Source organism: Taudactylus pleione, unplaced genomic scaffold, assembly GCF_031769625.1.
Source record: "Taudactylus pleione unplaced genomic scaffold, aTauple2 ptg000128l, whole genome shotgun sequence".
In the NCBI taxonomy this organism is placed as follows: Eukaryota; Metazoa; Chordata; class Amphibia; order Anura; family Myobatrachidae; genus Taudactylus; species Taudactylus pleione.
In genome coordinates this window covers 9,372,371-9,516,549 of record NW_028284530.1, presented here as the reverse complement: position 1 = coordinate 9,516,549, position 144,179 = coordinate 9,372,371, and the positions used below count along the sequence as shown (strand labels likewise).

Here is a 144,179-nt window from a genome sequence, read left to right as displayed (position 1 = left end):
TCTCAGCCCCATTCCCCCAGACCTAGTGTGCGTCTCTCAGCCCCATTCCCCCAGACTTAGTGTGCGTCTCTCAGCCCCATTCCCCCAGACCTAGTGTGCGCCTCTAAGCCCCACTCCCCCAGACCTAGTGTGCGTCCCTCAGCCCCATTCCCCCAGACCTAGTGTGCGTCTCTCAGCCCCATTACCCCAGACCTAGTGTGCGTCTCTCAGCCCCATTCCCCCAGACTTAGTGTGCGTCTCTCAGCCCCAATCCCCCAGACCTACTGTGCATCTCTCAGCCCCATTTCCCCAGACCTAGTGAGCGTCTCTCAGCCCCATTCCCCCAGACCTAGTGTGCGTCTCTCAACCTAGTGTGCATCATTCAGCCCCATTCCCCCAGACCTAGTGAGCGTCTCTCAGCCCCATTCCCCCAGACTTAGTGTGCGTCTCTCAGCCCCATTCCCCCAGACTTAGTGTGCGTCTCTCAGCCCCATTCCCCCAGACCTAGTGTGCGCCTCTCAGCCCCACTCCCCCAGACCTAGTGTGCGTCTCTCAGCCCCACTCCCCCAGACCTAGTGTGCGTCTCTCAGCCCCATTCCCCCCCAGACCTAGTGTGCGTCTCTCAGCCCCATTCCCCCAGACCTACTGTGCGTCTCTCAGCCCCATTCCCCCTGACCTAGTGTGCGTCTCTCAGCCCCATTCCCCCAGACCTAGTGTGCGTCTCTCAGCCCCATTCCCCCAGACCTAGTGTGCGTCTCTCAGCCCCATTCCCCCAGACCTAGTGTGCGTCTCTCAGCCCCATTCCCCCAGACCTAGTGTGAGTCTCTCAGCCCCATTCCCCCAGACCTAGTGTGCGTCTCTCAGCCCCATTGCCCCCAGACCTAGTGTGTGTCTCTCAGCCCCATTCCCCCAGACCTAGTGTGCATGTCTCAGCCCCATTCCCCCAGACCTAGTGTGCGTCTCTCAGCCCCATTACCCCAGACCTAGTGTGCGTCTCTCAGCCCCATTCCCACAGACCTAGTGTGTGTCTCTCAGCCCCATTCCCCCAGACCTAGTGTGAGTCTTTCAGCCCCATTCCCACAGACCTACTGTGCGTCTCTCAGCCCCATTCAACAGACCTACTGTGCTACTCTTATCCTCATTCCCCCAGACCTAGTGAGCGTCTCTCAGCCTCATTCCCCGAGACCTAGTGTGCATGTTTCAACCCCATTCCCCCAGACCTAGTGTGCGTCTCTCAGCCCCATTCCCCCAGACCTAGTGTGCGTCTCTCAGCCCCATTCCCCCAGACCTAGTGTGCGTCTCTCAGCCCCATTCTCCAAGACCTACTGAGCGTCTCTCAGCCTCACTCCCCCAGACCTAGTGTGCGCCTCTCAGCCTCACTCCCCCAGAACTAGTGTGCGTCTCTCAGCGCCATTCCCCCAGATCTACTGTGCGTCTCTCATCCCCATTCCCCCAGACCTAGTGTGAGTCTCTCAGCCCCATTCCCCCAGACCTAGTTTGCGTCTCTCAGCCTCATTCCCCCAGACCTAGTGTGCATCTCTCAGCCCCATTCCCCCAGACCTAGTGTGAGTCTTTTAGCCCCTTTCCCCAGACCTAGTGTGCATCTCTCAGCCTCATTGCCCCCAGACCTAGTGTGTGTCTCTCAGCCCAATTCCCCCAGATCTAGTGTGCATGTCTCAGCCCCATTCCCCCAGACCTAGTGTACGTCTCTCAGCCCCATTCCCCCAGACCTAGTGTGCGCCTCTCAGCCCAATTCCCCCAGACCTAGTGAGCGTCTCTCAGCCCCATTGCCCAGGACCCAGTGTGCGCCATTCAGCCGAATTGCCCCAGACCCAGTGTGAGTCTCTCAGCCCCATTCCCCCAGACCTAGTGTATCTCTCTAAGCCCAATTCCCCCAGACCTAGTGAGCGTCTCTCAGCTTCATTCCCCCAGACCTAGTGTGCAACTCTCAGCCCCATTCCCCCAGACCTAGTGTGCATCTCTCAGCCCCATTCCCACAGATTTAGTGTGCATGTCTCAGCCCCATTCCCCCAGAACTAGTGTGCATCTCTCAGCCCCATTGCCCCCAGACTTAGGGTGTGTCTCTCAGCCCCATTCCCCTTGACCTAGTGTGCATGTCTCAGCCCCATTCCCCCAGACCTAGTGAGAGTCTCTCAGCCCCATTCCCCCAGACCTAGTGTGTGTCTCTCGGCCCCATTCCCCCAGACCTACTGTGAATGTCTCAGCCCCATTCCCCCAGACCTAGTGTGCGTCTCTCAGCCCCATTCCCCCAGACCTAGTGTGCATCTCTCAGCCCCATTGCCCTAGACCCAGTGTGCATCTCTCAGCCCCAATGCATCTCTCTGCCACTTTCCCCATCCCCAGTGTGAGTCTCTCAGCCTCAATGCGTCTCTCAGCCCCACTGCGTCTCTGTGCCACATTCCCCAGCCCCAGTGTGCATCTCTCAGCCCCATTCCCCCAGACCCAATGTGCGTCTCTCATGACCATTCCCCCAGACTTAGTCTGCATGTCTCAGCCCCATTCCCCCAGACCTAGTGTGCGTCTCTCAGCCCCATTACCCCAGACCTAGTGTGAGTCTTTCAGCCCCATTCCCCCAGACCTAAAGTGCATCTCTCAGCCCCATTACCCCCATACCTAGTGTGCGTCTCTCAGCCCCATTCCCCCAGACCTAGTGTGCATGTCTCAGCCCCATTCCCCCAGACCTAGTGTGTGTCTCTCAGCCCCATTCCCCCAGACCTAGTGTGTGTCTCTCAGCCCCATTCCCCAAGACCTAGTGAGCGTCTCTCAGCCCCATTGCCCTAGACCCAGTGTGCATCTCTCAGCCCCAGTGCATCTCTCTGCCACATTCCCCATCCCCAGTGTGAGTCTCTCAGCCTCAATGCGTCTTTCAGTCCCACTGCGTCTCTGTGCCACTTTCCCCAGCCCCAGTGTGCATCTCTCAGCCCCAATCCCCCAGAACCAATGTGCGTCTCTCAGGACCATTCCCCCAGACTTAGTGTGCATGTCTCAGCCCTATTCCCCCAGACCTAGTGTGCGTCTCTCAGCCCCATTACCCCAGACCTAGTGTGCATCTCTCAGCCTCATTCCCCCAGACCTAGTGTGCATCTCTCAGCCCCATTCCCCCAGACCTAGTGTGAGTCTTTCAGCCCCATTCCCCCAGACCTAATGTGCGTCTCTCAGCCCCATTGCCCCCAGACCTAGTGTGCATGTCTCAGCCCCATTCCCCCATACTTAGTGTGCGTCTCTCAGCCCCTTTCCCCCAGACCTAGTGTGCGTCTTTCATCCCCATTCTCCCAGATCTAGTGAGCGTCTCTCAGCCTCATTCCCCCAGACCTAGTGTGCATCACTCAGCCCCATTCCCCCAGACCTAGTGTGCGTCTCTCAGCCCCATTCCCCCAGACCTAGTGTGCATCACTAAGCCCCATTCCCCCAGACCTAATGAGCGTCTCTCAGCCCCATTCCCCCAGACCTAGTGTGCGTCTCTCAGCCCCATTCCCCCAGACTTAGTGTGCGTCTCTCAGCCCCATTCCCCCAGACCTAGTGTGCGCCTCTAAGCCCCACTCCCCCAGACCTAGTGTGCGTCCCTCAGCCCCATTCCCCCAGACCTAGTGTGCATCTCTCAGCCCCATTACCCCAGACCTAGTGTGCGTCTCTCAGCCCCATTCCCCCAGACTTAGTGTGCGTCTCTCAGCCCCAATCCCCCAGACCTACTGTGCGTCTCACAACCCCATTTCCCCAGACCTAGTGAGCGTCTCTCAGCCCCATTCCCCCAGACCTAGTGTGCGTCTCTCAACCTAGTGTGCATCACTCAGCCCCATTCCACCAGACCTAGTGAGCGTCTCTCAGCCCCATTCCCCCAGACTTAGTGTGCGTCTCTCAGCCCCATTCCCCCAGACTTAGTGTGCGTCTCTCAGCCCCACTCCCCCAGACCTAGTGTGCGCCTCTCATCCCCACTCCCCCAGACCTAGTGTGCATCTCTCAGCCCCACTCCCCCAGACCTAGTGTGCGTCTCTCAGCCCCATTCCCCCAGACCTAGTGTGCGTCTCTCAGCCCCATTCCCCCAGACCTAGTGTGCGTCTCTCATCCCCATTCACCCAGACCTACTGTGCGACTCTCATCCCCATTCCCGCAGAACTAGTGTGAGTCTCTCAGCCCCATTCCCCCAGACCTACTGTGCGTCTCTCAGCCCCATTCCCCCTGACCTAGTGTGCGTCTCTCAGCCCCATTCCCCCAGACCTAGTGTGCGTCTCTCAGCCCCATTCCCCCAGACCTAGTGTGCGTCTCTCAGCCCCATTCCCCCAGACCTAGTGTGCGTCTCTCAGCCCCATTCCCCCAGACCTAGTGTGCGTCTCTCAGCCCCATTTCCCCAGACCTAGTGTGAGTCTCTCAGCCCCATTCCCCCAGACCTAGTGTGCGTCTCTCAGCCCCATTGCCCCCAGACCTAGTGTGCGTCTCTCAGCCCCATTCCCCCAGACCTAGTGTGCGTCTCTCAGCCCCATTACCCCAGACCTAGTGTGCGTCTCTCAGCCCCATTCCCACAGACCTAGTGTGCGTCTCTCAGCCCCATTCCCCCAGACCTAGTGTGAGTCTTTCAGCCCCATTCCCACAGACCTACTGTGCGTCTCTCAGCCCCATTCAACAGACCTACTGTGCGACTCTTATCCCCATTCCCCCAGACCTAGTGAGCGTCTCTCAGCCTCATTCCCCGAGACCTAGTGTGCATGTTTCAACCCCATTCCCCCAGACCTAGTGTGCGTCTCTCAGCCCCATTCCCCTAGACCTAGTGTGCGTCTCTCAGCCCCATTCCCCCAGACCTAGTGTGCGTCTCTCAGCCCCATTCCCCCAGACCTACTGAGCGTCTCTCAGCCTCACTCCCCCAGACCTAGTGTGCACCTCTCAGCCTCACTCCCTCAGACCTAGTGTGCGTCTCTCAGCGCCATTCCCCCAGACCTACTGTGCGTCTCTCAGCCCCATTCCCCCAGACCTAGTGTGAGTCTCTCAGCCCCATTCCCCCACACCTAGTGTGCGTCTCTCAGCCTCATTCCCCCAGACCTAGTGTGCATCTCTCTGCCCCATTCCCCCAGACCTAGTGTGAGTCTTTTAGCCCCATTCCCCCAGACCTAGTGTGCATCTCTCAGCCCCATTGCCCCCAGACCTAGTGTGTGTCTCTCAGCCCAATTTCCCCAGACCTAGTGTGCATGTCTCAGCCCCAGTCCCCCAGACCTAGTGTGCGTCTCACAGCCCCATTCCCCCAGTCCTAGTGTGCGCCTCTCAGCCCAATTCCCCCAGACCTAGTGAGCATCTCTCAGCCCCATTGCCCAGGACCCAGTGTGCGCCATTCAGCCGAATTGCCCCAGACCCAGTGTGAGTCTCTCAGCCCCATTCCCCCAGACCTAGTGTATCTCTCTAAGCCCAATTCCCCCAGACCTAGTGAGCGTCTCTCAGCTTCATTCCCCCAGACCTAGTGTGCAACTCTCAGCCCCATTCCCCCAGACCTAGTGTGCATCTCTCAGCCCCATTCCCACAGATCTAGTGTGCATGTCTCAGCCCCATTCCCCCAGAACTAGTGTGCATCTCTCAGCCCCATTGCCCCCAGACTTAGGGTGTGTCTCTCAGCCCCATTCCCCCAGACCTAGTGTGCATGTCTCAGCCCCATTCCCCCAGACCTAGTCAGAGTCTCTCATCCCCATTCCCCCAGACCTAGTGTGTGTCTCTCGGCCCCATTCCCCCAGACCTACTGTGAATGTCTCAGCCCCATTCCCCCAGACCTAGTGTGCGTCTCTCAGCCCCATTCCCCCAGACCTAGTGTGCATCTCTCAGCCCCATTCCCCCAGACCTAGTGTGCGTCTCTCAGCCCCATTCCCCCACACCTAGTGTGCGTCTCTCAGCCTCATTCCCCCAGACCTAGTGTGCATCTCTCTGCCCCATTCCCCCAGACCTAGTGTGAGTCTTTTAGCCCCATTCCCCCAGACCTAGTGTGCATCTCTCAGCCCCATTGCCCCCAGACCTAGTATGTGTCTCTCAGCCCAATTCCCCCAGACCTAGTGTGCATGTCTCAGCCCCATTCCCCCAGACCTAGTGTGCGTCTCACAGCCCCATTCCCCCAGTCCTAGTGTGCGCCTCTCAGCCCAATTCCCCCAGACCTAGTGAGCATCTCTCAGCCCCATTGCCCAGGACCCAGTGTGCGCCATTCAGCCGAATTGCCCCAGACCCAGTGTGAGTCTCTCAGCCCCATTCCCCCAGACCTAGTGTATCTCTCTAAGCCCAATTCCCCCAGACCTAGTGAGCGTCTCTCAGCTTCATTCCCCCAGACCTAGTGTGCAACTCTCAGCCCCATTCCCCCAGACCTAGTGTGCATCTCTCAGCCCCATTCCCACAGATCTAGTGTGCATGTCTCAGCCCCATTCCCCCAGAACTAGTGTGCATCTCTCAGCCCCATTGCCCCCAGACTTAGGGTGTGTCTCTCAGCCCCATTCCCCCAGACCTAGTGTGCATGTCTCAGCCCCATTCCCCCAGACCTAGTGAGAGTCTCTCATCCCCATTCCCCCAGACCTAGTGTGTGTCTCTCGGCCCCATTCCCCCAGACCTACTGTGAATGTCTCAGCCCCATTCCCCCAGACCTAGTGTGTGTCTCTCAGCCCCATTCCCCCAGACCTAGTGTGTGTCTCTCAGCCCCATTCCCCCAGACCTAGTGAGCGTCTCTCAGCCACATTGCCCTAGACCCAGTGTGCATCTCTCAGCCCCAATGCATCTCTCTGCCACATTCCCCATCCCCAGTGTGAGTCTCTCAGCCTCAGTGCGTCTCTCAGCCCCACTGCGTCTCTGTGCCACATTCCCCAGCCCCAGTGTGCATCTCAGCCCCATTCCCCCAGACCCAATGTGCGTCTCTCAGGACCATTCCCCCAGACTTAGTCTGCATGTCTCAGCCCCATTCCCCCAGACCTAGTGTGCGTCTCTCAGCCCCATTACCCCAGACCTAGTGTGTATCTCTCAGCCTCATTTCCCCAGACCTAGTGTGCGCCTCTCAGCCCCACTCCCCCAGACCTAGTGTGCGTCTCTCAGCCCCACTCTCCCAGACCTAGTGTGCGTCTCTCAGCCCCATTCCCACAGACCTACTGTGCGTCTCTCAGCCCCATTCCCCCAGACCTAGTGTGCATCTCGCAGCCTCATTCCCCCAGACCTAGTGTGCGTCTCTCAGCCCCATTCCCCCAGACCTAGTGTGAGTCTTTCAGCCCCATTCCCCCAGACCTAGTGTGCATCTCTCAGCCCCATTGCCCCCAGACCTAGTGTGCATCTCTCAGCCCCATTCCCCCAGACCTAGTGTGCATGTCTCAGCCCCATTCCCCCAGACCTAGTGTGTGTCTCTCAGCCCCATTCCCCCAGACCTAGTGTGTGTCTCTCAGCCCTATTCCCCCAGACCTAGTGAGCGTCTCTCAGCCCCATTGCCCTAGACCCAGTGTGCATCTCTCAGCCCCAGTGCATCTCTCTGCCACATTCCCCAGCCCCAGTGTGAGTCTCTCAGCCTCAATGTGTCTTTCAGCCCCACTGCATCTCTGTGCCACATTCCCCAGCCCCAGTGTGCATCTCTCAGCCCCATTCCCCCAGACCCAATGTGCGTCTCTCAGGACCATTCCCCCAGACTTAGTGTGCATGTATCAGCCCTATTCCCCCAGACCTAGTGTGCGTCTCTCAGACCCATTCCCCCAGACCTAGTGTGAGTCTTTCAGCCCCATTCCCCCAGACCTAGTGTGCATGTCTCAGCCCCATTCCCCCAGACCTAGTGTGTGTCTCTCAGCCCCATTCCCCCAGACCTAGTGTGTGTCTCTCAGCCCTATTCCCCCAGACCTAGTGAGCGTCTCTCAGCCCCATTGCCCTAGACCCAGTGTGCATCTCTCAGCCCCAGTGCATCTCTCTGCCACATTCCCCAGCCCCAGTGTGAGTCTCTCAGCCTCAATGTGTCTTTCAGCCCCACTGCGTCTCTGTGCCACATTCCCCAGCCCCAGTGTGCATCTCTCAGCCCCATTCCCCCAGACCCAATGTGCGTCTCTCAGGACCATTCCCCCAGACTTAGTGTGCATGTCTCAGCCCTATTCCCCCAGACCTAGTGTGCGTCTCTCAGCCCCATTCCCCCAGACCTAGTGTGAGTCTTTCAGCCCCATTCCCCCAGACCTAGTGTGCATCACTCAGCCCCATTCCCCCAGACCTAGTGTGCGTCTCTCAGCCCCATTCCCCCAGACTTAGTGTGCGTCTCTCAGCCCCATTCCCCCATACCTAGTGTGCGCCTCTCCGCCTCACTCCCCCAGACCTAGTGTGCGTCTCTCATCCCCATTCTCCCAGACCTAGTGAGCGTCTCTCAGCCTCATTCCCCCAGACCTAGTGTGCATCACTCACCCCCATTCCCCCAGACCTAGTGAGCGTCTCTCAGCCCCATTCCCCCAGACCTAGTGTGCGTCTCTCAGCCCCATTCCCCCAGACTTAGTGTACGTCTCTCAGCCCCATTCCCCCAGACCTAGTGTGCGCCTCTCAGCCCCACTCCCCCAGACCTAGTGTGCGTCCCTCAGCCCCATTGCCCCAGACCTAGTGTGCGCCTCTCAGCCCCATTACCCCAGACCTAGTGTGCGTCTCTCAGCCCCATTCCCCCAGACTTAGTGTGTGTCTCTCAGCCCCATTCCCCCTGACCTAGTGTGCATGTCCCAGCCCCATTCCTCCAGACCTAGTGAGAGTCTCTCAGCCCCATTCCCCCAGACCTAGTGTGTGTCTCTCGGCCCCATTCCCCCAGACCTACTGTGAATGTCTCAGCCCCATTCCCCCAGACCTAGTGTGAGTCTATCAGCCCCATTCCCTCAGACCTAATGAGCGTCTCTCAGCCCCATTCCCCCAGACCTAGTGTGCGTCTCTCAGCCCCATTTCCCCAGACCTAGTGTGCGTCTCTCAGCCCCATTCCCCCAGACCTAGTGTGCGTCTCTCAGCCCCATTCCCCCAGACCTAGTGTGTGTCTCTCAGCCCCATTCCCCCAGACCTAGTGAGCGTCTCTCAGCCCCATTGCCCTAGACCCAGTGTGCATCTCTCAGCCCCAGTGCATCTCTCTGCCACATTCCCCAGCCCCAGTGCATCTCTCTGCCACATTCCCCATCCCCAGTGTGAGTCTCTCAGCCTCAATGCGTGTCTCAGCCCCACTGCGTCTCTGTGCCACATTCCCCAGCCCCAGTGTGCATCTCTCAGCCCCATTCCCCCAGACCCAATGTGCGTCTCTCAGGACCATTCCCCCAGACTTAGTCTGCATGTGTCAGACCCATTCCCCCAGACCTAGTGTGCGTCTCTCAGCCCCATTACCCCAGACTTAGTGTGCATCTCTCAGCCTCATTCCCCCAGACCTAGTGTGCGCGTCTCAGCCCCACTCCCCCAGACCTAGTGTGCGTCTCTCAGCCCCACTCTCCCAGACCTAGTGTGCGTCTCTCAGCCCCATTCCCACAGACCTACTGTGCGTCTCTCAGCCCCATTCCCCCAGACCTAGAGTCCGTCTCTCAGCCCCATTCCCCCAGACCTAGTGTGCATCTCTCAGCCTCATTCCCCCAGACCAAGTGTGCGTCTCTCAGCCCCATTCCCCCAGACCTAGTGTGAGTCTTTCAGCCCCATTCCCCCAGACCTCGTGTGCATCTCTCAGCACCATTGCCCCCAGACCTAGTGTGCGTCTCTCAGCCCCATTCCCCCAGACCTAGTGTGCATGTCTCAGCCCCATTCCCCCAGACCTAGTGTGTGTCTCTCAGCCCCATTCCCCCAGACCTAGTGTGTGTCTCTCAGCCCCATTCCCCCAGACCTAGTGAGCATCTCTCAGCCCCATTGCCCTAGACCCAGTGTGCATCTCTCAGCCCCAGTGCATCTCTCTGCCACATTCCCCATCCCCATTGTGAGTCTCTCAGCCTCAATGCGTCTTTCAGCCCCACTGCGTCTCTGTGCCACATTCCCCAGCCCCAGTGTGCATCTCTCAGGACCATTCCCCCAGACTTAGTGTGTATGTCTCAGCCCTATTCCCCCAGACCTAGTGTGCGTCTCTCAGCCCCATTCCCCCAGACTTAGTGTGCGTCTCTCAGCCCCATTCCCCCAGACCTAGTGTGCGCCTCTCAGCCCCACTCCCCCAGACTTAGTGTACGTCTCTCAGCCCCATTCCCCCAGACCTAGTGTGCGCCTCTCAGCCCCACTCCCCCAGACCTAGTGTGCGTCCCTCAGCCCCATTGCCCCAGACCTAGTGTGCGCCTCTCAGCCCCATTACCCCAGACCTAGTGTGCGTCTCTCAGCCCCATTCCCCCAGACTTAGTGTGTGTCTCTCAGCCCCATTCCCCCTGACCTAGTGTGCATGTCCCAGCCCCATTCCTCCAGACCTAGTGAGAGTCTCTCAGCCCCATTCCCCCAGACCTAGTGTGTGTCTCTCGGCCCCATTCCCCCAGACCTACTGTGAATGTCTCAGCCCCATTCCCCCAGACCTAGTGTGAGTCTCTCAGCCCCATTCCCTCAGACCTAATGAGCGTCTCTCAGCCCCATTCCCCCAGACCTAGTGTGCGTCTCTCAGCCCCATTTCCCCAGACCTAGTGTGCGTCTCTCAGCCCCATTCCACCAGACCTAGTGTGCGTCTCTCAGCCCCATTCCCCCAGACCTAGTGTGTGTCTCTCAGCCCCATTCCCCCAGACCTAGTGAGCGTCTCTCAGCCCCATTGCCCTAGACCCAGTGTGCATCTCTCAGCCCCAGTGCATCTCTCTGCCACATTCCCCAGCCCCAGTGCATCTCTCTGCCACATTCCCCATCCCCAGTGTGAGTCTCTCAGCCTCAATGCGTGTCTCAGCCCCACTGCGTCTCTGTGCCACATTCCCCAGCCCCAGTGTGCATCTCTCAGCCCCATTCCCCCAGACCCAATGTGCGTCTCTCAGGACCATTCCCCCAGACTTAGTCTGCATGTGTCAGACCCATTCCCCCAGACCTAGTGTGCGTCTCTCAGCCCCATTACCCCAGACTTAGTGTGCATCTCTCAGCCTCATTCCCCCAGACCTAGTGTGCGCGTCTCAGCCCCACTCCCCCAGACCTAGTGTGCGTCTCTCAGCCCCACTCTCCCAGACCTAGTGTGCGTCTCTCAGCCCCATTCCCACAGACCTACTGTGCTTCTCTCAGCCCCATTCCCCCAGACCTAGAGTCCGTCTCTCAGCCCCATTCCCCCAGACCTAGTGTGCATCTCTCAGCCTCATTCCCCCAGACCAAGTGTGCGTCTCTCAGCCCCATTCCCCCAGACCTAGTGTGAGTCTTTCAGCCCCATTCCCCCAGACCTAGTGTGCATCTCTCAGCACCATTGCCCCCAGACCTAGTGTGCGTCTCTCAGCCCCATTCCCCCAGACCTAGTGTGCATGTCTCAGCCCCATTCCCCCAGACCTAGTGTGTGTCTCTCAGCCCCATTCCCCCAGACCTAGTGTGTGTCTCTCAGCCCCATTCCCCCAGACCTAGTGAGCATCTCTCAGCCCCATTGCCCTAGACCCAGTGTGCATCTCTCAGCCCCAGTGCATCTCTCTGCCACATTCCCCATCCCCATTGTGAGTCTCTCAGCCTCAATGCGTCTTTCAGCCCCACTGCGTCTCTGTGCCACATTCCCCAGCCCCAGTGTGCATCTCTCAGCCCCATTCCCCCAGAACCAATGTGCGTCTCTCAGGACCATTCCCCCAGACTTAGTGTGTATGTCTCAGCCCTATTCCCCCAGACCTAGTGTGCGTCTCTCAGCCCCATTCCCCCAGACTTAGTGTGCGTCTCTCAGCCCCATTCCCCCAGACCTAGTGTGCGCCTCTCAGCCCCACTCCCCCAGACCTAGTGTGCGTCCCTCAGCCCCATTCCCCCAGACCTAGTGTGCGTCTCTCAGCCCCATTACCCCAGACCTAGTGTGCGTCTCTCAGCCCCATTCCCCCAGACTTAGTGTGCGTCTCTCAGCCCCAATCCCCCAGACCTACTGTGCATCTCTCAGCCCCATTCCCCCAGACCTAGTGTGCGTCTCTCAGCCCCATTCCCCCAGACCTAGTGTGTGTCTCTCAGCCCCATTCCCCCAGACCTAGTGAGCGTCTCTCAGCCCCATTGCCCTAAACCCAGTGTGCATCTCTCAGCCCCAGTGCATCTCTCTGCCACATTCCCCAGCCCCAGTGCATCTCTCTGCCACATTCCCCATCCCCAGTGTGTCTCTCAGCCTCAATGCGTGTCTCAGCCCCACTGCGTCTCTGTGCCACATTCCCCAGCCCCAGTGTGCATCTCTCAGCCCCATTACCCCAGACCCAATGTGCGTCTCTCAGGACCATTCCCCCAGACTTAGTCTGCATGTGTCAGCCCCATTCCCCCAGACCTAGTGTGCGTCTCTCAGCCCCATTACCCCAGACCTAGTGTGCATCTCTCAGCCTCATTCCCCCAGACCTAGTGTGCGCCTCTCAGCCCCACTCCCCCAGACCTAGTGTGCGTCTCTCAGCCCCACTCTCCCAGACCTAGTGTGCGTCTCTCAGCCCCATTCCCACAGACCTACTGTGCGTCTCTCAGCCCCATTCCCCCAGACCTAGAGTCTGTCTCTCAGCCCCATTCCCCCAGACCTAGTGTGCATCTCCCAGCCTCATTCCCCCAGACCAAGTGTGCGTCTCTCATCCCCATTCCCCCAGACCTAGTGTGAGTCTTTCAGCCCCATTCCCCCAGACCTAGTGTGCATCTCTCAGCCCCATTGCCCCCAGACCTAGTGTGCGTCTCTCAGCCCCATTCCCCCAGACCTAGTGTGCATGTCTCAGCCCCATTCCCCCAGACCTAGTGTGTGTCTCTCAGCCCCATTCCCCCAGACCAAGTGTGTGTCTCTCAGCCCCATTCCCCCAGACCTAGTGAGCGTCTCTCAGCCCCATTGCCCTAGACCCAGTGTGCATCTCTCAGCCCCAGTGCATCTCTCTGCCACATTCCCCATCCCCATTGTGAGTCTCTCAGCCTCAATGCGTCTTTCAGCCCCACTGCGTCTCTGTGCCACATTCCCTAGCCCCAGTGTGCATCTCTCAGCCCCATTCCCCCAGAACCAATGTGCGTCTCTCAGGACCATTCCCCCAGACTTAGTGTGCATGTCTCAGCCCTATTCCCCCAGACCTAGTGTGCGTCTCTCAGCCCCATTCCCCCAGACCTACTGTGCGTCTCTCAGCCCCATTGCCCCAGACCTAGTGTGCATGTCTCAGCCCCATTCCCCCAGAACTAGTGTGCATCTCTCAGCCGCATTGCCCCCAGACCTAGTGTGTGTCTCTCAGGCCAATTCCCCCAGACCTAGTGTGCATGTCTCAGCCCCATTCCCCCAGAACTAGTGTGCATGTCTCAGCCCCATTGCCCCCAGACCTAGTGTGTGTCTCTCAGCCAAATTCCCCCAGACCTAGTGTGAGTCTCTCAGCCCCATTGCCCCCAGACCTAGTGTGTGTCTCTCAGACCAATTCCCCCAGACCTAGTGTGAATGTCTCAGCCGCATTCCCCCAGAACTAGTGTGCATGTCTCAGCCCCATTGCCCCCAGACCTAGTGTGAGTCTCTCAGCCCCATTCCCCCAGACATAGTGTGCGTCTCTCAGCCCCATTTCCCCAGACCTAGTGAGCGTCTCTCAGCCCCATTCCCACAGACCTAGTGTGCGTCTCTCAGCCCCATTGCCCCCAGACCTAGTGTGTGTCTCTCAGGCCAATTCCCCCAGACCTAGTGTGCATGTCTCAGCCGCATTCCCCCAGAACTAGTGTGCATGTCTCAGCCCCATTGCCCCCAGACCTAGTGTGCGTCTCTCAGCCCCATTCCCCCAGACATAGTGTGCGTCTCTCAGCCCCATTCCCGCAGACCTAGTGTGCGTCTCTCAGCCCCATTCCCCCAGACCTAGTGTGCGTCTCTCAGCCCCATTCCCCCAGACCTACTGTGCGTCTCTCAGCCCCATTGCCCCAGACCGAATGTGCGTCTCTCAGGACCATTTCCCCAGACCTAGTGAGCGTCTCTCAGCCCCATTCCCCCAGACCTAGTGTGCATCTCTCAGCCCCATTCCCCCAGACCTAGTGTGCGTCTCACAGGCCAATTCCCCCAGACCTAGAGTGCATGTCTCAGCCCCATTCCCCCAGACCTAGAGTGCGTCTCTCAGCCCCATTCACCCAGACCTACTGTGCGTCTCTCATCCCCATTCACCCAGACCTACTGTGCGTCTCTAATCCCCATTCTCCCAGACCTAGTGAGCGTCTCTCAGCCCCATTCCCCCAGACCTAGTGTGTGTCTTTCAGCCCCATTCCCCCAGACCTAGTGAGCGTCTCTCAGCCCCATTGCCCTAAACCCAGTGTGCATCTCTCAGCCCCAGTGCATCTCTCTGCCACATTCCCCAGCCCCAGTGCATCTCTCTGCCACATTCCCCATCCCCAGTGTGAGTCTCTCAGCCTCAATGCGTGTCTCAGCCCCACTGCGTCTCTGTGCCACATTCCCCAGCCCCAGTGTGCATCTCTCAGCCCCATTCCCCCAGACCCAATGTGCGTCTCTCAGGACCATTCCCCCAGACTTAGTCTGCATGTGTCAGCCCCATTCCCCCAGACCTAGTGTGCGTCTCTCAGCCCCATTACCCCAGACCTAGTGTGCATCTCTCAGCCTCATTCCCCCAGACCTAGTGTGCGCCTCTCAGCCCCACTCCCCCAGACCTAGTGTGCGTCTCTCAGCCCCACTCTCCCAGACCTAGTGTGCGTCTCTCAGCCCCATTCCCACAGACCTACTGTGCGTCTCTCAGCCCCATTCCCCCAGACCTAGAGTCTGTCTCTCAGCCCCATTCCCCCAGACATAGTGTGCGTCTCTCAGCACCATTTCCCCAGACCTAGTGAGCGTCTCTCAGCCCCATTCCCACAGACCTAGTGTGCGTCTCTCAGCCCCATTGCCCCCAGACCTAGTGTGTGTCTCTCAGGCCAATTCCCCCAGACCTAGTGTGCATGTCTCAGCCGCATTCCCCCAGAACTAGTGTGCATGTCTCAGCCCCATTGCCCCCAGACCTAGTGTGAGTCTCTCAGCCCCATTCCCCCAGACATAGTGTGCATCTCTCAGCCCCATTCCCGCAGACCTAGTGTGCGTCTCTCAGCCCCATTCCCCCAGACCTAGTGTGCGTCTCTCAGCCCCATTCCCCCAGACCTACTGTGCGTCTCTCAGCCCCATTGCCCCAGACCGAATGTGTGTCTCTCAGGACCATTTCCCCAGACCTAGTGAGCGTCTCTCAGCCCCATTCCCCCAGACCTAGTGTGCATCTCTCAGCCCCATTCCCCCAGACCTAGTGTGCGTCTCACAGGCCAATTCCCCCAGACCTAGAGTGCATGTCTCAGCCCCATTCCCCCAGACCTAGAGTGCGTCTCTCAGCCCCATTCACCCAGACCTACTGTGCGTCTCTCATCCCCATTCTCCCAGACCTAGTGAGCGTCTCTCAGCCTCACTCCCCCAGACCTAGTGTGCGCCTCTCAGCCCCACTCCTCCAGACCTAGAGTGCGTCTCTCAGCCCCATTCCCCCAGACCTACTGTGCGTCTCTCAGCCCCATTCCCCCAGATCTAGTGTGAGTCTCTCAGCCCCATTCCACCAGACCTAGTGTGCATCTCTCAGCCTCATTCCCCCAGACCTAGTGTGCATCTCTCAACCCCATTCCCCCAGACCAAGTGTGCGTCTCTCAGCCCCATTCGCCCAGACCTACTGTGCGTCTCTCAGGACCATTTCCCCAGACCTAGTGAGCGTCTCTCAGCCACATTCCCACAGACCTAGTGTGCATCTCTCAGCCCCATTGCCCCCAGACCTAGTGTGTGTCTCTCAGCCCCATTCCCCCAGACCTAGTGTGCATGTCTCAGCCCCATTCCCCCAGAACTAATGTGCATGTCTCAGCCCCATTGCCCCCAGAACTAGTGTGAGTCTCTCAGCCCCATTCCCCCAGACATAGTGTGCGTCTCTCAGCCCCATTCCCGCAAACCTAGTGTGCGTCTCTCAGCCCCATTCCCCCAGACCTAATGTGCGTCTCTCAGCCCCATTCCCCCAGACCTACTGTGCGTCTCTCAGCCCCATTGCCCCAGACCGAATGTGCGTCTCTCAGGACCATTTCCCCAGACCTAGTGAGCGTCTCTCAGCCCCATTCCCCCAGACCTAGTGTGCGTCTCTCATCCCCATTACCCCAGACCTAGTGTGCGTCTCTCAGCCCCATTCCCCCAGACTTAGAGTGCGTCTCTCAGCCCCAATCCCCCAGACCTACTGTGTATCTCTCAGCCCCAATTCCCCAGACCTAATGAGCGTCTCTCAGCCCCATTCCCCCAGACCTAGTGTGAGTCTCTCAGCCGCATTCCCCCAGACCTAGTGTGTGTCTCTCAACCCAATTCCCCCACACCTACTGAGCGTCTCTCAGCCCCATTGCCCCAGACCGAATGTGCATCTCTCAGGACCATTTCCCCAGACTTAGTGAGCATCTCTCAGCCCCATTTCCCCAGACCTAGTGTGCGTCTCTCAGCCCCATTCCCCCAGACCTAGTGTGCGTCTCTCAGCCACATTCCCCCAGACCTTCTGTGCGTCTCTCAGCCCCATTCACCCAGACCTACTGTGCGACTCTCATCCCCATTCCCCCAGACCTAGTGAGCGTCTCTCAGCCTCATTCCCCCAGACCTAGTGTGCATCACTCAGCCCCATTCCCGCAGAACTAGTGTGCGTCTCTCAGCCCCATTCCCCCAGACCTACTGTGCGTATCTCAGCCCCATTCCCCCAGACCTAGTGTGAGTCTCTCAGCCCCATTCCCCCAGACCTAGTGTGCGTCTCTCAGCCCCATTCCCGCAGACCTAGTGTGCATCTCTCAGCCCCATTCCCCCAGACCTAGTGTGCGTCTCTCAGCCCCATTCCCCCAGACCTACTGAGCGTCTCTCAGCCCCATTCCCACAGACCTAGTGTGCATCTCTCAGCCCCATTCCCCCAGACTTAGTGTGCGTCTCACAGGCCAATTCCCCCAGACCTAGTGTGCGTCTCTCAGCCTCATTCCCCCAGACCTAGTGTGCGTCTCCTAGGCCCCATTTCCCCAGACCTAGTGTGAGTCTTTTAGCCCCATTCCACCAGACCTAGTGTGCGTCTCTCAGCCCCATTCCCCCAGACCTAGTGTGCGTCTCTCAGCCCAATTCCCCCAGACCTAGTGAGCGTGTCTCAGCCCCATTCCCCCAGACCTAGTGTGCGTCTCTCAGCCGCATTCCCCCAGACCTAGTGTGCGTCTCTCAGCCCGATTCACCCAGACCTACTGTGCGTCTCTCATCCACATTCTCCCAGACCTAGTGAGCGTCTCTCAGCCTCACTCCCCCATACCTAGTGTGCGCCTCTCAGCCTCACTCCCCCAGACCTAGTGTGCGCCTCTCAGCCCTCTCCCCCAGACCTAGTGTGCGTCTCTCAGCCCCATTCCCCCAGACCTACTGTGCGTCTCTCAGCCCCATTCCCCCAGACCTAGTGTGAGTTTCTCAGCCCCATTCCCCCAGACCTAGTGTGCGTCTCTCAGCCTCATTCCCCCAGAGCTAGTGTGCATCTCTCAGCCCCATTCCCCCAGACCTAGTGTGCGTCTCTCAGCCCCATTCACCCAGACCTAGTGTGCGTCTCTCATCCCCATTCTCCCAGACCTAGTGAGCGTCTCTCAGCCTCACTCCCCCAGACCTAGTGTGCGCCTCTCAGCCTCACTCCCCCAGACCTAGTGTGCGCCTCTCAGCCCCACTCCCCCAGACCTAGTGTGCGTCTCTCAGCCCCATTCCCCCAGACCTACTGTGCGTCTCTCAGCCCCCATTCCCCCAGACCTAGTGTGAGTCTCTCAGCCCCATTCCCCCAGACCTAGTGTGCGTCTCTCAGCCTCATTCCCCCAGACCTAGTGTGCGTCTCCTAGGCCCCATTTCCCCAGACCTAGTGTGAGTCTTTTAGCCCCATTCCACCAGACCTAGTGTGCGTCTCTCAGCCCCATTCCCCCAGACCTAGTGTGCGTCTCTCAGCCCAATTCCCCCAGACCTAGTGAGCGTCTCTCAGCCCCACTGCCCAGGACCCAGTGTGCGCCATTCAGCCGAATTGCCCCAGACCCAGTGTGAATCTCTCAGCCCCATTCCCCCAGACCTAGTGTATCTCTCTAAGCCCAATTCCCTCAGACCTAGTGAGCGTCTCTCAGCTTCATTCCCCCAGACCTAGTGTGCAACTCTCAGCCCCATTCCCACAGACTTAGTGTGCATGTCTCAGCCCCATTCCCCCAGAACTAGTGTGCATCTCTCAGCCCCATTGCCCCCAGACCTAGTGTGTGTCTCTCAGGCCAATTCCCCCAGACCTAGTGTGCATGTCTCAGCCCCATTCCCCCAGAACTAGTGTGCATGTCTCAGCCCCATTGCCCCCAGACCTAGTGTGTGTCTCTCAGCCCAATTCCCCCAGACCTAGTGTGAGTCTCTCAGCCCCATTCCCCCAGACATAGTGTGCGTCTCTCAGCCCCATTCCCGCAGACCTAGTGTGCGTCTCTCAGCCCCATTCCCCCAGACCTAGTGTGCGTCTCTCAGACCCATTCCCCCAGACCTACTGTGCGTCTCTCAGCCCCATTGCCCCAGACCGAATGTGCGTCTCTCAGGACCATTTCCCCTGACCTAGTGAGCGTCTCTCAGCCCCATTCCCACAGACCTAGTGTGCGTCTCTCAGCCCCATTGCCCCCAGCCCTAGTGTGTGTCTCTCAGGCCAATTCCCCCAGACCTAGTGTGCATGTCTCAGCCGCATTACCCCAGAACTAGTGTGCATGTCTCAACTCCATTGCCCCCAGATCTAGTGTGAGTCTCTCAGCCCCATTCCCCCAGACATAGTGTGCGTCTCTCAGCCCCATTCCCGCAGACCTAGTGTGCGTCTCTCAGCCCCATTCCCCCAGACCTAGTGTGCGTCTCTCAGCCCCATTCCCCCAGACCTACTGTGCGTCTCTCAGCCCCATTGCCCCAGACCGAATGTGCGTCTCTCAGGACCATTTCCCCAGACCTAGTGAGCGTCTCTCAGCCCCATAACCCCAGACCTAGTGTGCATCTCTAAGCCCCATTCCCCCAGACCTAGTGTGCGTCTCACAGGCCAATTCCCCCAGACCTAGAGTGCATGTCTCAGCCCCATTCCCCCAGACCTAGTGTGCGTCTCTCAGCCCCATTCACCCAGACCTACTGTGCGTCTCTCATCCCCATTCTCCCAGACCTAGTGAGCATCTCTCAGCCTCACTCCCCCAGACCTAGTGTGCGCCTCTCAGCCATACTCCCCCAGACCTAGTGTGCGCCTCTCAGCCCCACTCCTCCAGACCTAGAGTGTGTCTCTCAGCCCCATTCCCCCAGACCTACTGTGCGTCTCTCAGCCCCATTCCCCCAGATCTAGTGTGAGTCTCTCAGCCCCATTCCCCCAGACCTAGTGTGCGTCTCTCAGCCTCATTCCCCCAGACCTAGTGTGCGTCTCTCAGCCCCATTCCCCCAGACCTAGTGTGCGTCTCTCAGCCCCATTCGCCCAGACCTACTGTGCGTCTCTCAGGACCATTTCCCCAGACCTAGTGAGCGTCTCTCAGCCCCATTCCCACAGACCTAGTGTGCATCTCTCAGCCCCATTGCCCCCAGACCTAGTGTGTGTCTCTCAACCCCATTCCCCCAGACCTAGTGTGCATGTCTCAGCCCCATTCCCCCAGAACTAGTGTGCATGTCTCAGCCCCATTGCCCCAGACCGAATGTGCGTTTCTCAGCCCCATTCCCCCAGACCTAGTGTGCATGTCTCAGCCCCATTCCCCCAGACCTAGAGTGCGTCTCTCATCCCCATTCTCCCAGACCTAGTGAGCGTCTCTCAGCCTCACTCCCCCAGACCTAGTGTGCGCCTCTCAGCCTCACTCCCCCAGACCTAGTGTGCGCCTCTCAGCCCCACTCCTCCAGACCTAGAGTGCGTCTCTCAGCCCCATTCCCCCAGACCTACTGTGCGTCTCTCAGCCCCATTCTCCCAGACCTAGTGTGAGTCTCTCAGCCCCATTCCCCCAGACCTAGTGTGCGTCTCTCAGCCTCATTCCCCCAGACCTAGTGTGCATCTCTCAGCCCCATTCCCCCAGACCTAGTGTGAGTCTTTTAGCCCCATTCCCCCAGACCTAGTGTGCTTCTCTCAGCCCCATTGCCCCCAGACCTAGTGTGTGTCTCTCAGCCCAATTCCCCCAAACCTAGTGTGCATGTCTCAGCCCCATTCCCCCAGAACTAGTGTGCATCTCTCAGCCCCATTGCCCCCAGACTTAGTGTGTGTCTCTCAGCCCCATTCCCCCAGACCTAGTGTGCATGTCTCAGCCCCATTCCCCCAGACCTAGTGAGAGTCTCTCAGCCCCATTCCCCCAGACCTAGTGTGTGTCTCTCGGCCCCATTCCCCCAGACCTACTGTGAATGTCTCAGCCCCATTCCCCCAGACCTAGTGTGAGTCTCTCAGCCCCATTCCCTCAGACCTAATGAGGGTCTCTCAGCCCCATTCCCCCAGACCTAGTGTGCGTCTCTCAGCCCCATTCCCCCAGACCTAGTGTGAGTCTCTCAGCCCCATTCCCCCAGACCTAGTGTGCGTCTTTCAGCTCCATTCCCCCAGACCTAGTGTGCATCTCTCAGCCCCATTCCCCCAGACCTAGTGTGAGTCTTTCAGCCCCATTCCCCCAGACCTAGTGTGCATCTCTCAGCCCCATTGCCCCCAGACCTAATGTGTGTCTCTCAGTCCAATTCCCCCAAACCTAGTGTGCATGTCTCAGCCCCATTCCCCCAGAACTAGTGTGCATCTCTCAGCCCCATTGCCCGCAGACTTAGTGTGTGTCTCTCAGCCCCATTCCCCCAGACCTAGTGTGCATGTCTCAGCCCCATTCCCCCAGACCTAGTGAGAGTCTCTCAGCCCCATTCCCCCAGACCTAGTGTGCGTCACTCAGCCCCATTCCCCCAGACCTAGTGTGCGTCTCTCAGCCCCATTCCCCCAGACCTAGTGTGAGTCTCTCAGCCCCATTCCCCCAGACCTAGTGTGCATCTTTCAGCTCCATTCCCCCAGACCTAGTGTGTGTCTCTCAGCCCCATTCCACCAGACCTAGTGAGCGTCTCTCAGCCCCATTGCCCTAGACCCAGTGTGCATCTCTCAGCCCCAGTGCATCTCTCTGCCACATTCCCCATCCCCAGTGTGAGTCTCTCAGCCTCAATGCGTGTCTCAGCCCCTCTGTGTCTCTGTGCCACATTCCCCAGCCCCAGTGTCCATCTCTCAGCCCCATTCCCCCAGACCCAATGTGCGTCTCTCAGGACCATTCCCCCAGGCTTATTCTGCATGTCTCAGCCCCATTCCCCCAGACCTAGTGTGCGTCTCTCAGCCCCATTACCCCAGACCTAGTGTGCATCTCTCAGCCTCATTCCCCCAGACCTAGTGTGCGCCTCTCAGCCCCACTCCCCCGGACCTAGTGTGCGTCTCTCAGCCCCACTCTCCCAGACCTAGTGTGCGTCTCTCAGCCCCATTCCCACAGACCTACTGTGCGTCTCTCAGCCCCATTCCCCCAGACCTAGAGTGCGTCTCTCAGCCCCATTCCCACAGACCTAGTGTGCGTCTCTCAGCCTCATTCCCCCAGACCTAGTGTGCATCTCTCAGCCCCATTCCCCCAGACCTAGTGTGAGTCTTTCAGCCCCAATACCCCAGACCTAGTGTGCATCTCTCAGCCCCATTGCCCCCAGACCTAGTGTGCGTCTCTCAGCCCCATTCCCCCAGACCTAGTGTCCATGTCTCAGCCCCATTCCCCCAGACCTAGTGTGTGTCTCTCAGCCCCATTCCCCCAGACCTAGTGTGTGTCTTTCAGCCCCATTCCCCCAGACCTAGTGAGCGTCTCTCAGACCCATTGACCTAGACCCAGTGTGCATCTCTCAGCCCCAGTGCATCTCTCTGCCACATTCCCCATCTCCAGTGTGAGTCTCTCAGCCTCAATGCATCTTTCAGCCCAACTGCGTCTCTGTGCCACATTCCCCAGCCCCAGTGTGCATCTCTCAGCCCCATTCCCCCAGACCCAATGTGCGTCTCTCAGGACCATTCCCCCAGACTTAGTGTGCATGTCTCAGCCCTATTCCCCCAGACCTAGTGTGCGTCTCTCAGCCCCATTCCCCCAGACCTAGTGTGCATCTCTCAGCCTCATTCCCCCAGACCTAGTGTGCGTCTCTCAGCCCCATTTCCCCAGACCTAGTGTGAGTCTTTCAGCCCCATTCCCCCAGACCTAGTGTGCGTCTCTCAGCCCCATTGCCCCCAGACCTAGTGTGCATGTCTCAGCCCCATTCCCCCAGACTTAGTGTGCGTCTCTCAGCCCGATTCCCCCAGACCTAGTGTGCGTCTCTCAGCCCCATTGCCCCCAGACCTAGTGTGCATGTCTCAGCCCCATTCCCCCAGACTTAGTGTGCGTCTCTCAGCCCGATTCCCCCAGACCTAGTGTGCGTCACTCAGCCCCATTCCCCCAGACCTAGTGTGCGTCTCTCAGCCCCATTCCCCCAGACCTAGTGTGAGTCTCTCAGCCCCATTCCCCCAGACCTAGTGTGCATCTTTCAGCTCCATTCCCCCAGACCTAGTGTGTGTCTCTCAGCCCCATTCCCCCAGACCTAGTGAGCGTCTCTCAGCCCCATTGCCCTAGACCCAGTGTGCATCTCTCAGCCCCAGTGCATCTCTCTGCCACATTCCCCATCCCCAGTGTGAGTCTCTCAGCCTCAATGCGTGTCTCAGCCCCTCTGTGTCTCTGTGCCACATTCCCCAGCCCCAGTGTCCATCTCTCAGCCCCATTCCCCCAGACCCAATGTGCGTCTCTCAGGACCATTCCCCCAGGCTTATTCTGCATGTCTCAGCCCCATTCCCCCAGACCTAGTGTGCGTCTCTCAGCCCCATTACCCCAGACCTAGTGTGGATCTCTCAGCCTCATTCCCCCAGACCTAGTGTGCGCCTCTCAGCCCCACTCCCCCGGACCTAGTGTGCGTCTCTCAGCCCCACTCTCCCAGACCTAGTGTGCGTCTCTCAGCCCCATTCCCACAGACCTACTGTGCGTCTCTCAGCCCCATTCCCCCAGACCTAGAGTGCGTCTCTCAGCCCCATTCCCACAGACCTAGTGTGCGTCTCTCAGCCTCATTCCCCCAGACCTAGTGTGCATCTCTCAGCCCCATTCCCCCAGACCTAGTGTGAGTCTTTCAGCCCCAATACCCCAGACCTAGTGTGCATCTCTCAGCCCCATTGCCCCCAGACCTAGTATGCGTCTCTCAGCCCCATTCCCCCAGACCTAGTGTCCATGTCTCAGCCCCATTCCCCCAGACCTAGTGTGTGTCTCTCAGCCCCATTCCCCCAGACCTAGTGTGTGTCTTTCAGCCCCATTCCCCCAGACCTAGTGAGCGTCTCTCAGACCCATTGACCTAGACCCAGTGTGCATCTCTCAGCCTCAGTGCATCTCTCTGCCACATTCCCCATCTCCAGTGTGAGTCTCTCAGCCTCAATGCATCTTTCAGCCCAACTGCGTCTCTGTGCCACATTCCCCAGCCCCAGTGTGCATCTCTCAGCCCCATTCCCCCAGACCCAATGTGCGTCTCTCAGGACCATTCCCCCAGACTTAGTGTGCATGTCTCAGCCCTATTCCCCCAGACCTAGTGTGCGTCTCTCAGCCCCATTCCCCCAGACCTAGTGTGCATCTCTCAGCCTCATTCCCCCAGACCTAGTGTGCGTCTCTCAGCCCCATTTCCCCAGACCTAGTGTGAGTCTTTCAGCCCCATTCCCCCAGACCTAGTGTGCGTCTCTCAGCCCCATTGCCCCCAGACCTAGTGTGCATGTCTCAGCCCCATTCCCCCAGACTTAGTGTGCGTCTCTCAGCCCGATTCCCCCAGACCTAGTGTGCGTCTCTCAGCCCCATTCTCCCAGACCTAGTGAGCGTCTCTCAGCCCCATTCCCCCAGACCTGGTGTGCGTCTCTCAGCCCCATTCCCCCAGACTTAGTGTGCGTCTCTCAGCCCCATTCCCCCAGACCCAGTGTGCGTCTCTCAGCCTCATTCCCCCAGACCTAGTGTGCGTCTCTCAGCCCCATTCCCCCAGACCTAGTGTGAGTCTTTCAGCCCCATTCCACCAGACCTAGTGTGCATGTCTCAGCCCCATTCCCCCAGACCTAGTGTGCGTCTCTCAGCCCCATTACTCCAGTCCTAGTGTGCGTCTCTCAGCCCCATTCCCCCAGACTTAGTGTGCGTCTCTCAGCCCCAATCCCCCAGACCTACTGTGCGTCTCTCAGCCCCATTTCCCCAGACCTAGTGAGCGTCTCTCAGCCCCATTCCCCCAGACCTAGTGTGCGTCTCTCAGCCCAATTCCCCCAGACCTAGTGAGCGTCTCTCAGCCCCATTGCCCCAGACCGAAAGTGCTTCTCTCAGGACCATTCCCCCTGACCTAGTGTGCGTCTCTCAGCCCCTTTCCCCCAGACCTAGTGTGCGTCTCTCAGCCCCATTCCCCCAGACCTAGTGTGCGTCTCTCATCCCCATTCTCCCAGACCTAGTGAGCGTCTCTCAGCCTCATTCCCCCAGACCTAGTGTGCGTCACTCAGCCCCATTCCCCCAGACCTAGTGAGCGTCTCTCAGCCCCATTCCCCCAGACGTAGTGTGCGTCTCTCAGCCCCATTCCCCCAGACTTAGTGTGCGTCTCTCAGCCCCATTACCCCAGACCTAGTGTGCGTCTCTCAGCCCCATTCCCCCAGACCTAGTGTGCGTCTCTCAGCCCCATTCCCCCAGACCTAGTGCGCGTCTCACATCCCCATTCTCCCAGACCTAGTGAGCGTCTCTCAGCCTCATTCCCCCAGACCTAGTGTGCGTCACTCAGCCCCATTCCCCCAGACCTAGTGAGCGTCTCTCAGCCCCATTCCCCCAGACCTAGTGTGCATCTCTCAGCCCCATTCCCCCAGACTTAGTGTGCGTCTCTCAGCCCCAATCCCCCAGACCTAGTGTGCGCCTCTCAGCCCCACTCCCCCAGACCTAGTGTGCGTCCCTCAGCCCCATTCCCCCAGACCTAGTGTGCGTCTCTCAGCCCCATTACCCCTGACCTAGTGTGCGTCTCTCAGCCCCATTCCCCCAGACTTAGTGTGCGTCTCTCAGCCCCAATCCCCCAGACCTACTGTGCGTCTCTCAGCCCCATTTCCCCAGACCTAGTGAGCATCTCTCAGCCCCATTCCCCCAGACCTAGTGTGCGTCTCTCAACCTAGTGTGCATCACTCAGCCCCATTCCCCAAGACCTAGTGAGCGTCTCTCAGCCCCATTCCCCCAGACCTAGTGTGCGTCTCTCAGCCCCATTCCCCCAGACTTAGTGTGCGTCTCTCAGCCCCATTCCCCAAGACCTAGTGTGCACCTCTCAGCCCCACTCCCCCAGACCTAGTGTGCGTCTCTCAGCCCCATTCCCCCAGACCTAGTGTGCATGTCTCAGCCCCATTCCCCCAGACTTAGTGTGCGTCTCTCAGCCCCATTCCCCCAGACCTAGTGTGCGTCTCTCATCCCCATTCTCCCAGACCTAGTGAGCGTCTCTCAGCCTCATTCCCCCAGACCTGGTGTGCATCACTCAGCCCCATTCCCCCAGACCTGGTGTGCGTCTCTCAGCCCCATTCCCCCAGACTTAGTGTGCGTCTCTCAGCCCCACTCCCCCAGACCTAGTGTGCGTCTCTCAGCCCCACTCCCCCAGACCTAGTGTGCGTCTCTCAGCCCCATTCCCCCAGACCTAATGTGCGTTTCTCAGCCCCATTCCCCCAGACCTAGTGTGAGTCTCTCTGCCCCATTCCCCCAGACATAGTGTGCGTCTCTCAGCCCCATTCCCCCAGACCCAGTGTGCGTCTCTCAGCCTCATTCCCCCAGACCTAGTGTGCGTCTCTCAGCCCCATTCCCCCAGACCTAGTGTGAGTCTTTCAGCCCCATTCCCCCAGACCTAGTGTGCATGTCTCAGCCCCATTCCCCCAGACCTAGTGGGCATCTCTCAGCCACATTACTCCAGTCCTAGTGTGCGTCTCTCAGCCCCATTCCCCCAGACTTAGTGTGCGTCTCTCAGCCCCAATCCCCCAGACCTACTGTGCGTCTCTCAGCCCCATTTCCCCAGACCTAGTGAGCGTCTCTCAGCCCCATTCCCCCAGACCTAGTGTGCGTCTCTCAGCCCTATTCCCCCAGACCTAGTGAGCGTCTCTCAGCCCCATTGCCCCAGACCGAAAGTGCGTCTCTCAGGACCATTCCCCCTGACCTAGTGTGCGTCTCTCAGCCCCATTACCCCAGACCTAGTGTGCGTCTCTCAGCCCCATTCCCCCAGACTTAGTGTGCGTCTCTCAGCCCCTTTCCCCCAGACCTAGTGTGCGTCTCTCATCCCCATTCTCCCAGACCTAGTGAGCGTCTCTCAGCCTCATTCCCCCAGACCTAGTGTGCGTCACTCAGCCCCATTCCCCCAGACCTAGTGAGCGTCTCTCAGCCCCATTCCCCCAGACGTAGTGTGCGTCTCTCAGCCCCATTCCCCCAGACTTAGTGTGCGTCTCTCAGCCCCATTACCCCAGACCTAGTGTGCGTCTCTCAGCCCCATTCCCCCAGACCTAGTGTGCGTCTCTCAGCCCCATTCCCCCAGACCTAATGTGCGTCTCACATCCCCATTCTCCCAGACCTAGTGAGCGTCTCTCAGCCCCATTCCCCCAGACCTAGTGTGCGTCTCTCAGCCCCATTCCCCCAGACCTAGTGTGCGTCTCTCAGCCCCATTCCCCCAGACTTAGTGTGCGTCTCTCAGCCCCACTCCCCCAGACCTAGTGTGCGCCTCTCAGCCCCACTCCCCCAGACCTAGTGTGCGTCACTCAGCCCCATTCCCCCAGACCTAGTGAGAGTCTCTCAGCCCCATTCCCCCAGACGTAGTGTGCGTCTCTCAGCCCCATTCCCCCAGACTTAGTGTGCGTCTCTCAGCCCCATTACCCCAGACCTAGTGTGCGTCTCTCAGCCCCATTCCCCCAGACCTAGTGTGTGTCTCTCAGCCCCATTCCCCCAGACCTAATGTGCATCTCACATCCCCATTCTCCCAGACCTAGTGAGCGTCTCTCAGCCCCATTCCCCCAGACCTAGTGTGCGTCTCTCAGCCCCATTCCCCCAGACCTAGTGTGCGTCTCTCAGCCCCATTCCCCCAGACTTAGTGTGCGTCTCTCAGCCCCATTCCCCCAGACCTAGTGTGCGCCTCTCAGCCCCACTCCCCCAGACCTAGTGTGCGTCCCTCAGCCCCATTCCCCCAGACCTAGTGTGTGTCTCTCAGCCCCATTCCCCCAGACTTAGTGTGCGTCTCTCAGCCCCAATCCCCCAGACCTACTGTGCGTCTCTCAGCCCCATTTCCCCAGACCTAGTGAGCATCTCTCAGCCCCATTCCCCCAGACCTAGTGTGCGTCTCTCAACCTAGTGTGCATCACTCAGCCCCATTCCCCCAGACCTAGTGAGCGTCTCTCAGCCCCATTCCCCCAGACCTAGTGTGCGTCTCTCAGCCCCATTCCCCCAGACTTAGTGTGCCCCATTCCCCCAGACCTAGTGTGCGTCTCTCAGCCCCATTCCCCCAGACTTAGTGTGCGTCTCTCAGCCCAATTCCCCCAGACCTAGTGAGCGTCTCTCAGCCCCATTGCCCCAGACCGAATGTGCGTCTCTCAGGACCATTTCCCCAGACCTAGTGAGCATCTCTCAGCCCCATTCCCCCAGACCTAGTGTGCGTCTCTCAGCCCCATTACCCCAGACCTAGTGTGTGTCTCTCAGCCACATTCCCCCAGACTTAGAGTGCGTCTCTCAGCCCCAATCCCCCAGACCAACTGTGCGTTTCTCAGCCCCATTTCCCCAGACCTAGTGAGCGTCTCTAAGCCCCATTCCCCCAGACCTAGTGTGAGTCTCTCAGCCGCATTCCCCCAGGCCTAGTGTGTGTCTCTCAACCCAATTCCCCCACACCTACTGATCGTCTCTCAGCCCCATTGCCCCAGACCGAATGTGCGTCTCTCAGGACCATTTCCCCAGACCTAGTGAGCATCTCTCAGCCCCATTCCCCCAGACCTAGTGTGCGTCTCTCAGCCCCATTCCCCCAGACCTAGTGTGCGTCTCTCAGCCCAATTCCCCCAGACCTACTGTGCGTCTCTCATCCCCATTCCCCCAGACCTAGTGAGCGTCTCTCAGCCTCATTCCCCCAGACCTAGTGTGCATCACTCAGCCCCATTCCCGCAGAAATAGTGTGCATCTCTCAGCCCCATTCCCCCAGACCTACTGTGCGTATCTCAGCCCCATTCCCCCAGACCTAGTGTGAGTCTCTCAGCCCCATTCCACCAGACGTAGTGTGCGTCTCTCAGCCCCATTCCCGCAGACCTAGTGTGCGTCTCTCAGCCCCATTCCCCCAGACCTAGTGTGCGTCTCTCAGCCCCATTCCCCCAGACCTACTGAGCGTCTCTCAGCCCCATTGCCCCAGACCGAATGTGCGTCTCTCAGGACCATTTCCCCAGACCTAGTGAGCGTCTCTCAGCCCCATTCCCAGAGACCTAGAGTGCATCTCTCAGCCCCATTCCCCCAGATCTAGTGTGCCTCACAGGCCAATTCCCCCAGACCTAGTGTGCATGTCTCAGCCCCATTCCCCCAGACCTAGTGTGCGTCTCTCAGCCCCATTCCCCCAGACCTAGTGTGCATCTCTCAGCCCCATTCACCCAGACCTACTGTGCGTCTCTCAGCCCCACTCCCCCAGACCTAGTGTGCATCTCTCAGCCCAATTCCCCCAGACCTACTGTGTGTCTCTCAGCCCCATTCCCCCAGACCTAGTGTGAGTCTCTCAGCCCCATTCCCCCAGACCTAGTGTGCGTCTCTCAGCCTCATTCCCCCAGACCTAGTGTGCGTCTCTCAGCCCCATTCCCCCATACCTAGTGAGCGTCTCTCAGCCCCATTGCCCCAGACCGAATGTGCGTCTCTCAGGACCATTTCCCCAGACCTAGTGAGCATCTCTCAGCCCCATTACCCCAGACCTAGTGTGCGTCTCTCAGCCCCATTCCCCCAGACCTACTGTGAATGTCTCAGCCCCATTCCCCCAGACCTAGTGTGAGTCTCTCAGCCCCATTCCCCCAGATCTAGTGTGAGTCTCTCAGCCCCATTCCCCCAGACCTAGTGTGCGTCTCTCAGCCTTATTCCCCCAGACCTAGTGTGCGTCTCTCAGCCCCATTCCCCCAGACCTAGTGTGCGTCTCTCAGCCCCATTCGCCCAGACCTACTGTGCGTCTCTCAGGACCATTTCCCCAGACCTAGTGAGCGTCTCTCAGCCCCATTCCCACAGACCTAGTGTGCATCTCTCAGCCCCATTGCCCCCAGACCTAGTGTGTGTCTCTCAACCCCATTCCCCCAGAACTAGTGTGCATGTCTCAGCCCCATTCCCCCAGAACTAGTGTGCATGTCTCAGCCCCATTGCCCCAGACCGAATGTGCGTTTCTCAGCCCCATTCCCCCAGACCTAGTGTGCATGTCTCAGCCCCATTCCCCCAGACCTAGAGTGCGTCTCTCAGCCCCATTCACCAAGACCTACTGTGCGTCTCTCATCCCCATTCTCCCAGACCTAGTGAGCGTCTCTCAGCCTCACTCCCCCAGACCTAGTGTGCGCCTCTCAGCCTCACTCCCCCAGACCTAGTGTGCGCCTCTCAGCCCCACTCCTCCAGACCTAGAGTGCGTCTCTCAGCCCCATTCCCCCAGACCTACTGTGCGTCTCTCAGCCCCATTCTCCCAGACCTAGTGTGAGTCTCTCAGCCCCATTCCCCCAGACCTAGTGTGCGTCTCTCAGCCTCATTCCCCCAGACCTAGTGTGCATCTCTCAGCCCCATTCCCCCAGACATAGTGTGAGTCTTTTAGCCCCATTCCCCCAGACCTAGTGTGCATCTCTCAGCCCCATTGCCCCCAGACCTAGTGTGTGTCTCTCAGCCCAATTCCCCCAAACCTAGTGTGCATGTCTCAGCCCCATTCCCCCAGAACTAGTGTGCATCTCTCAGCCCCATTGCCCCCAGACTTAGTGTGTGTCTCTCAGCCCCATTCCCCCAGACCTAGTGTGCATGTCTCAGCCCCATTCCCCCAGACCTAGTGAGAGTCTCTCAGCCCCATTCCCCCAGACCTAGTGTGTGTCTCTCGGCCCCATTCCCCCAGACCTACTGTGAATGTCTCAGCCCCATTCCCCCAGACCTAGTGTGAGTCTCTCAGCCCCATTCCCTCAGACCTAATGAGCGTCTCTCAGCCCCATTCCCCCAGACCTAGTGTGCGTCTCTCAGCCCCATTCCCCCAGACCTAGTGTGAGTCTCTCAGCCTCATTCCCCCAGACCTAGTGTGCGTCTTTCAGCTCCATTCCCCCAGACCTAGTGTGCGTCTCTCAGCCCCATTCCCCCAGACCTTGTGTGAGTCTTTTAGCCCCATTCCCCCAGACCTAGTGTGCATCTCTCAGCCCCATTGCCCCCAGACCTAGTGTGTGTCTCTCAGCCCAATTCCCCCAAACCTAGTGTGCATGTCTCAGCCCCATTCCCCCAGAACTAGTGTGCATCTCTCAGCCCCATTGCCCGCAGACTTAGTGTGTGTCTCTCAGCCCCATTCCCCCAGACCTAGTGTGCATGTCTCAGCCCCATTCCCCCAGACCTAGTGAGAGTCTCTCAGCCCCATTCCCCCAGACCTAGTGTGTGTCTCTCGGCCCCATTCCCCCAGACCTACTGTGAATGTCTCAGCCCCATTCCCCCAGACCTAGTGTGAGTCTCTCAGCCCCATTCCCTCAGACCTAATGAGCGTCTCTCAGCCCCATTCCCCCAGACCTAGTGTGCGTCTCTCAGCCCCATTCCCCCAGACCTAGTGTGAGTCTCTCAGCCCCATTCCCCCAGACCTAGTGTGCGTCTTTCAGCTCCATTCCCCCAGACGTAGTGTGTGTCTCTCAGCCCCATTCCCCCAGACCTAGTGAGCGTCTCTCAGCCCCATTGCCCTAGACCCAGTGTGCATCTCTCAGCCCCAGTGCATCTCTCTGCCACATTCCCCATCCCCAGTGTGAGTCTCTCAGCCTCAATGCGTGTCTCAGCCCCTCTGCGTCTCTGTGCCACATTCCCCAGCCCCAGTGTCCATCTCTCAGCCCCATTCCCCCAGACCCAATGTGCGTCTCTCAGGACCATTCCCCCAGGCTTATTCTGCATGTCTCAGCCCCATTCCCCCAGACCTAGTGTGCGTCTCTCAGCCCCATTACCCCAGACCTAGTGTGCATCTCTCAGCCTCATTCCCCCAGACCTAGTGTGCGCCTCTCAGCCCCACTCCCCCGGACCTAGTGTGCGTCTCTCAGCCCCACTCTCCCAGACCTAGTGTGCGTCTCTCAGCCCCATTCCCACAGACCTACTGTGCGTCTCTCAGCCCCATTCCCCCAGACCTAGAGTGCGTCTCTCAGCCCCATTCCCACAGACCTAGTGTGCATCTCTCAGCCTCATTCCCCCAGACCTAGTGTGCATCTCTCAGCCCCATTCCCCCAGACCTAGTGTGAGTCTTTCAGCCCCAATACCCCAGACCTAGTGTGCATCTCTCAGCCCCATTGCCCCCAGACCTAGTGTGCGTCTCTCAGTCCCATTCCCCCAGACCTAGTGTATATGTCTCAGCCCCATTCCCCCAGACCTAGTGTGTGTCTCTCAGCCCCATTCCCCCAGACCTAGTGTGTGTCTTTCAGCCCCATTCCCCCAGACCTAGTGAGCGTCTCTCAGACCCATTGACCTAGACCCAGTGTGCATCTCTCAGCCCCAGTGCATCTCTCTGCCACATTCCCCATCTCCAGTGTGAGTCTCTCAGCCTCAATGCATCTTTCAGCCCAACTGCATCTCTGTGCCACATTCCCCAGCCCCAGTGTGCATCTCTCAGCCCCATTCCCCCAGACCCAATGTGCGTCTCTCAGGACCATTCCCCCAGACTTAGTGTGCATGTCTCAGCCCTATTCCCCCAGACCTAGTGTGCGTCTCTCAGCCCCATTCCCCCAGACCTAGTGTGCATCTCTCAGCCTCATTCCCCCAGACCTAGTGTGCGTCTCTCAGACCCATTTCCCCAGACCTAGTGTGAGTCTTTCAGCCCCATTCCCCCAGACCTAGTGTGCGTCTCTCAGCCCCATTGCCCCCAGACCTAGTGTGCATGTCTCAGCCCCATTCCCCCAGACTTAGTGTGCGTCTCTCAGCCCGATTCCCCCAGACCTAGTGTGCGTCTCTCAGCCCCATTCTCCCTGACCTAGTGAGCGTCTCTCAGCCTCATTCCCCCAGACCTAGTGTGCATGTCTCAGCCCCATTCCCCCAGACCTAGTGTGCGTCTCTCAGCCCGATTCCCCCAGACCTAAAGTGCGTCTCTCAGCCCCATTCTCCCAGACCTAGTGAGCGTCTCTCAGCCCCATTCCCCCAGACCTGGTGTGCGTCTCTCAGCCCCATTCCCCCAGACTTAGTGTGCGTCTCTCAGCCCCATTCCCCCAGACCCAGTGTGCGTCTCTCAGCCTCATTCCCCCAGACCTAGTGTGCGTCTCTCAGCCCCATTCCCCCAGACCTAGTGTGAGTCTTTCAGCCCCATTCCACCAGACCTAGTGTGCATGTCTCAGCCCCATTCCCCCAGACCTAGTGTGCGTCTCTCAGCCCCATTACTCCAGTCCTAGTGTGCGTCTCTCAGCCCCATTCCCCTAGACTTAGTGTGCGTCTCTCAGCCCCAATCCCCCAGACCTACTGTGCGTCTCTCAGCCCCATTTCCCCAGACCTAGTGAGCGTCTCTCAGCCCCATTCCCCCAGACCTAGTGTGCGTCTCTCAGCCCAATTCCCCCAGACCTAGTGAGCGTCTCTCAGCCCCATTGCCCCAGACTGAAAGTGCGTCTCTCAGGACCATTCCCCCTGACCTAGTGTGCGTCTCTCAGCCCCATTACCCCAGACCTAGTGTGCGTCTCTCAGCCCCATTCCCCCAGACCTAGTGTGCGTCTCTCATCCCCATTCTCCCAGACCTAGTGAGCGTCTCTCAGCCTCATTCCCCCAGACCTAGTGTGCGTCACTCAGCCCCATTCCCCCAGACCTAGTGAGCGTCTCTCAGCCCCATTCCCCCAGACGTAGTGTGCGTCTCTCAGCCCCATTCCCCCAGACTTAGTGTGTGTCTCTCAGCCCCATTACCCCAGACCTAGTGTGCGTCTCTCAGCCCCATTCCCCCAGACCTAGTGTGCGTCTCTCAGCCCCATTCCCCCAGACCTAGTGTGCGTCTCACATCCCCATTCTCCCAGACCTAGTGAGCGTCTCTCAGCCTCATTCCCCCAGACCTAGTGTGCGTCACTCAGCCCCATTCCCCCAGACCTAGTGAGCGTCTCTCAGCCCCATTCCCCCAGACCTAGTGTGCGTCTCTCAGCCCCATTCCCCCAGACTTAGTGTGCGTCTCTCAGCCCCAATCCCCCAGACCTAGTGTGCGCCTCTCAGCCCCACTCCCCCAGACCTAGTGTGCGTCCCTCAGCCCCATTCCCCCAGACCTAGTGTGCGTCTCTCAGCCCCATTACCCCAGACCTAGTGTGCGTCTCTCAGCCCCATTCCCCCAGACTTAGTGTGCGTCTCTCAGCCCCAATCCCCCAGACCTACTGTGCGTCTCTCAGCCCCATTTCCCCAGACCTATTGAGCATCTCTCAGCCCCATTCCCCCAGACCTAGTGTGCGTCTCTCAACCTAGTGTGCATCACTCAGCCCCATTCCCCCAGACCTAGTGAGCGTCTCTCAGCCCCATTCCCCGAGACCTAGTGTGCATCTCTCAGCCCCATTCCCCCAGACTTAGTGTGCGTCTCTCAGCCCCATTCCCCCAGACCTAGTGTGCGCCTCTCAGCCCCACTCCCCCAGACCTAGTGTGCGTCTCTCAGCCCCATTCCCCCAGACCTAGTGTGCATGTCTCAGCCCCATTCCCCCAGACTTAGTGTGCGTCTCTCAGCCCCATTCCCCCAGACCTAGTGTGCGTCTCTCATCCCCATTCTCCCAGACCTAGTGAGCGTCTCTCAGCCTCATTCCCCCAGACCTGGTGTGCATCACTCAGCCCCATTCCCCCAGACCTGGTGTGCGTCTCTCAGCCCCATTCCCCCAGACTTAGTGTGCGTCTCTCAGCCCCACTCCCCCAGACCTAGTGTGCGTCTCTCAGCCCCACTCCCCCAGACCTAGTGTGCGTCTCTCAGCCCCATTCCCCCAGACCTAATGTGCGTTTCTCAGCCCCATTCCCCCAGACCTAGTGTGAGTCTCTCAGCCCCATTCCCCCAGACATAGTGTGCGTCTCTCAGCCCCATTCCCCCAGACCCAGTGTGCGTCTCTCAGCCTCATTCCCCCAGACCTAGTGTGCGTCTCTCAGCCCCATTCCCCCAGACCTAGTGTGAGTCTTTCAGCCCCATTCCCCCAGACCTAGTGTGCATGTCTCAGCCCCATTCCCCCAGACCTAGTGGGCATCTCTCAGCCCCATTACTCCAGTCCTAGTGTGCGTCTCTCAGCCCCATTCCCCCAGACTTAGTGTGCGTCTCTCAGCCCCAATCCCCCAGACCTACTGTGCGTCTCTCAGCCCCATTTCCCCAGACCTAGTGAGCGTCTCTCAGCCCCATTCCCCCAGACCTAGTGTGCGTCTCTCAGCCCTATTCCCCCAGACCTAGTGAGCGTCTCTCAGCCCCATTGCCCCAGACCGAAAGTGCGTCTCTCAGGACCATTCCCCCTGACCTAGTGTGCGTCTCTCAGCCCCATTACCCCAGACCTAGTGTGCGTCTCTCAGCCCCATTCCCCCAGACTTAGTGTGCGTCTCTCAGCCCCTTTCCCCCAGACCTAGTGTGCGTCTCTCATCCCCATTCCCCCAGACCTAGTGAGCGTCTCTCAGCCTCATTCCCCCAAACCTAGTGTGCGTCACTCAGCCCCATTCCCCCAGACCTAGTGAGCGTCTCTCAGCCCCATTCCCCCAGACTTAGTGTGCGTCTCTCAGCCCCATTACCCCAGACCTAGTGTGCGTCTCTCAGCCCCATTCCCCCAGACCTAGTGTGCGTCTCTCAGCCCCATTCCCCCAGACCTAATGTGCGTCTCACATCCCCATTCCCCCAGACCTAGTGAGCGTCTCTCAGCCCCATTCCCCCAGACCTAGTGTGCGTCTCTCAGCCCCATTCCCCCAGACCTAGTGTGCATCTCTCAGCCCCATTTCCCCAGACTTAGTGTGCGTCTCTCATCCCCATTCCCCCAGACCTAGTGTGCGCCTCTCAGCCCCACTCCCCCAGACCTAGTGTGCGTCCCTCAGCCCCATTCCCCCAGACCTAGTGTGCGTCTCTCAGCCCCATTACCCCAGACCTAGTGTGCGTCTCTCAGCCCCATTCCCCCAGACTTAGTGTGCGTCTCTCAGCCCCAATCCCCCAGACCTACTGTGCATCTCTCAGCCCCATTTCCCCAGACCTAGTGAGCATCTCTCAGCCCCATTCCCCCAGACCTAGTGTGCGTCTCTCAACCTAGTGTGCATCACTCAGCCCCATTCCCCCAGACCTAGTGAGCGTCTCTCAGCCCCATTCCCCCAGACCTAGTGTGCGTCTCTCAGCCCCATTCCCCCAGACTTAGTGTGCCCCATTCCCCCAGACCTAGTGTGCGTCTCTCAGCCCCATTCCCCCAGACTTAGTGTGCGTCTCTCAGCCCAATTCCCCCAGACCTAGTGAGCGTCTCTCAGCCCCATTGCCCCAGACCCAATGTGCGTCTCTCAGGACCATTTCCCCAGACCTAGTGAGCATCTCTCAGCCCCATTCCCCCAGACCTAGTGTGCATCTCTCAGCCCCATTACCCCAGACCTAGTGTGTGTCTCTCAGCCCCATTCCCCCAGACTTAGAGTGCGTCTCTCAGCCCCAATCCCCCAGACCAACTGTGCGTTTCTCAGCCCCATTTCCCCAGACCTAGTGAGCGTCTCTCAGCCCCATTCCCCCAGACCTAGTGTGTGTCTCTCAGCCCCATTCCCCCAGACCTAGTGTGCGTCTCTCAGCCCAATTCCCCCAGACCTACTGTGCGTCTCTCATCCCCATTCCCCCAGACCTAGTGAGCGTCTCTCAGCCTCATTCCCCCAGACCTAGTGTGCATCACTCAGCCCCATTCCCGCAGAAATAGTGTGCATCTCTCAGCCCCATTCCCCCAGACCTACTGTGCGTATCTCAGCCCCATTCCCCCAGACCTAGTGTGAGTCTCTCAGCCCCATTCCCCCAGACGTAGTGTGCGTCTCTCAGCCCCATTCCCGCAGACCTAGTGTGCGTCTCTCAGCCCCATTCCCCCAGACCTAGTGTGCGTCTCTCAGCCCCATTCCCCCAGACCTACTGAGCGTCTCTCAGCCCCATTGCCCCAGACCGAATGTGCGTCTCTCAGGACCATTTCCCCAGACCTAGTGAGCGTCTCTCAGCCCCATTCCCAGAGACCTAGAGTGCATCTCTCAGCCCCATTCCCCCAGATCTAGTGTGCCTCACAGGCCAATTCCCCCAGACCTAGTGTGCATGTCTCAGCCCCATTCCCCCAGACCTAGTGTGCGTCTCTCAGCCCCATTCCCCCAGACCTAGTGTGCGTCTCTCAGCCCCATTCACCCAGACCTACTGTGCGTCTCTCAGCCCCACTCCCCCTGACCTAGTGTGCATCTCTCAGCCCAATTCCCCCAGACCTACTGTGTGTCTCTCAGCCCCATTCCCCCAGACCTAGTGTGCGTCTCTCAGCCCCATTCCCCCAGACCTAGTGTGCGTCTCTCAGCCTCATTCCCCCAGACCTAGTGTGCGTCTCTCAGCCCCATTCCCCCATACCTAGTGAGCGTCTCTCAGCCCCATTGCCCCAGACCGAATGTGCGTCTCTCAGGACCATTTCCCCAGACCTAGTGAGCATCTCTCAGCCCCATTACCCCAGACCTAGTGTGCGTCTCTCAGCCCCATTCCCCCAGACCTACTGTGAATGTCTCAGCCCCATTCCCCCAGACCTAGTGTGAGTCTCTCAGCCCCATTCCCTCAGACCTAATGAGTGTCTCTCAGCCTCATTCCCACAGCCCTAGTGTGCATCTCTCAGCCCCATTCCCCCAGACCTAGTGTGCGTCTCTCAGCCCCATTCCCCCAGACCTAGTGTGCGTCTCTCAGCCCCATTCCCCCAGACCTAGTGTGTGTCTCTCAGCCTCAATACGTCTTTCAGCCCCACTGCGTCTCTGTGCCACATTCCCCAGCCCCAGTGTGCATCTCTCAGCCCCATTCCCCCAGACCCAATGTGCGTCTCTCAGGACCATTCCCCCAGACTTAGTGTGTATCTCTCAGCCCCATTGCCCCAGACCCAGTGTGCGCCACTCAGCCCAATTGCCCCAGACCCAGTGTGCTTCTCTCATTCATTCCCCCAGACCTGGTGTGCATCTCATTGCTCCAGTGTGCGTCTCTCAGCCCCATAGCTCCATTGTGTGTCTCTCAGCCCCATTGCCCCAGACCCAGTGTGCATCTCTCAGCTCCAATGTGTCTCTCTGCCCCAGTGCATCTCTCAGCCACATTCCCCAGCCCCAGTGTGCATCTCTCAGCCCCAATGTGTTTCAGCCCCAATGCGTCTCTCAGCCCCAGTGCGTCTCTGTACCACATACCCCAGCCACAGTGTGTATTTCTCAGCCCCATTCCCCCAGACCCAATGTCCATCTCTCAGCCCAATTCCCCCAGACCTAGTGTGCATCTCTCAGCCAATTCCCCCAGACCTAGTGTTCGTCTCTCAGCCTCATTCCCCCAGACCTAGTGAGCATCTCTCAGCCCCATTGCCCCAGCCCCAGTGTGCATCTCTGTGCCACAAGCCCCAGTGTGCATCTCTAAGCCCCATTACCCCATACCCAATGTGTGTCTCTCAGCCCCATTGCCCCAGACCCAGTGTGCGCCTCTCAGCCCAATTGCCCCAGACCTGGTGTGCGTCTCTCATTGCTCCAGTGTATGTCTCTCAGCCCCATTGCTCCAGTGTGCGTCTCTCAGCCCCATTGCCCCAGACCCAGTGTGCAATGCGTCTCTCAGCCCCAGTACATTTCTCAGCCCCAATGCGTCTCTCAGCCACATTCCCCAGCCCCAATGTGCGTCTCTCAGCCCCAGTGCATCTCTGTACCACATTCCCCAGCCCCAGTGTGTATCTCTCAGCCCCATTCCCCCAGACCCAATGTGCATCTCTCAGCCCCATTGCCCCAGAGGCAGTGTGCGTCTCTCAGCCCCATTGCCCCAGACCCAGTGTGCTTCTCTCAGCCCAATTTCCCCAGACCCAGTGTGCATCTCTCAGTACCATTCCCCCAGACCTGATGTGCGTCTCTCAGCCTCATTGCACCAGTGTGCGTCTCTCAGCCCCATTTCTCAAGACCCAGTGTGCATCTCTCAGTTCCATTCCCCCAAACCTGGTGTTTGTCTCTCAGCCTCATTGCTCCAGTGTGAGTCTCTCAGCCCCATTGCCCCAGACCCAGTGTGCATCTCACAGCCCCAATGCGTCTCTCAGCCCCAGTGTATCTCTATATCTCTCTGCCACATTTCACAGCCCCAGTGTGCGTCTCTCAGCCCCAATGCATCTCTGTGCCACATTCCCCAGCCCCAGTGTGCATCTCTCAGCCCCAATGCGTCTCTCAGCCCCTGTGCATCTCTGTGCCACATCCCCCAGCTCCAGTGTGCATCTCTCAGCCCCAGTGCGTCTCTCAGCCCCAGTGCATCTCTCTGCCCCAATGTGTCTCTCAGCCCCAGTGCATCTCTCAGCCCCAATGCGTCTCTCAGCCGCAATGCATCTCTCAGCCCCAGTGCGTCTCTCAGCCCAATGTGTCTCTCAGCCCCAGTGTGCATCTCTCAGCCCCATTCCCCCAGACCCAATGTGTGTCTCTCAGCCTCATTGCCCCAGAGGCCGTGTGCATCTCTCAGCCCCATTCCCACAGACCTAGTGTGTTACTCTCAGCCCCATTCCCCCAGGCCCAGTGTGTGACTCTCAGCCCCATTCCCCCAGGCCCAGTGTGCGTCTCTCAGCCCTATTGCCCCAGACCCAGTGTGCGTCTCTCAGTCCAACTCTCCCAGACTCAATATGTGACTCTCTACCACATTCCCCCAGACACATTGTGCATCTCTCAGCCCCATTGCCCCAGACCCAGTGTCTGTCTCTCTGCCCTTTTTCCACAGACCCAGTGTGCATCTCTCAGCCCCAATGCATCTCTCAGCCCCAGTGCATCTCTCATCCACATTCCCCAGCCCCAGTATGCATCTCTCTGTCCCAGTGCATCTCTCAGCCCCAATGCGTCTCTCAGCCCCAGTGTATCTCTCAGCCCCAATGCGTCTCTCAGCCCCAGTGCATCTCTCAGCCCCAGTGCATCTCTCAGCCCCAATGCATCTCTCAGCCCCAGCGCATCTCTCAGCCCCAATGCATCTCTCAGCCCCAATGCGTCTCTCAGCCCCAGTGCGTCTCTCAGCCCAATGCATCTCTCAGCCCCAGTGTGCATCTCTCAGCCCCATTCCCCCAGACCCAATGTGCGTCTCTCAGCCCCATTGCCCTAGAGGCAGTGTGCGTCTCTCAGCCCAATTTCCCCAGGCCCAGTGTGAATCTCTCACTTCCATTCTCCAAGACCTGGTGTGCATCTCTCAGCCTCATTGCTCCAGTGTGCGTCTCTCAGCCCCATTCTCCCAGACCTAGTGAGCATCTCTCAGCCCCATTGCCCCACACCCAGTGTGCATTTCTCAGCCCCAATGCGTCTCTCTGCCACATCCCCCAGCCCCAGTGTGCCTCTCTCAGCCCCACTGCGTCTCTCAGCCCCAGTGCATCTCTGTGCCACATTCCCCAGCCCCAGTGTGCATCTTTCAGCCTCATTCCCCCAAACCTAGTGTGTGTCTCTCAGCCCCACTCCCCCAGACCCAGTGTGCATCTCTCAGCCCCATTCCCCCAGACCCAGTGTATGTCACTCAGCCCCATTCTCCCAGACCCAGTGTGCATCTCTCAACCCCACTCCCCCAGACTCAGTGTGCATCTCTCAGTCCTACTCTCCCAGGCTCAGTGTGCGACTCTCTACCACATTCCCAGACCCAGTGTGCGTCTCTCAGCCCCATTCCTCCAGACACATAGTGCGTTTCTCGGCCCCATTCCCCCAGACACATTGTGCGTCTCCCAGACCCATTTCCCCAGACCCAGTGTGCATCTCTCAGCCCTATTACCCCTGACCCAGTGTGTGTCTCAGTCCCATTCCCCCAGATCCAGTGTGCATCTCAGCCCCATTCTCCCACACCCAGTGTGCATCTCTCAGCCCCAATGCGTCTCTCAACCACAGTGCATCTCTCTGTCACATTCCCCAGCCCCAGTGTCTCAGCCTCATTCTCCAGCCCATGTGTCCAGGGGCATCTTAAGAGAGGAGGGGGCCCGTGTGCATGCCTTGTGCAGGGCCCACTCCTCTCTCTCCGGTGGCCAGCAGCCGACTGACGCAGCTGGCCAGCCACCAGAGCATTAGTAGACTATGGGCACTAGAGTGTGCCCGGAGTATACTGCACATGCACAAAACGCCAGGAAAATGGCCGCGGCGGCCATTTTCTGGTGTTCTGTACATGCACAGTAAACTCTGGGCACTAAAGTGTACACAGAGTCTACTGGCAGCCTTTTTTCCGGTGTTCTGAGCAGCACTGACACCTGCCGTGGGACCATGGACAGGTAAGTTTAAAATAATATGGGTGCAGGGTGTGCGGTGCAGGGTCCCCCTGGACCCGAGGTCCCGTGTGCCCTGCACACACTGCACCCATTATAGATACGTCACAGCCTGTGTCGTCAGCTCCAACCTTCCCCCATCCCTATGTCATCAGCTTCAACCTCCCCCAGCCCTGTGTCCTCAGAGTCAGCTCCAACCTCCACTCCAGCCCTATGTCCTCAGCTCCAAGGTCTCCCTGGCCCAGTTCACCACTGGTTGTAGGTAGATTGAGTGGGTGGGTAGCACGTAAAAGACATCAGGCATCTTTGTCACTGTGTATGTTTGGTGGTCAGAAACTAACTAGCACCTGCAATCCAGTGCAAACAGGCTCTTGTGTATATTTGTTAGAAGTGAACTTGAAGTGAGCTGCACTTGCAATTTATTGTTTTTCATAGCTGTGCTATATTCTTTTAAACTGTCTTGTGTTTGTGCTGCTGCTCTGTCACTTACTTTAGCCAGCTCGCTGCAGCCTTTGGCCAATATTGGTGCAAACAATATTGTGAGCTGTGAGGTTATCAAAATTGACTAGAAATTACTGGAATTTAATGTTATTGATGCTAATAATATTTTAGGAACAATAACAGGTCCAAGTTACATGATTTTAGCTGTTTTTATAAAATTATAAAGAAATCCAGATCCAAAACCAAACACGACAATTGTATAGAACCAAAACCAAAACACGGCATACTTACCTACTTTTGAAAAAGCATTTCATGGAGATTGTGAAAGCAGCACCTATGAGCGCGGTGGTAAAGTGGGCGTGTACTGCTACATCTGAGAGGTGTGACATAAAACTGACTTACATCCAAATGTAAATGGGCCCAAAAGCAGTTAGTAAGATCTATGTGTTGATGAAAACACTCTGATACTTTTTAGAAAATACATATAGCCATCATTATGCCTCATAACCAATGCTGGGAAATGACACTAATGATCACATTTGAATGTACATATGTGTAATTTTTTTGTTTGTATTTTTAATATAAGAGCTTCAAAATGGGGGTAAGGTGCAATCAGGGAGATTGTCAGACTCTTCAGGGAGACAGGGAGATTACTGCTATTTCAGGGTGTCTCCCTGACACTGAGGGAGAGTGTGCAAATACAAAACATGTGGGGGGGGGGGGGGGGGTCTGTGCAAATCTCTATTTAAAATCATGAACTTTGAATTCCTTTAGAAGTTGCACTACTTGCTACTTTCCAGGAGAGGGCGCATTGACAGGGTCAGAGCAATCACAAATAACATCATACAGAAGCTGTAGAATTTTACTCTCTGCCCCACAATATTATTATTTACTTAAAATGGGTGCATGATATATACTTTAAGTTATATCAAAGGATATCCTGCAAAATACTTTTAAGATTTTAAAAAATGCAGTGTTTTACTAATTCTGAGATGTCCGGAAATGTTCTTCATGTTACATATAGCCATTTCCCCTCAATGCAATTCGATATGCAGATACTGTATGTGTTGACCACCTTTCTATACATTCTCCAATTTAAATGATAACATACAATCAGTGCTGTATCAGGACACGTCACTATGGGACCGATTCGCAGTTTCATGATTACGCTGGTATTGCAACAGTGCCTGATCAACTGTTAGAGCGATTAGGCTGCAGCCTAGGGTGCCAGAACTTGGGGTAGCACCAAGTATTTGGCACCCAGGAAAACCTAATTAATTCCATGTTGGTTGCACAGAGTAAATAAATAGGCTTAATATCTAGCCAAATTAAGGAGGTGTTGAGGGAAGTTCTTAATGTGACTGACAAATGGCTGTGATCAGGGGGGGACTGCCGGGATTGGAGTCCCGGGCAATTGCCACAAAGGGGGGGGGGGGGCCCGGCCCCTACAGCACCCCCAGTCCCATTCCCCCTTTTTCCACACAACTGTTTCTGGCATTGTTGCTGTCTCCATCAGATTAGGTTGAGCTGGTGGCGTGCTCTAGGACCCACCGTGGCTCTAACAGCCGTGTTACATGCAGCAGCGCACAGGCGCGTCAATGACTCAGATAGGAGTCGACACGGCAGTGGCACGCGAAGCAGGTAAGTTCAAATGCACTGCCAGCAGGCAGTGCTGTGCCTTGAAAGAGGAAGGAGGGGGGCTCAATACACAGAAGGGGCCTAGCTGGACACACAGAAGGGGGCCTAGCTGGACAGATAAGGGGACTGGCTGGACACTCATAAGGGGGGCTGGCTGGACACATAAGGTGGCCGGCTGGACACTCATAAGGTGGGCTGGCGGGACTCATGGGGGCTGACTGGACTCATAAGGAGGCCTAGCTGGACACAGAAGGGGGCTGGCTGGACACAAATAAGGGGGCCTAGCTGGACACAGAAGGGGGCCTTGCTGGACATATAAGGGGGCTGGTTGGACACAAATAAAGGGGGCTGTCTGGACACATAAGGAGGGCTGGCTGGATGCATTGGGGGCTTGGTTATACACACATTAGGGGGCCTGGCTGGATGCAGAGAAATAGGGTCTGGCACAGTGCTCGAAGTGGGGGTATAGAGACTGAATTTCCCCCCTGGACCCCTGCTTCCATATCACCCCATTGTACATCTCTCACCCCACCCCCACACTTCTCCCCGCCTGCTCCCCTCTCTCACACCCTGCCCTTCTAACTGAATCCCTCTCTTCCCTCACCTCCTACAATACTAACTGACTGCCTCCTTCTGTCTGCCCCTCTCTCTATTCCCTCTCTCACATCCTCACCTCTCTCTACTTCCCTCTTACCTGCTGTCCTGTGCTGCTGGAACGGACCTGCCAGGAGCACCGGGTCTTCGTTGCTGCTGCAGTAATGCGAGCCAATGAGAAGCTGCCACTTGGCAGCTTCTCATTGGCTGGCGGTCGCGAGCCCCGTGATTGGCTGGCGGCCGCGAGCCCCGTGATTGGCTGGCGGCCGCAAGCCCTGCAATTGGCTGTCGGCTGCAAGCCCTGTAATTGGCTGGCAGCCAGAGTGCACTGCTTACAATGCAGCCGGGACCAGATGGCTGCTTTGTCCCGGCTACATGCCAGCCGCTAATCGAGATGTGTCCCCTGCGGGACACATCGCTACACATTGCTGCCGCTGCTCCAGCGCTGGGATGCCATACTGCATCCCAGCGCTGGTGCATTCTCTTCTGCGGCTAACATGAAGTGGGCCCGGGAAGTGGCGGTATGTCATACCGCCGTATACCGCCCCACTTCGACCACTGGTCTGGCAGGATGCACATACAGTCCCAGGCCTCACAATTTCTGATGGCAGCCCTGGCTGTGGTGATATGATCATAGGCTTGATTCAGAGTTGTTTGCAAACCCGGGGCGGGATGCATGACATATTGCATTCGGGATGCTATGCATCCCACCACCCTTCACATGCATGCCGGTGTTAGCATCGCCAATAAGCATGAAGAACACCACAAAGGACCTCTCTCTTGGTAAGAGCGGCCCTTTGCAATGGAGGGACTTCCGGGTCTATGATTCAGAAGCCCCTCTGGTATCATTCTGTGCATGCGCAGACTGACACACGTGCTGTGGGGGGTGCTGGGAGGGATCCGATTTGAATCCCTCTCACAGCACTCACCTGATGAAAGCCCATAGGCTTCTATAGGTTAATGCTATCAGGAGATGGTTTTACCCACCATAACTAAGTCCCGGAGTGCATTGCATTGCGGGGCTTGGTGCGTATGAAAAATGTGGTCAAATCCGCATTTCTCCCTTTGCTGTGTCCCGTCCCAGATGGTTTATGTACAACTCCGATGGTTGTCAATCAGCGCATACTCAGGATCTGTACTGCACATGTGCCGATCTGTGTCTGCGATGATGGTGGCAGTGCCCCCTAAGCCTCAGCATGGTTGACATGCTGCTGCTGTTTGGGGGCGGGGAAGAGTCGGCGATGGCCAGCTCTCGGAAAACAGGGGCTTGTCGGGCCCCTTATTCTAGGCATGACAAGGCAAGTGCATGTGTCTCCTGACGCAGCTTCTCTGGTCCTGGAGGTGTGAGTTTCATGCCCATCCTGAGTAACCTGATACTCAGTTACTCAGATGGGGGATGTTCACTCTGTGACCTCAGACGCAGCAGCGGATCACAGAAGCTGGCAGGAAGCGTTTATTTACACAAGACACCTCCTGCAGTATTAGCATAATTGCGCACCAACGCTGCAACCAAAGACACAGCAGTGATGCGAATAGCGTACAACTCAGAACCAGGCCTCATGCTACTTACTGCTAAAACCTTTATGAACGTTGTTCTACAGCTGGAGAGCTGCATGCGAATATCTTTAGAGCCTTCCTCACATTCCCCAGACGCCAAAGTCACCTTTACACTCCACAAACATTGTTAGATGCAAAGATCAATCCATACTTGCCAACATTCTGGCTGTCCCATCCGAGAGGGGAAGCCAGGTTGGCATAGTGGGGGGGCGCGGAATGGCATAGCGGAACTTGGCTGGGGACATTAACCAGCATTAGGAGCGGAGAGGGGTGCGTGATCACTGGCGTTGTGAAGCAAGGGGCAGGGCAATGATGATGCAATTCAGCGCGAATTGCATCATCGACCCCTCTCTGCAGGAGACGGGTGGTGTGGGCTGGTGCGGGTCCTGGGGTATGCATCCATTCGGGAGACTAGCCCGCTTTTCCGGGTGGCCGGGAGCACCACCTGATTTCCAGGAGCCTCCCAGCCGTTCCAAGAGGGAGGGCAAGTATGGATCAATCATGTTAGTAGTATAACCTTCATTACCTGCACATGTGTAAAGTGGATGGTGATTTTCTGAGCATGCATATGCTTTGTACTATGTGTTTAGCAGCATCACAGGGGGCACTACAAGGGTCCAGAACCCTTAATTAGGATATAGTATTGTATGCACTGTATTACTGTAAATGCCACCACACCGCCACTACACATCTACTTGGGTTTATAGCCGCCATCATTGTCAGTGTGCACCGGCACCAGCCCGATCCTTGGAGCAAGAGATCCATCTGATGTCTGTGTTTGCACAACTCAGGATAGCCGCAATTCCATCTACACACCCGAACACCTCCCTCACTAAACAGCCCACATGTGAAAGCCCCATTACTCTTACCCATTACAGTTACTCTCCTTCAGCCTCAATTGGGGATGCAACTAACTCACCCAGAGATATGCGCACCTAGGCACAGGCAGAAAGCTTCAGTGCATGCACAGCGGGAAAACACCCAAGATCTATGCACAATATGGACTTGCGTGTAACTCTTCATCAGCCCCTATGTCTCCTCCAATGTCTGACTGGTCATCTTGGGTCTAATGCAGAGCTGGTGCACATGCATTTACTGTATGTGTTATAATTGTGCATGTCCTGTAGCATTTTTTTGCACAGCACCTGCACATACCTTGCACCTGTGTGATGAGTTGCTTGTATCCAGAGGTGTAGCTAGATGCCATTGTGCCCGGAGCAAGGGTATGTTTCGGCGCCCACCCTCCCCTGTACTGAATTATGGGCGTGGCCAACATGTGGGGGGATGTCACATTTGAAAATAAAAAATATTTAAAAATCCTAATTTGGTGACCGTGTGCCTGATTCAGCAAGGATCTCATTTGCAAAGCTGCAAGTAGGCTATAGATATATGATGTATGCATGTAGGCAGCTTTACAATTGAGATCCTTGCAATAATGCAAATGCAGCAGGAGGTGTATGACATCCCCTGCTGCATTTGCGATCCCAGCTCTGCAACGGAGATCGCAGGCTGGGATCACCATCGCGACCATAGGTGGTCGATGGTTGCGATTGTGGACTATGTCGGGTGGCCAGCCAGCTGAGTGAACCTCAGCTTACTCTGCCTAGCCGGCATGTGAGCCCTGAAGACTACGTACGTACACGCAGTCCCTGGGCTGGCCACTCCCAGATAACGGGGCGAACACACCTTGTTTCCTGCAACGGCAGCCAACCCTGTCCCCTACTGATTGTAGCAGGTCTCCATCCCTTATATTTATTTTTAAACCCATCAGTCAGTGACCTGTTAATTATATATCAGTGGCCCACTGAAATATAATCAACAGGACACTGGCTGATGGGTGCAATAATAAATATAAGGGATGGGGACCTGCTACAATCAGGGGGGGGGGGCACTGCCACTGACTTTACCCTCCTCACTGACTGTCACATGTCCCCATCCCCTATCTTCAGTATTGCACAAATAGTGACCGCCCCTATAAATGATAAAGTACATACTGTAGCCTGCCTGCCTATAAACAAAGTGCAGCCAGTGAGCCAGAACACACTTCTTTTTTCCCGGTGTCAGTGCGTTGCGTCCCAGGCGGCTCGTCATCTCTCCAGACTCCTGTCTAGAGTCTCTCTGCGCGTCTGACATCATACGTGCTACTTGGGTCAGGGCGCAGGGTGAGGAAGCCTACGCGGGTCAGGCTGTCACTGACAGCTGCGAGCCACAAGCGGCTGGGCTGTAGGTGCTACGCAGTGCCAGAGACAGGCTGCGGTGCGCCCTCTGAACTTTTTGGCGCCTGGAGTCACCCTCCCTACTCCCCTGCTTGTATCTAACTGCTGTGGCTACTTGTGATTGGAGAGGCACACCAGGGTCGTCCACGTGGAAGTGCAGTACAGTGAGGACAGGACTGGGGAAACAATCGGGAAGCTGACGGACGAAATCCCAACCGCCGGCTTCCTGACTATCTAATCCCAGCAAGGTACTAATGACAGGCGTCGAAATCCTGACGCCTGTCATTAGACCTATGCCGGGAGACTGACACCCGGCATAACGATCGAAGGTAAACCTGGTGCCGGGTGCGGACAGCTGCGGGGGGGAGGGTTAGTTTAGGGGCTCCCGGGGGGGGGGGGCTTAGGGTTAGGCCCCCCCCTGGGAGGGTTAGGCTAGGGGAAGGGTGGGTTAGGGTTGGGCAACCCTGGGGGGAGGCTAGGGTTAGGCACCACCTAGGGAGACATAGGGTTAGGCTGCGGGGAAGGGGGTTTAGGCTTAGGCACTTAGAGGGGGTTAGGGTTAGGCACTTGGGGGGGAGGTTAGGGTTAGGCACCCTTAAGGGAGGGTTAGGGTTAGGGGGGGGAGAATTAGGTTAGCTATACTTACCAAAACGGACAATCAGGACTTTCACCTCTGACGGGCTGCCGCTGTCGGGATTAGAACTGATCATACTGATTCCCATAGCTGTTCTCATTATGATATCATATAACGTGTATCTGTTACTTAACTAGCAAGTACTGCCATCATGGAAAATAATTTAGCATAAGTATGACATCACACAGCAAGGAACTTAGGGGTCTGTGTCCTAAACCTTGGAGAGAGATAAAGTGGATGGAGAAAAAGTACCAACCAAACAGCTCCTGTCTGTTTACAGGCTTTGTTTGAAAAATGACAGTTAGGAGCTGATTGGTTGGTACATTATTTCCATCCACTTTATTTCTTTCAAAGGCTTAGTACAGCTATGGCCAACAGTTTTGAGAATGACATGTATTGGTTTTCACAAAGTTTGCTGCTTCAGTTTTGTTAGACCTGTTTGTCCGATGTTACTATGGTATACTGAAGTAAAATTACAGGCATTTCATAAGTATCTATCGGCTTTTATTGACAATTACATTAAGTTTATGCAAAGATTCAATATTTGCAGTGTTGACCCTTCTTTTTCAAGACCTCTGCAATTCTCCCTGGCATGCTGTCAATCAATTTCTGGGCCACATACTGACTGATGGCGCCTATTCTTGCCTAATCAATGCTTGGAGTTTGTCAGAATTTGTGAGTTTTTGTTTGTCCACCCACCTCTTGAGGATTGACCACAAGTTCTCAATGGGATTAAGGTCTGGGGAGTTTCCAGGCCATGGACCCAAAATTTTGATGTTTTGTTCCCGAGCCACTTAGTTATCATTTTGCCTTATGGCAAGGTGCTCCATAATGCTAGAAAAGGCATTGTACATCACCAAACTGTTCTTGGATGGTTGGGAGAAGTTGTTCATGGAGGATGTTTTGGTACCATTCTTTATTCATGGCAGTGTTCTTAGGCAAAATTGTGAGTGATTCCACTCCGTTGGCTGAGAAGCAACCCCACACATGAATGGTCTCAGGATGCTTTACTGTTGGCATGACACAAATATTGACTGTTTGCAATAAACTTAATGTAATTGTCAATAAAAGGCTTTGACACTTATGAAATGCTTGTAATGTTACTTCAGTATAACATAGTAACATCTGACAAAAAGGTCTAAAAATACTAAAGCAGCAAACTTTGTGAAAACCAATACTTGTGTCATTCCCAAAACTTTTGGCCATGGCTGTACATAGACCCCCTAGTAACTGTGCAGAATAATCAGTAGTAACAGTTCCTGGGAGATAGAAAGCTTGTATAGTAAAGAAAGGGAAGGGATGGAAAGTGAAGGGGAAGGAAGGGAATGAATGTAAATAAAATGAAAGTGAAGTTAAGGAAAGGGAATGGAAGAGAAGAAACAGAAAACCTGGCATGTGTATATTGTCCATACTTAATACTCTGGGATACTTAAAGACACCCTGTATATGGGCCAAGCACACCAAAGTATTAACATCACTCAATATTTTCTCCTTAGTCCTCTCCTGCAGCTTTTCTCAGTATGCACAGTGACAACACCACACCACACTCCAGTGTGTGTGTGTGGGTGGGTGTGTGGGTGGTGCACAGAATAGACTGCTGTAAGGAGCTGTAAACAGTTGAATGAAGCAGGCAAGAAGAGTACAATTGGCATTTGAATCAAATTGAAAAACCAATTGTCTAACCATTCACATTAAACCATGTTCCTTTATTGATCCCATTGTTATAATTTCCATGTAATAACAAACGGTCAGATATCCTGGCAACGAAATTCAATAAAAATGTAAATACAAAGCAGAACCAGCAGACGCAGTGTAGTACAACCTACCGCTGTTGCACTGTGTCAAAACATTCTAGGAGAGATTTATCAAACATTCTAAACATCTCCACTTGTCCGCGTTAGAATGTTTGATAAATCTCCCCTTTAGTCAATGTGACATCACTGGGGCCACATTTGTTTGGAAAATAATTCAGCACATGCTATCTATAGAGTACATGGGGTCTGGTACCTACATCAACCAGAAATATCATAACTGCCGATATTGGGCCTGATTCAGCAGCGTACGCAAGTGCCACTACATAGGCAGAGATCGGCCGATTGCTCAGTACTGCATATGTGATTACGCACCCAGAAAGGAATCCATCGCAGATTGAGTGACATGCGGGAGTGGTTGGTGAAATGCAGGCGTGTCTGTCTGTTGGAACGCCGTTGCATGAGCATGCATAAATTAGCCACAGCGATTGCCTATGCAGCTTCAGTACTCACTACATGCGACAAGACTTGCAATTCCTGCGACGGGTCAGAGCTGCTGTAAAAATTGTGAGTGACGGGCCGATGTGCTTCCATGGTACCGATGTATATGCAGGACTGCGAGGTATTACGGATGTGAGAAAGCAGCAGTGGGTGTTTCTATGCTGGCTGAGCTGTGGCAGGTATTTGCATATTATTGCTGCTTCAATGAGTGCGATTATGCAGCTGCGATCACAATTGTGATACATACTGAATCAGGCCCATTGTCATCGTCGACCTTTTGACCACATCCCGTGCAGAGTAACCAGCAGTAGGGCAGGTCCACACATACATGTATGGTTGCTGTCTGGTAATAAAATGTTATTATAAGAGGAAAGGAAAAAGAGATTAAAAAGTATGTGTGTATCAGTTTGTGCTAAAAATAAGTGAGTTCTATGGAATACTTAAGGTCTGTCTTGGAAAGACCTGGAAAATTAAAAGACAAAAAAAATAATAATGATTCCATTGCTCCTATGGCTGCCTCGGACTTTGAGATAAAGCAATTTCCTGGCTTCCCTTGTATAAAATTAACTATATATAACATTCACTAAATGTGCATTTTCTTGCATTTTTGGCTTGTGCATTGCCAAATCTAATGCCCATATTATAATAAAGATATATTCTGGAATAAAGTAAGAAGTAAAAAAGTTATTTAGGCAAAACCACAAAATCTGGTAAACAACAAGGTAAAGCATTGTCTGATATGAGAATGTTCATGTTCTGTATTCTCAGCTTATACAGCACACAAACAGCCCATGATGAGAAATACTGTACTGTGATAGCAGCCTGCAGTAAGAGAAGCTGAGATTGTAGAAATGATTCACGTAAATCAGACTAAAATGACCATTCAACACTTCCACACTTGTGAATACCTCCTATTGGAAGCCTTGGGGGTATATTTACTAAAGTGCAGGATTTTAGAAGTGGAGATGTTGCCCATAGCAACTTATTTATCTAGCACCTTCTAGAAGATAATAGCTAGAAACTAATTGGTTGCTATGGGCAACAACTCCAATTATAAGAAGTAAATATACCTGTTCAGAATTCCATTTTTAAAGGTATGTAACGATATCATCCTCTGAAATCTTTATAGGTAAGTAATCCTCTGTGTACAGCTATAGGGTTACCCTGTCACCCTGCTCAGGTACAGTAGCTGGTTGTGCCAGAAGTAGGACAGTTTGGTGTTCTCCTGCCTCTCCTCTCTCTTTAAGTCAATCAATCAGAACTGAGTGAGGAGGGCATCTGTTTCAGACAACAATGCTCTATTTCTTTTTGGGTGCTGTCTAGCTTTTCTTTAATAAATTTTGATAAGATCTAAATAGCTAAGGGTGGCAGGCAGAGGCTGTCTCTTCATCTGCTGGCTTGTCACTGACTCAGAAAAGAGAGGGGAGGGGGTACAGACAGAATCCCCCAGGGCAACCTTATATCCCTGGCATGGCTCTAGGAGGAAGCCACAGGGAAAATTACAAACAAAAAAGTTATCATAAGCTGAAGCTAGCAGCAGAGCACTTTTAGGGAGGGGCAGTGATATGAGTGCTAAAGAAATATAACCAGCCCCCTGCAGCACTGTCCCTACTACAGTAGAGGAACACTAATACATCCACACACCCAGCTGCATCCCTCCCTGACAGACAGCACTGGCTCACATTCACAACACAAGAGGAATGTGCACAATGAAACAAGATCCCAGTGTCCTGGCTGCAGGTATTCCTGAGACACTGGCCAAGCTGTCTACCTGTTGACTATCACATGAAGAGACCTCTGGCTGATCACCATGACTGTCACTATCTTAGCTCACAGATGCTGCTGCAGCTCTTTTGGGTCAGGGAACAGGTGAATATCCTACAGAATTATTTCCCCCCCTTTCTTTGCAGCTTCTTGAAATTTTTTTTTCTTTTTTTTTTACCCACCCCAAATCCACGCCCCAGTGAGAGAGAAGACACTCCAAGGGGTGATGGTGAGGTGTGATCACTAATGTGCACTGCACTCCACGTGTGACCCGCATACAAATCTCCTGCACCCCTCAGCAAGGAGGCAGAGGAGAGGGGGGTGGGCTGCTCTGGGACTGGACACTGGCTCTCTTCCCTTGGGATTTACAAACACTCTCTGCCTGATCTCATCACCAAAAAGGGGGTTTGGTTTGGTGTGCTGTTGCCTTTGGTACTTTGACCTGGAGCACCCCTTGTCTGGACCAAAAGAACCCCCCTCCCAAACTGTCAGCACTGATCATTTGCGGACCCCACTTTAATCAAGGAATATGAACAGGAAGACGAGACGCTGGATCTTTCATATCTTTCTCAGTCTGGGGATTGTCTATATTAAGATAGGGTAAGTCGTGTGACAGTGACCAGTAACTGGGGCCACTTACAGCCAGATGTCACTGACTGGTACCCAGCGTCACTATCTCTCTGCTGCTCCTCACTGCTGGCTCCACAATTCATTCATTCGCCCTCGCTGTAGCTTGCAGGAATAGTTTTGAAGTAGCTTGAACTTAGAATGGTTCTTGTCTGTGAGTCTGGGGAGTAGGGTGCTAGGAGGTATGTTGAAATTACAGTAGTAGGTGTTATGTATAGATAGATAGATAGATAGATAGATAGATAGATAGATAGATAGATAGATAGATAGATAGATAGAAATATAAATATACCTATACATACACACATATACATAATATATAAGTTTATGTGTGGGTATATATATATATTATTTTTACAATATTTCTTTATGGACACTTGTTGGTTGTCTACCTACATATGTTTTGCTTATATTAAATTAGGCTCCATAGCTGTCCTGTGTAAGTGAGTGGATGTGTTTGTCAGTGAATATTTTTTTTATACGAACATCTCTCTCTCTCTCTCTCTGTCTGTCTCTCTATCTATCTATCTATCTATCTATCTATCTATCTATCTATCTATCTATCTATCTATCTATCTATCTATCTATCTATCTATCTATCTATCTACAATAGTAAATCAATTACTGCTTTCTAGTTAAGCTAAGAAGAAAAATATATATAGGTGTTGTCACTTCCCCAGTTAATTAATGACAAAAAATGGCAAGGATGAATGAACCTCATCAATCAATAGGGGAAACTTGTCATTGTCTCACACTGTAATTTATACAGGTCTCTGTTTAAGAACACAAGATCTGCCTGTCCGGGCCCTCTCACCCCTCTGTCTAAGTTGCATTGATAGGTGTCACATTGCTTACACGGGAGTTCCCATACTTCATAGGACATTGTCACAAGATAATGATTTCTTTCCAGATAAACACCAACTATCTATGTCCAACCTCTAGATTTGTCATAATGAGAATTTAATGCACCAGGGAAACCCAGAGATACAGCTAAGCAGCAATTTCTCTTGTTACATAATAAACTGAATTGTTTTACCATCACTTTCCTGACAGGGGACTTTCTCTGATAAAGACAGGAGTCCTTCAATAACCATATTACACCATTGCTCTAATATTTTCTTTACTAACTTTTTTTTAAGGATACAGCTGATTTCCCTATTTCTTCCTGTATAAAGTGCAAGTTTACATAATCTGTAGGTCTGCAGTTGCCATGGAGTTACAGGTCCTTGTCCTTTTGCAGTTAGGGCATGCTGGGATTTATAGTTCCACACATGCTGGAGAGCAACAAGTTGCCTGTAGTTTATAGGCTAGTATTTGCTGCTGCGAGAGCTAGAAGAAATTCCGTTGATATACAATAGTTCTCCGTGTTATTGCTCACTTGTAGACTTTTTAATTTATGAGTCAGGAAGTATTGTCACGTTTTGGCACGAGCCGCTGTTTTTTTTATCTGTGTTATAATTATAGCAAAAAAAAAAAAGTAAAAAAAAAAAAACCACACACACAAACTGATAGGGAATAGGCGAGGTTCAAATGGCCACGAAATATACACTGTCTTTCCTTTCAACGTCATTTGTCTGTGATTGCAAGCTACTTTTGGAAAGGGAGATGTTGTTTAATTACAAACCTCGGAATATGCAAAGCAAGCTATATCTTCTGGAATGGCAAATCTAGAATGTTCGTTAACTCTAGACCTGCAATTGAATTAACTTGTCATTGTTCAAACATTCAATGCAGGAAACAATAAGGTAACCAAGCAGGTCTGTTTAACAAGGCGTAAAACACGGTGCAACTTACAGAAGAAAGGCAGTGCGGTATCACGGTACAGTTACTGTTGTCTAATCAACTTGCAGAAAACTTATACAATAGACATGGTGAAATTGCTACAACAGTTTGCCCAAATCAAATTTTGGGGACCAACTGTCTTTTTCGCCAAGGTGACAAGGTCCTGTGACCCAGTGCGGCATGTATCAAGCATTGCATTTTGAATGTTATACATCCCTCCACTTACCGCATGCATAGCGGCATTTATTAACGCCGTACGCATGTACATTTGTGTTTTAAACCGCAAAGGACAGCTCTTACATTAAGAGCTATCCTTTGCAGTGTGTGGACTTCCGGGGTTATGACCCGAGAGCCCTTCTATGCATGTGTGAGCCGCTGGGGACACCGGGAGGGATCCTTTCCGATCCCTTTTCAAGGAATTATCCAAAAAGTATCCCATAAACTTCTATTATTCAATGCCATCTATATATGACGTTGCCTATTGGGTGCAAGCTCCAGAAAGTTTTGCTTTCCAGAGCTTCACATATGGGAAATGCGGTCAAACGTCAAAAACGTCACTTTTCGGATATTTTACTACATTTTAGTGTCAGTACATCCTGCCACCAATCACTTGATTTTGCTTTGCACTATATATGTAAATTCCGTACTGGGGTGTCATCATGGTGTCAATTCATTATATGCAGCAATAAGAAATGACAATTATGGGGGCAAAACTTCAGATATTGTAAAATTAGCCCCTAGGTATTTTAGCCAGAACAAAAATGAGAGGGGCAGTACTACGCGGAACACTTGAGGCCAAATTCTATTGGAGAAACTTGCAGAATAAGGCGATTATTGTGCAGAAGAGTTTTGAACATTTCTCTCATTGCTGCAATAGATTTATGGAATGACCTGCAGGGCAGCTGGTGTAAAAAACACTTCCAAACATTACAGAGAATTTAGTAGCTTTAGGACTTGAATGTTCCAATGAGCGTGCAATGAAATTCCATAAGCGTGCAGGAATGATATCACGTTGTACTTACGTCTTTGGCACACTTGGAGGGGTTTGAATACCATCATTTGGTAAATAAAGACTTCAGTTTTCAGGTGAATTTCTCTAAAAAGCTCAATAATAGGTTAAATGATGTGGGACAGGTATGCAGAGGTGTAATGACGTGGGACAGGTATGTGGAGGTGTAAATGATGTGGGACAGGTATGTGGAGGTGTAATGATGTGGGGCAGGTATGTGGAGGTGTAATGATGTGGGTCAGGTATGTGGAGGTGTAAATGATGTGGGACAGGTATGTGGAGGTGTAATGATGTGGGAAAGGTATGTGGAGGTGTAATGATGTGGGACAAGTATGTGGAGGTGTAATGATGTGGGACAGGTATGTGGAGGTGTAATGATGTAGGACAGGTATGAGGAGGTGTAAATGATGTGGGAGAGGTATGTGGAGGTGTAAATGATGTGGGACAGGTATGTGGAGGTGTAATGATGTGGGACAAGTATGTGGAGGTGTAATGATGTGGGACAGGTATGTGGAGGTATAAATGATATGGGACAGGTACGCAGAGGTGTAATGATGGAGGATATGTATGTGGAGGTGTAAATGATGTAGGACTGGTACGTAGAGGTGTAATGTTGTAGGACAGGTATGTGGAAGTGTAAATGATGTAGGACAGGTAAGCAGAGGTTTAATGATATGGGACAGGTATTTGGAGTTGTAAATGGTGTGGGACAGGTATGTGCAGGTGTAAATGATGTGGGACAGGTATGTGGAGGTGTAATGATGTGGGACAAGTATGTGGAGGTGTAATGATGTGGAACAGGTATGTGGAGGTGTAAATGATATGGGACATGTATGTGGAGGTGTAATGATGTGGGATAGGTATGTGGAGGTGTATATGATGTGGGACAGGTATGTGGAGGTGTAAATGATGTGGGACAGGTATGTGGAGGTGTAAATGATGTGGGACAGGTATGTGGAGGTGTAAATGATGTGGGACAGGTATGTGGAGGTGTAATGATGTGGGACAGGTATGTGGAGGTGTAAATGATGTGGGACAGGTATGTGAAGGTGTAATAATGTGGGACAGGTATGTGGAGGTATATATGATGTGGGACAGGTATGTAGAGGTGTAATGATGTGGGACAGGTATGTGAAGGTGTAATGATGTGGGACAGGTATGTGTAGTTGTAATGATGTGGGACAGGTATGCGGAGGTGTAAATGATGTGGGACAGGTATGTGGGGGTGTACATGATGTGGGGCAGGTATGTGGAGGTGTAATGATGGGGGACAGGTATGTGGAGGTGTAAATGATGTGGAACAGGTATGTGGAGGTATAAATGATATGGGACAGGTACGCAGAGGTGTAATGATGTAGGATATGTATGTGGAGGTGTAAATGATGTAGGACAGGTACGCAGAGGTGTAATGATGTAGGACAGGTATGTGGAAGTGTAAATGATGTAGGACAGGTAAGCAGAGGTTTAATGATATGGGACAGGTATTTGGAGTTGTAAATCATGTGGGACAGGTATGTGGAGGTGTAATGATATGGGACAGGTAGATAGAGGTGTAATGATGTGGGACAGGTATGTGGAGGTGTAAATTATATGGGACAGGTACGCACAGGTGTAATGATGTAGGACAAGTGGGTGGAGGTGTAAATATTGTAGGACTGGTATGCAGAGGTTTAATGATATGGGACAGGTATTTGGAGTTGTAAATGGTGTGGGACAGGTATGTGGAGGTGCAGTGATATGGGACAGGTAGGTAGAGGTGTAATGATGTGGGACAGGTATGTGGAGGTGTAAATGATGTAGGACAGGTATGTGGAGGTGTAATGATGTGGGACAGGTATGTGGAGGTGTGTATAATGTGGGACAGGTATGTGGAGGTGTAAATGATGTAGGACAGGTATGTGGAGGTGTAAATGATGTAGGACAGGTATGTGGAGGTGTAAATGATGTGGGACAGGTATGTGGAGTTGTAAATTATGCAGGAGAGGTATGTGGAGATGTTAATGATGTGGGACAGGTATGTGGAGGTGTAAATGATGTAGGACAGGTATGTGGAGGTGTAATGATGTGGGACAGGTATGTGGAGGTGTGTATAATGTGGGACAGGTATGTGGAGGTGTAAATGATGTAGGACAGGTATGTGGAGGTGTAAATGATGAAGGACAGGTATGCGGAGGTGTAATGATGTGGGACAGGTATGTGGAGGTGTAAATGATGTGGGACAGGTATGTGGAGGTGTAAATGATGTAGGACAGGTATGTGGAGGTGTAAATGATGTGGGACAAGTATGTGGAGGTGTAAATTATGCGGGAGAGGTATGTGGAGATGTTAATGATGTGGGATAGGTATGTGGCGGTGTAGTGATATGGGACAGGTATGTGGAGATATAAATGACGTGGGACAGGTGTTTGGAGGTATAAATGATATGGGACAGGTACGCAGAGGTGTAATGATGTAGGATATGTATGTGGAGGTGTAAATGATGTAGGACAGGTACGCAGAGGTGTAATGATGTAGGACAGGTATGTGGAAGTGTAAATGATGTAGGACAGGTAAGCAGAGGTTTAATGATATGGGACAGGTATTTGGAGTTGTAAATGATGTGGGACAGGTATGTGGAGGTGTAATGATATGGGACAGGTAGATAGAGGTGTAATGATGTGGGACAGGTATGTGGAGGTGTAAATTATATGGGACAGGTACGCACAGGTGTAATGATGTAGGACAAGTGGGTGGAGGTGTAAATATTGTAGGACTGGTATGCAGAGGTTTAATGATATGGGACAGGTATTTGGAGTTGTAAATGGTGTGGGACAGGTATGTGGAGGTGCAGTGATATGGGACAGGTAGGTAGAGGTGTAATGATGTGGGACAGGTATGTGGAGGTGTAAATGATGTAGGACAGGTATGTGGAGGTGTAAATGATGTGGGACAGGTATGTGGAGTTGTAAATTATGCGGAAGAGGTATGTGGAGATGTTAATGATGTGGGACAGGTATGTGGAGGTGTAAATGATGTAGGACAGGTATGTGGAGGTGTATTGATGTGGGACAGGTATGTGGAGGTGTGTATAATGTGGGACAGGTATGTGGAGGTGTAAATGATGTAGGACAGGTATGTGGAGGTGTAAATGATGAAGGACAGGTATGCAGAGGTGTAATGATGTGGGACAGGTATGTGGAGGTGTAAATGATGTGGGACAGGTATGTGGAGGTGTAAATGATGTAGGACAGGTATGTGGAGGTGTAAATGATGTGGGACAAGTATGTGGAGGTGTAAATTATGCGGGAGAGGTATGTGGAGATGTTAATGATGTGGGATAGGTATGTGGCGGTGTAGTGATATGGGACAGGTATGTGGAGATATAAATGACGTGGGACAGGTGTTTGGAGATGATGTTTTGAGGAGAGAAGGTTTTAGAACTTGGGGATGTAACAAAAAATTGTTTATTCCAACTTTTTACAAACATGTATAAAAACATTGAAAGATTTCAATATTTTTTTGTACCCCTAAATGCTGGAAAGACTTATGGGGATGTGCTAAAACACTTGCTGGCAATCATTCTTTAACCATTAATAATAGGTGCTAAAATCAGGTAGGTCGGTTTATGTAGAAAAGTTGCTCAACTTCACTTCGAGTCCTGCAAATTGGCATTTGTAACTGAATTTCACAATTTTTTGGGTGCGCGCAGTCACACAATGTATGCCAGTTTCGTGACACAAATTCAGTATTTCAAACTCGCTTCTACTTGAATGGACCCCTATAACTCAGCTTTTCCTGTAGGAAGCATGCCATTCTGCGTACTGTATCTTATTCTGTATGCATGGACAGCATCATTGTACAGTACCAGGTTCCTTTTCCTGTAGGAAGTGTGCCATTCTACGTACTGTATCTTATTCTGTATGTATGGACAGCATCATTGTACAGTACCAGGTTCCTTTTCCTGTAGGAAGCATGCCATTCTGCATACTGTATCTTATTCTGTATGTATGGACAGCATCATTGTACAGTACCAGGTTCCTTTTCCTGTAGGAAGCATGCCATTCTGAGTACTGTATCTTATTATGTATGTATGGACAGCATCATTGTACGGTGCCTTTTCCTGTACCTGTTGTTGTTATTATGTATGTTTTGGATTTATATATATTCTTGTTATGTATGTACATTATATAATGTCGACATTCAGATTTTTGTCAATAGTGTTTTAAGCTAAACCTAACTCTAAGCCTAACCCTAACCCTAATTGCAGCCTAAACCTAACCCTAAATGAAGCCTAACTCTAATCCTAAAATCAACGGTCGACATTCTGGCAATGTTGAATATCCACTTTGTGAACATGTCGTCATCCTGAATGTTGACATTCAGACATACTCAAATGGTGACATAATGACTACATACCCTTCACTAGATCTGTTTGCAGGATGCCTCTCAGGGCCTGCTTATCATCTCCTGTAAACTGCACAAGTTGCTGAAATACAATAGAATGTTAATATGATCATCTCAGGTGATTGTGTCATGTTGTAACAAGTGTCATGTAGGGATGCCTTGGCTAGCAGTAATGTGCCCCTGGCCATGCTATGTGCTATGTGTACTTACAAAGCTACTAACTGCTTTCACTGTTCCAAAGCTTGCTCTGTTGTAGGGATGACATCCTCACATATCAGTTACCAGTTATAGTATATACATTGCAATCGCTTTGTTTTGCAAGATTCATTAATCAGTAATATGTTTTACAGGTTGAGTCTCCCATATCCAAAATGCTTGGGACCAGGGGTATTTTGGATATCGGAATATTCCGTATTTTTGAATATTTGCATAATATAAAGAAATATCTTGGGTATGGGACCCATATCTAAACACATAATGCATTTATGTGTTATATGCAGCTTATACACACAGCCTACAGGTCATTTTATACAATATTTTTAATAATTTTGAGCATCAAAAAAAGTTTGTGTACAAACATGAAATTCATTTATGTTTCATATACACCTTATACACACAGCCTGAAGGTTATTTTATACTGTATTTTAATGATTTTGTGCTTTAAAAAAAGTTTGTGTACATTGAACCATCAGAAAGCAAAGGTTTCACTATCTCAGTCATACTAAAAATATTCCGTAATTCGGAATATTCCGTATTTCGGAATATTTGGATATGGGAGACTCAACCTGTACTAACATTCTATGTTTAGTTGCATTTTGAGCACCTCTATTGCTGCTAATATTATCAATCACAGATGTATTACCCTGTAGTAATTTTATACTGGTAATGTGTATGGCTGGCTATATGTAAGTGTTGGATCAACTTATAAATTTATATAGCTATTTCCTATATTAATATTAACTTAATGTGCTACAGTGCTTGCCAAACTAACAATATCATCAACTTACCAGCCATAAATCGAACCAAAATACTGCCACCCAGTGGCCAAATTACCAGTAAAAATGCCTTAATACTAGCATAGCATAGACTAAGCTCTATGTTTAACAAGTAAATCTTCTTAGGTGTGTGGGCCTTTTAGAAAGTGTGTTAATGAATGCTGTACACATCAGGACTACTTTGTCCCTAATGGTTTCATGGTTCTAGAGCTGAGTGTGACCTATAGTACAGGTTTCATTGGCCTATGCTTGCTGATGACTAATCTTATGTATTATCTTGGGAAGGACATTTGGGCCTATTTTCTGAGAGGAAATTAGATCTGATGCTTCACTAACATATTCATTTGGGCCTAGTAATTTACCAGTTTAAGGAATCTATTTATTAAAAAGTCCCCGATACCAGCTATATGTTGAATTGTTTTAATCACCTGTTAATAGAAAAAATATCTACTAACAGCGCAATTTATCAAAACAATATGGGCAAAGCAGCCGAGCATCACTAAGCCAGACTTAATGTGGGTTTACATTAGTCGATGGCAGATGCGATAGACAATCCAGCCCGACGGCAGATGCGACAGACGACATATCGTGCTGTCCGTACACACCACACAATTTGGTGAACGACCAAACGATATGTCGTTCCCCCACCGCATCCACAGGCCTGGCATCGTCAGTCACATATTCAGATTGAGCTGAATGTAGGACCGAGGCCGCGGGAACGCGCATAGTCCGTACACACTTGACCATTTGAACGATTTGTTGTTCCGATCCGTCGGAATCGGGCAAATTGTTCAGAAAATCGTCTAATGTGTACCCAGTCTAGCCTTTCAGTTCCACTAATATGTTACAAAAAAGTTTAAAAATAAATAAAATTTATAGTCAAAAATGAAAAAACATTTTTAAAACCTTTATTTATTAAAAAGCAGATTAATGATTTTTATCTGTTCTCGCCAAACTGAGATGGCGATGACAATAGCTCCTTCACAATACTTCTTCAGTAGGCGACTCCTGGAATAATCGCCGGCAGTAGGGCTAAATCAGCTCCCAGATATTTGATAAAATCACCTGAATATGCATATAAAGCACTTATGTTACTAGCTATTATAATTCCAAAACCTGATCTAATAATTTGATTTGGAAAGTCCCCGCACATCAGAATAAAGTTGAATTAACCCAAAATAATGCTGCAAAAATTATGTTTAATTGAACATATTTACTGTTATGGTATAGTGTTCCTTATCCTTAGTATGTTATGGTGGAGAGATTTTAGCATTTGCAGGCTAAAACCGCTTCATAGACAGTAATAGCAATGTTGATACTTTGATGGTTGGAATGCAGACATATCGAAACAATAAAAAGGAGCATAACAGGGTGGGATGTAATAAAGCCTGAAATACGGTCAAAAGTCTGAAACCCCCATTTGTGGAGTTTTAGGCGCATTCCCATATGTACCAAGGTCTAGAATGCCATACATTTCAGGCATTTTTACTGGTAATTGTCCACTGGATGGCAGTATTTTAGTTCGATGTATAGTTGGTAAGTAGATGATATTGTTAGTTTGGCAAGCACTGTAGCATAGTAAGCTAATATTTAGGAAATATATATAGGATTTTATAAGTTATTTTCAGACTTTAACCAAAGTTAATTAGCATCTTCAAAGGGTTTCCACTTTAAATATGAATTTTATTAGGTGGTGGTCTGCAGATGGTGTTGCTCAGTAGAAGCCTATGGGCTTCATATAGCAGTGTGCTGTGAGAGGGATCCAATCAAATCTCCCAGCCCCCTCCCTCGCAGAGGGAATTCTGGGTCATAACCCCGGAAATCCCACTATTGCAAAGCACAGCTCTTATCGGGAGAGTGTCCTTTGCGATTTTAATTGGATTTCTAGGGACATACCAGCGTTATTAACGCCAGTACGTAACTGATAAGTGGCGGAATGTACCACATCCACAATGCGATGCTTAGTACATCCCGCCTATGTGTTCTTGTGAAATTAATTGCATAGTTAATATGTACTTCATTTTACGCACAATAATAAATAATGTATCTTATTGAGAGTATTCTCTTTAAATAGAACCTATAATGTAATTTCCAACATTTAAAATGTTCTTTATACATATGTTATATACAGTACAATCTAGGATAGGGGTGGGCAATAAGCAGCCCCAGCTGTTGCAGAACTACACATCCCAGCGTGCCCTGCCACAGTTTTGCTATTTGGCCATGCTAAAACTGTTGCAAAGCAGCATGATAGTTCAACAACAGCTGGAGGGCTGCTAATTGCCCACCCCTGATCTAGGAGGGTAGAGGTATGATATGTCTTCAATGTAATATGAAATGGTCGGAAAGTAATGTAAAATTCCCATAGGATTAAATAAAATGTACAGCAAGGACACAGTTGCATTCAATATGCAGAAAAGGACAAGTGGTATTGTGTATTTTATTGAGTTAAAAAAAATAGGGACAGGTCACTGACATCAATTTCCAGGCATAGTGCTATGCATGTGTATTGTTTTCTCAGTCCATGCAACTACTGACAACACTAATGTCACTCTCTCTTCTGTGTCCTATAATAGAGGTTTCTCTTCCGTGGTGGCACTCGGGGCCAGTGTGATCTGTAGTAAGATTCCAGGCTTGGCACCTAGACAGAGAACTATCTGTCTCAACAGACCTGATGCTATCATCGTGATTGGAGAAGGAGCTCAGATGGGGATCAATGAGTGTCAGTTTCAGTTCAGACATGGACGCTGGAACTGTTCCGCCATGGGAGAAAGGACAGTGTTTGGGAAAGAGCTGAAAGTGGGTATGTTACCAATGACTTGATACTGTACAGCTGACACTTCAATCATTTTATTACCACTGAACAATAACAGAGTTATCTGCCTCAGCCAGCCAGCTGCAAAAGTGGGACACAAACAGGAGGAGGGGGGTATCAAAGTAGGGCTTCTAAGGAATCATTCATGAAGGTCTCCTGCCTTTATAGCCAAGGCTCTTCCATAAAGGGGGAGTGTGACATTAATAGTTCTAGTCTTATTTGTAAGGATGTTTCCTGAATCTTAAAACATTGCATAGTAACCTGGAGCCAGCTCTGAGCCCGAAACATGTTCTTTGCAATCGAAATAATAAAAAAGATAAAATATGACTAAAAATTATCTACTGTAGATATAGTAGTAAGAAATAATGTAATTATATACGCCCAGACAGAGCATAATTCCTACACAAATCTAGAGGATGTATTGGTAAAGCTAACACAGTGGATTTGTGGGTAGACATGGGCAAATGAATAACCGTTTATCTTTTTTTCCTAATCTAAGATATAACATTCCTTACAGTACGTAGGGGTATATTTAAGTAGCTGTGAAAGTCTTTTTATCAAGGATGAAAGGCTATGTCACAGGAGTACACTATTTAGATAAAGTATGGGGAAAGCAATCACATCGGTTGTCAATATAAAACGGTAAGGTAAACTGGGGTTACAGAAGCTGTAAACAAAATGTTTACACCACCTTACTTCCTACTTTCAATGTTTACAGTTCCTCCCTCTTATCATTGCTCTACACCCATTGTATTGGTATGTGTGTGTCATTGCCATATACAGTGCTTATATAGATATAAGTATCTCCGCCATCTGTCGGGTCATTTTATTGATTATATATGGAGGGTCATCTCTGCCATCTATCGGGTCATCTCTGCCATTCCCAACCACTCCAACCTGTCCCATCCAGAAACCCATCCCGCCCCTGCCCTGTCCTTACCCTCTTCCTGGTCCTCTTTTCTGGTGGCATTTCTCTCCCGTCAGTGCTTTGCTAAGGACCCAAATAATGTCTCACCTCACAGGAGGGGGTGAGTCAACTTGAATCGACTGTTATTATCACATCAATTGCATGTCATAGGAATTGTAAATTATCGTTGCCCACGAACATTTCGTTTTAAATAGACCACATAGTGGCATAAATGTAATCTAAGAAACATAGATATACCTGTACATAGAACAGGAAAATAAGGTTATTTACATTTCTTTCTGGCAACCTTCTCAGGGCAGGATGTATCAAGCATTGAATTTTGAATGCCGTACATCCTACCATTTACGGGATAGTAGGACTGTGCCTGTCTGTCTTTTGTATGTATGTAAAGGTTGCAGTACCACACACTGGGCCTGATTCAGTGGTGGAAGCAGTTACAGCCACGGTTATGATTTTTTGTTGAGCCGCAGCGATGGTAATATGCAAACACTAGTTTTAGCCTTCTCCCTGTGCATTAGTGTGCGCCGGAATGTACAAGCCTCGAGACTTCCACTTTCAATGTCCATGGACAGTGTAACTCTGCCGATGCTTTTGAACACTCGACCAGATGTGCACCAGTGCATCCACCGTCGACACTTGGCGTTTTCAGGAGGTTTTACGCATGCAAAGTAGCAAATTATCACTGAGCTATGCAAACATCAGGATTTTGTCTACCTCTGAATCGGGCCCACTGTATTTGTTCAGTTACAAGATAGGATAGGCTTGTGTTTACCTACAGACACGCTAATTAGGCTGCTGGAGATATGTCATGTCCAATTTACCCACGGAAGTATGTGGTCAAATTTGTTCAGGCTTGGTGTATCACCTTTTAGGCTGACTGACTGCATCACTTCCATTGGCCTATTGGTGTGGACACAAGATGACTTCTTGTCATTGGTAGTCATATTTAGATCATATTTAAGAAAAAGACAACATTTTAAAATAATCTGCAAGTTTTGCCGAGGAGGGGCTAAAAGCACCTGATGCGACTGTACTCAATAGTTCGACGTTTCTGCACTATTCCCATTATTATGTAGTTGCTAAATTTAATTTAAATAAATAATGTTTTTGTAAAAGTTTTTATCTTCAAGAAATATTTCTCTATATAGAAATATTTCTCTCTCTTTTATTAATATTATTACCTGTATTATTATTATTACTACCATTATTATTATTATTTTAACTATTATTATTTATTTTATTTTTTTTGAACACCAGCATACCGAGCAGCTTCCAGGGCTTGCTGGGACTAGCAGTGCCCTAGGGATGAAATGTTTAAATCTATTTTAAAACTATTATAGGTGGTAAAAAGAGCTCTTGTGATTCAGCTCAGGGATGCTCTTTGTAGAGATGGAGGATCTGCTTTTATGTGTGATGGGTCCTAACCAGCGCGGGAATTTAGCCCTGTGCTGAATAGACTGGAGATTTTTTACATTTCGACAAGGGGTACCCCATGCTGCTGAAATCTCTGTTATAGTGTCACCAGACCATCATGTCACAGCCTAGTGCTGGTAAAAGCTTTTGTACGACTTTCAAGTCCCGCAATTGCCATTACTAGCCTAGATTATGGGGTCAATCCTGTTAGGTGCAAATTTCGAGGTGCGAGTTGCTATTGTCTCTTCGAATTCGCACAGTGTATTAATTTTGCAATAATATTAGCAACTCGCACTGAACCTGTGAGACTGAATTCAAATTTTTTCATTTGCATCTCCCCGAGGGTGAGAGATGGAAAGAAAAATCTTTATTTTAAGGTTAAAATGTCGGGACACTGTGCTCAACCCCTTGGACACCCCTCCCTAATGACTGATAGGGCAATTGAAAGTTTCCAATTAGCTTAACTAGTCCAATAATTACATGTAATTTTTTTTTGGAGGGGGGGGATGTCCTCAAATTACCTCCAAATCATATTTTTTGTTAGTTTAGGCAGTCCAGATTTGATTACAGTATTTTTTTAATTGAAAAATAATTGTTTTTTTTTTATAATTTTTTTTTACAATTATTCAAGGTGCCCTCAAAGTACCAGAAAAAACTCTTCTTTCCTATTATTTTTTAAATTTTTTGTTTAATTCGTATAAGATTAAATGAAAAAAGTTAGCTTTTTTTTATCATTTTTGACACCATTTAAAAACCTACAGTACCATCCTAGTGCCCACAAACAGCCTTCTATACGGTCCTGCTAACAAAATTATCAATTTTGGGGGGTCCAGGATGGTCTCCCCACTTTTTTATGCACTTCTCTCACATCTCATTTGGCAGTCAATTCGCACCCCCTTCGCTGTGAGTACCGTGAATAGGCATTTTTAATTGGATTGAAGAGTTCGCATTAGTGCAAAGTCTGCAAGGTTCAAGAAACAAACTCGCTACTCGCAATTCACACCTAATAGGATTGACCCCTATGAGTGCAGGGGCTGGGAACATTGTTTTAATTTTTTAAAAATCTATTTAAAACAGTTTTTTAAATGGCAAAGGTCCATACTGATCATCATCATTATCAACACAGACCTTTGCTTCTAGGATAAAACACCAGCAACTGATACTTCTCCTGACTGACATGTAGATGTAGAGTGTAAAATGCCCCTTTCTTCCTCCAATGTGCCTATCTAGACACATGGAGGCGCCAGTCAGGTATACACAGATAGTGTACATTATGTGATTATTCCTCTAGTGTTCGAAACATGTGCGAGTTATACTCACAATGGACATAGCTATAATGGCTGCATGGGGTGCCATTACTACGGGGCCCTGAGGCTTATGGGACCCTGGACCCAGGTTATATACTGTTGTTGCATACCAATTTCCTGGATTTGTCTGCTAAACATTTGGGTCTGACCTGTTACCCAGCCTGAATGGGGTGACACTCGGGAATGCTCCAAAAATAAGTCCATAAACTTCTATTAGGATGGTGTTGCCTGTCAAGTGCAAGCTCCGGATATTTTGGCTTTTCGGAGCTTGATACATAAGGGAATTGCTGGCAAACCTTTGAAAATGGTAGTTTTCAGAGGTTTGACAGCATTTTAGTGTTAGTACATTCTGCAGAGAGATTTTCTCTGCCATTGCTATAAATATCTCAATACAGTCATTGCTTTCCTGTCTGTGATTTGTTTTAGCTGGGACTATGGGGGAAATGTAATAACCTGCGACTTGCAGGCATGATTCTGGAACACTGTCTTAAATTGGCAATCATTTATAAGGCAAAACTAATCCACTTTAAAACATTGGGTAGACTTGTGTGGATCTTGCCAATGCCTGCAAGTTACAGGCTATTACATTTATGCATACTTAAAAAAATAATAAATTGGATGAGGGGTTGCATTGGGTTTATGATCTAGAACACTTGATAAAAAGAGTTCTACCAAAACTTATTTTCTGAGACAACTGTCATATTTTTTCTACAACACTATTTCTGAAAGATCACCGGGCAATATATCGCTATCTGTCGTTTCAATTTGGGGAGTTTCATAAGGTACCCAGATACCAGTGATGTGCGGTCAGATGCCGAAGAATACTCTATGGCTGATTGCATCCAGTGCCCCTGGTTTCATACCTAAGGTCATACAGGTCTGGGATTCGTTGGCGCGAATGACCTGCTGCAAACACACAGATAGTGTAATTTGGACGTTGGGATGCACATTAATTGAGCTGTTTTATGTTTAAAAACAGGCCTTGCGTCTCATTCAAAACAAGCCTACAATGAGTAAATCCACAGCATAAAACAGGTGATGAGACTCTCTAGAATACTAACAGCTTTCCATTTTATACTTGTTTTAGCCATGTTGTAAACTTGGATTTTGTAGACGTGTGTGCCCCAAGACACCAAGGCTCTGATTGTAAGATTTACACAATGACGATATTTATACAGATAGAGCGATTGTCAGCCATTGCGCATCGATTGTATTTCAGTTACACTCGCACAGACGAGAAAGTGAGTGACAGGTAGTCAGTGTATGGGGGAGGACTATGTAAACACCGTTTATGGGCGTGCATAAATTAGCCATTTGGATCCCCTTTGGCAGTATGAGAGCTCTTTGTGTGTCAGGAGAGCCGCAGTGTTTCAGGCAGCTCAGGCTAGTCTTACAAGCTGCATAGCTGCCCGATCTGCATCGATGTTACCGATGTTTGCGCTATTGTACCTCGTCAGACAGCTATGAGAAGGCCGCAGTGGGCGTCCCTGTGCTTTTGGAGACATTAGCATATTTCCACTGTTGCGGTCTGTAAGAGTTCGAAGTTGCAATTGCATTAGTGTAAATCCCTGAATCAGGCCCCAAGATCTGCAAAGTGCAAACTCTATGTCTGATGGATTATAAGTGACTTACCTATCACTGGTCTGAGTGTATGAACTTGGTTACTGGTTGATAATGATGTGCATATAACATCATGATCTTCCCACAGTAATTTTTTTGCTGTTGTTCACGGTTACATGTTCAGAATAGCGTTCCGATTTAACCATGCTTCCACATGTGATCACATGAGATCTAGCTCCTCCTAATTATTCTGTGCCGCTGTAAAACATTGAAATGCCCTGATTGGTTACACATTGCATAGCTCTGCACGTCTGCTTACCCAATGTCCCCGTCCTGTGAAGGGTATATGCAATAGGTGCTTTGACTCTAGGATTTTGCCCATTTACCTCCACAAATTACTTCATCTCAATTTTGGGGGTCTATTTACTAAGCAGTGTTAGGAGACAGAGTGAAAAGTGATAAGGTGCCAGCCAATCAGCTCCTAACTGCCATCTCACAGGCTGTGTTTGAAAAATGACAGTTGGGAGCTGATAGGTTGGCACCTTATCACTTTTCACTCTGTCTCCTAACACTGCTTAGTAAATAGACCCCTTAGACTTAAACAATAAACCAGTTATCTGAAAAGTTACTTTAATGAGGGAGTGGGACACAGCAACACAGAGAGACAGTACTTACATATAAGGTTGCACATTAGCATGTATTCTCATCTCAGTTAGGCTCAAAGAGTTGACAAATGTATGAACATTCTGGGGCCTGATTCAAAGTTGCATAGAAATCAGCTGTAGATACAGTAATTGTATCAATGCAGCCATACTGCCCCTATCCATTCGCATTTGCACCAGCTCTACCCTTGGTGCAAGACATTAATTTATAACGAGACAGATTTTATGCAGCATAACCCTAGATCTGCCGACATGCCAGAGGGGGGTGGGTAGGTACTACTTACCAGGGCCTGGGTTGGCTGGCACTTCCGGCAGGATGAGAGGAGGTTGTTGCGGCTCAGTGGCAACAGTCTCTCTCCTGAGCTGCAGAGGGTCCATGGAGGTTGCTATCGCTGAGCAGTAGGGCCAGATGTACTAAGCTCTGAAAAGTGATCAACTGGAGAGTGATAAACGACCAGCCAATCAGCACCCAACTGTCATTTTTCAAACACAGCCTGTAACATGACAGTTAGGAGCTGAGATGCTGGTCGTTTATCACTCTCCAGTTGATCACTTTTCAGAGCTTAGTACATCTCCCCGGAGTCCTCTGTCTCCGGCCGTGGCCACACTTTCCCCATTTGGTCATGAACCCCACTACCGGGGCCCATCAGTGCTCTCAAAGGCCCTGTATGCCCTCAGAGCACTTAGCCAGTTGCCGCCTAGTTTTACCCACTCATCCGCTAGTAGAGATGAGACTTAGATGTGTGTGATCCTGAATCAACTGTAGATCCTCAAAGTTACACATACAGTAATCAGCGACGGAGCTGCCACAGGTCAGAAAAATAATCCCATTTATCCACAAAACGGACTTGCATGTAGCTCTGAGTAAGTCCCTCTGTGATTAGCCTGACTGTGATAGACTAAGAAAGTTTCATACAATTGCAAATAGTCTGCATACAGTGTGTACACCGCTGACAGGGGGTCACACTGGGGAAAGTCTGCACGGCTGATCGGGAAAGTTTTACCCAATCAGCCTGCAATCAAAAAAGTGTGTACCCAGCTTTACATGTTTAGTGCTGAATCATTTACTTGCTGGCACAAAGTGTGTTGTTTCGGACTTGCTGAATTCAGTGTTTCCGCAAATATTTTCTCAATGCTGCAAATATTTTTTTATACTGTGTATTTTGTTGCAAAAATAAAAAGTCGTTTTTAGTGTCTCAGAATCTATTTTGTGAGACCGATTTTATTTTTGTAAGAAATGTTCAGCTATTTTGGGAACAATGTATAATGTGACATGATACTTATGGTAAAAATAAAAATAGGTAGCATTTGTTGTGACTAAGAGATAGCTTGCAAATGTATATGTTTACGTGATATTCCTCTATATTCACTTGCTGCATACCACTTGGCATTATCTGTTTATCCACGTTTTATTTGATCTTTTACGGTGTGTACTAGATGTTTTGTTTAAATCCTTTAAATGGAATCCAACAGCAGAATGACATATTTTTCACTTTCTTTTCATGGCAATTTTTCACGCATTTTCTTGCATGTTAATAAGTCTTTGGATGTCTCAATTGACTCATCTCTATTGAAAGCCTGTGAAAACCATTACAGGTCTCATTATAATCGCACCCTTTATCTCATGTCAGCTCTCATGGCTTAATAAAACCTGATTATCTAGGCATGTTATTTAAATATGTTTTGGACGCCACAGAACTATGGTGTCCCCCTGACTTTGACCACAGAATCACAGCAATGCATGTGGCTATGCTATTATTTAGTTACATAAAATAACGTGTTTCAAATATTTAGGGGTCTATTTACTAAGCCTTGGTTGGAGATAAAGTAAGTCCCAACCAGCCAGCTCCTAACTCAAACACAGCCTGTGACATGGCAGTTAGGAGCTGATCGGCTGGTACTTTATCTCCATTCACTTTATCTCCATCCAAGGCTTAGTAAATAGACCCCTTAGAATCATACTCACAAAGGAACATTTCATTTTTCTATGGTAGTAAACTTTACTGTAAATCAAATATTTTATTAGGTAGTTAATGGAAGTGATAATCATTTTTTTTCTGCTTCTAAATTGATAATCGCACACACAGATGTGCAGTGTAATCTATTTTCAATTGTATTAAACCAACGTTTATAAAACGAGAACGCATCTCAAGAAGAGAAGGACAGGATCAGCTCATTATGTCACTGGTGACCTTGGGTTAGATGACATTCTATAGATGCTAAATAAAGACCGAGTTCAAAAGAGAAATGCAAAATAGATTGAAAGCGATTTTCTAAATTTGAAAAATTCAACAAAAACAGTTCAGAAATCTGTATTCATTCCATTATCACAGTGACTACAAAGGCATATGAGAAAGGAGGCTTGTTCTTGCTCTTTATGTTCTAAAGATGTCTGCTCCCTGCTAAAGAAGGTTATGATCCTTTTATTGAAAGAAAACCGAGCACTTCTGCATGGACAAGACAGTTTCAAAGCTTATCGGAGGCCCAGGTGTCAATTTCTCACAAAGTGCAATGAACAGGACACATAGAACTCTCCATTCCTAGAGACTTGCCTTCCCATACTCTTCAGATATGCAGACTTGTGTATACTTTAATTAAAGTTACAAAGACATTATTATAATTTATTGACAGCAACAGAGATCTCTTCAGAGGCAGTGGTCAGGATTTAAAATGTCAAACTAATGGTGCATACACACGGTCAGATTTCCCTGGTCGATTTAAACGATAACGATATTGATATATTGTTATCGTTCAAATCGACCAGTTTCTGGCCCCTTAAACGACCAAAAATGATGGTCGTTGCACGGGCACGGATGGTCGATATCGATATCGACCATCGCCCGTGCATGCAGGTTAACCTGTTTACTATAGGGACCAGCGATCGTTAATCGCAGGTCATTATAGTCGATGGGGGGTTGGTGCATGTTGCTGGATGTTCGATATCGAACAGCCAGCACATGCAGGATGATCAGACAACGATATCTGTTCATTGTCTGATCGTCCCGTGTGTACGGGCCATAAATCAGATCCTGGGACTATATTGGCGTTCTATGTATGCGATAATCTGCAAGTGCAATGTTCTGCACATCTCTAAATAGATTGATTAGTAAATTAATACTTTTTAAAGTATTAGGACAAAGTAAAGTAAATGTATTTCAGGACTTGACAGATCTTTTTTAATCTACTAAATGTAAATATCACTGGTTCCCAACTCAGTCATCAAAGGTACCTTAACAGTCCAGGTTTTAAGGATATCCAGGCTTAAGAACAGATGCCTTAATTAGTACCTCAGTCTGTTTGATTGTACAATCGGTCGACAAGCATGGATATTCTTAAAACCTGGACTGTTATAGTGCCTTGAGGACCGAGAATAAATAAATATATATACCCTTGTTACAGACCCTTACACTGTGTTTAGAAGTACAGGACACACAAAATAGTACTTTTCCATGATAATGGCATTTTAGTTTGTTTTTTATAGTTTCACACCTATGCTGTTGTAAACTTGTTTCATATATAGTTTCCACTGTTCCGGATGCATTTTTCATATTGGTAATTGTTGCTATTTTGTCAATGATTACAATAATACTGTTGTGATTTATGTATCATTTTTTTAAAAAAATCTATGTAATTCTGTATTCATTACTATATTGTAAAAAAAATAAAAAAATAGTAAGATTAGGTATTCAACATTTCAAATGGCACACCTAATAAAACTGTACTTTTAGGTCAGCGTTATCAACAGAAGAACATGGAATAAAGATTATTTTGAACAATGGAATTTTAAAAAAAGTACAAAAATTTGCTGATGTGCTGGAGTGAACTTTGGGGGGAAAAATCCTCATGTTCAATTCATATTTCTTTTATTTCATGTGTTCTAAATTACTGTCACTTTCCCTAAATAGGGAGATGAACTGTAAGAAACATAAAACCGATGCTGTATGCCCAAAAAATGTATGTTTTATGTATTACACTTTTATAACATGCTAATGAGAGAGGATTGCCACTCATCTATGCATAAACAGTTTTGTGACCTGGGGATACTATGTTCTGGATTAGGGGCAAACTTTAAAAAATATATATTTTCTTAATGGGGACCTGTGGACTGTGAAGGTTTTGATTTGATACATTATCAAGAAATACCTGTACATTTTGCTAGTTACTTGTTCCAGAAATGTATGCCTTCATATATTTCCTGTATATTATTGCCTCTTATATTTGAATGAGTAGGAGAAGACAGATTCACCAGGCATTCTGGGTGCTTAAAAAAGAAAGATGGCATCTGCCATGGGAACTTTGGGGAAGTATACAGGAAAGTTTACTTTGGGTTTTGCTGACTGAAATATGGTTTAATTTAAGGTTGATCACTTATGATTAAACATATGTTTGAGAATAATAAATTCAGTTTTTTCAAAGTGTCACCCAGCAGAATTTTATTAAATATTACACAAAATATAAGCCTCGGCCTTAGTTATAATTCTTTTTATTTTTTTTTTAATCGCCAGTCAAAGTTCTTATATTTTCCATGTTTTTCTGATTTGATATGAAGCTCTATTTTCTACGTATTTGTAATTACAATTATTTGTCATACATATTTAGTGTGACAATATTTGTAACAACATGTAACCTTAATTGATGTAAGCAGGCAATGTGACTATGGGTACATCAAGTTCTGACAAAAATAATTTTTTTTTTTATTTGAATTGGTTCTTTTTATTTTTTTTTAATCAATCCTGTATTCCTTAATGAATATCCACCAAGCAGGCCAGCACAGTGCCAATGTTTTTCTGCATAATACATGATTTTATATGACTCTATTTGTGTAATTTCTTGAGGACTAAGTTAGGCCCTCTACGAAAAACACACCACGCACTGTTTTTAAGACCTCACAGGGCTAGACTTGGAAAATTGAGATAAGACCTTCCCTAATCCATTTACAAAACATCTGGTGTCAGTACAAATGGAATTTCCATAATACACTTTATTTCAGGATTAGAAGTATAGATTAAAATTAAATCAAATTAATTAGCAGCAGCGGATCAGACAAGTTTTCGGCGAAAATAGCATATTATCGCACAGCCGCTGCGGCGTACTTAGACGCAGCGGCTGCGAGATCTGCATCCATCTTTGAGTTCATTTAGTAAATGCATGTGTGTTTCTGCTTCCAACATTAGGTCAAGTGCCCATTCCAGCCTCCAGGACATGGTACAGAGAATTCAAAACACCTTAATGCTTAAGAACGTACTAGTCTCTACCTATTTCAGCACCCAAATAGCGTATCCAGAGCACAACGCCCATTTGTGTCTGTTTTAGCACTTGGAGCCACATAGATTCTCACAGCGACAAGGATCAGTTACAAAAGTGGAACTGACTAGGGGGCCTATTCATCATGGGGATACCTCTAATTGGCTTATTTTTTAAAACCTTCTCCACTTTGTAAACTCTATGATAGTTTGTTGGTATGCTTTGAAGTTCTTCAGGATAAAAACTGCTGGTTATACAGTAGCTTCACCATACAAATCGGACAGTAAATAGTGAATAAAGTGGTTTAATGCCTTTAGTGTTCACGCCATGTATTACAAATATTTCTGTTAATAACCTTTCTGAAGTATATCCTAGTATTTAGATATACTGTAGGTACATGATCACCAATCGCTAAACACTATGGCATTTTCTTTGCTTTAAAGTAATCACTGTACACTGTGTTGAAAAGTCTCAGTGTTAGAACGTTTCATGTCACACGTCATAAACTTAATCGTTCTAGGTTAAGTATTATTATAGCTGTTTATGAAGTTTTGTAAAACATCTATATATCTGTAAATATTTTGAGCTGTGATATAACACCACATCTGCGTTTTTAAAGTCCTATTGAAGCGCTCTATAACCGCGGCTTTCACATTGTTATTGGTTGTGAAATTTTGTATATCGTATTTTCCTAACATTTTTTTTACATGTTTAGAAATTCTTTACCTTGAGCGGTTTGCAGCTTCTGTAGTCCCTGTTGTAATATTTTTTTCAAAAGCTTTACCTACAGTTATAGCATTCTTAGTTGGCAAGCTTACAGCCCATGCCATCTTATACCCTTTTTACACTGACTGAAAATCCCGGGTTAATGCACGTGAACGCGCATCGACCCGGGATTTCTGTTAGTGTAAACGGATCAACACGGGTCAAGTGATCCAGGGATCTGACCCGGCTAGCTTGCAGGGTTGAGCGCTGCATGCTAGCTGATTGGCTGGCTTCAGCGGCGCTTGGAGATTACATTAACTCCAAGCGTCCACAGTAACCAGCGCTGACCTAACCAGAACAGAGCAGCGCACCCCACCCCCCCTCCCTGCCTCCGGACTGCTGCGGAGTAAGGTTAGAGGGTGGCGGAGGGTGAGGGAGGGGAAGAAGCGCTGCTCACCTGTGTCGGTGAGCCGAGTCAGTGAACAGTGCAAACCCGGGCATAGTCTGGCTTGGCGCCGTAGTGTAAAACAGGGTCTGTCCCGGGTCTGACCTGGGTTGGAAACATGTTCCAAATCCCGGGTCAGACCCGGGACTTTGGTGTAAAAGGGGTATTACTGAAATCATTGTTGTACTTCGCAATATCTATGAGTGAGATCCAATGGCATTGCCATTGCTGATTTATATCTTATACACAGATCATGTTCCTTTTATAGATTTTTCTTGCCAGCCTATGTAACGAATAGGTGTCTTGCTGTATTAGCCATTTTTTATATTTTATATTAATTTAATATCAACTTGATATACATTTTATATAAACTATTAATATCAATTTGATATAAAAGTAATATAACCCCTTTATATCAATTTAATATACATGTTATATTAAACACTATTAAAGGGGGAGGACCAAAGGGCCTGTCTACCTGTCAAATTAAGTTTGACAAAATAGTGTTCCCTATACTACTAATGTGTAAGGTAAGTCCATATGCTACGTTGCATATGGAGTGGAATCTGTAACAGAAAGAGAGATTTAGGAATGTCACACTATAGGTCATCGGTGCAATCCAGCTCTAATATTGTTCTCAGTTCTGCAGGCAATATCTCTACAAGGAGATGAATGCTCTAAATAATAAAAACCTTACTAGGTATGCCTAAAGAACCTAATCATGTTTTACTTGGAACCAAGAGGGTATAGATGAAGTATGATAGGAGCTCTCAGATATACTATGGTTTTTAACAAGGTCCAGGAGCAAATAGTTTTCCATGGGAAGAAATGTATCAGAACAAGCAATCACCTGCGTAGCTTTACCTACTCCCTCTGCACCAGCCAGATTTAGTAAAGTATATGCCTGTATATTTTTGGATTTCTCAGATAGTCCAGCGATGCAGTATACTTTCCACTGCTTTCTGAACTGGAGACGGTTGTCAGTGATGGTTTTATCAAAGATGAGAAGAGGAGACCATGAGACATGCCTGCCAACTTCTGACTCCATGTAGATGTGGGTGTAGAAAGACTGGAGTGACAACTTTCAAGAGTGAAACAAAATGTGTTTAGCATGATTAACATAACTAGCCTGCCAAGGAACAGGAACCTCCCAGCATGCATAGCCCAAATGACCTCACTTCCTGCCCGGCGCAGGCAGGTCATACATTTACAAGAGAGGCTAATGCAGTCAGGGAATTCAAACGTGTAAAGCAAAAGACTATACTATTAAACTATATCTGAAAAAAGCTATGGATCAAATGGGGTCTGAGGTAATCAGGGATACAAAGGTGAAAATATGGGCAATTGGTTCCTATTTGCTGTCAAATGCTGTGTCTATCTTTCAGATGTACCATTAAACCGATAAAGTGTATCAGACTCTGCAGTAGCTAGAAAAGCTCAGACTGGTCCTATAGGTCCAGTCTGATTATAGAAACATGAAAACAACTGCACCTGAGCATCAAGCAGATTAGTACTCACTGTTACAGGTACAGGAAAAGTTACTTATGCCTGGGTGATCTATAGATGTGCATTTGTATACATAACGCTGATCTGTCTGATAAATAAAATGTTAACTTTAAGCTTAGTATTGTCCTGTCCTAGCTGGCAGAACAGACAGAAGTAATGGGCAGCGCCCTGCAAAGCTTAGTTTAGGTGCCTGGGCAGGAACTCAATACTCCTAGTGACATTTTTATTGATGGCACTTATGATAGTGTACTCTATTTGCTGAAACAGGGTGAAGAATGTGCGCTTCAGGGTGTCAGACAGGTACTTATTGCTCTTACGGGTAGATAAAAGTGGAGAAAGATCTGAAGTACCAACCAATCAGCTCCTGTCATATTTCACACAGCCTGTAAAGTGACAGTTAGGAACCGACTGATTGGCACTTTATCTCTCTCCACACTATCTCTCTCTCCAAGGCTTAGTACATCTCCCCCTTAGTATGTACCGACAGTAGAAAGAGCTGCATGGCAATGTGTTCCGTGGCAGATAACTAGAACCAGGTAACTGGCACTCTAGGTGGCCTCCTTCAGGCTTTTGAGACAGACAAAAGACATATACAGCGTTCAGAATGATTATTAAATGGGTACTAAATGTTCTCAGCACCCTGTTCCAGGTCCAGGAACTTAGCACTGTGAGTGATCTGTCCAGCTGCTGAAACAGACAGAAACGTGCTGAGTAGCCTGTTCTGGGTGTTAGAAAAGGTAACATAGGTTTCCCATGCCCTCATCCAGATGATGAAATGCATACAGTGCACCTCTGGTCTCTGGGCCTGATTCAGACCCGCTCGCAAGCGGGTCGATGTTGCCCAAGTGCGCATGCGCACGACGGAGGCGACTCCGTCGTGCGCATGCTCGAGACCCGAATAACGACGGCCAAGCCGTCGTTATGTGTCTCGCACCAAAGGGGGCGTGCTGTCGATGTTGATTGACAGCACGCCCCCTTTGGTGGGCGTGGCTGCCCAGACGGAGGCGTTCCCATGGGAACACCTACCGTCTGGGTCCGGCCCCACTGACATCACTAGTGCCAAAAGCACTCAAGGGCTTGCGGCAGCGAGACCCTAACGCAGGGTCTCGTCGCAAGCCCGATGGTCGCGATGGTCTTGACCATCGCGACCATCATTTTGGCCGCTCGCTATAGCTATGCGAGCGGCCAGGAGGCCGCTCCAAAAGGTAGGAGGGACTGCCCTGATTCAGAGCGAGCGCTCTGTCAGAGCGTCCGGGTCTGAATCAGGACCTCTGGATCTCATTCAGAGACGCTCGTAAGCGGCCGCTCGTTCGTTCCGAGCGATGTTCGCACATCTGCGCATGCGTATGGGTATTAGTACGCATGCGCGAACCAGTTAGTGCGGCCAGAAATCATTTGTTCGCAATATAGCGAATGCCTGCTATTTTGAGTGACAGGATGAGGCGTTTGTGGGTGGTAACAGGGGAAGGTGCTTGAAAACGGGGAGTGGAAATCAGAACGCAGGCATGCTTAAAGGTCAAAACGGGCGTTTTAAGGGTGTGCATAATTAACAAAGCAGCGTCATCGACCACGTCAGTTGGGTGTCTTTTAGCCAGAACTGCTCGCAATATTGCGGTAGGAAAAACCAACCACAAGAATAGCGAGCAGTTCATACGCTGTTCGATGTACTCGATTAATCTAATAAATAGCGGACATGACGTATGATGCGAGCGGCCAGGGGGCGTTTTGTGCTAAAAACCGTCCGCATGTTTTGTTCGCTCGTTCAGACATGGAGGCGTCAACAGACCGCAAAGAGCGAACGGTTAATTTAAATAGCCACCCCCTTTTTCTGAACGAGCGAGCGCAAATAGGGTCTGGCTCTGAATCAGACCCTCTGTTCCTATGTAGTATTGCTCTCTGTTCCAGATGCTAGAAGGTACTATTGCCATGCTAGGTGACTTTAGCCATCTTCAGTAACTAGAACACCTGTGTCTGCGTGTCAGAATGCATACTTAACACCATCACTGCCTATTCCTGGTGCTGTATTGTATACTCAGTGTCCTAAAAGACCTTGTACAGCTGCTGGGCAGGACACTACGGGCCTGATTCATGTATGCAATGCCGTTATATACTCAGTTGAGCGATTCTCTGTAGACTGCGCATGCGTCTAAATCACACTGCGCATGCGTAAAGGTACATTACCATAGACCATGGGGTCTTCAACCTTGGCCCTCCAGCTGCTGTGGAACTACACATCCCAACATGCACTGCCTTAGTTTTAGCATGCTGTTATATCAAAAAGTTGGCAGTGCATGCTGGGATGTTTAGTTCCACAGCAGCTGGAGGGCCAAGGTTGAAGACCGCTGCCATAGACCTTTTGTTTTCAGGGCTTGCCACATCCTACGTTTGCGATCCCATTAGCAGTGAAAATGACGTCTCAGTTCCTGCAGCCATTCTGCGTAGCCATAAGGTTTCTCAGAACTGTGATAACCGAATGATCTGAGATCGATGCGGCGTCTTTTTACGCCGCATCGCAGGTAGGCGTCTCAATACAAATCCTGGCGGCTGCGGCATCTGCATATTTTCACACAGCAGCTGCGTACACAGACGCAGCAGTGTCAGCAGTAGCGTATAACTCTGAATCAAGCCCTGTGTGTGTGCGGAATGGTTTATATCATATGAGCACTTATGTATCCTGTCGCCATTACTATCACCTTGTAAACAAAAGATAATAATAATAATTTGTACAGCAAATAAAAACTGACATTGGGCAGTATTCAATCAGAAGCAAAAAGTCCGTTTCGGCGTTACTTTGTCACCGATGACGTCATTTTCGCCGATTTCAGCTTATCCCCGTATTCAATTGTAGCTTCTTTTTGCCGGCGTGATAACGCAATGCAATGTAATAGGCGAAAATATGAATACCCGGCGGAAAAAAGTGGAGAATTGGGGTTTTGGGGTGCAATGTTGCGGGAGCCACCATGCACCCTTTGGACACCCCCCCCCTGGCGCTAACTGCATCAAAAAAGCTAATAAACCCACAAAGGACACCCCAAAAAAGCACTTTGAAAAAGTGGGAGAAAAAAATGAAAGTGGGGGTACAAAATCAAAAACTAGCTAAATAGCCTTTGGGGGGGTCTGCAAGTATGGGGGAGGTGTATTTTTGATTGCAGGTGCTTGCTGAAGGCGCGTTTTGGGCGCTTTTTAATGCTTTACTTTAGACATTGTAAACTATACTTGCATCCATTTTCCTGTACCCCAAATTTAATGGGAATACTTATTTTCCTCCAAAACAGTTGCAAATTGCTATTCTTCACCACTTGTTCATAGATGCTAAATAGCGCCTATTGAGACCATTTAAAAACCCCAAATACCTTTAGCAGACCTAATCGGGGGTACCCATAGTGAACCCCCATGTCAGAGCATCTTTAGTGGGGTGTCAGCCTGATTTCCCCAAAACTGACTGAACTTTTCGACGATTTCAGATTCGCCGGGTCCCGTTTTCGCACATTTGCAATTGAAAACGGGGATACGCGGGGACCCGCGCGATAACTTTTCGCCGGCAAAACCTCCGATGACGGCGAAAAGTCCGGTCTCTGACTTTTCGCTCCTAATTGAATACGGGCCATTGTGTTCAAATATTTTGATTTGCTTAAATTGTATTATATTATGGTTTATTCAAAATTTACTGGCTCAGTTTTATTCCAAAATTAGGTTGTCAAATCTAATATTAACCACATTGGAAGATTCTATGGTAAAGTTATCATTCTAACATCAACAGGTACAAAACCAGACTATATTACTGATTGTCCAAAGTGATCAATTTCAATTCTTTTTGTCATTTTGCATGTATCATCAACCGTGTGACGCCAGTATCGCCTGGTCTGTATGATGGATATAAATCTGCTCCTAATTTATTCTCCATGTGCAATTGCACAGAATCACATTTCTTTATATTGATGATGAAAAATGAACTGTAAATATATGTACAATATTCCCTGAGCTCTAAATACAAAACTGGATTATTGTGTTCAGCCTATAGTATATGGATAGTATAGTATCCATATGAACCATCTGAAAACTTCCTCTCCTAGTAGGGTTGACATACAGTACTATAAATGTATTTGACATATCCTATTTTGCTCAACAGGCAGCAGGGAGGCGGCATTCACTTACGCCATCATCGCGGCCGGAGTGGCCCACGCCATCACTTCTGCTTGTACTCAAGGAAACATGAGTGACTGTGGGTGTGATAAGGAAAAACAAGGACAATTTCATAGGGAAGAAGGCTGGAAATGGGGAGGCTGTTCTGCTGACATCCGTTATGGACTAGTCTTTTCCAAGGACTTTGTGGACTCTAGGGAGATCAAGCAGAACGCAAGGACCCTCATGAACTTGCACAACAACGAGGCTGGACGCAAGGTATGACTCTTATCCCAGGCTGTCATTATCACTCGTACATTGGAGTTACTTAGTACATAACTAGAATTATTGTTACTATTTTTACCCTTTATTAATAAAGTGCTAACATAGGGCCTGATTCAGAGGTGCTCGCAAAAAGCGAGCGCTCGCTCTGAATCAGGGCGGGCGCTTTTTTTTTGTTGCGGCCTCCTGGCCGCTCGCATAGCTCTGGGTTACCACCCACAGCTAGTGCGAGCGGCCAGCATGATGGGCGCAATGGTCAAGACCATCGCGACCATCGGGCTTGCGACGAGACCCTTGTGGTAGGGTCTCGTGGCTGCAAGCCCCGGGGAGAGCTTCTAGCTCTAATAGAGCCCGAAGCTCTCCCACTGACATCACTGGTGATGTCACATTAGCATTAGCTGATGAGCCACAGGATGGCCAGGCCTGGATTACACTATTGGTGGCATGGGCTGTTCTAAGACACATTTCCGCTCATGTCCAGAGTATAAAATATAATCAATGAGCAGCATATAATACAGCCCTCAATTCATATAGAAAGGGAAATGTGTCAAAGCTTTGAGAGACATAAAGTGGAGATTTTTTCCTCTTAATAGTGACAACCCCCCCCCCCTCTTTATGCAGATTTTGATCTCATCTTGCTCTTATGATTCATTGGGGCAGATGTATGAAGCTGTGGAAAGTGATAAAGTGCAGAGTGATAACTGACCAACCAATCCGCTCCCACCTGTCATTTTTCAAACACAGCATGTAACATGACAGTTGTGAGCTGATTGGTCGGTCGTTTATCACTCTGCACTTTATCACTTTCCAGAGCTTCATACATCTGCCCCATTATGCTTAGGGCACAGGTTCTCAAACTCGGTCCTTAGGACCCCAAATGGTGCATGTTTTGCAGGTCTCCTCACATAATTACTAGTGAAACAGTTAGCTGCACCTGTGGATCTTTTAAAACATGTCAGTGACTAATGAATACACCTGTGCACCTGCTGGGTGACCTGCAAAAAGTGAATTGTGTGGGGACCTGAGGACCGAGTTTGAGAACCACTGGCTTAGGGGAATGGAATGGGGAATGTGAGGATGAGCAAGCTTAGACTGAGTACAGTAATCGTGTGTTATGATAAAGACGACTTAGCCAAACCAGAACAAAGATGCATATGCACCTTCAAATAAGTAAAAATTTGTTTATAGTGTTGCGTATATGGATTATAACAAGCTCTGATTTTACCTTCTGTGGGTGCTTCTGGAAGGAGTGGCTCTTGTCCCAAGTCTTCTCATTTCTAGCCCTCTAGTTACTTCCCCCTTTCACACTATAGCAGAGAGGCAAGGATTTATCCCCCAGAGACAGACAGCAATTATACCAAAAGTTGTGCCACACTATAATAGTATTTATGACTAAGAAATCCATAAATAAAGCTAAGGAGGGGCACATGACTTGCAAAGTTTCTTGGGGCAAGGTAATGAAAGTTGCCATAAAATACAAACACAGTATTGTCTTGTTCACAATAAATACATTTACTACATCACAGCTCACTACTACATAACACTACTACATTTATATTACTATACTATAGCCTAGCTTACTGATTTGGCTCTATATATTACAGGTAACACTATATAATAACCTTTAACACATTTAACTAAAGTTATACAGTACAGCACAAACTAAATACTATGAACTATTATTCATTTATCCAAATATCAATTGCAATCCTATCACCACATCAGATATGCTTTGGTAATTTGCTTCAGCTTTGTCACGCAATGCAATCAACACTGTTTATGCATCCCACTTAACTGACTTCAATTATTACAGTCTATCTAAAATATCCAGCACGCTATTAACAAGATGGTTCCTACTAGAGGACTTGAATGATGTACTAAGTCTTAGAAAAAAATAAAGTGAAGAGAGATAAGGTACCAACCAATCAGCTCCTAACTGCCATTTTACAAGCTGTGTTTGAAAAATGACAGTTAGGTTCTGATTGGTTGGTACTCTCAATGCTTAATACATCTACCCATAGAGTGAAACACAGTGGATGGCTTCCACCCTGGACACAGCTGACACTGGAACAGTGGAACTTATTTGAGGCACCACAAGTCTCAGCAAAAGCTTCTGTCATGCAAGCTGATGGTCGCTTAGTCTGAGTCACTCAATAGGCTCTGTAGTAAGTGTCTGCAGTCAGCATAAAACCCGAAACATTGTCCTCTGCTGCTCCCACAAGTTTCTAGGCGGCTTCTGCAGAAGTGATTGCCTCACGTTTGTGGGGTACCGTATCACATACCTGTGAGGAAGATCTTATATGCCCGACTCCTTGTGCAAAATACATACTGATGATGATGACAATAGGCAGCAGCTTCTGAGTGTATATACATTATTTGTGTGGTTGCTGCAGTCATTTAATTGATATTTACATTCGACCTGCGGACGGAAAGATGATTCCTATTCGATTTTTAAAGGGGTGAGACAGCAGTTTATTTCCTTTTTGTCCTTAATCAGTGCTTTTATTTTACATGGTAAATGCGACTGTCTTATATATGATACATCAGGGGTTCTCAAACTCGGTCCTCAGGTCCCCACACAGTTCACATTTTCCAGGTCACTCAGCAGGTGCACAGGTGTAGTCATTACTCACTGACACATTTTAGAAGATCCACAGGTGGAGCTAATTATTTGACTTGTGATTGTCAAGAGACCTTAAAAACATGCACTGTGTGGGGTCCTGAGGACCGAGTTTGAGAACCTGTATGATTCATCATTAAACCAAATGCATGGGATGTACCCGATGCACAGAATGCCAGCGTTCAGAATCCCGGCGCCGTAATCCCGACACGAGTCAGAATCCCAGCTCTAGAATCCGACGGCTGTGATCCCGACAGTAAGTATTAGGGTTAGGCACTAGGGGAAGGGTTAGGGTTAGGCTGCAAGTAAGGTGGGTAAGGGTTAAGGGTAGGGTTAGGGGAAGGGTTAAATTACCTGCATGCGTCAGGATTTCCACGGTCGGGATTATGGCACCGGGATTCTGACCGCTTGCATTGTGTGCGCCGGGGTTGCATACTGTCACTGTTTTATCATAGCATAAGCCAAAGGTAAATGGTACTGTTTTCTCCTGGCATAAATCTGGCGGATATACCACCTGTGTAGATATGGATACATCGTGAGATCCATCTGACTCAGCATAGAGCACATTTTTCAATTTTTTTACAGAAAATCCATCAAGTCTGTCCAATTGTACATGAGTCTCTTAATCCTTTAGATGTGGGACCCTGGAGCTGCCCCTGTTTTACATTATTGACCAACTGCACAATACAGTGCACCTTTTCCTGCAATATTGAATCCAGCTTCCCTGGGATTTACACATGTCTGTGGATGAGATTCGGTTACAAGCGCAATTATGGCAGGCTGATTGCTGCTGGCACCTCCATAGGCTGGGAGGTGACATAACCCACAAAGCTGTTCCCGTGGCAGCTGGCGGGTAATTGAATTTGGTCCTATACGTTGAAGGGGAGTATTTAAAATCCAAGAATTACACTTCAATCGAATTACGTATGATGATTGTAGTCCTACAAGCTCCGCTAAAATATCATTGGTGACAAATTTAGAAGTATCAGATTAGCTGCGAAAAGTTCCTACTAAGGATTTTAAATGTAACTCTGTGATTACTACCTAACGGGTCTGATTCTGTGTCATACGCAGGTGTGGCTGCGGTTTTTGCTACAGTCACAGCTGCGTCTTAATGCTAATGCCACTACAAAGCCCTTCCCTGGTGTACCTCTGTGTGTCCGAATGTGCAAAGACTGTGATGCCCTCTGTCTGCATCTGTAGATGCTGAAATACCGCTTGGTGCGTCCTTAGGCAAACCATTGGTCGCACCATCGGAACTTGCACCAGTTCTATGGTAGGTGCAGTTTCTCTCACTGAGTATGGCCTCCTACGTGAGCGTCTATGTACGCAACCGTTTTCATCGACACGTCTGCGACACTCCCATAATTATTATTATTCTTTATTTATATGGTGCCACAAATGTTCCGCAGCACCTTACAGAGTACATAAATAATGAATAAGACCAGTGACTTACAGTACAATACAATGCAGGACAAGGACATGGCTTATATACATTGCTGCATTAGCGATCATAACACTCAAATAAGCAACAGGACGTAAGCAACCAATTATTAGGTGCCCTTGTGGGGAGTGAGGAGTAGATGAAGGTATATGTAAGGGGAAGCACAAGAGGGTAGAGGGCCCCGCTCGTGAGAGCTTACAATGGGAGGGGGGGGGCAGACAAACAAGTGAGACACAGATGGGGTCAGGGAGGAAGGAGCATGGCGTCTTTTTTAGCCACCACCCTGTTACCTCCCAGTCACTGTCAAGGAACGCCCCTTACATTTCTGCTTCCATGCATACAAATCTGTACTGCTGCTCTGCAGGGTCATAACTAGGGGTGTGCAAGCATTACGACTGCACAGAGCGCAGAGCCCGCAGCTCCCCGCATCTGGCTAGCAGGGTGCCTAGAATGGCAGCCCGCACCCATAATTTTTGCAGCAGTACCGGCTGGAGCGTCCTTAGGACCAGAGGCGTTTCTAGAGAGGAGGGGGCCCGTGTGCAGTCTCCGACACGGGCCCCCTCCTCTCCGTACGGCGGCCGGCAGTGAACTGAGCTGTGCGCGGCCAGCGCCGGAGTTATAGACTTTGGGCACTAGAGTGTGCCCAGAGTCTATAGTGTATGCACAGGTAACCGCGGCGGCCATTTTCCCTGTACTGCGCATGCGCAAACAATGGGAAAATGGCCCCCGCGGCCATTTTCCAGTCGTTTTACAGCGCCGGACGCCCGCGCCGACGTGGGACTCCAGAGAGGTAAGTATTATTATGGGGCCCGTGTTCCCCGCACACCCTGCACCCATTATAGATACGCCCCTGCTTAGGACGCTTCAGACATTCACACCTGCAATTGTGGCCCCGCCCAATCAGCATGACATCACACGGAGGGGGCGTGGCCTGCACCAGGCATCGGGAGCGCTAGTTACGGCACTGCTACTCTTTTCGTACAAAATTAGGAATCATGCGCGGCGTAATGCGAAAAATATTGCTCCACTGCATCCAACAGCGCTGTGTCCAACTCAGTAACAGGCGCACAGTTTCTTAAATCACGGGCTGTGTATCAGCTGTTAAAGCAGTGCTGTAATTTGTGTATATTATTAATACAAGTAAACTACACTTTTTCAGAAGGAAAGAAAGCATTCCCTTTAGGTGTAAGGTTTACATTAAAGACACTTTATTAAATTAATGTTCCTCTCTACTCAATGATGTCTTTTAATGATAGAGTATTTTTTCCTGCTGGATTTGTAACGTGAAATGATTTAGAATTTGGGAGTTGCCTTTATCTGTAGGTCAGACACAGCATTTCCTGAAGAATGAAGTCAAGGTTTCAACAATGGCAGCTGAGAGAGGCTAATTTTTCATTTTCTGTGGCAGAGACATTTGGCCAAGGAAAGGCTGCCTCCTCTAGCAGAGCAGGAAGAGAATCCCGGCCCTTATTGTGCTTCATTATAATGTGCACTTATCAGCCTGTCTGTAGGAACTCTTCTGGAGTGACATGTCATAGTACGGCCAGCACTTGTATGCCATGAGATCTGCAAGGGAGAACACTATCAGAAAAGTATACCTCTATCTGAGACACCACTTTATGTAGCTCTGAGATAATACACATTTTATCACATTTGCAATTTACATAATGTCAATGTGTTCCGACTGACTAAAGACCAGAATGTGAATGAATAATAGGTTTGTATTGTTAGTATAACACATTGCTTATGCAAAATACTTATGTTGTACTGTATATGAAATTATTTTCTAACATGCATACATAAATATGTACATATTATTACGCCTTGACAGAACTGAAAGGGACACCAAATTAAAGCATAGAGAGGAATATTAAAGTCCTCTATTAAAGGGCAAATAGTTTTCCTCCTTCCTTTAGGGCAGGCCTGGCCAACCTGTGGCTCTCCAACTATTGTGAAACTACAAGTCCCAGCATACCCTCCCTCTGACCAGCTAGTAAAGCATGCTGAGACTTGTAGTTTTATAACAGCTGGAGAGCCACGGGATAGCCAGGCTTGCTTTAGAGAAATATATACTATTAGCATTAGTTTATCCCTTCACCTGCCCTCACTGTCTAGCATTGATGACATTTATATAATAAAATTGATTACTGATAAACATGATGTCATCACGTTAGCATTTAATGACAGTTGTCAGTGATGTTATTTCTAGAGAGTTCTGGAATAATACGCATCTGTAGTTTCTAACACTTGTATTATTTCTCATACTTACTCATCACATAAAGTACAGATGCGTCCTTTTACATCCTTGCCGATCGCGCTACAAATGTGTGAACGTATCGTGTCATGTGATTACCCGCAGCGGCGTATGCCACGGTACGCTATGGTGCGCACTGCGATAGTACCATGCAATCCTATGGAGTCACGAAAGCAAATGCAATGCGCGTATCCGCTCACGGGCGCATGCCTTGCGCCATGCGTAATGTGATTTGCTGCGTACACAGCAAAGATGCAAAGGACATATCTGTACCACCTCATGATGAAAACACAGGCACTTCTGAACATCAACCAATAATAACATCACATTATCCACAACCAAAAATAAATGACAAATAATAGAAAGGGAAAAGGCACACAGGGATGCATCGGCCACATAAAGAGAAGAAAGTGAGGAGGTTCCAAAATGTGCAATAGTAAAGATAAAAGAAAAATGGTAATGCTAAGGATAATCTATATAATAAACTTAAGTGCTGCTAAAATTGATGTCATCATGTTGGTGCATGTGCATGCATATCGGACCTAATGTGCTCTTATTCAAATGAAAAAAATAATACACACACTCTGAGGACCCCACAATCCTGCCCTAGCTCCTCCCTAAACAAATAAAAAATAATTACACTGTCACTTCTTTAAACTAATATCACAATGCAGGCACATGCGTGTGTTAGGTCTGCTGCAGTGACGTGCATGCCACAGCCAGTGTCTGGATGGTGCATTAACAACTAGAAGAACTAAAGAAAGGTCTGTGGAGGTGTCACACATTGCCGGAGTTCTGGCGTCACTTACCAGATTGGATGGTCGACTCCAGCAGTGGCTCCTGCCCTCTTACCTGAGGGAGGATGGTGCGGCTGTTGGTCTGGTCGCGGTCGCCTCTGCAATGAATCTAGGAGGCGCCGCACATGCACTTAACACCAGCTTCTGGGGACTGCATTGTGTGACTGCAGGTGGCGCTTCCAATAGGAAGCCACCTCCAAGCACAGTGAAGTCAGTGCAGTCACGTTCTGCAACTGGCTCACTGAAGTAGCAGATTTAACTGGGGGGGGGCTGCATCCCCGCAGCCTTTAGGTAAAATCTGCCATTGGTTTGCTCACTCCAGCCGGCGTCCTGCTCCAAACTTAGCAGATGCTCAGCTTTGAGTTCTCCTCATAGCCAGTCTTGTTCACTCCTTGGGAGCAGGCATGCGACCTTGTGCTATCTTTAACAGTGTGGTCAGCTGACCGCTGATGTGGTGCTTGGTGACAAATTCAATCACTATGCTATGATCCGGCTTGTTTTTGGACTTTGCTTCCTGCTTGCTCCTTGGGCACTTCTGCTGTGGATTTTGACTTGTGGCATGTTTGATGATTCATCTGGACACCTTTCTGGTACTTCCTGCAACAAATCTGGTTTTGACCCACTGACAGTCTGCCTATTCCTGCGTTTATTATGGTTAGTAGCTAGTCACACTAGTTACACACTCAGAGGGTCACAACCTGCGTGTTGGTCACAGCAAGGCCTGAATCCATTTGCGGGAGTGCCTAGTGAAAGCCCACAGGCAGGATAGACTCCGCTCCTCTGTTCTGGATAGTGCCAAATCTAGTTGGCAGTAATTATCCATTTAATCCCTGAGTTTGTGACAGGAGGAGAAGGTACTGAAGTCTAAAAAAGAGAGATAGAGAATGGAGAGAGAAGAGCACGAAACAGAGGGGCAGGAGAGAGACAGAGATATAGGGGTCTATTTACTAAGCAGTGTTAGGAGACAGAGTGAAAAGTGAAAAGGTGCCAGCCAATCAGCTCCCAACTGTCATCTCACAGGCTGTGTTTTAAAAATGACAGTTGGGAGCTGATTGGCTGGCACCTTATCACTTTCTTATCACTTTTCACTCTGTCTCCTAACACTGCTTAGTAAATAGACCCCACAGACACAAAGGTGTAGAACAGCAATAGGGGGAATAAAGAGCAAGACAGAGGAGGAGTGAAGAGAGGCAAGAAAGCGACACAGTAGCTGGAAATAGAAAAAGAAAAAGGGGAATATAAAATCAGAAAAAGGGGAGAGAAAGAGGTGGAAGGGTGCCAGAGGGAGAAAGAGAAATAGACAGATGAGAGGAAGATAGATGGAGTAAGAGTGATATAGAGGAGGAAAAAAAAAAAGGGGGGGGGGTAATGAGGAGAGATAGAAAAAAAGAGAAAGAGTGAGACAAAATAAAACTCAAGACATCACCAGGCACAGCACTGAGCATCACATAAGCGTTGTTGAGTGTAGAAGTTTCTACACTAAAAGTGCTGCATCCAGAAGATACAGGACTTTTATCTTGGATCTTTGCCTTCAATATACTCAACTAACCATCAACTCTGTAGTGATTCGTTTCCCCGCCGAAAGAGACAAAACCATTTTAAATGACATTACTCAGAAACAGTGACGGCTCCTACCTGTGGTCTTGAGGGGAACTGCCTCTGCGCTGCCCACCTGAATAGCACCATGATGTAAGGGGACAAAAAAAAAAACAAGGCTTGCGCATGCGCACGATCTGCAGCACCAGTGGAGCTGCATACAACTCCAATGTCTGCCGATCAGCACATGCACAGGATCTGTACTGCGCATGTGCCGATCGGTGTCTGTGTTGATGGTCGCAGTGCCCCCTGCGGCCATTTGGGAGCTGGAAAAGGGCGGCAACAGCCAGCATGACAGAAAATGTGAATGTGTCGGACCCTGTTTTCTGGGCGTGCCGAGGCCAGTGGCTGCATCTTCTGATGCAGCATCCCTGGCCCCGCCAGCGTGAACACACAGGCCATCCTGAGTAACCTGAGGGTTTTTCCAAAATGTTTTGCTTGCATCCCTACAGTGCATTTCCCAAATGTTCACTAGTCAGATGCTGCTTCCAAAATAAACAACTTTGTTTTACATTCACTTAATTGCCCTAATTCTTGGTATATTTTTTTCCGCCCATACATTTACTTTTACTCTGTTTTTATTCTTTGTGTTGTTATTTGGTTGAGCTTAATGAAGCTTCATCATTTCCTAGGCTTGCAGGGAATATTTATTTAGTTATACAGCTTCCCTACTTGGTTAAACAATACATTGTAAAGTTGCCTAGCAATGAAATCCTAAAACACGTGTCATCTTCATACTTCACCCCTAAGCGCCCCCTCAGATGTAATGCAGAGGAATATGCACAATGCTTTACAAATTACTGACACCCCAGAGTTTACAGTGGTTCTGTATTAAGAGATCACTAGAGGAGATTATGACAACTGTGGAACACTTATGCTGTAATATATAGGAAGGTTAGACTTGACACTCAAGTTCTGTGTCTTCTCAAATGCTACTGATAACAAGACATTAATGTTGTAAATTATGAGCGAAAATTATAGAGAACAGCAGCCGGAATCCATTAGTTACATTTGTCTTTAAGTCTGCTTTATCTTTTCCAGTTTATCAAAGATGTTAAAGATTGACTTTATTTTATTTTGTTTCTCTATTTCACTTAAACGCTGAATGGCTTCTTGGTTTCTTTACATAAAGGATTTGATACTGTAAAGTATTCTGTAGTCTACATATCAGTAAATACTGCAGGGGCAAACGCAGGATTTTTACGGGGGGGGGTTTACACACATATATACTGTGTGTGTGTATATATATATATATATATATATATATATATATATATGGAATCGGTATGAATTACCGCCGGACCTAAGCCTGGCGTATGAAATACCGACGCTGGAAGGCCGGCACATGAAGATCCCGACAGAGGTAAGTAAGACCCCTAACCCTCCCCTCTCCTCTCCCCCCAACCCCTCCTTAGGGGTGCCTAACCCTAACCTCCCCCCCTAGTGTCTAATCCTAACCTCCCCCCAGGGGTGCCTGATGCTAATCCCCCCTTTTTCTAGCCTAACCCTCCTGGGGTTGTGCCTATCCCTAACACCCCCCCGGGAGTCCCTAAACCTAACCCCCCCTCCTGCGGCTATCACATCCCGACGACCGGCTTACCTATGTCCGGAATGCCGGGCGTTGGGATTTTGGCGTGGGGCTAATGATAGGCGTTGGTATTTAGACGCCTATCATTAGTCCCATGCCAGGATTTTACTGACGAGAAGCCGGCGGTCGGCAATTTCGACCGCCGGCCTCCTGACTACATCCCATATATATATATATATATATATATATAATACATACACACACATAGATATACACACACATACATATATATATGTGTATATATATATACACACATATGTCACACATACCTTACACACACCTACTGTATGTCACAGATACATTACACACACACACTTACCTTGCAGCAGCTGCGGGTTGTAGACCTGTGATGAGGATGGGACCTGGAAGGCTGGCACCATGTAATTAGGCCCCTCCCCCTAGAGACAAAATACGACAATTTGTGGGTCAATCGAGAGGGGGCGGAGCTAAATTATATAATTCTATGGAATCACGTCATATTGGCTCTGCCTCCACCAGATTGACCCTCGAATCGTGGAATTTTGCCATCAGTGGACGGGGCTTAAGAAGATGGTGCCTGCTCTCCAGTCTGTCAGGGGGGTTTCTGGGTACTCAGAACCCCCCCCCCATGTGCGCCAGTGTACTGTTTGCAATTTACAGTACTTTAATGTGTATCAACAGATGCAGTAGAGTAATATTCACCTAAAGTTTAACATTTTAAATACATTTACAGTAATTGTCAAACTTTTGTTATATACAGTGCAGATTATGGACCTGATTCCAGGATTTACGCAATTGCAAATGTAATCTCTTACAGATCTCAGTTGCTATAACTTGCCAGTGCCTTCCAAAGCTTAGCCGAGCATAGGGGCACCCAACTGCTGCCTTCTCATATCTATCCAACGACATACCACAGAGTAAACATTGGTAACATCAACGCTAATCAGCCACACAGCCTGTAAGTCAAGTCTGACCTGCCTCAAACACTGTGGCTCTCCTGACACACAGACAGCTCTCATGCTGCGAAGGAGATCACAATAGCTAATTTATACATGCCCACGAAACTGGGTTTAATCGTTCCTGACATGCCTGCGTTTGCCTAGCCACTCCCCCGTTACCTCCCCCAAATGCTGAATACCTGTCACTCACTTTGCCACTGAACTCTCTGTGCGAGCGTGATCCTAATACAAACGCTTGCCATGCGCATTGCAGCATTGGCGTATATGCCATGGCAACACTCGCTCGATTTGCGTAAATATCGGCATTGCATAAATCTCTGAATCATGCCCTATACATTTTAATATTGAGTAAATTAGTAAATGTTTTGAAAATTGTTCTTATATCTAAGAATGCTATGCTTACCAGAAAGTTACAATTAGGGGTAAATTTACTAAGATGGGAGTTCTATTAAGAAGTGATGTTGCCCATAGCAACCAATCAGATTCCAGGTATTATCTTCTAGGAGGTGTTAAATAAATGAGAAGCAGAATCTGATTGGTTGCTATGGGCAACATCACTTCTTAATAGAACTCCCATCTTAGTAAATTTACCCCTTAATGTTTAGGGGTAAATTGGACATTGGACTTGGTAATTATCTGGCTTGGATTACACAATATTTGAGCACTACCTATATTGGATAAAAACGCCTCCCAGGACATATGGATTAGGATTTTGGGTGGATTGGATGTTGTTTTTAATGAATTAATTCATTGCACATGTCTTTTAATTTCAATTACATATTAAATATTAATTTTATGGTATTAGAATGTTGTTCTAGCGCTGTATTTCTGTTGTTTTATGAGATTCGGGATTTCAACTGCCTCCCCTTTTCAGATGTATTTTGCACCAAGGATAGGGTTGGATAAGGATGCACTGATAGTGTTGACGGCTATGAAGCCAAGCATACGGATAGGCACAGTCCGGCCAAATAGAAGCACTTAACTCTGCCCAAAGGTGAAAATACGTTTTTAGTTCTGTGGATGCAGTTCGGGACCAATTGCAGTCATCTACCGCTTTACCCTGTATCCATGGGCATATCTATAATGGGTGCAGGGTGTGTGCTGCCCCCATAGTCTATATTTACCGCTCCGCTGATGCCATAGAAATCACCGGGAAAATGGCGCTGGCACTATTTTTCCAAAGACAGTAGACTCTGGTACAGTGCCAGTGACTGCTTGGTGACTGCACACCGACATCCTCCTCTCATGAACCACCCGTCTGAATTGGCGCCATTAAGTACAGTGTTATACAATATCTTATAATGGCCACACAGTTCATTGCAGTGTTTCCTATTAACCGTATAAAGCTGGTGCAGAGTTGAATGTAAATCAGCCATAATTGCTCCCGCATGGAATGCATGGAGCTAAGTGCATTTTTATTTCCCATTCCGTAGAAGCTACTAGAGATAAATTTAGTGAAACAGTTTATACAATACTCTAATAGACCATCATTGTTCTTCTCTCTCCTACAGGGTGGGATCTACTAAGGTTGAAAATGCAGTTTTCGGGGATTTCACCGCATTTCTCATAGGTACCAACCTTCGGAATGCGATACATTCCGGAGTTTTTTGGACCCAGTGGGTAACGACATTTTTAGATGGCATTGCCCAATAGAAGCCTATCAATCGAATCCCTCCTAGGTCCCCCAGAGGTGCACGTGTCATTCTGCGCATGCCCAATATGATGTCAGAGGGACTTCTGGGTTATAACTCCAGAGGTCCCTCTATCGCAGGGGTTCCCAACCATGGTCCTCAAGGCACAGTCCAGGTTTTAAGGATAGCCATAGTTGAGTACAGGTGACTTAATTAGTACCTTAGTTATTTTGACTTAACCATCTGTGCTTAAGCATGGATATCACTAAAACCAGGACTGTTAGTGTGCCTTAAAGACCGAGGTTGGAATCACTGCTCTATCACAAAGGACAGCTCTTAACAGGAGGACTAACCTCTGCAATTTTCTAGGTACATACTGGCGATATTATCGCCAGTATATACCCAATAAGTGGCGGCGTATACAGCATCGCCGATGCGATACTTTGTACATCCCGCCCACACTCTTTGCTAACTACATGTCCGACTGTAGAGAGTTTCTATTCACACTATACATTTGACTATTGTGGGACCCTTCTGCATTATATGTGATAGAGAGTTATATATATGTGATAGAGAATTATATATATGTGATAGAGAGTCCACACTTCGGCAAATAGCCATAAGTTTAAATAGAGCATGTATTCCATAAAATACTGCTCACTTTAAGGCAGTATAAGTTTAACAATAACACAGTATACCATATACGGAATATAAGAATCACATATACAGAGAAAGAAATACTTAGCTGTAGCAGTGGTCTCCATGCCATCTACCTACTTTAGCAGGTAGGGGTGAAAGTTTCTAAAGCAACTAAAGACTAAAGCTGGGTACACACCTATAGATTTTCTGTGCAACCATCCAACTAGTTGATTGGTTGGAATGAAAATCTGGTAACATATGGGGAGCAACTGATGATCAGCAATTTGCTCCTAAATGCCAGAGAACAGATGAAAATGGTCGTCAGACAAGTTTGTTAAATGTTTGATCTAAACAATTTGTTCAAACAACAGTTTTTGTCCATTTTCCAACGTTTGGGAGAAAATTGCTGATTGTCATTTAGTCCCATACGTTACCAGATTTTCATTCCAACCAATCAACTAGTTGGATGGTTGGACAGAAAATCTTTAGGTGTGTACCCAGCCTAACAGTTTCTAAAGTCTGACATTATGGCAAAATTCCAATCTTTCTGTACTGGTTTCTGACAGTTCAGTGGAAGCCGTAACCTCAACCACTACTATCACCTATTTCGTATTTGATTAATATTTTGTGTGATGTGGCCACACCATTTCCCCATGCTAGAGAGGTGGAGTGTGCTTCCCAACCATTTATTGGGATTAGAGGTCGGGCTAACCATGGAATACTCCACTAATGATGGTCGATGGTTTTAAAGCACATGCATTTGCAGACTGTGGCACATGCAGATCATGGCTCAGTCACTGATGCTCATCAATGATTGCTAAAAAACTATAGTAAATGGCCTACCTTAATAAGAGAGTTGGAGTAATGGAGAGGTATCTTGACATCTGAGATGATGAAATGACATCAGGAAACCCCATACTGTTTGGGATCTGACACTGTACCTGCTCCTTCTAGAGAACAATGGGTACCCACTCAGCCTTACAAGGGGGTTCAGATTCTTTGATAATTGACCAATGACTATAATTTTCTATGTAATTTCAGCAGCAGCTCTGAGCTTCCTGTCCCAGAAATGGGAGAGAGACTACATTACCATTTATTGTATTTGCGTTAAAGTTGTGGAACATGAAACTGCAACTGAAAACTAACATATCCGGTACATACATTAAGTCTTAAGTATAAATGATTATACCACAGTAGTCAGGGAAGGGACAATAGTGATAAAAAAAAAAATCCATATTTGTGGGGGAAACAAGACACAGGCTCATTTTATCACAGATGGGTTTCATCTTTATTACATGATCTGTACACTCTATTCCATCACAATCCATTATAGATAGTCTTATTGAATACCACTCTTTAAAATATTTGGCATTCTGAAGACTTGTGACTCCCTCTTCCTCTCATAAGATATCTATGACAGGTTCAAAATAGTATGATATGAATGTGTGCATGTAAGGTCCTGCTTGGTGCTCTAGGCTGAGTTACTGTTTTATTGCATACTTTGAAAGCCGGTACATGATAGTTTATCAGATAGTGTAAGCTACAAAATGAACTTCTGTCAGAAAGGAACATTTCTCATAGCCTGGAAGTGAAGTTATAGGCAAAATTGCTTGTTAAATGCTAATGTCTTCATTAGTTCACAAAACAATGATGGTGCTGATTTAAATGTCTTTGCTTAGTAAATGAGATGAAAGATACCTACCCTTCAAAATGACCCATTACTCAAAATGTTAACAAAATTTTGTATCATTAAAAAAACAAAAATCACACCTTCTGTTGAATGTATAATATACTTGGGGCATACTTGCCTACCCTCCCGATTTGGTCGGGAGCCTCCCGAAAATTGGGTGCCGCTCCCGACCTCCCGGGAAGGCAGGCAAGTCTCCCGGAACCAGCCGCAGCCATCCCGCACCCCCCATTGGCGGCCACATAGTATGCAGCCCGGGGGATCAGATGACGCGATTCGCGTTAAAACGCGTCATCGAAGCCCCGCCCCCCCACAGTACAGTGTCTGTATTACGGGCTCTGCACAGCGGGGGGCGGGGCCACGATGACGTTTTGAGCCACCACGCCCCCCGCTCCGCCCACCTGATGTGTAAAGAGCGTGGTCCAGGCTGTCCCCTCCCGGAAGGGACAGCCTAAAGGTAGGCAAGTCTGACTTGGGGGGTTTGAAATCTGTGTCCACTGTATAGCCATATTTGGTACGAGCTTGCGTACTATCTACGATGGTAAAAAAGGTGGCAACATTCCATCCAGCAGAAAAAGTGGTATCAGATCTCCCACTATTTGGTGCATACACAGTCAAGTCACATTATTATGACCACCTCCTACATTTGACGTCGGCACCACATAGCACGTGAAGCTCGTCACGTGCCGTGCGCTGGCTTGGTGGGTATATAAGGTGTGTGAAAGGCCGTGTGCACACATATCACTCGTTGCTGTCATGGGTATAAGCAGCGATTTATCCGAGTTGCAAAAAGGGATGATTTTTGGCTTTCGGGCCAAGGGTGGCATTATTTCTGAAAGTGCAGTTTGTGAACTGCTCACGTGCTGCTGTGATGAGGGTGTATCGTGACTGGACAAATGGCACCACTGCGAATAACCGACGTGGAAACTGCGGAGCACCACATGCCATTGATGTGAGAGGTGAACGGCGGCTACGAAGGTGCGTGAGGGCCAACCGACACTCTACAGTGGAACAGCTCACCGTCAAAATGCTCACCCATCAAAATGGGGACCACCAGACGTGTGTCTAAAATGACAATTCAGCAAACCCTGCTGATTATGGAGCTCTGAAGAAAACGGATGGTCACTGCACCTATGCTAACGAAAGTGCATTGGCAGAAAAGGCTTAAATTTTCATGCCTGTATCGGAATTAGACCTCTGCTGATTGGCGAAGGGTTGCCTTCTCTGATGAGTCATGTTTTCTGCTTCATCGAACGGATGGACGTTGGCGTGTCAGGCGAGAAACATTGGAGAACCATTGCTGCAACCATTGCTGGAAGAACATAAGCTGGTGGTGGCAGTGTTCTGGTCTGGGGAATGTTTTCATGGCATTCTCTGGGCCCACTCATCCACGTGGAAGGCACCCTCAACCGATTTGGTTATGAATCCATCCTTGCAGAGCACGTACACCGATACACGCTGATTGTCTTCCCTGAGGCTTGTGGGATCTACCAGCAAGACAAAGGACATGGCTAGAAATGTCCGAAAGTGGTTGGACAAGCATGACCAAGTACTCACCTGGCCTCATAATTCCCTGGACTTGAACCCAATTGAGCATCTGTGGGACCACCTCGATCATTGTGTTTGCTCTATGGATACTCCACCACGCACCCTCCAGCAGCTGTGGTTTGCATTGCAGTCAGCATGGCTCCAGATACCTGTGCCAACCTACCAGCACCTTATTGAGTCACTCCCAGCCAGTCTAGCTGCTGTCCGTGTTGCACACGGCGGTTACTCTGGCTATTAGCTGGTGGTCATAATACTGTGACTCGACTGTGTATATAATAATTGTGATTTGTATTGTAAAAACTTTTTATATGGAAACATTGTTGCTCCACTCACAGGTCCTGAACCTATTTTTCTAGAAAAATACTATCACAGTCGGACTGTGTGTGTAATGGCTGTTGCATTCGCAATAGCGATCTTTACTGAATCCGGCCCAGAGTCAGCACACCAGATTGAAGAGGGGACGGCAACAGGGGTGGTCATCTAGGGCCCCACAGACAGAGGGGGTCACACACGGGCCGGTGTGACTCTGCATTAGGTGAGAATTGGTACTTCAATCACAGTAACATTACAATTGCATTTCTCTATGAGAAGAGCTTATTCCACGTTCCATGTGTCTCAAGTTAAATTGGACTCAGGCTCTACTCCTTTTACTTTACCTCCATTCAGAACCCAAGAACAAGATGAATATGTGGTTTAAAAGATATCGGGGAATAAAATTAAGGATCCAATTGTTACTTTTGAAAAAATGCAAAGACTACAGATTGTAAGAAAACTCATGGGAACTTTTTGATAACATTCATGCTCCATGTCTAAACCATAAACATAAAAGTGAGCCACTGAGCCTGGAGTATCTGCAAGACGCTTTGTGAAGTCAGCCATATGTATTGCGCTACCTAAGCGCCTATTCAGTACTTGTGCCACTTGCTATGACAAATTGGCTTGTTGATAAGTCTCTCAGAGATACCGGAGTATTAACCGTAGTATAAAATGGGTCTCCAACTCCCGGCAAAGTGTAAAAGTCTCTGCACTGTGGGCCTGATTCAGACCCGGACGCTATTTGCGGAAGGTCGTTCCAAAAAAGAGGCCGTCTATTTAAATTGAGCGCTCGCTCTTTGCGGTTTGTTGACGCCTCTATGTCTGAGTGAGCGAACGAAAAATGCGCTCGCTATTTTGTAAAGACGCCCCTTTGCCGTTCGCATCACACGTCATCTCCCGTATTTATTAGATTAATCGGGTACATCGAAAGGCATCTGAACTGCTAGCAGTGCTTGTGGTAGCTTTTTCTTACCGCTATCACTGCGAGCAGTTCAGACTAAAAGACAACCAAGTGACGCGGTCGATGACGCTCCTTTACTAATTATGCACTCCCATTAAATGCCCTTTTGACCGTTTGGCACGCCTGCGTTCGGATCTCCACTTCCCCTATTACCACCCACAAACGGTACATTCTGTCAATCAAATTAGCAGCCCTTCGCTATTTTGCGAGCGCATGATTTCCGACCGCAATGAGTGGTTGGTGCATGCGCATTACAGCCCAAACGCATGCGCAGTTGTGCGAACATCGCTCAGAGCAAACGAGCGGCCGCTTACGAGCGGCTCTGAATCAGGCCCTGTAATCCTGGCAAATAATCATCAGTAATTGGACCAACACTCTAACACAGTGGTTCTCAAACTCGGTCCTCAGGACCCCACACAGGTCACGTTTTCCAGGTCACCCAGCAGGTGCACAGGTGTATTCATTACTACTGACACATTTTAAAATATCCACAGGTGGTGATAATTATTTCACTTGTGATTCTGAGAGGAGACCTGGAAAACATGCACTGTTTGGGGTCCCGAGGGCCGAGTTTGAGAAACTGTGCTCTAACAGTTATAGGTCCTGATTCTGAGTCTGACGCTATTCTGAGTCTGACGCTATTCTCTCCCAAATGGCCGGTGTTTATTTGTCACTTCTGGGCTTCCTGACTATGAGTTACTGGTGGCCTGATACTATAATACCCCTTTTCTACCTAAATTCCGGGTCTGACCCGGAGTTGGAACAAAGTTCCTATCCGGATCAGACCCGGAATTTTGTCGGCGCCGACTCGGGATATTCCCGAGTCAGCGACGCTCACACCACAGTCGGGTCTGCATAGACCCGACTTTTGCGGAGTGAAAGTGGTCGCTTGGAGATGACGTCAATTTCCAAGCGCCACTGAAGCCGGACCAATCGGCCGGCTAGCAGCGCACTCCAGATCATCGTGACCCGGAGTGCGCTGTTCTCACAGCAGGGTTTCACGGACTACGCCCATGTTAAACCCTGCTAGTTACCTGGGTTGGATTGCCGGGTCACTCGACCCGGCGATCCAACTCTCTCCCCTTTTACACCAGGGAGTTGCCCGGGTTAACCCTTCAAAAACCTGGGTTTTAGCTCCGGTGTAAAAGGGGTATAAGTCACTTTAAAACCTAGATCTTTGTGGTTGCTCACGGTATGTTGTAATATTTATGCTAGTACGCAGAACGGCCCCGGCTCACGATATAGAAGTGGAGTAATCGCTATTGCAATCATTTCACTTATTTACACATCAAAGGGACGGTATGTGATTTTTAGTACTTTTGGCAAATGTCAATTTCTTAATGGTACTAATAGAAATTCTAATGATCTATTTACTTACTATTTACTAATTGCTATCTAATTACTATTTTCTCTATTTACTATTAAAACCTGCTAATTAGTAAATATGCCCCTAAATCATGCTAATACGTACGCAGACGGGCGATGTTTGCTTTCTGCGCAAGCGTATATGCATCGCAGTGCGCGTGTGCAAGCGGCTCATTGCGAATAACAAAGAATCTGCGTGATCTCTGCAAAGTGATTGACAGGAAGTGCTATTTGTGGGTGGTTACGGGGAGTGGTCAGCCGAATGCAGGTGTGCCAGTGCGTTTGAACGCCGTTACAGGGGCGTGCATAAATTATCCACTGCGATGCCAAACGTAGCTTGAGTGTTCACTGCGTACAGAAAAGTTAGCAATTTATAAGTGAGGTCTGACCTGCCTTAATTGTGTGAGTGGCTCCGATGGTACTCGATGTTACCGATGTCTTGGCTGGATTGCAAGGTGTTACGGATGTGCGAGAGGAAAAGTGGGCGTCTGCATGTTGTCTGTGTGAGTGCTTTGCAATTGCAAACATTAGCATACTCTTGCAGCAGACTTGTGTACGCGATCGCCACCACGTTCGCATTACCGATCCTTGCTGAATCAGGCCCAATGTGTGCACAATAGAAAAACAGAATCAAATAGTATGTAACTTCGTAATAAAACTTGTATGGTGGAAGACATATTTTATATTGAAGTTGTACTGTTATGGGGCTGATATTTGGCTTGATCATGTGATATTATATAGATTACACTATTGTACTCAATATAGATGACCTCAGTGAGAGAAAAGATAGATTAGGGCATATATAGCCACATCTTGGGTGGCTTTAAAATGTAGACCCCAGATCTGATCTAATCTTTGTATTTGTGAATTGTGACATGCGGTTATCTGCTTATACTTTTTTCCTTTGAGAAAATGATGTAAATACAAAGTTCTTTCTATGTTTTTTACCCTGGTGGCTCCTTTATTCAACTCTCTAATGTAAAGCTTGAGAAGCCAGGATATCAGATCATGTTTGCCTTCTGGAGCGTGTAGGAGACTCCATCACATATCCAGCCTTTCCTTCTTGTAAGGAGGAATATGCATTATTTGCTCCACAAAGCAGGTCCAGATGCCATTACCTGCATCCTCATGGCCCCATTCCTTTGTTATATGAATATGTGATTTCTTCTTTACAATCAATATAGATAGGGGTAGATCTAACTGCTGTTAGGATTGTAAAAAGGATTGTATCTTAATCCGCAATGGGAAGTAGTGCATTATATCCTCCCTGTCAGCAGTCTCTCATTCATTAAGAATTAAGATACAATCCTTTTATCAGGATACAGTTTTTAACAGCAGTTGTATATACCCCTGAGGAAGTCTCTTTTGAGATGAAACGCGTAGGGTAAACATTACATAAGTGACCTCTCCTAGGTGACAACACTGTCAAGAGCTCACAACCATTAAAAAGGTTGGACAGGAAGCCATGTAATATCACACGACAAGTGGTTTCATATTGCATTGATTTATGCATGCTATGTAAGCATATTTCTGCAATAAATATTTCAAAAATACTACACAATAAAAGGCAGTGGGCTGTTTTGGGGGTATTTTCTATTGGAAGGTTATAATTCCAGGATCCAAAGGAATTAAAAAGACATTCATCTACAGACCAAGCCTTAAGATGAACATTTGAACTAATGCAAATAATTTATTTACCACCTCTCCATTTTGTAAAAGTAGATTCCTTGGTGGGGTATACGAAAGATTCACTAAGAACTTTAGATATGCCTATATATACTGTATATACACCGTGTATATATATATATACATACATATATACGTATACGTATAAACTCTGCATTAAGGCTTGCTGTGCAATCATAACTTTTAGTGCAGGTTTCAAAAGAAATGTATTTGCAGATACAGATAGAGAGATGTCTGGAACATTTCTGTCTGATGAGTAATATAGAGAAAGTTTTATTTTGTATTTTAACACATGAAATTCACCTCAATTACACTATGAGAATACAGTACTCCCTACAACGAGCAGTGGACTGGTACACAATTTATTGAAGGATAAGAAAATGAGGATTTATTGAAAGATAAAAAAAAGAAAATATGTATTCTTGCTATGCATTTAGTAAGAAAATACTTATGTTGAATAAATGTATAGCTGTAAAGCTGTATTTTGACATTTTGAGGCATATTTATCACATCCTGCATTTTTAATGCTGTTGTGATATGAAAATATCACCAATTAACACAATGTAGTAATGCAAATTACTGCTTGTAACTATCATCCTTTGGGTGTCGAGACAGAGCTTCCGAGAAAGCCCTCAATTAGAAGCAGTGATAGCTGCCACTATCAGTTTGTGTAGCAGGATTAAAACAGGGTGAGGAACAGCCAAACTCTGCTACAAAGGTGAGGTTGTGGAAGACAGTTTCGTGTCACAGGTCATACACCATGGCAAGACTGAGCACAGCAGCAAGACACAAGGTAGTTATACTGCATCAGCAAGGTCTCTCCCAGGCAATGATTTCAAAGCAGACTGGGGTTTCAAGTTGTGTAGTTCAAGCTCTTTTGAAGAAGCGCAAAGGACCATAGACGCAGTCCTCCAACTTTGAGGACCGTAGACGCAGTAGTCAGCCAAGGAAACTTAGGACCTCATTCAGAGGCGGTCGCAAGAAGCGATCGCTCTCTCTGAATTACGGCGGGCGTTTCTTTTTTTTTGGTGCGGCCTCCTGGTCGCTAGCTAAGCTGTGGGTTACTACTCACAGCTTAGCTAGCGACCAGGGTGATGGTCACGATGGTGTTCACCATCGCGACAATCAGTTCTTGCGACCAGACCCTAAGGTTGGGTCTGGGCACTCGCAAGCCCCAGGGAGCTTTCTGCTCTGATGAAGCAGGAAGCTCCCCACTGTCATCACTGATGATGTCAGTGCGGCCGCCCACAAAACGGTAGGCGTTCCTTAAGGAACGCCTCCATTTTGGAAACCACCCCCCCAGCCTGCCTACAAAAAGGGGCGAGCTGTCGATCAACATCGACAGCCGCCCCTTTTGTAGTGAGCTCTGGAGCGAGATAATTTTTCTCTTGCTCCGGGGCTTGCGCACGCGCAGTGCGGCCGCTGCGCATGCGCAGAGCTACCCATCGACCCGGTTGCGAGCACAGCGGTGCTTGCGACCGGGTCTGAATGACCCCCTTAGTGCATCAGATGAAAGACACATCATGCTTAGTTTCCTTCGAAATCGAAGATGTCCAGCAGTGCCATCAGCTCAAAACTGGTAGAAACCAGTGGGACCCAGGTACATCCATCTACTGTTTGGAGAAGTCTGGCCAGAAGTGGTCTTCATGGCAGAATTGTGTCCAAAAAGCCATACGTTCAATGCGGAAACAAGGCCAAGCGACTCAACTTTGCACGTAAACATAGGAACTGGGGTGCAGAAAAATGGCAGCAGGTACTCCAGACTGATGAGTCAAAATGTGAAATACTGTAACAGAAGCAGGGGCGTATCTATAATGGGTGCAGGGTGTGCGTGGCACACGGGCCCCTGGGTCCAGGGAGGCCCCGCACCGCACACCTTGCACCCATAGTATTACTTACCTCTCTGGAGTCCCACGATGGTGTGGGGGTCCGGCGCTATAAAAACGACTGGAAAATGGCCGCCGCAGCTATTTTCCCGTCGTTTGCGCATGCGCAGTACAGGGAAAATGGCCACTGCTGCCATTTTCCCGGTGACCTGCGCATACACTATAGACTTTGGGTGCACTCTAGTGCCCGGAGTCTATAACTCCGGAGCTGGCCACGCACAGCTCAGTGCGCTGCCGGCCGCCAGACAGAGAGGAGGGGGCCCGTTTCGGAGCCTGCACACGGGCCCCCTACTCTCTAGAAATGCCCCTTAACAGAAGTCAGTTTGTTTGCCAAAGGGCTGGAGAGTGGTACAATAATGAGGCAACTGCAGGCAACAGTGAAGCATGGTGGAGGTTCCTTGCAAGTCTGGGGCTGCATTTCATCAAATGGAGTTGGGTATTTGGTCAGGATTAATGGTGTCCTCAATGCTGAGAAATACAGTTTTCAGGATTCAGCCTGGGATCAGCTGTTACTCACCGCAGCGCCGGCTTCCCCTGATCAGCCGTGCGGTCAGACGCAAGATGCAGTGGCAGGTGACGCGCTGAGTATTCTCCCCAGGGCCCGGTGAAGACTTCCAAGCGGTTGTCCATTGCAGAGTTCCCACGGCTGCAGTCATGGGCACAGCCATGTTGTCTTTCTCACCTGACCAGACTGTCCTCCAATGGTAGCCTTGCAGTTTTTCAGCTGACTCTCTCGTCCAATGGCCAGCTAAGGGTATAAAGCAGGACTCCAGGAACAGGAAGTTGCCTGAACAACTTCTGTATTTCCAGTTGCTGCATCGCTGAAGTGCTGTTCCAGGCTCTACGCTGTTCTTATCTCCAGTGCTCTTTCACTAGACGCTGCTGTATTCTCTAGTGTGCTTCTCATCAGTCTCAGCTGATATTCTCTAGTGTGTTTCTCAACAGTCTCAACTGACATTCTCCAGTGATACTTCCATCGATAATCTCCAGTGATATTCAACATCGGTCACTACCGATAATCTCCAGTGATAACCAACATCGGTCTCAACTGATATTCTTCAGTGATAACCAACATCGGTTTCAACCGGTACTCTCCAGTGATAACATCGGTCTCAAACCGATATTCTCCAGTGATAACCAACATCGGTCTCAACCGATACTCTCCAGTGATAGCCAACATCAGTCTCAACCAATATTCTCCAGTGATAACCAACATCGGTCTCATCCGATATTCTCCAGTGATAACCAACATCTGTCTCACCCAATATCTCCAGTGATAATCAATCAACATTGGCCCCTACCGATATTGTCCTGTGATACTTCACTTTGGCCCTTACTGCTATTCTCCAGTGAAACCCTACATTACTTGCTACCGCTACCTCACCAGTAATATCTTATATCGATTCCCATCAATTACCTTGTGTGATACTATGATATTGGGTTTCATTCTAGCCACTCTGCTTTGCTAGTTCCCAGGTACCTGACCATGGGGCCATGACCTGCTCATTGGGCACTGCGAAGACCATATCCCAATTGGAGGGGTCACTGTTGAAACCCACCAGCGATTTAGACCCTGCGCCTCTAGTTAGGTATCGCCGACACCCGGAATTAGCCGAGGAAGAAGACCTACATTCTTCCTCCTCGTTCGCTGCTCCCTCATTACCCAGTAGGCCCGGCTCTCAGTCCTCTGACTGAAGATCTCAAGGGCCAGGTCGTGGCAACAGGCAGGAACTTATCCATAATGCAATACCATCAGGGAGGCGTCTGATTGGCTCCAAATTTATTCTGCAGCAGGACCCAAAACATACAGTCAATGTCATTAAGCATAAAGAAGAACAAGGAGTCCTGGAAGTGATGATATTGCCCCCACAGAGCCCTGATCTCAACATCATCGAGTCTGTTTGGGATTACATGAACAGAGCAAGACTACATTCATAGAAGATCTGTGGTTAGTTCTCCAAGATGTTTGGAACAACCTCCCTGCCAAGTTCCTTCAAAAACTGTGTGCAAGTGTACCTAGAAGAATTGATGCTGTTTTGAAGGCAAAGGGTGGTCACACCAAATATTGATTTGATTTAGATTTCTCTTCTGTTCATTCACTTTGCATTTTGTTAATTGATAACAATAAACTATTAACACTTCTATTTTTGAAAGCATTCTTACTTTGCAGCATTTTTTTCCACACCTGCCTATAATAAGAGAGGAAGCTGAGTATGTCTGTCTGTTTGTCCTTTATGCACGACCAGAGTTTTGGACCTAGCTCCACCAAATTTGGCATGGTGGTATAGTTTGACCAAGATTAGGTTTTTGCCTAGGTTTGAACATAGGGCCTTATTCAGACCCGGTCGCAAGCGCTGAGCGCTCACAACCAGGTTGATGTTTGCCCACTGGGCATGCGCACATCTGAGCCGGCTCCGACGTGCGCATGCGTGAGACCCGGCTAGCGACGGGTGCTCCGTCGCTACAGGTCTCGCACCAAAGGGGGCGACCTGTTGATGGTGATTGACAGCTCGCCCCGTTTGGGAGGCGGGCAGTGGGGGTGGCCGGCCAAACAGAGGCGTTCCCAACGGAACGCTTGCCGTTTGAGGGCGGCCCCACTGACATCAGCAATGATGTCAGTGGGGAGCTTCCTGCTTCCTGCTCTTCGCGCTTGTCGAGACCCAACCTTAGGGTCTCGTCGCAAGCCCCGATGGTCGCGATGGTCCTGACCATCGCGACCATCAACCTGGTCGCTCGCAAGAGCTGTGGGTGGTAACCCACAGCTTAGCTAGCGACAAGGAGGCCGCACTTCACACCACAAGCGGCCGCCCTCATTCAGAGCGACCGCTTGTGTCTAGCGATCGACTCTGAATGAGGGCCATAGTCAGGGCCACCCGCTGTCACACAATCCCAAAAAATGGGGACACTTAAATTACACAGGTTCTGGGTCTGGCTCCAGTGGAAATTGGCAGTCTGCCAAAAACCTGTGTAAAAGCTACAAAACTATCCTTTTATCCTCACAGTCTGAGCAAGTGTCAAACTTTATGACTCATGCAAGTTTATATTAAATCCACAGTTTTTAAAGTGACCATATATATTAGTCAACCCTCTGTATTTGTATGCAAGGGCGTAACTAGAACTTGTGGGCCACATAAGATCTTAAAAGGGCCCCCCATAGGTAAAAAAACACATACTTGCCCCCACACAGAGCCCATTCATGTTATGCCACACAGTGCCCATTCAGGTTATGCCACACAGTAGTACCCTTTATACACATTATGCCACACAGTAGTAGTGTCCCTTACCCAGTATGCCACACAGTAATGCCCCTTATAACATTATGCAATACAGTAATGCCCCTTACACATTATGCCCTCCCCAGGAACTCACCTCTCCATGTCCCACCAGCAGCCTCTCACCTCCTCCTGTATGTCATCAGCTGCCAGCAGGTGTGGATTTGGTGCCAGACCACTGGGCAGCCATTGAGAGCGCAATTGAAAAAGATAAAGTATCTGGTATCCGGTGGCGATAGGATTCCCATAAGGACAGTGGTCAATGGTACAGGGGTCATCCATACGCACAGAGGTACCTAAAGAGCAGTGTTAGTGCGCGTTTCACAGGGCTTTTTCAAAGGAAGGAGCTTTCTTTGAAAAAGCATCCGGCAAAACGCGCATCGGCACCGTTATTACCACCGCATGCCAGGTACTTTATATTTTTCAATTGCTCTCTCACTGGCTGCGGCTTTTTGCTGACACCATGTGCTTCCTAGGGTGAAGCCATAGGCCAGCGCTGGCAGCAAAAGCATTTAGTTTGTATTTTTACTGTCCTTTTACACTGGGACTCTCATCCCCAGTCCTATGCATGGTATGACTGGGCAAAGTAGATCCCAGTGTATATACAGTAAGTACACAGATAATATATTTCCTCTCCACTACTGTGTATCATTTAGGGGATTACCAGGTACCCTGTTTATTAATGTATTATTTTCCCAGTATTCTGAGGGGTGCCTCAGTAATTAATACATTTATAATATATGGACATATGATTGGTCTTGGTGCCTTTTTAATATGTGTGTTTTTTTCACATTATCTGTTTATTTATATTCATATCTTTGCCGGTATTTACCCTTATGGTAAATACTATCACTTATCACCATTCTCTAAGGGGTATATTTAATAAAGTGAGAGTTTTTAGAAGTAGAGATGTTGCCCATAGCAACCAATCAGAGTCTAGCTATTATCTTCTAGAAGGTGCTAGTTCAGTGTTAAGTAGATACAATGCACAGAAGCTGTATCATCCACAGAGAACTGCTTTATGCAGTAGAATCTGATTGGTTGCTAAGGGCAACATTACCACTTCTAAAAACTCTCATTTTAGTAAATATACCCCTAACACTTGTATTTTTCTACTTTTTCCAGTTATATACCTTGTCTTAGCTCATATGTCATCTTTTTCATGTTGATTCCTTTATTTTATATGCATGAATAAAGGTTGTATTTTATGATATTATTGAGGTGTGCCCCAGGAAGTAGGAGTACTTTTTTCTTTGTCTTTTCACATACCTACGGCTGTTCTCCAAGGGTGCTCCCCCTAAGGACACATGTCCAATTTATTACCTTAGGAATCATTTGGTTATTTTACATTTCTACCTGTTACCTCCAGTGCGTGGACCCTTTTCCCCAAACTTTTCCTATTTCAATACTGTAAGAATGATCTATGACAGAGGTGGCCAAAACGTTGATCGCGATTGATCGACCGCAGACATTCGATCAGTCGGTTAAGTTTGCTTGTCCAGCAGCAGTTGGCACCGTCCAACAAGAATCAGTGTGAGTCTATTTACTTAGCAGTGTTAAGAGACAGAGTGAAAAGTGATGAGTGATAAGGTGCCAGCCAATCAGCTCCCAACTGTCATCTCGCAGGCTGTGTTTGAAAAATGACAGTTGGGAGCTGATTGGCTGGCACCTTATCACTTTCTTATCACTTTTCACTCTGTCTCCTAACACTGCTTAGTAAATAGACCCCTAAATAGCTGTGGAGCCAAAATCACAGGTGGGTTGCTGAAGCCTCGGCTGCAATGTTTACTTGCGATCAGGTGTCCATCAGCAGCCAACAAGAATCAGAACTGAAGCCTCGGCTGTCTGTCGGCTGTCACTGTGACAGCCAGGGGCGTATTTATAATGGGTGCAGGGTGTGCGGTGCACACGGGCCCCTGGGTCCTGGGGGGCCCACACCACACACCCTATGCCCACATTTGTTTATGCTTACCTTTCCGCCGTCTTCAGAGTGCTGCAAAAAATGACGGCGGCCATTTTCCCTGTGACTCACGCATGCGCAGAAAAGAAGTCTCTGGGAATAAGGCAAGGGCAACATTTTCCCGGAGACCCGCGCAGGTGCAGTAGATTTTGGCATTGAGCCAGAATCTACTGCGCTCAGTGTGCTGCTGTCAGAAAGGAGGGGGCCCAAACGGAGGCTGCACACGGGCCCCCTTCTCTCTTAAAATGCCCCTGGTGACAGCTACAGCCAATAAGAATGAATAAGAATCAGGCTGTTATTTATTGGCTGAGGCTGTCACATGTAACAGCCACCATTGCGCCGGTACCTGAGCCGGGTTAAGGTGGGGCACGGGGGTAGGGCCGGATCGAAGGCGCCAAACCCAAACGGGGGCTCAGTGTGGCACCATGGACTGATCAAGACTGATAGGCCTGCACTGAGGATGCTGCTGGGCTGCTGGTGTTGCCCACTGCTGACGGGAAGGGCTAGCCTACATGGGGAGGTGGGGGGGGTGTTAGGTTCAGGCATTAGAGGGAGATTAAGGGATAGGGCCAGTGTGCTCACCGGAACGCCTCTCAGTCAGATGGTACTGACACTCACATGGCTGTTGGGACCCAATAAATGCACCTGGAGCTACTGAAGCTGTTAGGAGCAGGCAAGTCACTGCTGGGCCAACAGGGTCGATATGTCGACACTCTATAATGTCTACATGATGTATGTCACCAGATCATGCCACACCCTGATCTACAGTATGACAGGAGTATTCAACATGCGGCCCTCCAGCTGCTGTGGAACTACACATCCCAGCTTGCCCTGCCACAGTTTTAACGTGCCCTAATAGCAAAACTGTGAAAAGGCATGCTGGGAAATATAGAGCCTGATTCAGACCCGCTCGCAAGTGGGTCGATGGTCCCCCACTGCGCATGCACACGCCGGAGTCGGCTCCGGCGTGAGCATGCACAAGCCCCGGAGCGAGACAGAAATTGCCTCGCTCCTGGACTCACTACAAAAGGGGCGGCTGTCGATGTTGATCGACAGCTCGCCCCGTTTTGTAGGCGGGGCGGGGGGGTGGCTACACAAACGGAGGCGTTCCCGAAGGAACGCCTGCCGTTTGTGGGCGGCCCTACTGACATCACTCGTGATGTCAGTAGGTGGACTTCCTGCTCTATTAGAGCAGGAAGTCCACTGGGGCTTGCTGCCACGAGACCCTACCACAAGGGTCTCGTCGCAAGCCCAATGGTCGCGATGGTCTTGAACATCGCGACCATCACCTGGCCGCTCGCATAAGCTGTGGGTGGTCACCCACAGCTATGTGAGCGGCCAGGAGGCCATCTTTAAAAAAAAAAAGGGACGCCCTGATTCAGAGCGAGCGCTCTCAAAGACTGTCCGGCTCTGAATCAGGCCCATAGTTCCACAGCAGCTGGGGGGGCTGCATGTTGAATACCCCTGATCTATGACATCTGTATGTAAGAATGTCTATTATATCTGTATGTTGGAATGATATATATCTGTATGTAAGACAGCCTTGCCTACACTCCCGAAAATGGCTGGAAGGCTCCAGAATCTCGGGTGACTATCCCGCCCATACGGAAGAGTATTCATGTCTCCCAGACCTGTCTGCGTTTGCCCAGCACCGTACAATTCCTGAGTGATATGGGAGATGGATCAGCTGATTATATGATTCCTGCTAAATAACATTATTGTATCTCTGTACCCGCTTTACAATGGCGGTAATATCCGCATTTTATAGCAGGAGGGGGCTACAAAGACGCAATCATGTCATCACACCTCCCGCACCACCCACCTATGTCGCACCACACCCCCACTGTGCTGACCTGGCTCCACCCTCCCAGGGGTGGCAGCCATAAAGTCAGCAAGTATGATGTATTGGGATTTTGCAACAGACTGAAGGCCTGATTCAGCAAGGAGCGCAGCAGCGAATTCGCATGAACCTGGTCGATTGTATCGCACTGCTCATGCTTATGCATCGCACTGTGCTTGCGCAATCTAGCAACAGCGATCGGTAAGTTATCGCAGTGTGCATGCAGACCCTTCCGAAATTGAGTGACAGGAAGTGCCGTTTGGGGGTGGTGACGGGGGGGTGGTCTGGCGACCGCAGTTGTGCCTGTGCGTTGGGATGCTATTACAGGGGCGTGCATAATTAAGCCTCTGTGGCGGCATACACAGCCAGAGGTCACACAGGAAGTTAGCCAAATCCTGAGTGAGATCTGGTCAACCACTATTATACATATGGGTCTGATGATTCTCGATGTTACCAATGTTTTCACTGTCTTGCTAACTTTGTGAGTAAAGGCAGACCCGTAACTAGACTTTTTGATGCCCTGTGCCAGAAGAGCTATGGTGCCCCCCCTATTTTTAAATAGGGAGATAACACACCCGAAAAAGTGCCATGGCCTCATGGGGAAGGGCCAGGGAAGAGATTTGGGAAGCCAGGAGATGCTGGGGATAAATAAGAGGAAGCTACAAGTGAGCATGATAATAAACAGAAAATTGGCATGCCCAAACAGCACCCCCTGCCCTGCGGTGCCCTGTGCCATGGCAGTGGTCGCACTACTCTAGTTACGGCCCTGAGTACAGGTAATGGGGCGGCTGTATGTAGTTCTGGGCGTCTGTATTTTGTGTTGCGGTGGAAGTGTGAATGCATTGATTAGCATATTTAGATCATACATGCCTACCCTCCCGGTTTTCGCGGGAGGCTCCCGATTTTTCAGGTAACCCCCCGCACCCCCGGAAGGGTAGGCATTTCTCCCGCATTCTGCCCACTTCCTAGTGAAGTGGGCAGAATTAGGAGAATACCCGCAATCGAGGGTCTCCGTGAAGGGGGCGGGGCTTAAGCTGTGATTCTGCATGAATCACAGCATTTGGCCCCGCCCCCTATGTAAATTGTGCCCAATTGCGGCAATTTTACCGCGAGGGGGCGGGGCTTAATGACGCGAATCGTCAAGCCCCGCCCCCGTCGGCCCCCTGCTGCTTCTCTTACCCGGGCTTCTCCCGGGAAGAGAATATTAAAGGTAGGCAACCCTGATTTAGATCTAGATCTATAGCAGAAGATATGAAATGCAGCCACGTAGTAGCCATACTCCTTTGCAGCTTACCTGACACATACAGGGTACTGATAAATGCTCTGGGAAGGCCTGAGGCAGAACTCACACTAGATTCAGACTCATAGATGAATATCAGTGCAGAAAAGAAATTGCAAAGGATAACATGGACAGTGGCACAGAAAATCCCTTAAAGTTACAGATACCCAGTTGCATAATAAGGAAACAAGATCATGTTTTAGATGTAAGAAAATTGGACATTTAAGGAAAAACTGCTCAATATGGATGATTGCGGACCAGCAGAAACTATATTTAAAAGGGTCCAGGCAGAAAGCTAAAACTATACTCACAGACATATGCACAAGCAAGTGGAGTGGCATTTTTAAAGTGACAGTAACTCATCTGACCAGCGTTGAATACGCTTTAGGTATCTGTTTAAGCGTAGAACTAATTGTATATCTATATTTGTGCTTTAACACCCACACATGACTACTTAATATGACGCCCGCTTAAACAAATACCTAAAGCGTATTCAACGTCTGTTTGAGGAATATATAGGAGATTGCAAGAGTAGGGCTATATCTATAACCAGCTGTACGCTAGCAGCGTGTAGGAGTATTTATACTCATAACCCGTAGTGAATAGGTCAATAGGTGAATAGTGAATGTATGATATATAATACGGGGAGATTGCACTGTTAATATACATATATAGAGATATTGAGTGTGTATATTTATGAACATCTGATGAGATATTAAGGGACATGGATATATTTGGTTGCCTATGAATTTATCATAATACTTAAGACATTTGCTTTAACCCGAATAATATAGAGTATATGGCACCATTATATTCTTATCTAAGTCTACATACATTTAGCATACCATTGAGTATATATATATATAACTGAGCACTAATTACTATATAACATACTATTTTTACCTTTTCCTTCCTCTTTTTGTATGTTGTGTTTTAAACCTACCACTTAGGTGGTTATTAACAATAAATAATAAAAGTTATCTATTATATTGATTGCGGCAAGACGTTGTGCACTCCTATGGGGATTCTTTTTCTTTCTTTTTTGTAAGTATGTTATATAATATCCCTGAGTTGCACCACTGCATTTAATGTGATATTAAGACACGCATTGACAACTAGCAGGGTAGTTCTGCATATTGTGATAGGATCACTGGTAAAGTGGTCTGTGGCAGGTACATTTGTCCCAGATTCCTGTCTTTTGTGTTTTAAACCCCCAGGAGAAAGTCTGCAGTGTAGCAGGCTTGAGTTTCGGCTTTTTGAAAAGCCGGTTTGGGACCTGGGGGTTGTGGGTGAGAGGAGAGGGAGGGCTCCACCCACGGCCACTCCAGGTTTTGGTTCTCGCAGCCTGGTAACAGGATTGTTAGTTTTCCACCTGAGAGTGGCCAATATAAGCCTAGTTTGTTTAGGGCTGATGGTCTCACCTGGGAGAGCAGGCAGGGAGTTTGCTCAGAGACACTTGAAAAACCTATTTGTGAGTACTGTGCTATGCTTTGTTGCTGGCGAGGGCATTAGGCCCTGCCAGGTTCTGGTAGTGAGGGAACTACCTGTGAAGTTAGTGCCCCGACAGGGCTAGGATTTATATTTATGTTTTCTTTATATTTTCTGTCATTGTACAATAAAGACTGGCGCCGACCAGCTTGTACTTGCATCCAGACTGGTGTGCTGCTTCCCTGCTGCTGTGTGTGTGTGTAAGAAAGGAGTCCTCTACCCAGGAGAGGGACCCCCTAACCTAACTGTGTCACAATATGGTGGAGAATGCGGGCACCCACACACACTGAAGTTGCAGCAAGAGGAAAACTTTCCGTTTAAAAATTAAAGGGACAGACACCCAATTTGTGAGTGTGGAAATAACGCTGTGTCCTTGGAGTCCCATAGAGGAGGCGTCAGCCAATGCTCAGAGAGGCAAGGTTCAGCTTCCAACCTACACCCCAGGACAAAATGGAGGACGTTATTAAGTCCTTGCTCCAAGCTACAGCAGCTCATCAGGAATCTACCAGAGCTCAGCAGGAGACGAACAAACTTCAGCAGGAATCTACCTGGGCTCAGCAGGAATCCACCAGGGTGCAACTGTTGGCCTTGGAGACAGCCCAGAGGCAAAAACAGGTCGCCATCGAGGAAACCCGCCAGGCCTTAGCGGAAAACAGCCAGGCCATAAAAGAGGTGGTACAGAACCTGGTCGCCCGGCCCAGAGATGTTAATACGGGTCCTCCCACCACCACTCACTCCGTACGAGCCAGTCACTTCCTCCAAAAGATGACTTCGGGCAATGATGTGGAAGCCTATCTCACCGCATTTGAAAGAACGGCCGAAAGGGAGAGTTGGCCCAAGGAGCAGTGGGCAAGTCTGGTGGCACCTTTTTTGTCTGGGGAGCCACAAAAGGCCTATTTCGACTTATGCCTGGCTGATGCCAAGGACTATAAAAAACTAAAACAGGAGATCCTAACTCGATTGGGAGTCACCACCTTTGTTTGTGCCCAACGGGTCCACCGCTGGGAGTTCCATAAGGACAAGCCTCCACGTTCACAGATGCATGACCTCGTCCATCTGTCCTCAAAATGGCTACAGCCCGAGACGCTGACGGGACCACAGATCGTGGAAAGGGTCGTGATGGACCGGTACCTGCGATCATTACCTGTGACTCTGCGCAAGTGGGTGAGCCATGCAGACCCTAAGTCCGCGGACCAGTTGGTCGAGCTGGTGGAGAGGTACGTGGCGGCTGAGGAGCTGATGAGTATGCCCCACCGAGCCCCGATGGCGCACCGGCGAACTCCCAGACACTGGTAAGACTGTTCCAGGGGAGAAGGATGCTGGGCGGTGGAATGTACCTAAGACTGAGGGTGTAGAACCTGGAGACAGGCCTGCCAGGCCAGGAAGGTTCTTGCCCCGTAAACGACTAGACATTAATATGACTCAGTGTTTCCGATGTGGTGGCTTCGGCCATATTGCCGCTAATTGTGCACTTACAACTGAACCTATGCAATGTGATACTGCTCATGTCTACCGCAGGGGGTCTGTCTTTGCACAGATAGCCTGTACGGCTGACCGGCAGGCTGAGACTGATAAGCACATGTGTGTACTCACTGTAGATGGCAACCAAGTAGAGGCACTGTTAGACTCTGGTAGCTTGGTGACACTTATAAAAGCTGAGCTGGTGAACCCCTTGAGGCATACAGGGAAAACTGTTGGTGTGACCTGCATACATGGGGATACGCAATATTATGTTACGGCCGAGGTGAACATCGAGACACCATGTGGCTCTGCTATAGTTTCTGTGGGTTTGGTGCATGGTCTGGTGTACGATGCAATATTGGGGAGAGACTTTGCTCACTTCTGGAAGTTGTGGGAAAGCCGTTTTGTTCCAGAGGTGAACAACCCCGATCCATTTGAGAAGGTTGTCGATGTAGTGGAGGAGGGAGTTTCTTCTGAGTCAGAGTTATTCCCTTTTTCTACTATGGTTGGCGAACTAGAGAATGCGGAACGTGACGGTGGCCCGCCAACTGATGTGCCTCCCATTGAGGTGGGAAGTGTTGTTGGGCCAGGTGATCATCTGCCTGATTTAGAGGTCAGAAGAGAGGTCTTTGCCGTGGAGCAGTTGAATGACCCTACTTTGGTAAAAGCCAGGGAGAATGTAAAAGTAGTTGATGGTAAACCCGTAGACCCTGATAGTCCTTTGTCCTATCCCCACAAGGCAATGTGTCAGGATTTGTTATATCAGGTGACTAAGAAGGGGGAAGATGTTGTGGAACAACTAATAGTTCCCAAAGCCTACAGAAGAACAGTGTTGGATCTGGCCCATGGTCATATAACGGCAGGCCATCTAGGGGTAGAGAAAACCACTGAGCGAATAATGCAGAGGTTTTTCTGGCCCGGGCTTCATAAAGAGGTATCTGACTTTTGCGCATCCTGCCCTGAGTGTCAGTATCATGCTCCCAGGCCACATTTTAAGGGTCCACTAGTTCCATTGCCTATCATAGAGGTGCCGTTTGAAAGAATAGCGATGGATTTGGTTGGACCCTTAATGAAGTCTGCCAGGGGACACCAGTATATTCTGGTCATAATGGATTACGCTACCAGGTACCCGGAAGCGATCCCGTTACGCAATACGTCAAACAAGACCATTGCCAGAGAGCTAGTTCATGTCCTTAGCAGGCTGGGTATACCTAAGGAGATACTAACTGACCAGGGTACACCGTTTATGTCCAAAGTCATGAAAGAGTTATGCCGCCTGTTCAAAATCGAACAGTTAAGAACTTCGATTTATCACCCCCAAACGATGGGCTGGTCGAGAGGTTTAACAAGACATTAAAACACATGCTTAGGAAAGTGGTCGACAAGGATGGTAGGGATTGGGACTACTTATTGCCGTATTTATTGTTGGCCATAAGAGAAGTTCCCCAGTCCTCCACCGGGTTTTCACCCTTCGACTTGTTGTATGGGAGACACCCAAGGGGGTTACTAGACATTGCCAAAAAGACATGGGAGGGGCAGTCTAGTCCTTACAAAATGGTGATTGAGTATGTTTCTCAAAGGCAGGAGAGAATTGCTGCGGTAGTGCCGATAGTGAGAGAGCACCTGGAACAGGCTCAACAGGCACAGCAGAGGGTATACAACCACAATGCTCGGTTACGCAGCTTTGCTCCTGGGGACAGAGTGTTAGTATTGGTTCCCACTGTGGAAAATAAACTTTTGGCTAAATGGCAAGGGCCCTTTGAAATCTTAGAAAGAGTGGGGCAGGTCAATTACAAAGTTTACCAGTCGGGGAAAAGAAAGCCCGAACAGATATACCATATAAATCTGTTAAAGTCCAGGAAAGATAGAACGGTACTGTCGGCCATCCGAGACCCTCCAGTAAGTCCAGGGCCCTTAGTTCCCGAAGTGACAGTGGCAAAAACCCTGTCGGCAATTCAACAACAAGAGGTCAAGGAGTTTCTGATTAGAAATAGGGTGCTGTTCTCTGACGTACCTGGGAAAACCTCGGTCATTAAACATGACATCATCACTGACCCAGGGGTTAAAGTTAATCTAAAGCCCTATAGGTTACCAGAAGCACAAAGAGAATCGGTGTTGAAAGAAATTAAAAATATGCTAGAGTGAGGGGTTATTGAAGAATCACATAGTGAATGGTCAAGTCCCATTGTGTTGATTCCAAAGCTCGACGGGAGTGTGCGTTTCTGCAATGACTTCCGAAAGTTGAACAGCGTTTCAAAATTCGATGCCTACCCGATGCCATGAGTGGATGAACTGATTGAGAGACTAGGGACGGCAAGATATTTAACCACTCTTGACCTAACCAAAGGGTATTGGCAAGTACCGTTAACCGAGAGCGCCAAACAAAAGACAGCTTTTTCAGCGCCAGAGGGCTTGTTTCAGTACAAGATGTTGCCCTTCGGGCTACATGGGGCACCGGCTACCTTCCAAAGAATGATGGACAGGATTCTAAGGCCCCATAGACGGTATGCGGCTGCTTATCTGGATGACGTGGTCGTTCATAGTCCTGATTGGCAGTCTCACTTACCCAGGGTACAAGCAGTGTTGGACTCCATCTATAAGGCAGGTTTGACAGCCAACCCAAAAAAGTGTTGTCTAGGCATGGAGGAAGTAAAATATCTGGGATACACCATTGGCAGAGGCCTGATAAAGCCTCAGCTCAATAAAGTTGATGCCATACAAAACTGGCCACGGCCTCTAAATAAGAAGCAGGTGAGAGCCTTCTTGGGAATTACGGGGTACTACAGGAGGTTTATACCCAACTTTGCCACCATGGCAGTCCCACTGACTGACCTGACCAAAGGCAAACAAAAAGTCATGGTAGAATGGAGTCCTGAGGCAGAGAAAGCTTTTCAGGAGTTGAAAGTAGCGTTGTGTTCCCAACCAGTCCTGATGACTCCTAATTTTGAAAGGGAATTCATAGTTCAAACCGATGCATCAGAAGTAGGTATAGGAGCGGTCCTGTCCCAGAACAAGGAGGGTGAGGAACACCCTATTTTCTATCTTAGCAGAAAGTTGAATGTACTTGAGAGAAACTATGCCACAGTGGAGAAGGAGGCGTTGGCCATAAAGTGGGCGTTAGAGGCTCTCAGGTACTACTTGGTCGGAAGAAAGTTCAAATTTATCACTGACCATGCCCCTCTGAAGTGGATGTCTGAAAATAAGGACAGTAATGCGAGAATTACAAGATGGTTCTTGGCGTTACAAACTTTTAAATTTTCAGTGGAACACAGGCCAGGAAGCCAGCTGGCCAATGCTGATGCATTGTCACGCGTTCATTGTTTGGGGGCTTCAGTTGTTCCGCCCCACAGGTCGAAACAAAGGGGGGGGATATGTGATAGGATCACTGGTAAAGTGGTCTGTGGCAGGTACATTTGTCCCAGATTCCTGTCTTTTGTGTTTTAAACCCCCAGGAGAAAGTCTGCAGTGTAACAGGCTTGAGTTTCGGCTTTTTGAAAAGCCGGTTTGGGACCTGGGGGTTGTGGGTGAGAGGAGAGGGAGGGCTCCACCCACGGCCACTCCAGGTTTTGGTTCTAGCAGCCTGGTAACAGGATTGTTAGTTTTCCACCTGAGAGTGGCCAATATAAGCCTAGTTTGTTTAGGGCTGATGGTCTCACCTGGGAGAGCAGGCAGGGAGTTTGCTCAGAGACACTTGAAAAACCTATTTGTGAGTACTGTGCTATGCTTTGTTGCTGGCGAGGGCATTAGGCCCTGCCAGGTTCTGGTAGTGAGGGAACTACCTGTGAAGTTAGTGCCCCGACAGGGCTAGGATTTATATTTATGTTTTCTTTATATTTTCTGTCATTGTACAATAAAGACTGGCGCCGACCAGCTTGTACTTGCATCCAGACTGGTGTGCTGCTTCCCTGCTGCTGTGTGTGTGTGTAAGAAAGGAGTCCTCTACCCAGGAGAGGGACCTCCTAACCTAACTGTGTCACAATATATATGAGTCTTGGTGCGACCCGCTATCCCATTTCCCTTTCCCTGTTATTTAAATGTATTCCCCCCCCACACAAGACACGCAACTCTCTTCCAATGTCCTCTCTATCCCCGGCTATGCTGTGCTCCAGCACTAGATGTACAGGGTACTCACCCATCACTGTATCTTTCCTCTCGCTGGCTCCTCTGAGTCTGCTCTGACAGGCGGCTGCATCGTTGCAACATCATCAAGCAGCTGCCGGGAGCAGAGTTCAACTTCAGCAGTCCACAATACGCAATCAATGGCGGGCTGCCGGCGGGCCCTCTATCAGTGAGGGTACCTGACTTCTGTACTCCCTAGATGACGACTCTGCCCGACATCATCACGGACATAATATAGTGCACTGCAATGCTGCTGGGAGCCGACCAGGGAGGGTGCAGAGAGATGGGGAAATGTTTGCCGCAGTCCGGGGGCCCCAACTGTGTGGAGGCACCTGAACGACCGCCCCGTCCGCCCTGCCTATAATCTGGCTCTGGAGCTTAAGCACACACAGGCACATGGACTGTATTCATGTATGGCACAGACGACTAGGACACAGACATCCAGACAGCATTAAAGAACTGCAAAAGAGAGACCTAACAAAGGATCTCACATTATCAGACTGTTCAACAACCATGAGGTGTGAATACTGTATAAAATCAAAAGCCACAAGAATAACAATCCCAAAACAAAGTGATAGCAAAGCATTAAGATCAATTGATCTCATACACAGTGACGTGTGTATCTCAATGAAAGTTCACACACCAGGAGATAACAGATATATAGTGACTTACACTGATACAGTCACTTACCTGATTTAAAGAAAAGATGAAGTACTGGACAAGTTACAGGATTATGTAACAATGGTTAGAAATACTGTGCATGTCAAAGAAATCAACCTGCAACAATGGAGGCGAATTGACAGGACAAAAAGTAGAACACTTCCTAAGACAACTCGGCTCAGAGCACCACAAGATAGTACCTTACACACCAGAACAGAATGGGGTAGCTGAAAGAAAGAACAGAACTCGGACTGAAATGATCAGATGCATGTAACCAGTTTCAAGACTATCTGAAAAATATTGGGGTGAAGCCACAATGACAGACACTTATTTTTACAGAACAGACTATTCTCCAGAATAGTGGAGAAAACGGTATGAATTATGGCATGGCAAGAAACCTTGGATGTAAAGGCATTTGTCTACATCCCTGCAGAAAGAAGCAGCAAAGTGCAGAACCGGGCAATGGAAGGGATTCTTGTTGGGTATAGTAAATGTTTAAAATCTATTCCGAAAAGCTGTCATTTTTGCAATGACATCTTTTTGGGAAATAGATAGTTTTCCCTGTCTACACTACCTTACCGCAGCTGGAATCCGTGCTGAGCATGCGCTGTTACATCTGTAATCTCAGCGCATGCGCAGCACTACTTACAGCTGCGGTAATTTTGGGTACCCCCCCTCCCTCCTCCCCCCTCCACTCACCTCCCCCCCCATCCTGCACTTACCTGCCCGCTGCAGTGCTTCCGGCCCCGTCCTGCTAGTCTGATACGTGATCTCCCAGCAGACAACAGTACAGTTTACAAAATAAGAAAAACATTTTTTTTCGTAAACTTTATTGTGTTTGGCTGGGAGAACACAGTTGTCCGAGCAACCACCGGAGCCAGAGGAGGGAACAGAGCGCCGCAGGGAGCTGCGGGGGGGGCCTGTCCAGCTGGAAGCAGGTAAGTCTCACCTGCTATTCGCCACCTCACTTGCCTACTTTTGAAAAGGCATTTCAGGGAGATTGTGAAAGCAGCACCTACAGTATGAGCACGCGTTACAGTGGGCATGTACTGATAAATCTGAGAGGCGTGTCCTAAACCTGACTTACATCCACATGTAAACCAGCCCAAAAGCAGTCAGTAAGATCTATTTGTTGGTGAAAACTCACTAATAATTTTCAGAAATTCATAGGGATCATTGGGCCTGATTCAGAGCCGTTCGCTATTTGCGGTCGTTCGTTCCAAAACAAGGGGTGGCTATTCAAATGATCCGTTCGCAAATTGTAGTTTGTTCACGCCTCTAAGTCTGAACGAGCGAGCAAAACATACGCTCGTTTATTTGTTAAAAACGCCCCCTGGCCGCTCGCATCCTACGTCATGTCCGCTATTTATTAGATTAATCGAGTACATCGACCAGCGTATGAACTGCTCGCTATTCTTGTGGTTGGTGTTTGCTACCACAAATTTGCGAGCAGTTCTGGCTATAAAATAACCCAGTGACGTGGTCAATGACGCTGCTGAATTAATTATGCACACCCATAATACGCCCGTTTTGACCTTTAAGCACGCCTGCGTTCGGATCTCCACTCCCCATTTTCAAGCACCTTCCCCTGTTACCACCCACATACGCCTCATTCTGTCACTCCAAATAGCAGGCACTCGCTATATAGCGTACAAACGATTTTCGGCCGCACTGACTGGTTCGCGCATGCGTACTAAAAACCGTACGCATGCGCAGATGTGCAAACATCGCTCGGAACGAGCGTACTGCCGCTAACGAGCGGCTCTGAATGAGGGCCCTTGTGCCTTATAATAATCAATGCAAGGAAATGACACTAATGATCCCATTTGAATGTATATATCTCCGTTTTTTAATATAACAGCTTTATAATGGGGGTAAGGATGAAATGAGGGAGATTGCTAGAGTCTTCAGGGAGACAGGGAGATTGCTACTATTTCAGGGAGTCTCCCTGACAATGAGGGAGAGTTGGCAAGTATGCGGATAGTACCTTCATCAAATTCCGAAAATACATAATTTTCGGAATTTGATGAATACCATAATTTCCACATCCCCATACTAATGTACTAATGTATGGGGAGTGTGGAAATTAACGTAGGGGGATTTAACCAGGAGATATCAGTGACATCTCCTATGTTAAGATACTTCATGAATACTAAAATAACGTTATTTAAGGAAAATGTCCTTAAAAACATTATTTTAGTGTTGATGAATAGGCCCCATAGAGTCTTAAAACATTTGTTGAGGAACTGAGAAATGAAGGGATGATCCCAGCAGATCTCGATAAAGAAGAGACACCAGCAAGAGAGCCACTGAACAAGAGATTGAAATCAGCTGCAAACCAGATACCAGAAACACAATGGAGTGCACTGCACATGTAGAAGGGTGCTCAGCCAGAGAAAACAAAGGTATAGCACCTGTGTGCTTTTCATATAAATCTAACACAGTCGAGATGCATAAACCTACATCCTGGGAAGAAGCATCTGACTTGCCAGTAATGGAGGCTGACGAATGGATAGAGGCATCAAGGGAAGGAATGAGGTCCATACATGACGACCAGACAGGGCAACATCTCCACTTCTAAAAGCTCTCACTTTAGTAAATATATTAGTATCTGTTTTATTCTGTAATTATGAAAAACAGTCCTTATTGAATCACTATATACAACCAATGCACAGTACCACTTTTCTTGTTCTGTATGCTTTTGTATTTGTGCTTATTCTTTAAGTATCCTATGGTCAAAAGCCTCTTAAAAGGAAATGTTCTCTCTTTTGGGCAAGCATTACATGGTGCCCAGGGCTGGTGCAAGGTTTCTCTGCACCCTAGGAAAACGTATGCCTACTGCCCCCTTTCCCACCCCTGGACCCTCTTTCTAACCCCTCAGGTGAAAGTGTGGAGGTGGCATCCTAAAGTGACGCCCCATAGCTGCCACTGTTAAACAGAGAAACACCCCCTCCCAAGAAAAATATGTTTAAAAACACTATGCACGACATTTATGCATGTCCCCAGGCAGGCTGTAGTGTAAGGTGGGACACGGTCAGTGTGTATATATATATATATATATAATATATATGTGTGTGTGTATATATATATTTATACACACACACAGGGCCGGTGCTAGGGTGTTCGGCGATACATTACACCCCAAACCTACCTCCCCTACCAAATAATATGATTACACCCCCCCTGATAATTTACACCTCCTAACCCACCTCGCCCCCCCTGATAATTTACACCTCCGAACCCACCTCACCCCCCTGATAATTTACACCTCCTAACCAACCTTACCCCCCCTGATAATTTACACCTCCTAACCCACCTCACCCCCCTGATAATTTACACCTCCTAACCCACCTCACCCCCCCTGATAATTTACACCTCATAACCCACCTCATCCCCCTGGTAATTTATACCTCCTAACCCACCTCAACCCCCCTGATAATTTACACCTCCTAACCCACTTTACCCCCCCATATAATTGACACCTCCTAACCCACCTTATCCCCCCTGATAATTTACACCTCCTAACCCACCTCACCCCCTCCCCTGATAATTTACACCTCCTAACCAACTTTGCCCCCCTGGCAATTTACATCTCACTGTACCCCCCCATATAATTTAGACCTCCTAACCCACCTCACCCACCGTGATAATTTACATCTCCTAACCCACCTTACCCCCCATATAAATTAGACCTCCTAACCAACCTTACCCCCCCTGATAATTTAGGCCTCCTAACCCACCTTTGCCCCATAGCATGCATATATAGCCATCTTTTGGTACTTACCTGTGCTTGCTGCACTGTAAGAAGCTCTGTCTTAAGGGACCCTCACCCACCGGAAGCTGTCTGCAAGGGAGAAGGACAGTGCTTGCAGAGCAGGAGGGGGCGGGGACTGGAAGGGTGTGAGGAGATGGAAAACTCACAGTGTTAGCTGTGGAGAATATGCCAGGCACAGCAGGAGGGGGCGGGGACTCGGGGTGGGGACTGGAAGAGGGCAGGGACCTCAAGCTCTTGCCGGGAGGACATGCCAGGCAATGCAGAAGGGGCAGGGATTTGGGGAGGGGGCGGGGAGAGGAGACTTCCATTCTCAGCAGGCAGTGCAGAGGACACGGAGGAAGTGTCACTGGCCCCCTGTCAGGCCTGCGATTAGCAGGGGTGGAACTGTGTAAGCTCAGGCTCGGCCCGCTTCTCTGCAGTAGGCTGTAATACAGTGTGACAGGCGCAGCGGCAGCTGTAACAGCAGACTCAGCAGCAGCTGCAGGGAGAGCGCCTCTCCAGGCTCGCACCTCCCTGCAGTGCAGGATCTGCTGAGCAGGTTGCGCCGGCCCTGTATATATGCATGTGCAAACGACGGGAAAATGGCTGCCGCGGCCATTTTCCACTCGTTTTACAGCGCCGGACCCCTGCGCCGATGTGGGACTCCGGAGAGGTAAGTAATATTATGGGTGCAGGGTGTGCAGTGCAGGCCCCCCTGGACCCAAGGGCCCGTGTCCCCCTGCACCCATTATAGATACACCCCTGATATATTTATATATATATATATATATATATATATACACACATACATACAGTACATATGGAGCTGAGGGTCTCAGGCAGCACTCACTCCAGTGAAAGTAGACTTGGGGGGGGGCACCTCCAGGCTTTAGTATAGAAATAACATGGTCAAGATATATATATATATGTGTATATATATATATATATATATATATATATATGGGATTCTGGGAACAAAGAGAGGGAGAGGGAACTGCGGGGAAGTCTCAGCCAGCACTCACCCAGGAGGAGGAAGCAGACACTGGGACTCCCAGACAGGCTAGTCAGGGTGTGTCTTACGGTCTGGGCTCTACTTAAGCTTCTTCCACCTTTGGCTCTGCTTGTCCAGCACCACCACCGTCTCTCACCCGGCAGCGGGCACCCTCTACCAGCATCACAAAGCTGCTCTCCCCTGCACCCGGCACGGCAACACAGAGTTCAGTTGGGCTTTGATGGAACCGCGTATGCTGGAGGCTCTGAAGGGCAGGGAGTGGTGCAGTCCTTTCTTAGGAGGCAGCACATGCAGAGCTGTCAGCGTCTTCTAAGATGGCAGCTTCCACCTCGGGGGTTCCCACAGATGCAGCTCATATTCCATTGCTGTCCCCTCTCAGCATCCGGGGGCCTCCGCCAGGGGCGCTCCCAACGTGTACCTGCTGCAAGCCCCATAGGTTACCAACCCCTGGTCTAGAGAAGAGGGATGACTCTGACTTTTCTCCCAGACAGCCTCTGCAGGCCGCCCTCTCAGGTCCCAGCGCCCTTAGGCAGCTGCCTAATGGAAGCGCCGGCCCTGATGGTGCCATAATACACACTGACCACTTAACCTGTCGGTGCAATACAATGAAATTAGGGAAAATTGAGCAGATTTAATTAGTTATTAGGTTAGAAAAGACACCAGGCCCATACAGTGGGCCCATGCCAGCTACATGAGACCCAGAATGCTCTCAGCTCACCAAGCTCCTGACTCAGCTGGCATATTGTGCGATGCTGCATAGGGGCTCCACGAACAGCGTAGTCTTTCGCTTGTTGATCCACTTTACAAGCACACTCAGCTTTTTCCAATCAAACAGTTTATTCCCTCAGAGCGTTACCATTGTCTGCAGCTTGGCTGCTAATGAAATACGTGGATAGAAAATGTATGCTGTTTGGAAGAGGTGTATTAAGGACACATGGACGGATAGGCAATTTATTGACAGTTTAAATTAGCAGCTCAGCTGGGTACTTTGCTAGAATTTGGCCTGCCACTAAGATTTGCTTTTTGTTTGTTTTCTATTATTTTATACAGTTCCATCACATCTGACAAAATAAATGGAGTCAAAATAAAATAGTGGCACAATTTGTTGGAACTGTGCATTTGCTTAATATGTTGGGGACGCTACACATTTGGTAAAAATTAATGATAAACAACAGAAGTCTTGTACATTTTTTTTACATGAATTGAATTAGTCACCAAAGCTTTCTTTTAGAAAAAAAATGAGATGTCCATCTTTGGACATTTAAATGGTTTGAGAAGCATAAAAAGGGAGAGTTTCTCCTGTAAAATTACAGTATTTATCACAGGCCCTGATTCAGCAAGAAATGCAATTGCAAAGCTGCATTCAGGCTATAGATATATGATGTATGCACGCAGGCTATAGATATATGATGTATGCACACAGGCTATAGATATATAATATATGCATGCAGGCTATAGATATATGATATATGCACACAGGCTATAGATATATGATATATGCACACAGGCTATAGATATATGATGTATGCATGCAGGCTATAGATATATGATATATGCACGCAGGCTATAGATATATGATGTATGCACACAGGCTATAGATATATAATATATGCATGCAGGCTATAGATATATGATATATGCACACAGGCTATAGATATATGATATATGCACACAGGCTATAGATATATGATGTATGCATGCAGGCTATAGATATATGATATATGCACGCAGGCTATAGATATATGATGTATGCATGCAGGCTATAGATATATGATGTATGCATGCAGGCTATAGATATATGATGTATGCACGCAGGCAGCTTTGCAACTGCGTCCGTGCAATAATGCAAATGCAACAGGAGGTGTATGACACCCCCTGCTGCTATTGCGATCCCAACACTGGTGGACGGCACCAGGCGGCCGGACAGCTGAGTAAGCCTTAGCTTACTCAGCCTGGCCGGCTTGCGAGCCTAGGATACTGCGTTGATCAACGCAGATCCTGGGCTTGCCTCTCCCAGAAAACGGAGCGAATACACCCCCCATTTACGGGAACGGCGCCCGCCCCTCACAGCCCTTTTTATGTCTCTGCATGTCAATCAGGCAGATGCATTCAAGGGCTAGCGTGCGTGTTAGCAGGACCCATTCTGCACACACAGAATGGGTCCTGCGCATGCACAGATTCCCGATAATCGGGAATCTGCATTCAGCAGTGCACTTGCGTACACTGCTGTATTAGACCCACAGTTTGAATCCTCAGCACAGTATAACTAGTTTTACACTATGCAGGAGACTGGTCTCCTCTCCACTGTGGCAGACAATCTAGTAACTATATTAAACAATATTAAAGTCACAACAGCAACCACAAAGTAGGAACAGCTACTTTGTGGCTAAGATTGGGGGTACCTAGTAGTGATGAGTAGATTTTGTGGTGGATTTTGCAGAGGGGTTTCATTTTTATTGTCCGTGGGCTATCTGACCATTCTGACTGTTCCTACAGGTAGTGAACTCTACCCCTAAATACACGGAAACAATAAATATAATGTGACTTAATAGGGTGATGTACTAATACATGCAGAAAGTAGGCACTAATGGATTGAGTCTATTAATGTATGGAATTGTATAGGAGAGATGTAGCACTATTCTTCCAAAAGAAAGTCACTTAGCTGATCCTTAGTTGTTGGCGATAGAAAATGCTGTCTCTGGCGCCATTACAGAATGTCCCATAAATGCTCCATGGGGTTGAGATCTGGTAACTGAGAAGGTTGGTCTTTGTCATGCTCGCCAATTTTTTGGGTAACTACTGCATACATGCATTATCACCCGGGATGACACCTCTCCTGTCAGGAAAGAAATGCTCCAACATAGGCCCGTATTCAATTTGAGGCGAAAAGTCCGGATCCGCGATACTTTTAGTATAAAGATGATTGCTCTGTACAATTAAGTAGCAATTAACATTGAATTTGCATATTAAACAAAGTACTGCACCACCATTCCAGGAAGCTACAACACACAATGTTATGGAGCCACCAGAGTCATTTAGGGTTGCAAATAAGAACTTAGGGTTACACCCATGAGAGAGAATTGTTGTGTGTGGTATCACTATGATGTTTTTGTAGCATGTGTCTAGCAATATAGGAGACTGAATACAAATGAATGGGAAACTTTGGGCCCAAATGTTGTCTATACTGTACAGTACCAACAGGGCCGTAACTAGGCTAGTGCGACCAGTGCCATGGCAGGGGGGCGCTGTTTGGGCCTGTCAATTTTCCTGTTTAATATCATTATTACTTGTAGCTTCCTCTTCTTTTACACCCAGCATCTCCTGGTTGCCCCAGTAGTACCCCTCTCTCTTCCTTGGCCCTACCCATGAAGCCATGACCCTTTTTAAGGTGCACTAACTAATGTCCCTGTTTAAAAAATGGAGGGAGGGGTGCCAATACTCTCACTGGCACAGGGCACAAAAAGTCTAGTTACGACTCTGAGTACCAATCTGTCTTTCTTGCTGCTATTGATTTAAGTGTCCATTGATCTCTATTGAACATTAGCCCAACCTGGCTTATTCCTTTTTTTTTAGGCAGATCATACTCAAAGTAAATAGCGGTATCCCACATACATGTAAAAGTAGACTTACCGGTACAATTAAGTGCTGTGGAGTGGTTCCTATTAACATTCCTGCTAATGGTGCAGAGTTGCGTGTTGTAATGACTTGCGACAGTTACAGTTCCCCTAGTATCCTGTATTGGAGCCTCCTGTTAATGATGTCTTGGTTTTGTTGATAGGAAAAGTCACTTGCAAGAGGGTGACGTGATCCTTAGCCGCAGACAAAAATTCTCACCTTCCTGGCAAGGGATCGTATTTAGCTTGCAGAGTGTTGGGGTAAAAAACTATTCTGATGCATTTCAGCAAATGCAGGTTTTATTAGTTGTCTGTAGTAGGTGTGTCATGTTGATTGGCGTGTGACTTTTTCTATCAACACAACCGTGTCCCACCATGGCAACTAAAATTTCATTTAAAATGGGACTGCAATCTGGAATATCTTTCTATGGTGAGTTAGTTCTCTGTGCGGTATGCAGTCGGGAAGCCGGCGGACCTAATCCCGACAGCCGGCTTCCCGACTGTCATATCCCGGCAAGGGTCTAAAGTCAGGTGTCGATATGCCGACACCTGTCATTAGATTTACACCGGGAGCCCTACGCCCGGTATCCCGATCAAAGGGACGCCGGGCGCCGAGCGCGGATAGCTGCGGGGGGGTGGAGGGTTAGGTTTAGGGTTCCCGGGGGGGACGACTTAGGGTTAGGCACCCCCCGGGAGGTTAGGTTTAGGCTAGGGGAAGGGGGGTTAGCGTTAGGCATCCCCGGAGGGGACCTATGGTTAGGCCACCCCCAGGGGGACTTAGTTTTAGACGGCGGGGAAGGGGGGGTTAGGTTTAGGCACCTAGAGGGGGGATTAGGGTTAGGCACTGGGGGGAAGGTTAGGGTTAGGCACCCCTAAGGTAGGGTTAGGGTTAGGGGGTAGAAATAGGTTAGACAACACTTACCTTTGACGATCGGGATTTCCTCCTCTGCCGGGATGCCGCTGTTGGGATTCCAACCGCCGGGCATGGGTCCGGCGGTAAATCATACCGATTCCCTCTGTACCAATGTGTGTCATATCTGCCTGAATTGCTTCATCTCTGCCCCCCCTAGCTAATTACTGCACCAGTGTCTGATCTCTTTACACATTTCTCTTTCCTATATCTTACTAATCCTTGCTAAATTTCCTTGCCCTAATTTTGCCTGTCAATAAAAACCATCTATACTAAGGAATATCTATTTTTTTATGGCTGGCAGTCACTTTGCCTTAAGTTTGCTCCCCTATGCTTATTTTATGCTCACTGATTCATCTGTGCCTACTTCTTATTTCCCCTTACCTATCTTGACACCCCCCTTCTTGGGTGAGCCTCTGTGTTCCCAGAGGAGGAAGGAAGGGAAGAGCTGAAGGAGGTGACGAGGGAGGAAAGAAAAGAGGAGAGGAGAGGACCTCCGCCTCAAACTTCCTCTCGCTATCTTCTCTTAGGATATCAATAGCAGAAGATAATGAAAGAAAAAAAGCTTTATTAGTTAAATTAAAGAATACACTGACAGACTTAAGCCCGGACTTTCCATTTCATTGTACACATACTAACGTCATATGCCCTCTTCAAGACAGCTCATGCAATAACGTATGCCCCAAGATCAGGTGACGCAGTCTGTGAAGCCTTACCACTCCTGGCAGGGACGTTTTAAGAAAGGAGGGGGCCTGGGTGCAGCCTTCGGGTGCACCCCCTCCTCTCCTGCAGTGCAGTAGACTCTGGCTTTGTGCCAGGGTCTACTGTACATGTGTAGGCCTCCAGGAACATGGCCTCCACGCTATGTTCCTGGAGACATCTCTAGTGCGCATGTACAAATTGCTGTGGGAAATGGTGGCTGCCCATTACAGTGTTTTCAGTCTGCAGAACCGGCCAACGAGGGACTCCGGTGTGGTAAATATATTAATTATATGGGTGCAGGTTTTTTAGTGTGGGTCTCCCTGGATCCAGGGGCCTGTGTGCACCACACACTCTATACCCTTTATAGCCAGTGGCTCCCGGACAGTATGGGTTCATCTACTCCGTTGATATTTTGATGATAAATTGCTGCAAATCAGGTTTTGTAAACTAAAAAGCAATGTACACAGCCATATCTAGTGCCAAGTTTAATACGGAAAGCCATATCTGATCCTAAAATTAATATGTATTGCAATATCTGAAACCAAGATTAACATGCAGTTACATCTGGTGTCACACCTATTGTGCAGAGTCATATTCTGTGCCAAGACTAATGTGCAGAGCCATATCTGGTGTCATATATAATACGCCAAAAAGTACCTGATGCCATATCTTAGTGCCAAAGCTCATTAGCAAGTCATAGTGTCATGTCGGCATGCCCTACTGTTCACAGAAACAGCAGGGAGAATTCTCACAATGTTCTTCACCTATTTGAACTAAGATTAGATCAGCACCAGTCATACGGGGTATATTTACTAAAGTGCGGGTTTTTAGAATTGGAGATGTTGGCCATAGCAACCAATCAGATTCTACTTATCATTTATCTAGTACCTTCCAGAAGATTATATGGGCAACATCTCCACTTCTAAAAACCCTCACTTCATCACTTTAGTAAATATAACCCGCAGTATCTATAAGGATGTGTACCATGGACGTGCGATCAGGGTAGGCAGAGGAGGTAGAGCCTCCCCTGTTATACTCCTGAGATTTTATATAAAAATGATTAGAATAATACAAATAAGATTTTTATAACTTAGAAACATCTTCTTTACTTTCTGTAATAATTTTTATGGTTAACACTCACCAGCTTTATGGAGCTCCCTGGGACTGCAGGGAGACAAGAGATGAGGCAGCAACAGCACGGCCTCGCTTGTGTATAATCAGACACTACTTGCAGAGCTGGGGGTGGGGCCACACCACGGGCAGTAAGCTGCACAGAAAGAGATCTTATAGATGCATGTCTCTGAGAATGGGGGGCGTGCCTTGAGCACTGATGGACACCTTGGATGTGTCATGTGACCAGGAAGTGCACTCCAGTGTTTAGAGATGGGAGCTCAGCAGCAAGAGAAGACACAGTGTTGCGTTGCAGGTAGGAGAATCAGTGGAAGCTTAGTGTAGTGAGGGGAGAGTTACAGTGAGTAGGGTGAGACAGTCTCCCAGCACTTAGACCCTTCTCCATGTGTCTCTCCCCAGCTATTGACCTCACCGCACATCATTGATGTGTACTACATTCTAAGATGAGGGTGATCATACAGATAATATATTTTTACATTCTATTTTTTTTTTTAGATCTTGGAAGAAAACATGAAACTGGAGTGTAAATGCCATGGAGTGTCCGGATCTTGCACCACAAAAACATGTTGGACCACACTACCGAAGTTCCGCGAGGTGGGATTTCTCCTGAGAGACAAATACAATGAGGCTGTTCAAGTGGAACCAGTCCGAGCTAGCAGAAATAAACGGCCGATGTTCCTAAAAATTAAAAAGCCACTGTCCTATCGCAAACCCATGGATACAGACTTGGTATATATAGAAAAATCTCCAAATTATTGTGATGAAGACCCAGTGACTGGCAGCGTGGGGACACAGGGCAGAATGTGCAACAAGACAGCACAACACACTAGCGGCTGTGACTTAATGTGCTGTGGTAGAGGGTATAACACCCACCAGTACTCTCGGATATGGCAGTGTAACTGTAAATTCCACTGGTGCTGCTACGTGAAATGTAACACATGCAGTGAAAGAACAGAAGTATTCACATGTAAATGAGTTAATAACCCGGACGAGGACATGTTTCAGCCCTGGGAACTTATACCATACATTTGCACAAGATCTCAAGCCACATGCTGCAGGATTGTGGCCTAGAGTCCCTTTGCGTTTCAGGAAGCCAAGTGAATAGACCCTTGCTGTCTTTTGTTTGAGTACTTCTGAGATCACTCAATCAAGCACAGCCTTGCATGCCAGAAAATTCTTCAACGTAGAGTTGTTCAGATTGTGTTCAGTTACAGATAGATTAACAAAGGAACTGTAATATAATGATATGAGATGCTTTCCATGTCTAGGGGTTCTTTTTTACACGTTCAGCAATGCATTCTACAATTTCCAACTGAGTGATGTAAGATAAGTGGGTGGAGTCTGTTTTCAGTCCATTTTATAAATACACACGGATATGCAGATTGATCAAGCCACTGCTGGTTCATACCTAAAAAAAAAATCAAAAAAGATTTTGAAACATAAAACTAATTCTGAAAAAAGAGAGTTATTACAAAAATGGCTACCATTTTAACAAAGGGAATTTAAAATGGGCTAGCAATAAATTTGTGTGAATTTCTGCAATCCTACCAAATTAAGGCTGGATATCTTGCCCAATTTATTCAAAATGGGCTATGGTGTATTTGCTACTTGGTAGGTCCTTGGTAATAAACTTGGTTTATTACTTGGTTATAAAGTGCTGTATTATATATATATATATATATATATATGTGTATATATATAAATATATATATATATATATATTCAAAGGAATAAAGTATGTGCGCCACTCAGAGGCTTCAATAATATACGTGACATGATTCTTCCTGTGGTCAACATTTCAATGTTTCAATGGCTGTGGATTTTTGTCCGGACCTTACGAAAATGCATTGAAACGTTGACCATAAGAAGAATCTTGTCACGTGTATTATTGAAGCCTCTGAGTGCCGCACATACTTTGTTCCTTTATTACAGCATCTATATTTTGACATGCTAGTGCTGGCAACGGGGTAAAGTTATTATTAGTATAAGGGAGTGCCGTAATTTTGGATTGTGTGTGTGTGTGTATGTATATATATATATATATATATATATACACATATACACACACTATATTTTAATTGTTACTGTATGTTTTACTGGCACAGGGACTTTAAATATTAGTGACAATATTTAACAATATATTTTAGAGTAAACTAATATTAATTTATTTAACAGAAAAAAACCTACTGCCATTTTGAACTGTACTATAGAACATAAAAATAAATACTTTTTGTTTTAGTTATTTAGAAAACGAGAACCCTCTTTTGGAAAAACTGGAGGTGTAAATAGTATATATATATATATATATATATATATATATATATATATATATATATATTACTCAGATCCCACTTATAGCCGTGCACAAGGGATAATCTCGTTTGTTTTTATTTCATGGTGAAAGCAGACATATTTTCTTAATTACTTTAATGCTGTTTGCTGCTAGGTGTCTGGAATAATCACTCTCAATATTTAATTGTCTGGTTATGTTATTTTTTTTTCTCTATATTTTTCTAAATTAAACAATTTGGACTCCAATTCTTGGAATATTCCAGACAAAAATGTCAATCTTATGGGAAATGGACCACGGAAAAGAGTATATTTTGTTAGAGACTATTTTTATATGAATATTTTATTTATATTATGTCTGCTTGTATAACGCTATAATCTACAATCTTAAAACAGAAAGCACCCAGTATCTCATTTGTGGTGTCTGACAAATACATACAGAGTTAGTCCGTTATCATTCAGCTTTCCAAAATAAAAGCTGATTTTTCTCATTCTGGGGGACATTTATCAAAGCTTGGGGAGATATAAAGTGGAGAGAGATAAAGTACCAACCAATCAGCTTCTAACTGTCATGTTACAGGCTGTGTTTGAAAAATCACAGGAGCTGATTGGTTGGTACTTTATTTATCTCTACTTTATCTCTCTTTTAAAGATTTGATAAATCTTCCCCCCTGAAATAACTAATTATAAGATATACATCTTTTGGATTAGCCAATTAATAGATGTCGTGTTTTTTTGTGATGGCTAATTTGCAGAATACACACAACTGGTAGAGGTCATGTAGCATTCAACTTATTACACAGCTTAAATATGTGATTAGCATTAAATATTTGCTTGCTTATCCCATTCGGAAGAGGAAAAAGAAAATCTGAATTGCTTCCCACGTGTGTCAGTCATTAAACTGTTGGCTTATTATTAGCAAATGTGCTGTGTATGCTGCCCATTAAATCTCTATATTGTGTTACTGTCAAATTTGATTTTATCAGTGACAGACTGTAGACTGTGACTGTAAAAACTAACTTGACATACAGTCTCATTCTCACAGATAACGCACAAAGCTTACAGGTTTGCATCCAATTGTTTTGAGTGTTTGCTCAAATTGTCCCACACGCAACAAACAATATTCTGTGATGCTAAATTATAAAATAAAATAAATTGATTAATAAATTATAAAAACACTGCCCCCCAACACACAAATAACAATTAGAGCAGTATTTTTTATTTTTTTTAGTCATTACACCCATTTTGTTTTTCATTTGTAAGCAGTGTTAGACCAATGTACATCAGTGTATAAGATGTCAGAATAGAATTTAGAAGAGATTAATTTATTGTCAGACTACTGAACTGATAAAAAAAAATAATGAAATGCAAATATTTTTATAAAAAATGTTCTTGTTCAATTAACTACTGAAATATAGTCATTCTCATAAGACGATTGTTTCTTTGGACAAAATGTATATGCAACAGTTCACTACGGACACAGTTATACTACTGGAAAAAGCATAAATAATATTGACAAATTTATTTCATAGTCCAGATTATGTTATGGATCTTCAATGGTCATAGTTCTAATTCTGCAGTTTGTTTTCATTTTAACACACTCAGATAGGATGACTTCTTCCACCATTTGTTGTTTATTTTCCCCCGTTCATCAGTAATATACAGTGTGAACTCAATTACTATATCAGCTACTCAATCCATTTTAGCCGCAATAAAAATATGGATTTGAAACATTTCTTTTTGTGTTTTCTCTTTTAATCTTTAGACCATTGGGCCTGTCTTAGAGATGGACGTAGACCTGATATTTTTGCAGTAGGCCGATGTTTTAATTATAATCCATCGGCGCATGTGTCCTGATGGATTACCGTTGTCACTCGCAATGAGGATTTATTCGCAAAGTGATTGACAGGCAGGGACCATTTGTGGGTGGCAACGGGGGGTTGGAAACTGAAATGCAGGCGTGTAACAAACGTTTTTGGGCATGTCTCAGCCTGCGACTGCGATCCCGGATGTTGCAAAAGCTCCACGCACTTCAGTTACAACGGCCATTCTGAGTAACTACAGGGTTGCTAAGAAGTTCGATAATCGACTGATCTGCATCCAATGGTACGTCTTTGCACTCAACCGGTTGTATTTGCAAAGAAGCTGGTGGGTGTCTCAATACAAATCTAGGCGGCTGTGGCATTTGCATATTTTTGTGCAGTTGTAGCGTCAAAGATGTAGTCACGATGGGATATGCGTCCATCTCTGAATTAGGCCCAATAATAGAACTTTCTATAAAGTAAAATTTGTAATGTGGTAGTGGTAAAGTATATTCTTTATTTATAAGAGATACCTTACAAACATTGCAAATAATAAGTTTAAAGAAACGTTATTGTGCAAAATTCACAACACAACAGTATTTGTGTCATTTTATACAGGTTTTTTCGTTCTTATTTGCAGTGTTGCAGTGTACGTACACACACAGCAATGTCTCCACAAGTTGAATTTATAGACTGGATTGTCATGGTTTTGGTTCTGCCTACAAAATAGCTGCTTTGAATGTCTGTGAGTGATGGGTACACATTAAGGGGCTGATTCACCTCTATTTTCACAGACGCTAATAGCTTATTTTTGTGTATCTCAAGCCGATTCTGAGTTGGACAGATCTGACTTTGAGCCTGATCCAGTGGTGCAAGCAGCGGCTGCGGCTGTGTTTTTTTGTCGTAGCTGCATCTGTGTCTTTATGATGATGCTGCGACCAATGATCGTCCTACTGAGATGTCCACTGACTGTGGCGCTAATTTTTCTCTGTGCGTCTTTTGATGCACCATCACTGATCCATCGGTCGCACTATCGAAGCTTGCAACAGCCCTATGGCAGGTGCAATTTCTGTGTTTGAAAATGGTGTCCTGTGTATTCGCTACTGCGGCAAAAGACGCAGGCGCTGTCAGCAACATGCCCGCGTCTGCCTAAACACCCACTGTTACCTGCCAGGAATGCCCACTGAACTCCAGTGCTCTTGCATCCATATTCGCTCTACGTCTCCTGACACCTCTCATTACCTGTTATAGTGTTTCTAGTCTAGTTTTGTTATTGTGTTCTATGTTGTTTTACTGTTATTGACCGTGCATTTTGCTGATATCATTGTCAGCATCTCCCAGCATTGCTTTATTCCAACCATCCCTGCATGCTGCCTGTATAGAATGTTTCAGCTGACCTGAGCATCCTTGTAAGCTTCCTGCCTTGAACATTGTTTATGATCTGATCTTTCTTGTTTCTGCCTGCCCTGGTGTCTGCTCATTGTATGGTCTTTCCTGATTAACCATCATCCAACACCACTGTGTGGCTTTTGGGCTTCGTCTCCACCAGCCTTCACATAAACATGCATATAAGAACTGGGGTCAACCAAGTACCAGATAGAATGACAGCTTTATGGGAAAGGAAGTTGCTGTCGGTGAAAAGTGCATACTGGGAGTTCTAAAGGTTTACTTGGTAAGTCTGGTAGCTGACACTAACCAGCCAAATTCCAGTAGGTCCAAATTCAATTTTGAATAATTCTTCACAACTAGGAAGCATCCAGTCAGTAGAGACATGCAGTGAACAAGCAATAAAACTCTGGCAAAATTTTCTCTGGCAGCTAATCATAAAATCAAACATTTTGCTGAGGAGGAATACAAACCTAGAGGTGGTTTTCATCAACTCTTTACTAAAGAGGAGCACAGTCGAAGGAGGAGCCATGACTTCTATCTATATTGTACCAACCCTGATCATTACCTACACAGAGAAATGGTGAAATCTGTTAAACATTCTTCAGGCAGACCCACTCCAAAAGAGATTATTGTGGATTCTCCCCCCATAGTTGATCCAGCAGGGGTCTCTTCCTGTTCCAATGGAAAATTCTTTGCTTTTATTAACTCCTGAAATGTTCCAGGCCATGTAGTCAGGGTCTCAGAAGATTACTTCAATTCAAACATCTCCAGTGAGAACAGTGCCTGCTACTACTATTGCTTCTCCTACATTTCCCGTGGATGTAATCAATCCTGGAGAGCCAGATCACTTCTTCACATCTTAATTCACAGTTACAGCTACAAATACTGATGTTCCAGTGTATGGTTCATGTACCAATTCTTCAGTTGATATCTACAGTCCTGAAGTTCCTGTCTTAGCTTCTGGTTCTCAGTGTCTTGCTGATGCCTCTGGCTTCGAGTGTGCTACCTTCAGTATGTCTCTAGTATGGACTATGCTACCTACAGTATGCCTCTGCTTCTGAGTATCCTGCTGACACCTCTAGTTCTGAGTGTTATGCCTAAACCTCTGGCTGACAACATCTACAGTTCTCAGTGCTCCGGCAATGCCCCCAGAGTTGAAGTTCCATAAGATGCCTCCCGAGTTGAGGTTCCAAGTGTTGCCTCCTGAGTTGAGCTTCGAGGCAATGTTTCCTGAGTTGAACTTTCAGGCAGTGCTCCCCGAGTTGAGGTTCCTAATGTCATGGAGCATGCCCGAGTTCTATGTTTTGGGGAGCAAGTCCAAATTCATGGTGTTGAGGCTACTACCCAGAGATAATTATGCCCTTACCTCCAGGCATGTAGATAATTCTGCCCTTGCCTCTGGGCAAGTGGATAATTCTGCTCTTGCCTCCGAGTATGCTGCCCAGTCCAAACCATCAGTAACGATTCTCCAGCCTTCGACCTGTTTTCTACCTTCAGAGTACCTGGCAATTGATCTGCTTTCAGAGTGGCCAACTGCTAATCTGCCTCCAGAGCCCATTGTTTCCAAGATGAATGCCAAGTGTTCCAGGCATGACTGCTGCACAGTTCAGTGTCCGTGTAATAACTGCTGCCCAGGCCAATGCTTCTGTGATGATTGCTGCCCACTGCCCAGTCCATTGTCCCAGTGATGATTGCTAACGATGATCGACAGCTCGCCCCATTTTGTAGGCGTTCCCAAACGAACGCCTGCCATTTGTGGGTGGCCCCACTGACATCACCAGTGATGTCAGTGGGAGTGTCAGTGACATCACCAGTTAGTGATGTCAGTGGGAGAGCTTCTGGCTCTATTAGAGCCGGAAGCTCTCTGGGGCTTGCGGAAAACGAGACCATACCACAAGGGTCTCGTCGCAAGCCCTGATGGAGACCATTGCGACCATCAACCTGGCCGCTCCCTAAAGCTGTGGGTGGTCACCCACAGCTTAGCGAGTGGCCAGGAGGACGGCTCTTTTTATAGATGCGGCCACCCTCATTCAGAGTGAGCGCTCGCATTTTGTAAGCGGCTCTAAATGAGGTCCAGAGTGTACACACTAACACTGTTGTGATCGAGACAGACGGTACCAGAAATGTTGTGGAAAACTGATGACTTTCTTGGGCGATGACTGGGTGGTGGCTAGAAATGCACACATAAATGGTCTATTCAGAGGACGTGTTATGGGATCGTTGCGGGAGTGTCAATGCAAGTGGTTGCATACACAGATGCACAGCATACGAGAACATGGTTAGACAGAGAAACCTCATCTGACATAGGGCTAGTGCAAGTTTTGAAGGTGAGACAGATGATGGTGTATATAAGGATGCAACAGTCAGTATTATAGCGTGTACTTTAAAAGTGGGCATCTCAGTCCTTGCACATTCAGCTACACGGAAGGAAGGAGTTTGTAGCAGTATATGCATATAGTCGCAGATGGGTGACTGCCAGTAAATGCTGTTGCGTGCGCATCTGTGTACAACTCAAAATCAGGCCCAAAGTCACAATCCAGGCATTTTACTAATCCCCACAGTAAGAAGAGAATTGATAGGAGAAGTCATTAGTGCTTGCCTTCTGTTCCTTGTTTGAACTTTTAGGAGTATATTTACTAAACTGGGTTTTTTTTTAGAAGTGGAGATGTTGCCCATAGCAGCCACTCAGATTCTAGCTATTATCTTCTATAAAGTGCTAGATAAATGTTAAGTAGAATCTGATTGGTTGCTATGGGCAACATCTCCACTTCTAAAAAACCCCACTTTAGTAAATATAGCCCTTAGTGTGTTTCCCATTCTGTTTGGTGCTGTTATACATACCAGTCTGCAAGGATGCACCTGTGTGCATCTGACATACAGCAGCAGCCAACTGGTAATGTATGGGATCATACGACAATCGACCAATTGCTCCCAAATACCGGAAAATGGACAAAAACTGTAGTTCAGACAAATTAATTCCATCTAAGAGGTTGTTCTTTTGTGGGCGGGTCATGTTTTTCATGTGTACTATTTTTTGGAATCTGAAACATGCACATTGCTTATTGTGAGACTTTATATTTGTGGATTTAAGGGCTTCTCTAGTGTCATTTTCCATTTTGTCAAGTATTAGTTCCTTTCTACACTAGTGTTCATCTATAACCCTGGTTTTCATAAAGTCTAGTAATAATTGTGTAACATGCCTTGTAACTAGAGATGTGCAGGTTCGGTTTTACTCGGATATGTTCGGATCTCAAAAACGGCATCCTATTGGCTATCGGCTATCACGTGTTTTGGATAGTCAATAATATAAATCTGAACTAATCCGAACTTGCGATAATTTTGGCGAAAAGAACCAAGTAAAACCGAACCTGCACATCTCTACTTGTAACTAGTATGTTAATCAGTGCATTGTATGTCAAGTAGACTGCACAGAAGCAAGACTGACGTGGTTACACTTTATGTCATCACTCATTAACCAGAGTTGCACTAGTGTCTCTAGCATTTCAAGTACATGATTCTGCATGTTGTTTCCTTTGACAAGTCTCATTTAGTATATAGTAGTTTCCCCAACAGAAACATAAATTGGATCTTTCATGCAGCTTTTGTAAAGCATCCCACATGTCCAGTGCCAGAGCAGCGCTCACTGCCGACCTGTTCTGGCTCTGACCCTAACATGTGACATCACACAAGGGGTTGGGCCCTCCGACAGGAGAAGGTAGAGAAAGTGGATGATCTGAGCAGCACAGCAGCCGTGCGTCTGGTTACAGGATGCCATTCAAGGCTCCCTGCTAGCCAGATGCAGGTGTTGTGGACAGCGCCAGTGCAGTCCCCAGGATCTTGTGCCCTGGGTGACCACACCACTTTTACACCCCTCCCTATGGCCCTGAATATGTTTTTTGTGTTAATCTAAAATCATATGTGAAATAGCTGGTCATCTTCAACTTTTTAACCTTTGGTTTGTCTGTAATAATAAACTTCCACAAGTTTACAAGCATTGCAATCTTACATTTTCATAGCTGATAATTGATATTATTAGGTTTGATAGTACTACTTTAAGATGTGAGTTGCTAGACATTTAATTTTTTTTTTCTTTGTTTACTCGCTTTGAAATGTAGTGTCAATTTTATCATATACATTTTGCCATTGCCATTTTTTCTTCTGATGTGCTGTGCTTCAGCTTAGAACATGTTTCTCTTTTCCAGCAAAACATGCAGGGAAGATTGTGGGATAAGCTTTTCTGTGACCACAGCAGGTAAATTTCATAATATAGTAACATGTAGAATTAAGAATACTATAATAGTAGACACTGTTCCTAATTCAGAGGTGGATACAATGCCGATGTTAGCGCAGTTGAGCGATTATTTGCTACTGTGCATGTCCAAAAAAATTGGAAAACCCCTACACTCTTACGTGACCAGCACCCGGTCAGGCAGCGGGGAGCTTCAGCTCCCGCAGCCTGACCAAAGGCTGTTGGTTGCAATGGTTGTTATGGTGATCCCAGCCTGCGACATTGGTCGCAGTGCCGGGATCGCAAATGTGGCAAGGAGGTGTCTGACGCCTCCTTCGGCATTTGAATTGGAGATGGGATGATTTTGCACAGCAACAATAAAAATATCCCAACACCACCCAACGAAAGCGTCTGATCTGGTTATAGCTAATGTGGCATAAACAGTATGGGGGGCTTTATCATAAATACCACCAAGCTACGAGAGACTGTGCTTTTCCCAGTGTGGGCCTGACTCAATTGTACGCTGCTGCACCCTCTTTAGCATCTATTGCCATAGCCGTGTGTGCAACTTTATGCTAATGCTAGTATCATCTCTTCCCCCCTGCAAGACACTACCATCTGTTGCACCATTGAAACTTGCCCCAGCCCCATGCTATGTGCAGATTCTCCATCAGAGTATGGCCTCAGAAGTGAGTGATTAGGCGTCTGAGGGCCTGATTCAGCAGTGTTAGCCATTGTGCATTCGTATAAGCTGCACTGCTTGTGTGCTGCGATCGCACTGCGATTACGCACACAGAGGAATCCATCATAGAGTGAGTGACAGGCCGTGAGCGTTGGGGGTGGTCACGGGGGAGTGGTTGAAGAAACGCAGGCATGTCTGTCCATTTGAACTCGTTACTTGGGCGTGCATAATTAGCCACTGCCATTGCATACGCAACTTGAGAGCCCACTGCGTGCGAAGAGACTTGCAGTGTCTGCGGCAGGTCAGACCTGGTGTAAATGCTGCATGAGAGAGCGACACTGGAAAGATGTGAGAAAGCAGCAGTGGGTGTATTTATGCCAGCTGAGCGTTGGCAAGCATTAGCACGTTTTCTGCGAATTTTCAGATGCAAATGCAATTGCGATTGCTGCTGAATCAGGCTCTGAGTTTGCAACCAGTTGAACAATAAGCCTGCAGTGGAATCGGTATGTATGACCGCTGGACGTGAGTCAGGCGGTTGAAATCCCGATGCCAGCAGCCCCATGGGTGACGATCCCGACAGCTAAGTTTAGTAGGCTATCCCTATCCCTTACCCCCTAACCCTACCTTAGGGGTGCCTAACCCTAACCGCCCCCTAGGGGTGCCTAAACCTAACCCCCTCTCCCCGCAGCCTAAAGCTAACCATCCCTTGGAGTGCCTAACCCTAACCTCAGCCCATGGGGGCCTAACCCTAACACCCCCTTCCCCTAGCCTAACCGTAACCCTCCCGGGGGGTGCCTAATCCTAAGTCCCCCTGGGAGTTGATAAACCTAACACCCTCCTCCCGCGCCTATCATAGTCCCATGCTGAGATTTGACAGTCGGGAAGTCGGCAGCTGGCATTTCGACTGTCGGCTTCCTGACTACTGTTAATATTAGAATGAACCTCTATACACACCTTTCTATACCTTCTAATGTCCTGCCTGTACCTTCTAAGGATGACGCTAATTTGCGTACGCAGTCACACTATAAATAAAGACTTAGACGTGGAATCTGTGGTTCCAAAGCACAAGTGATATTCAGTTAAAAGTTCAGACAGTTACACGCAATTGATCAAGACACAATTTAGGCGCAAAAGGAAATTATACAGACCCCACTACAGTATACATACGCGTGCGTTCTGGGACCAGATACCGGCATCAAGATTGAGACCTCCGCCGACAGCATAAACAGGAACACTGCAGACTGGCATCTTGTTTCAGAGCGCTCACATATATACCCGTACTGGGATAAGCAATACAATAGAATACGTTGGCAGGTTCTCATTGGTTCCTCTTCTTGCGTCTTCCGTTACGGTACAATTCATAGGTCAGTGCAAAGACACAACCCAGCCTCCAACAACCTGATTGTGTCCACTTTCCCGCTGCATAATAAATCTAGTCTAAACTATGGCATACAACATTTCACGAAGTTATTCTCTCTAACATTCATATTTCATAGCCGCATGTTCTGATGTTCTCACCGATGCCACCGGAACGCTGTTGAAACAGAGTAGATCAGTACAGCACCAAACACGGTCCAATTGTCATTTACTAAGCCATAGTTACAGAAAACATTCATTTCTTTATATGCTAGCATTGCGACTAAACCAAGTAATAATTATCCTTTTTGCGTTACGGGACCATTGCTTTTAAATGTATGTATGCGGGGAGAAACAGCACTGAATTGCGTTGTGCGTCTGAGGGTCGGTGGGGCACTCAGCGAGCAGCACTAAGCTGGAAGGGCATCTATGTGTGAGTGTGGTCATGCCAGTATGATTTTGGGAAGGATCACTAAAAAGCTGACTGTGTTCTGTTTAACATTGTGTGTAGGAGTTGCAGGGAATTTTGCTACTTTTCAAATATAAGTCTGTGTGTGATATTATACACGTAAGTCCATGCATGATGGGCCACATGCACACACACACACATACATACATATATATACATATATATATATATATATACATAAGCACACATGTATTCTTCTGATGTTTTTAAACTGCAATTGCAAAATGTGTTTATACAGTGAATTTAGTTCTCATACAGGGTGGAGGCTCCCAGCAGTGCAGTCGGAGCCCCACTCTTT

The 144,179-nt window shown here is 48.2% G+C and overlaps 1 protein-coding gene across 1 annotated transcript; it reads left to right on the top strand.

Moving 5' to 3' along the window:
* The first annotated feature begins 51,591 nt into the window (after positions 1–51,591).
* LOC148523772 (protein Wnt-7a) lies at positions 51,592–135,668 on the top strand. Its single transcript, XM_088472724.1, has 4 exons — positions 51,592–52,324; positions 63,097–63,323; positions 81,235–81,506; positions 132,162–135,668. Exons 1-4 carry the CDS (start codon positions 52,254–52,256, stop codon positions 132,639–132,641), a joined length of 1,050 nt encoding a protein of 349 aa, XP_088328850.1. The 5' UTR covers positions 51,592–52,253; the 3' UTR covers positions 132,642–135,668.
* Positions 135,669–144,179: the final 8,511 nt, after the last annotated feature.

Excerpts from the sequence above, each read along its gene's own strand:
- LOC148523772 (XM_088472724.1), top strand. The coding sequence starts at position 52,254 with ATGAACAGGAAGACGAGACGCTGGATCTTTCATATCTTTCTCAGTCTG. Across the intron at positions 63,324-81,234 it reads TGGGAAAGAGCTGAAAGTGG|GCAGCAGGGAGGCGGCATTC; the intron begins GTATGTTACCAA and ends TTTGCTCAACAG. Across the intron at positions 81,507-132,161 it reads ACAACGAGGCTGGACGCAAG|ATCTTGGAAGAAAACATGAA; the intron begins GTATGACTCTTA and ends TTTTTTTTTTAG.